The sequence below is a fragment of the Equus caballus genome, chromosome 30 (assembly GCF_041296265.1).
Source record: "Equus caballus isolate H_3958 breed thoroughbred chromosome 30, TB-T2T, whole genome shotgun sequence".
Taxonomy (NCBI): domain Eukaryota; kingdom Metazoa; phylum Chordata; class Mammalia; order Perissodactyla; family Equidae; genus Equus; species Equus caballus.
In genome coordinates, this window is record NC_091713.1 from 36,788,029 (window position 1) to 36,918,666 (window position 130,638).

At 58.4% G+C, this 130,638-nt stretch overlaps 3 protein-coding genes across 6 annotated transcripts; all 3 read right to left on the reverse strand.

The window, feature by feature from the left end:
- Positions 1–1,083: 1,083 nt before the first annotated feature.
- CACNA1S (calcium voltage-gated channel subunit alpha1 S) lies at positions 1,084–67,022 on the reverse strand. The gene is made up of 44 exons (XM_023632431.2): positions 66,669–67,022; positions 64,839–64,944; positions 52,355–52,494; positions 50,507–50,649; positions 50,206–50,358; positions 47,659–47,864; positions 46,285–46,388; positions 44,491–44,636; positions 43,786–43,867; positions 41,711–41,871; positions 37,898–38,123; positions 36,832–37,039; positions 35,755–35,875; positions 34,795–34,909; positions 33,610–33,703; positions 32,813–32,882; positions 30,116–30,248; positions 29,344–29,473; positions 28,014–28,073; positions 26,328–26,434; positions 25,702–25,789; positions 25,334–25,441; positions 22,986–23,038; positions 22,556–22,702; positions 21,902–22,103; positions 21,284–21,442; positions 19,793–19,903; positions 19,054–19,137; positions 13,694–13,750; positions 12,677–12,805; positions 12,428–12,493; positions 11,760–11,851; positions 10,955–11,114; positions 9,855–9,982; positions 8,805–8,901; positions 8,435–8,537; positions 7,491–7,592; positions 7,070–7,194; positions 5,325–5,453; positions 4,272–4,522; positions 2,985–3,070; positions 2,122–2,213; positions 1,778–1,918; positions 1,084–1,621 (listed from the first exon to the last, which is right to left on the reverse strand). The coding sequence occupies exons 1-44, from the start codon at positions 66,818–66,820 to the stop codon at positions 1,370–1,372; spliced, it is 5,619 nt and encodes a 1,872-aa protein (XP_023488199.1). The 5' UTR covers positions 66,821–67,022; the 3' UTR covers positions 1,084–1,369.
- A 705-nt stretch (positions 67,023–67,727) lies between these two features.
- Positions 67,728–79,506, reverse strand: ASCL5 (achaete-scute family bHLH transcription factor 5). The gene is made up of 2 exons (XM_070255788.1): positions 79,331–79,506; positions 67,728–69,518 (listed from the first exon to the last, which is right to left on the reverse strand). Exon 2 carries the CDS (start codon positions 69,055–69,057, stop codon positions 68,497–68,499), a length of 561 nt encoding a protein of 186 aa, XP_070111889.1. The 5' UTR covers positions 69,058–69,518; positions 79,331–79,506; the 3' UTR covers positions 67,728–68,496.
- A 5,788-nt stretch (positions 79,507–85,294) lies between these two features.
- On the reverse strand, positions 85,295–103,847 carry TMEM9 (transmembrane protein 9). 4 transcript variants are annotated; one of them, XM_001494374.7, is made up of 6 exons: positions 103,595–103,847; positions 103,088–103,188; positions 101,941–102,032; positions 96,282–96,390; positions 93,999–94,130; positions 85,295–86,246 (listed from the first exon to the last, which is right to left on the reverse strand). In XM_001494374.7, exons 2-6 carry the CDS (start codon positions 103,151–103,153, stop codon positions 86,094–86,096), a joined length of 552 nt encoding a protein of 183 aa, XP_001494424.1. In that variant the 5' UTR covers positions 103,154–103,188; positions 103,595–103,847; the 3' UTR covers positions 85,295–86,093. The 4 variants fall into 4 exon arrangements, with proteins under 4 accessions (XP_001494424.1, XP_070111967.1, XP_070111966.1 ...); XM_070255866.1 differs by having other exon boundaries at positions 103,489–103,599; XM_070255865.1 differs by lacking the exon at positions 103,595–103,847 and adding an exon at positions 103,461–103,592.
- Positions 103,848–130,638: the final 26,791 nt, after the last annotated feature.

Below are 130,638 nucleotides of genomic sequence, written 5' to 3' on the forward strand. Positions count from 1 at the left end.
GGAGAAAGGCTGCGGCAGAATCTGAGTTGCTGGCTGCAGGTGATCCCGGCTTCCACTGAGGAGAGGAGAGCAGTAGCGCAGGCGAGGTCATCGGTTTGGTGACGGGAGCTGAGGGTGGCCTGCATTTCTGTGAAGGAGGAAACCAGGCTCTTGCTGAGGGGCAGCGTGGGGCAAGCTCCTGCTCTTGAGGTTTGAGCAGAGAGGGGATGTGGACCAGCTGCACTGACCGGGGACCAGGGAGCTCTGGGGCCCCATGGACACTGGCCCACAGATCTCGCGCTGTGAGCAAGTCTCCTTGCCTTCACACCTGAGACTCCTGGGGCCCAAGGAGCTGCAGGGGAGCCGCAGTTACCATAGCAACGGTCGAAGAGCAGGTGCTGGCTGAGGGGCAGGGATGGGGGAGAGCATCCACCCTCCCAGGGATGAGGACCCAGCAGAGTCCCAACGACCTCGCGCAGGCTGTGCAACCACAGCGCGTCTGGTCCCCTCTCTGCGTCTCCACTGCAGCATCTTTAGGATGGAATCTACACCCGCCTCATGCGGCTGCGAGGAGAATGGAGTGGTGGCGCGTGTGAACGTGCTTGTAAACAGAATGTACTGAGACCCCTGGCGTAGGATAACGTCTGCGGCTGGCACACAGGAGGCACTTGGTAAACAGTGGCCACTGTGACTCGTTATTACTTGGTGTGGATCAGAGGAGCTGTGGACTCTGTCCATCTTTGCTCCCCAAGGCCATGAGCAGAGCGCCGTGGAGGGCTCTGAGGCCTATAATGGCAGTGGATGCTGGCCGATGAGACACGGTCATGGCTTCAAAGGAGGTTGGCCGTAGCGTGACCTGGGATGTGGGGCTGCTGCTTCTCAGGCCACTGGTCCTCCCTGGGCCCAGTCAGTGACACTGGCCATGGATTTCCAGGAGGACCCACACTCTCCAGTGCAGAGTGCAGAATAACCGTCCAGATGGCCCCCCGTCCTTCTCCCCGGCCCAGGCTCCCGAGCCCACGGACAGGCTCCTGGGGCAGGGGACAGGATGGGGAGGCTGAGTGTAGGAGAAGCGTCCAGAAAAGGAGACAAGCAGAGGCCAGGTGCCAGTGTCATAGGCCTGGGGACTTTAATGTCCTGCTGGGGGGAGTGGCCTTATGCCAGACAGACGCTGGCGCTGACCAGGCCATTCGAATAACACAAGAAGCTCCAACCAATCAAGCCCCTTGCTGGCGAGGAGTCAGCCAGTTGACTTCCTCCTGACTTTTCGGGGGTTCCCACCAGCCCGGCTCAGCCCATCCGTTTGCTGCTGAGATGGGGAGGTGGCATGGTCGTTGGGCCCTTCTCTGGTCACGCTAGCTCTAAGCCCCTGCTGATGCCATGCAGGCTTTCACAGCTCGGGGGGGATCAGAGTCTCCTGGGAGCCCGGAAGCTGGTCAAGGCTGCCCAGGGAGGACCTCAGGCTCCAGCATCGCGGGGCGCCGGCCATGCCCTCTGGGGACTCTCGTCCTTTCAGTAGCTCCGTAGCTGCTACCTCCACTTCCTCCGGTTCCATGCGGCAGGCATCTGCCAGGGCCTGGCCCGTCACCATGATGAAGTTAGCATCAGCCGCCAAGGTGTCCAGGCCCCCTCGAACCAGAGCCTGTGGTGAGGGGAGAGGAGGTTGTGGGGGGGTCTTCCTGGGAGCTGCCTCAGGGGGCTGGCTCTGCTGGCCCCACCCAGTCTCCACCCCAGGCCATCACAGAAGGATGTGCCCCCCGCTGCGTGCCGCCCACTGCTCTGTCGCAGCCCCCCTCACCTCTTGGATCAGCAGGGCTGTGGCTGGAGCTGGGCACCTGGAAGGACTGTCCTCGGCCCCACTGCCACTGGGGGTCTGCTCAGGACGAGACCCAGGGGTGTGCCTCCTCTCCGCAGGCAGGGGAGGCTCCGCCCTGGCACTCTGTTCCAAACGCACAAAAGCAAAGACCACAACAGGGGTGCTGGAGCCCACTGGGATCCAGCGAAACCCTAACTCTTCAGAGGGAGCCTCACCAAGACCTACAAGGAGGGGAGGACCCAGGAGTCTCGTCCCTTCCATCACCGATGGGCAGCTGCCCCACCCTTCGTCCGTATGCAGTTTCCTCCCAGGCCTCTGCCCGTTACCTGGCTGGGGGCAGCAGGTGCCTGCGCTCCGGGCATTGCTCTCTGGGGCAGCTGTCCCTTCAGCTTCTCCATGCAGGGCTGGCTGTAGGGTCCTGTGGGCAACAGGGGGTGAGGGCAAGATGGGCTGCTGACTCCTGCCAGGGGCCCCGGCTCAACGGAGCTCCGCTTGGCCAGCCAGCCACACTCTGAGGGTTCTCTGAGACCCTGGGGCTGTGGAGGGCGTCGTGGAGGGTGGACACATGTGGGGCCCCAACCAACTCCAGGCCAGGCAGGACTCCGTGCTGTCCCCCTAGCCTCTGCCGCTCTACGTGCCCTGGTCTCTGTCCTTGTGGGTTTGGGAGTGGCGATCACGGCAAGAGTCTAGCCAGCTCTGGCCAGGCTGTTCTTCAGTGTGTCCATGAAAAAGTGTGTGTGTGTGTGTTGGGGGGCAGGGCAAGAACCCTCGTCTCCATTGACCTCCAGCATCCTCAGGGCTCCTACTGTCACACATGGTGGTCAAGGAGCTAATGGGAGATGCCAGATCATCTGCTGAAGGGCCCCAGAGCCAAGGCATCCGTGTGCCCAGGGGCCGTCCTCCGTGGTCAGGGGTGGGGGTCCAAGTTTCCTGGCGTGCCTGCGGAGGCCCCTTCTATAGCACACGCTCTCCCCCTCCCTCCCCACTCAGTCACCTAGCTGGCACCCTCTCCTCCACCCGGATGAGGAGCTGGCCCTGACAGCTCTCCCAGTCCTGGCCCGGCTGGTTCCCATGGCGACACGCTCCCAGGCCAGGCTGGCCAGCCAGGTTCCCCAGCTGTAAGGAAAGAGCGGGTGCCCCAGGCCTCTCTGGGAGAAGGCCCAGCTTTGGGGGTCCAGGAGAGACTGACCCGGGGCCCTTCGCGCTTGGCCGAAGGTTCCTCCTCTGGCCGCAGGCGTCTCTGTCTCTTCAGGGAACTCCCTTTCATAGTGGACGCTGAAACGGAAGCAAGGAGGATGAAGAGAGCAGCTGCTGGGCTCCTGCCATCCCTGCCCCTCTGTGGCCCCTCAGGGTCTCAACCTGTACAGTGGCCTTGACCCCAGGGCCGGCTCTCCCTCCACTCTCTGCCCTTCCCTCCACGCTGTCCACATTCTCTTCCCCTGTTGAGGTCCAGCTCCAGCCTCACAGCCCTCAGGACACCATTCTGAACCCTGGCTGCACGTCGGATCACCCACAGAGCTTTGAAAACTGATGGCAGCTGTGTCCCATCCCCGGAGTCTGCCATTTGGAAAGCTCACAGGCAGCGGAGGTTAGGGGATGCTGCTTGGCTCAGTTCTAGGTCCTTCCAGCCCACGGTGATCAACACCCCTCCACGTTCTCCGGACACTGACTCTTTGTGGTTATTTCGTCACAATGGTCTCACGTGACGCATCCCCCAACAAGACTATCATCCTTCGGGGGCAGGCCCAGGTCTGTGCTTCTGTATTTCCCCTGCGCCCGAAGGTGCAGGCTCCCTGCAGGGCCATGGGCTGAATTCAAGGGTCTCTGATGGGGAGGGGACGCAGGCAGCCCTGGCCGGGGGGAAGCAGCTGTTCCCCGGGCTTCCGCCCCCTCCTGCCATTCCTGAGGGCATGGGACTCCTCCTTTCCAGGCCAGAGAGGCCACAGTCACCTGTCTGCTGTCTGGAACACAGCTCTGCTCGGAGCCCCGCTGAGATACCCCCCTCATCCTGCTCTTTCCATGACACTTACATAGCCACAGATTCCATTTAGTCTAGACCTCGGGGTTGGTAAATTGAGGAACCACCGGCACAGTGGGGTCTCCGAGGAACCCGGATCCCACGACTGAACCTGAATTGTTCAGTTTTTTTGTAGCAGTTTGGCCCTGAAGGTCCTCGCCTTCTAAGCTAATGCGTTCAATAGGTGTCAGCTCCCAGATGCTCCGTGGGTGATGGAATAAATGAACAGCACCGGCACCGGCGCTGACACGAGGCTGCCCCCTGCTGGCCATGGGCTCTCGGCGGTCCCGGCTGCCCTGGCATTGAGGAGGATGGACCCCAAATGGCACAGAGGGAGGCAAAGGACACCCTACCCATTTCGGGGTGCCCCTCTCCCAAAAAGCCTGGAACCCATCAACTGTATCTTCCCGGGGTTACCCCAGTGCCCCTGCATCCAGGGCGGGCAGCCACCGTCACTACCTGGAAAACGCCTGGCTGTTGCTACGGTTGCCGCTGCCATGGGCAACGTTGGCGTTGGCATTGTTGGTGTTGGCACGAGCCAGAGGGTGGGTGCTCGGATCTTGAGGGAAGTTCTCCAAGAAGACGGGTGATTCCAGCTCTTCCATCTCTATCTCGGTAACCTGGAGTGGTCTCTGGTTGGCCATAATGGGGGGCAGGGAGTTGGTCCTCTCCAGGAAGCTGTCCACCCGGCCAAACAGGCCTCCGGTCCTCTAGGGGCAAGGAGGGGAGCGGAGGATGAAAGCAGCACTGGGGGCTGGGGGCTGGGGGCTGGGAGTGTCCGGGGGCTGCTGCCTCAGGACCACGGCGCTGGGGACAAGCGATGCTATTGGGAGACAACTCCTATAAGGCCAGAGGAGAATGGACCAGGCAGCAATGCCAGAGAAGAGAACATGTCCCCCTCAGAGAGTTCTCAAGGTGACGGGGTGGACAGGATGTACCTCAGGAGCTCTAGAGCACACACGCATCCAGACAGGGAAACACGGTGTAGCGGAGAGAGCACTGAACTGGGAGTCTGGAGAGCTGGTTCTCATCCCGCCTCTGAAACTCACTTGCTAAGTGATATTGGGCATCTCTTGTCATTTTCCTCGTTTTTCCTCGTGAATAACCCAGGAAGGTTTAACTAGGTGGTCATCTTAGGACCATTCCATTCAAGGACCTTCCAGCCCTACAGTGTCATAAGACACCTAGACAGAGCTAAGGGTCGAGGACCAGCATCACTGGCAGCAGGTGAGGCATTTGGTAACGGAGGGCTTCCAAGAGATGGGTGCTGACTCAGATTTTTGGGGTGGGGAGGAAGATGCTGAGCTCAGCAGAGGAGGCTGGGAAAGGATGTGCTATGTTTGACATCTCCATTGGGCTGGGTCATTGATTCTGAGTCCTAAGAGATGAGGGCAGTGGGTGTCTTCAGCTTCCCTGTTCCCTCCGGTATGGTGGGCTGCCGGCCCTCTGTCTTGCGGGACGTTGCCGCTCCCTGTGCCTGGAACACAAGGGACGGTCACGGCCTCCACATACCCGGAATATCCCTTCCTCCATCGCGGCCTCCACCATGGCTCTCTCAAGCTCCTCTTCGGCCGTCAGGTCTCCTGAGATGGTGCGGTGGATCTCGGGGGCCACTTCCTCCTCAATGGTCCGCAGTCCAGCCTGGGGACAGAGGAGAGGCTTGGTGACCCCTCCAGACCAGGGGGGAGACCAGACTGCTTCCCACGGCCCCACTCTTTCTTTTCTCTCTTTTTTTTTTTTTAAGATTGAAACCTGAGCTAACATCTGTTGCCAATCTTCTTTTTTTTTCTCCTTCTTCTTCTCCCCAAAGCCCCCCAGTACATAGATGTATATTCTAGTTGTGGGTGCCTCTGGTTCTGCTATGTGGGACGTCGCCTCAGCATGGCCTGATGAGCGGTGCCATGTCTGCACCCAGGATCGGAACCGGCGAAACCCTGGGTCACCGGAGTGGAGTGCGCAAATTTAACCACTCTGCCACGGGGCCGGCCCCTTGGCCCCGCTCTTTCTAATCCCGGCATTCAGGGCTTCCCAGAAGCCCCAGCTCTGGCCCCACCCTCTCTCCTGGCTCCTTCGATGTCCCAGGGCTCCGTGGCACCACCAGGTCCTGCTCTGGCCTCTGGGATGGTCCAGACCCTACTGGTTGCTCATGGGGTGATTCCAGGCCCTCCCAGGCCTCCAGGTTGAGAAATCTTTTTACTCACTGCAGTCTTCTGGACAAATGATCTCTTTTGATTGCATATGCCATTAATACAATTTTTTTGAGCTAATTAAAGTTTATATCTCCAGAAATGGGACAAATCAAGACTGGTGTCACCTGATAGTCGGCAATGAGGACACTGCATCGCTTGTGTGACATTCCTCTCCAAGATGCATATCCTAAATCTATCATGAGAAAACATCATGCAAAACCAAACCGAGGGATAGCCTGGCCTGTAATCTTCAAAAATGTCAGGGTCATGTCAAGGAAAGTCTGAGGAACTGTTCCAGATGGAAGAGACGAAAGAGACACGACAACTAAATGCAACACGTCACTCAGAACCGGATCCTCTTGCTATAAAGGACATTATTAGGACAACTGGCGAAACTTGCGTGCGGCCTGAGGATTTGATGGTGGTAATGCATCAGTGTCGATTTCCTGATTTTGGTGGTTGCATTGTGGTCATGTAGGAGAATTACGTAGGAGAATGCCCATCTTTGCAGGAAATACACATTCAAGTGTCCTGGGTCGATGGAACATCATCATGTCGGAAATTCCTCTCAAATGATTCAGAAAGAAAAGGTTTTCATACTATACGTGCAACTTTTAAAACTGTGAGATTGTCTCAAAGTAAATATTGCAAGTGAAATAAATTTTGAGCACACAGCCCAAATGCACGTATATTTTTTGAATCTCTAAGCTATGTGTGTGATAATTAACACTGAAAAATAGAAATAAAAAGCAGATGAGATAAAACAAGGTCCTGAATTTCTTTGCACACCCGATGGGTCATTAGAAGTGCCCCCGGGACGTCTGCCTCCTTCGGAGACACTGCTATTATCTGACTCAAATCTCTCGTTTGAACAAATCCTGTTTCCTTTGGTCCTAGCATCCAGAGATGGAACAGCTCCTGGCTCTCCTCCTAGGGTTGAAACCATCCAGAGCTCTCATCTCATTCCCTCACTCGTCCCGGCTCCCTCCTTCCCTCTGCTTCTCCATCACCAGCCCTCACGGATGCAGAGAAGGAGCTGGAGTCCCTTGGAGCTCAGGTTGGCCCTACCTGGATCTGTACGACATCCTTCTTGGGCCGGTACCCATAATACTCCTCCTGGCGCTTCATGAACTTCCGGAAGTGCTCCTGGATGAGGAACGTGGCGTAGAACTTCCCTACCGTCACCTCGTCATCTGCGGAGAAGCCAACAAGGGGTGTCCTGAAGGCTGGTGGGAATCTGATGCAGGGTCCGAGTGGGAGGCGGGGGTACCAGGACTGGGCCCTTTAGGAAACCCCTCCTCTCGCTGACTCGGTTGGTGGGCAGTTTCCACCCTGAGGCCGGTGCCTGCCCTGATGGCCGCCTTGGGGTCTCTCCACAGTATTTACGGAGGGTCTGGGCCATCCTCGGAATCCCGCAGGGCTTCCTGGGCAAGTCCTTCATCCCCTTTCCTTGCTGCCTCTGGACTCCGGTCTGCCGAGCAGCACCCACCTCCTATGGGAGGAATGACCTGGTCCAGCAGCTTCATGCTGGTTCTCTTCCAGATCTTCTTGATGATGGCCCTCAGCTCCTCGCTGGCCTGCTCAAAGTTGCCTGGGGGCAAGGGACAGGCGGGAGAAGCCCCACAGTCATCCAGGCCAAGCCAACTGCACCTGCATAGCCGTCTAATACTCCCCAGTCTCACTCAACAAATGTCACCTGGGGGTCCTTTTGTGGCAGCAGCTGTGCTGGGCGCTGGCAATGGGGGAGGGCATCCTGTCCCCCGGGACAGCCCAACCCGGGGGCCGTGGACTCACTCCCCACCGGCCTCGGCTTCCAGTGACTTTGAAGGCTGCCATCTCCTGCTCTTCTCTTTTCCCGCCAAAAGCCTTCACATCCCCATGCCCTGTGGTCTGTTTCAAGGTCCCCCAGGCTGCCTTCTGCCATTCTAACTCGGCTCCTTCCTGACTCTTGGCCTTCCTTTCCTTGCCTGCCCAAGGAAACCTGGCCAGAGGCCGTCTCAGAGCCTGCAGTGGTCCTGGGGGACGGCTCTGATACAGCCAAGCTTTGAGTGAGGGCTCAGGGACACACCAAGACCCCCTGCTCCCCTCCCCCTGCTCCCACCACGGCTGTCTTCCCGGCAGGTGGGGACCTGCGGGTTTCATGGAGTCTGCCAAGTGCTGCCTGAGTGGCTCCTCGCTCCTGCCCCCAGCCCTGCCCAAACACTGCCACTTCTCCATCCCGTTCAGACACAGCTGTATGGGAACAGATCCTTAGTGACCTCTGCCCCGTAGAGAATTTTCGGGCTCCCTCTGAGCCCTGAGGATCTTGCAGCCGTGGTCTGGGGTCCTCTCTCTGCTTTTCCCCACGGCTCTTGGTTCCAACCTTTAGCTCTGAGAATCTGGGAGAATCTGGGCCAGACACTCACCCTCTGAGAGAGGGGAGGAGACCCTCACCTTCCGTCTTGATCTTGAGTGCCGTGCGGACCAGGGCGAAGAGGGTGGCATTGAAGGTGACGGTGCCGTCGCTGTTCAGGGGCATGTTCATGCCCACCAGCCGCTGTGCGGGGAGAGGCAGGGCTCACTGCCAAGCCGGGACCAGGCAAAGCTTGGCAGGTCATCCTCACCCGCTGTGTGGGCCGGGAGGGGACGGGGCATGAGGGCTGGGGGGCAGGCCGACGAGGACGCCCTTCATGACTAGATGAAAAGACGAGCTGGGGGACACTCTGAAATGACTCACGCAGTCGGGCTCTCCCCAGCTCCCCGCCCCACGGCACGGGGCCTCTTCCTCTCCCAGGAGGGCGCCCCTCTCTGTGGTTCTGGTTACCTTGCACGCTACTCGGTGGGGGCAGAACTTCCCAAAGCCCAGAGGGGGCTGGATCCTCCTCAGCAGGGTCACCACATCCAGGTGCTTGATTCTGCCCCTGCAGGTGGACACACAGACTCACGCACCTGGCGACCCCACCTGGAACCTCCCCCTCTGCTCGGAGAATGGGCCAAGGGGCCGAGAGCCAGGAGACAGGGGACCACTTCCCTATCTTCCAACCATGCTTATGAAGTGGAAGCTGAGCTCCCTTTTAAAAGAAGAAAGAGTGTTTGGGCCCCATTGCCCACCACCAGGAATGGGCTCTCTTTATTTGGGCAGAGAGAGGCCAGAATTCCTTCAGATATAGAATCTCCAGGCCTGGAATCCGGACCTCATTTTCCACATGGCAGAGCCTTCCTTGGGATTGGGTCAAACTGACCGGGGGCTCTTGGGCTGTATTAAGAGAAGTAGAGGGTACGGATCAAGGGAGGTGGAAGCCCACTTCCAGAGATGGTGGAGAGCTGGGGACCTGTGTCATAGGCTGTTGTCAGGATTAAATGAGATGATGCATGTAATGTTGGCACAGTGTCTGCCACCCGGGAAATAGTCATCCAACATGAGCTTATTCCTTTTCAGAAAGAATGCAAGGTGACAGGGTTTCCGAAGCTTAGCCGTGCACACAAGTGCCCTGAGGACCAGGTTAATAGCAATGCAGATTCTGATTCGGTCAGCCGGGGGTGGGCCGGGGGCTCTGCTTGGATGCTGTTGGTCCATGGACCACACTGAGTAGCCAGGGCCCAGAGTGCCTGTGAGGTATTGAGCTCCCTGCTCCGGGAAGCGTCCAAGCTGAGGCTGGATGACCATATCCCAATAAAAGGGAGGCTGTGGGGTCCCTTCCAACCCTGCGGAACTCCAGTTCTCTGGTCTGGGGCCTTGGACAGTGGAGGGAGGACCAGCCTACTCCTTCTTAAACTGGAGAGTGACTCCCGACGGGACACGAGGGCGGGGTCTAGGACGGAGCGGGGGACAGGCTAGGGAGGGCCCCGCGCAGAGCCCACAGCCTGGACTCACTTCGCCTCCGGGTCGTACTCTGCCCAGATGGCCTTGAACTCATCCAGGTGGTGAGGGCCCAGGATGGACCAGTCCCGCGTGAGGTAGTCGAAGTTGTCCATGATGACAGCCACAAAGAGGTTGATGATCTGTGGGAGGAGAAGCGAGGGATGCAACACGGAAAGGCAGGGGAGCAGGTGGGGGCGGGGGGCCCCCCGGACGCGGGGTCCACAGCTTCTCCCCGCCTGGGCCCCTCTGAACCACCGGCATCCCCCACACAAGCGACCCATGCCCCGCCCCTGGGCTCTTGCACAGGCGGTGTTCTTTGCCGTGGTTCTTGAGGCCGTCTTGAAAACCCAGCTGGAGCTGCTCTCACCTCAGCCTCTCACCTCCCCCGAGACACGATTCCCCTCTTTGTGCCCCCGGCCCGTGCCTCCCTCTTGCGGCTCTTGCCTTTGCTATCTTGAGTGTCCCTTTGAACTGCGAGGTTTCCTTACACGTGGACTCCCCTGGACCCCAGGGGCTCCTAGGGGGCTGAGACTGAGTCTCCTTCATCCCCTGCCCTGAGCCCAGGCCTGCACACATCAGACACTCAAACTATTTTGAGTGAATACAGGACAGAGAAAAGAGTGAAGGATCGAGCGCCCAGTGGACGCCGCCGTCTCTTTGCTGTCCACACGAACAGACAGCGACCCCGGACTCTCGGGACAACCTGGGGCTGTTCCTAACACCGCTGGGGCCTCCTGCAGGACCTTGTTTCCCGAATCTCAGCCTCCTTGCAGCAGGGCAACTTTATCTTCCTAGGAATACGGCGGGTCAAGAGGCTCTATGGGGAGCCCTCCCTATGTAGGACGGAGTCTCACTACATTCTTTCGACTACTGATGGCTAACCCCAAAAAAGCAAAAAACCTCTTAGCAAGCCCTTCGGAGCAAGAACAAGAACTCAGAAAACCGAGCCACAGCCAGGATGACCGGAACAAGAGAGAGTCCAGCTGAGCTTCCTGTCGCCTGCATCTCTGAGATGAGAGACAGAGATGGCCAGGGAGGAGACGGCGGGTTCCCTCAGGCCTCAGCTCTTCCAGGCCCCCTCCTGGCCCCCGCCCCCCGCCCGGCTGGCTCACCAGGAAGGCGCAGAGCATGTAGAAGCTGATGAAGTAGTAATAGGCGAAGTTGGTTCCGCACGTGTACTCCTCGCCTGGGGCGTAGTCAGACTCCGGGTCGCACAGCTTGCCGTAGCTGCAGGCCAGCAGGATCTCTTGCCACGCCTCGCCTGTCGCACACCTGGAAGAGAGAGGCTCCTGCTGGCCCGTCTACTCTCAGCGGCCCCTCAGCAGGCCGGCAGCCTGGTGGGAGCGGGGAGGTCAGACCCCCAGGTTCACCGTGCAGCTCGGAGTGAGCTGGGCCTCAGTTTCCCCTCTGTGCTGCAGCGCCACTGCTCTGCGCCCCGTGGGGCACTGCAGAAGGAGTAAACTGAAGAAAAGGGGTTTCTCGGATGGGGGGGGGGCAAAATCAATCTGTGATTCAGGCCATGGTGGGGGACAGCAAGAGAGAGTGCTGTGCTGACCAGGGGGAGGCAGGGTCAGAGGCCATCGAGGCCTCACCGCTCCCTTGAAGGAACGGTTGACCTCTGGGTCCTGACTCAGTGGGGTGAGACTGGGACCCATGCTGGCTCTGCTCAGGACCGGCTGCGTCACGCGTGGGGCCCAGAGCCAAATGAAGACACGGGGCCACTTATTCAAAAATGATTGTACGAGCGGCTTTGGTTGTAGACTGGTGAGCATGGCCGCCTTCCAAAATCCATTTGACACCTCAAGACGGGACGAGGGACAGCAGCGCCGTGGCCCTCCGCTCGCAGGGCCCGTGAAGCCAGCCCTGCTCCTGGGGCAGCCTGGGGCCAGGTCGGGGCTGGGGGCGGGGGGCTCGTGCCTGAAGAGCAGCAGCACGGCCTGCGGAAAGGTCTGGAAGTTATTGTTCCGGTTGATTTGGGTCCCGTCCACCATGGCAATCTTGCCGAACATCTGAAAGGCACAAAGGACCCGGACTCTGGAACTGAGAGAGATGTCTCCTCTCAGCTCGGCCCCCCGCCCTCTCTGCCCCGCCCCCGCCCCTGCCCCGCTTCACCCCTACACCCCGACCCCCAACCCCCCAGCTCCCTACCCTTCAGGCCACACCAGACCTGAAGCCAAATAAACCGGATTATTTCGAGGCTGGGGGAAGCGCTTCCCATGAAGGCGAAGGAAAGCAGGAGAGCGGGCCAGTGCTCCTAACAGCAGGCCGACTCAGGGACTCAACTCAGGGATGGAGAAGGATCTTGGGGAGGGTGGACTGAGACCACCCGGGCCTCCGGTCGGGGCCTTCCAGATGCCCCCTGGCCCTGCTGTCCATCTGCGTGCCCAGGTTCCTCCTGGACTGCTTCCCCCCAACCAGCCTGCGGTCCCCCGGGAGCCTCCTTTCTCATGCAGCTGAGCCCTGGGCTGAACAAGGCAGGGAGGGGGCAGGGTCCAGTCTGCAGGCTGTTAGGCCTCTCCAGGGTCCTCGATGCCCCCCTAGCCTGGCCAAGACCTATCCTTTGGCCGGGGCCCACCTCCTCTCACCTGCATGCCGATGACCGCGTAGATGAAGAAGAGCATGACGATGAGCAGAGCCACGTACGGCAGGGCCTGGGGGTGAGGACAGAGGGTCAGTGCCTGGGGCTCCCCCCTGCTCCCAGCCCTGCCCCTCCCTTAGCTCACCGGGGACCCCAAGTCCCCCCTGAGCTCCACCCTGGGCCCAGGTAAGTGCCATGACGGGGGTCCCCATGTGGACCCGGCCGGGCCCTGGCTGGGTGGGCTGGCCGTGCACACCTGGAAGGATTTGATGAAGGTCCAGAGCAGGGTGCGCACCCCCTCAGCCCGGCTCAGCAGCTTGATCAGCCTCATGACACGGAACAGGCGAAAGAAGGCGCTGGAGATGCGGGCGCTCTCGTCCGGGTCCTGCGGGGCGGCAGCCCCAGGGGTCAGTCTGGGGGCGGCCCCTCAGGTGGGGGAGGGAAGGGGCAGGCAGTGGGGGCTGGGCGGTGCGCAGTGTGTGTGCTGGGGAGATGTCCATGGCGGGGAGGGGTTCCAGCCCTGGCTCACGGCCCCCGCTGAGCGCTAGGCGAGACCCTCGGGGCTCAGCTCTGGGCTCGGTCAGCTGGGAGGAGGGGGGCGGGCGTGGAGCGCCAAGCCGTGCGGTGAGCCCATTCTCAGGAGGGGTGACAGGGTCCCGCCCTGGGGGAAGGCTGCTGCCAGGCCCACTGCTCGCCCTCCTGGGGCCTCCTGCCTCTTCTGGCCTTCTCAAGCTGCTGCGGAGCCGAGGACCCTGGTGGCTCTCCTGGGCCCCCTCCCCAGACCTTGGCTGCTCGGTCACCATCAATTCAACTAGGCCACTCCCCATCACCCCACCCAGCACATGGCTGTCCCAAGCTGGGCAAGCCTCTGCCCTTGGACCAGCCTTAGACACCCCGATAACTCTGGAGGGGAGAGCCCCCACTGCCCAGCTCCCTGTGTCCCTAAAGGCCTCGTGCCAGTGAGCTGTCACTAAGATCCGGTGCCAGCCAGCAGTCACAATTCTCTCTGGATGTTCCCATCCTCACAGAAGGTGCTGGAGAGACCCTTGGCCCCATTTCCTGGGGCTCTGAGAAAGCCACTAGGTCCATGCACATTCTACTGCAGAGCCCCGGCCGCCACCCTAAGCCAGACCCTCTGGGGGCCTGCTCTGCGGAAGGGAGCCCCGAGCGTGGGATCCGCCCCATGCAACCCGCGTGGCCAGGCCTGAGCATGCAGGCTGCAGGGCAGAGAGCTGGCGGGCGTGCAGGGCAGGCTCGTGCAGCCTGGAATTACAACGTTCCCGCAGCCTCCACCCAGGCAATACAGTCCCCCGCTGGAGGCCAGGAAAGTCTGTGGAGAGAAGAGACGAAGGGAGGGGAGGGAGGGGAGAGAGGAGGAGGGACACAGTGGGAGGGAGGTGAGGACAGGAGTCAGAAAGGGTGGACGCACAGAAGAGTTAAAGAGAGAAAAAGACAGGGAGGCTGGGACAGAAGACCCCAAGTGTCTGCCAGTCAAGGGCAGGGGGTGGGCGGGTGTGAGGACGAAGCTGTGGGAACAGGGAGGCAACAGGCTGGGGACAAGGGAGCAAGAAGAGGAGGGAAGACCAGACACGGACAGGTCCCTTCTCATCTCCAAGATGCCTCTACAGCTGGCAGGGGCTGTGGCTGAAGTGATGCTGGGGACATCCCTGACGGGGCACCTGCTCGTCATTAGGAGAAGATTCACACCCATCTCTCCCTGAGTCCAGGGATGCTGGCCAGCTCCCTGGGGTCACTGAGGCCCAGTGGAAGTATCATCCTCCAGGGACAAAGGCCCCTTGGGGGAGCCTGAGACTCCCCCCCCCCCCCCCCCCCCACAGCAGATGCTTCTCTGCCTCCATCCCGGGAGGTGGACCAAGGCTTCTGTCTCAGCGGCCAGGCTCGTGAAGAGCAGGTGTCAGGGGTGTGGGAGCAGCATTTTCCCTGTTTACTCTGAGCTTCTCCCTTAGGCTGCATTTCAGGAGAAGCCCTTGTTCTGGAGTCCTGGGACAGGGGAAGCCCCTGTTTTCTCTTCCAGTTATCTGTGCCCAGTCCATGGGCTTCCCCACCAGGCAACACTCCCCGGACCACTGGCTCGCAGCTTTGGCTGCACGTCAGAGTCACACAGAGAACTTAACCACATATACTCTGCTGGGTGCCCACCAGGCCCATGAAGTCACCTTCTAGGGCGTGGGCCCAGCTTCAGAGGTTTCAAGGCACCTCGGGGGATTTTAATTCACAGCCAGGGAGTGACAACCACAGTTCTAGACTCGTGCTGCCAGCGTGGCAGCCACTAGGCCCACGTGGCTATTTGAATTACAGCGAAAATTAGATAAAATCAGAAATTCATTTCCTCAGTTACACTTGTCGTATTTCAGCACACGTCTGGCTAGTGGCTATTGTACTGGACAAAGCAGACCATTTCTATCATTGCAGAAAGTTCTAACGACAGTGCTGCCCTCGTCTTTTCTCTGGTTTGCATGTCAGGAATCTAAGAACACTTAAATTTAAGGTCTTAACGTGACTTCCAGGAAACATTACTCGTAAGGGATATCTGTTTCTTCTAAAACTCAAATGACGACCAATGATGACCCCCTTTGATCGTCCGCCGCCAAAGACACTGTTCTATTGATCCAGGTCCCCCTGCACATCTGCAGAGGTAACTATCTGGCATTTGTGCTGTTTAGAGTTCTCTCTCCTGACCGTGCTGGTGAGCAAAGCTGCTCTCAAACCAAGGGGCCTTCGGGATGCCGTCACCCAGCAAAACCTGAGCACGGACGGAAATATAGAACACGCATGCACGAGGGGTGAGCGGGATTCCCGGGCCAGGCCCTCCCTGGCAGCCGAGTCCCCAGAAGGGGCCGCCCCAGGACTCAGCCTCTAGGAGTCTCCGGCCGGGGGCTCCTTCCTCCCGGACTCCAGACTTTCCCTCAGCTGCTCCCTCGCCGGGCCCCCCCGGGGTCCCTAGTGTCCATCCTTCCCCCACCCCCCACCATAAGGCTCCCCCCTGGGCCGGCAGAGTCTGAAGTGCTTGTCCTTAGGCAGGGGGACGCCCCACACACCGATGAGTCCCCTGTGGGGGGCTTTGGGGCTAGTTCCCTGCTGGGCCCCTCAAGGCCAGAACAGCCGCCCCTGGAGTGGAATCCCACCATGGCCGTGGGTGGGGGGCTCGGAGAACTCTGCCTCTCGGATCTGCACCTCCCTCTCCCCTCTCTTGTCCTGCACCCTGCCGTGACCCTCAGCTTGAGATCCTCAGCGAGGCCACTCCTGCAGGGCTCGACTTCTAAGACCTTGAACACAGACCTCTCTAGCAGACACCTGCTCCCTGCCCCCTGCTGCTGTTTCTCCTCGCATCCCCAGGGCCTCATCCTCTCTATCTGTGTCCCTGGGTTCAGCTCCTGGAGCCATGTGCCTCCCGGCTCAGCCTGGGCCCAGGGGCCTTCCGTTCCAGTGATGCCTCTGCTGGCACCGAGACGCTCCAACCACACGCTGGCCCTCGAGACCTCACTGTTCCTGGCATCTGACCCCTTATTCCGGGCTCCAGGGCTGTCGAGCATGACTCCAGGGTGAACCTGTGCTGAAGGCCCACCCCAGACTCGGACCCGCGCTCATGGCTGCGTGGCGACCCCATCAGTCCTCCTGTGCATGGATTCATCGCATCAGCCATTCCTCAAGAGTTAATTCACACCCTAGGTCCACTGTCCTCCCTTCCAGCTGTGGACTCACCAACCGCCTTAGACAGCCTGGTGGGCACTGGGATGTACACACCCTCCCCCTTCTCCCCCTCTCCTGTTCACACTTCACCTCTGTCTTACGCTCTTCCTTCTTCTGCTGTTCTGAATCATGACCTTTTCTGTCTCCTGGATCATCTCTTTGCACACGTTTCGAACCCCCCTGGGCGCTGGCTCCATCTGCAGTCCCCACTTCCAGACGTGAACTGGCGTCGGCCACTCTCCAGGAACTACCTGCTACCCAGCTCCTCGTGGAAGCTGCTTACCGTGCTCTCTGCCCTGTTTTTCTCGCCCCGTAGTCGCTGCTCCATCCCCCGTAATTGCTTTGGCCCCACAGACTGCTCATCTGTCACCTTGCTCACTGGTGGCTTCCTAATGGCCAACCTGGTGGCCTTGCTGGCTTGAACTCTGCAGGAATCTCAACTCCTTCACGGTCCCGTGGTCCCACCCAAGGCCTCGACCATCACCTCCACATCTCAGGGACTAGCGTGTTTATGGAGCGGCCACCGCGTGTCAGACGCAGAGGGACCTCGGCTCCCCTCCTGCGTCTCCACCTGCTTGCACCCCATCTCCACCTGGACCCTCCCCCAGACCCGCAGGACCAGAGCGGAATAGTGGTGAGTGTTCCCCCCCCCCCACCCCGAGATACCGAATCACCTTGGACTCCTTCCTTCCCAGTGGCCCCAGACCCAGCATTCACCAATTCCTGCTGGCTCCTCTCGAAGGCTTTGGGCGTCTCTGTTCCTCTCCCACCATCTGAGCCCCAACTCTCATCGCTTTATGCCCCATCTTGCTGCCATGGGGGAACCACTGTTTTCTTAAACCCGGCCCCTCCCCTTGGACGCCGGGTCTCAGGTGAGGACTCTGCTCCTGTAGACACCGCCCGCCCCCCCCACCCCCAGCACCAGACTTCTGTATGAGCCCGACGATATGCTGGAATTCCTTCCATTTTCAAGAAAACTCTCCTTGGCTCCACATTCTCCTCCAACTTCTATTTCTGTTTGTAGCAAAACGCCTCCAAAGAACCATCCAGACTCCCATTCTCGCTTCCCTCCTCAGTCCGCTCCAACCAGGCGATCGTCCCCACAATTCCAATGTCACCGCTCGCATCAAGGTCACCGCTGAATCGAGTCAGTGCTGGGCTCTCACCTCCCTGGACTTTCTCACCTCCTGTCTCCTTGATGTTGGGACAGCTCCCCCTTTTGGTGGCCCCGCCCGCCTCAGAGCCAGTTCCTTCTCTGACCCGTGGCTGGCTCCTCCTCCTGTCTCCAATCCCTCAGCACTGGCTGCCATGGCTCAGGCTGGGGACCCTTTCTCTCTAAATACCTCCTCTCTTAGTCCGTTTCCACGACTTCGAATGCTGGCTTTCCTTCCAGAGTCTCAGATTGCACTCTCTGACCTGACCTCGCCTCTGAACTCTAGACTCTAGTAAATTCAAGCCGACTGGTATGGCCATTTGGCAGCTAGTAAGCATCCTAAACTATCAGGTCCAGAACCGAAATCTTGATCTCTGCCTCTCACCTGCCGCTCCAGCAGTTTCCACATCCAGTAAATGGAAGCTCAATTGATCGGGCACAAATCCTTCTAGTCATCCTCGACGTTTTTCCCTCTCACCCTAAATCAAGTCCATCAGCCAATAGCATCAGCTCGACCTTCCGGATGGATCCAGATGCTGCCCTCTTCTCACCTGCCTCATGGCCAGCATCGTGGCCAGCACCACCCCTCACCTGGACTGGTGTAGCAGCCCCCCGATGGCTCTCCCCGGGGCAGCCCTGTGACCCCAACAGCTGGCTCTCAACACGGCAGCCAGAGTGATCCTTTCAGAACTCAAGTCAGACCCAATCCAAGCCCTGCAGAGGGCTCGCATCTCTCCCAGAATAAAACCCAAGAGCCTAAGCGTGGCCTTCGAGGGCTAAGGGATCCAGCCCCTGACTTCTCTCTCTGACCTCACGCCCGCCACGCTCTGCTCTGAGCTCCTGCTCTTCCTCGAGCTCAGCACGGGCTCCTGCCGCAGGGCCTTTGCATCACCCTTTCTGGCCCCTGCAGGGCGCTGGCCCTGGTCCCTGTGTGGCTCCCTCCCTGGTTCTCTTCAGGCCTTTGCTTAACACCTTCGCCACCCCACCCTCCTGTTCCCACCACGGGAAGCCTTTCACCTGCTCTATTTTTCTTCACGATATGTCCTGGGCATACCTGACAGGTTAGGGATGCATTTTGCTGTCTTTTCCCCTGGTGCTTGGTCCGTTGCAGGATCTCCAGCACACGTGGGAAGGGCCCACTCAGTATTCGAGGAGTAAAGGAATGGCTGACTCCTTCATGGGGCCCCCGTTTTCAGGCCCCCTCACCTCCTGACCCTCACCTTCAGATTCACGTCTTAGAGGTGTAGCTTTAATCCCTCCACCAGCCTGTTCAGGAACCTTCAGCAACTCCCCACTGCCTGTGACAGGAAGTTCTAGCCCCTCCACCACTGACCCCTCCTCCCTCTGCATGCTCACCGGACCTCCAGCCTCCAGCACGCCTGAACCTTCTTTCCATTCACCGCCTGCCCTGTGCCTCTCCTGCGGCAGCCGTCCTGTCCTGCTTGCTCCCCTCTCCACCTCCAGTTCCCCCTCCCTTTTCTTCAGGGCCTACTTCCCTTATGCCACCTCCAGGAAGGCTTCCCAGACCACCCCACCCAGAGATGACCTCTCCCTCCACCACAGTTCTCGCCTTGGACAGCCTGTGCACTCGCATCCTCCTGGAATCAGAGATGTCTGTCTGCCCTGTAGGATTGTCGCTCCTGTCGCTCTCATCTTTGTAACCCTGAGGTGCCGTGCCACACACACAGTGGGAACCCCCCCAAGTATCTGTGGACCGAACAACGGCCTCAGCCCCACCCCGGTGATGGCTCCGCTCGCCTGGTACTCACATCGATCTCGCTGAGGATGACGTCAATGATGCTGCCAATGACAATCAAGAAGTCAAACACATTCCAGGGGTCTCCAAAATAACCCTGGCGGGGGGGGAAGAGATGGGAGGACCAGGGGCTGAGCTTCGGGAAGAAGGGGCTGGGGTGTCCTGCGGGGTGCAGGGGTCCCCATCAGAACCACTGGGCCAGGCCAGGGCGGGTGCGCATGGCTCTGCTCTCCACTGTGGCTCCAGGGCACCCACTCACGGATGCCCCTCTCCCTCTGGTTCTTTATTTCTCTTCCTCTAGAGCATAAGGTGGTCGGAGGGGAGGGGGACTCAGGAGTGGTTGGGACTCAGGATTTGGGGTCCTGGTCTGCATGGGGAGCTCTTTCCTTCTCCCCCCATGAAGCCCTGTCTGGGGCTTGATGGTGCAGACTGACACAGAGTGGCTGGGCTGGGCACCGTGGGAACCAGAGACAGCAAGATACTCCCCCTGCCCCGGGCTCATTCTTCAGAAGCTTAAGGGAAGACGGGGAATGTAAGACGGGCTCGAGGAAGAGGGCAGGGAGAGGAGCATCTATTCTGTCATTGGCCGGTTCCGGCGGCCCGAACATCTTGCCTGCCCTGAGTCTGAAGGCAGCAGCGGGGAAAGCGGTGAGCAGGTTGGGAGCAGAAGTGCAGGATGAGTAGAACGCGGCTGGGGGTGCTCCACGAGAAGGCCCCCGCCTGCTCCTCTTGCCCCGAGGCCCCACACTCACCCTGGCCTTGAACGCCATGAGCTTGAGGATCATCTCCAGGGTGAAAATGATGGTGAAGGCCACGTTGAGGACGTCCGAGATGTGGTTCATCTCCTTGGACTGGTTGTAGTGCTGGGGAGGGCACAGAGCACTGGCAGGGCTGGGCTTTCCCACGCTGCAGGTGCATTCCCACAGCCCCATCCTCTTCCTGGGTGGCCCCCAACCCTCTTCCTCAGCCCCCTGCTCACCTTTTTTTTTTTAATCTCATAAAACTAGGCACCGACTTCAGCAATCCCTGAATTCTACCACATGTAGTGGAGGCCCCTCTCCTCGCAAAGAGATGACGAGGAGAGAAGGGGAGACGCCCGATGCCGGGTCCCACAGAGTGGGTTCACCTGCACCTGGGGCTGCAAGGACAGAGCGTGGTTATGTATCTGTTTGGGGATGACTGCGGGGACGCCCCTCAGCATGGCTCTGTGACAGGTTCCATCTCATCCTGTGGGCACAGGACTAGGAGAGAAGACCCCCGGGTTCTAGAGCTGGTTTTACCACCAACCACAGGTGGGACGCGGGGCCCACCAAGCTTACTGTATCTGCACGCTGCTCCCAGAGATGCTGAGCCGGCTCAGAGCAAAGACCTTAGGCCCCTTGAGCCACCACTGTGACCCTCCCTCAATCTATCTCCTTCTAGAATTTCCCAGGAATCTCTTACCCTTTCCTTTTTTTAGAAAGTTGATGAAGCCCCACTTCTTCCACAAAACCTTTCCGGGTAGTTCAGAGGACCTGGTGGCTGCCCTCTCCCCCTCAACCTTGGCAGGACTGCCCAGTCCTGCAGCCTGGCTCGGACCCAAGCTCGAGCCGCTGCTCATCATCCTCCGTACAATCCGGGCCCGCTGGCTCGGCGACTCCCTCCCCACCTCCTCATCACCTGGCAAGGTGAGGTCCTGTCGTTGGGTGTGTCTTGGGCTCCTAGGATCCGGGAGCCTAGCCATGCGATTCTATTTACACAGGACTAAAGGGATCAGATGCTTAACTGAGACTGATAACAATGCTGCTGGTTATGACACTGTCTGGAAAGTGTGCTCGACTCCTAAGAGCCCCCTGTGCTGTGGATATTAAATCCATTTTTCTTGGGACTGAAGCCAAAATTCCAACCAACTCAACTGTCCAGATTTGCAAGAGCAGGAGGAAAACAGAGAAAGCGCTTTCTACTTCCTACACTGCTGCATCCTCCCGCACGGCCCCCTCCTGTCGACAGGGTCACCACAGCTATGTGCATGTTCGGACTACCTCGTTAGGAAACCAACGAGGCCGGGGGCCAGGTCATGGCTCTACATCGCGTAGAGCTCCACCACACAGGGCCTGACACATGGCAGGTGCCAGGAAAGGCATGTTGAGGCAACCAGACTGGAACCCTGTCCTTCCCTGCCCAGCCCCGTGCATCAGGCCCCGTCTCCTGGCCCTCACCTGCACGCCCAGCCCCGTGCATCAGGCCCGTCTCCTGGCCCTCACCTGCATGCCCAGGCAGATGGTGTTGAGCATGATGAGGGCAAACATCAGGTATTCAAAGTAGGAGGAGGTGACCGCGTACCACACTTGATACTGGTACGGGTTTTTGGGAATGTAGCACCTCAGAGGGCGGGCCTTCAGGGCGTACTGCACACACTGGCGCTGAGACAACAAAACAGGGCAGGTCAGCACCGAGGGGCCCCGCCCTCCCTCTCCTCCCACATCCACTGGCTTGAGGGAACCCTGCATCCGGGCAAGCCAGGAGCAGCTGTGGCCTGGAGCTCATGGCTGAGGGACTCCACTGGACCATTTAGGTGAAGAGCCCCATTGGGCCCATGGGTTCCCCTTGATTCACCCTTGCCCATTCCTAACAGAGTTCTAGCACAGCCCAAGCGCTCTGGGCATCCTGAGCGTCCAGGAGAAGACCCCTACCCCACCAGGTTGTATTGCTTCAAGTTGGAGATGGGGTGAAGATGGGTGGAGGCTGGGTCTGGGCGTAAAATGGAGGTTCTGGGGCCACCTCCAGCCTAAAGCGTCTTCCCTGGCGAGAGCCTAGGGCTCAGGCTGGCAGGAGGCCTGCTGGGGGCTCCGCTCTCCACCTCCGGCGGGTGGTCCAGGCACCTGGTTCTTGTCCAGCTCGCAGTTCTTGTACTCGGTCTCCCCCTGCTCCTGGAAGGTGACGATGACGAAGCCCACAAAGATGTTCATCATGAAGAAGGCGATGAGGATGATGTAGATGATGAAGAAGATGGCCATCTCCACCCGGTTGTTGTAGATGGGGCCCATGTCCTCCTTGTGCGAGTCTATAGCTCTGTACAGCAGCCTTGGGCGGGCAAGGAAGGGAGAACGGGCTGGGCTGGGGTGATGAGGCAGAGAGCCAGGCCAGGAAGGGTGGGCTTTATCCCACCGGCAAAGAGGAGCCAAGGAAGCTTTGTGAACGGTCAAGTGATGGGAGAGAAGATAGGACTGAGCCCGGCAAGGCTGGAGCAGACCCTGGGCTGGGCCTGCCTTTCCATGGGATGCCGCAGCTATCCCTAACCCACCAGTAGGGCTCCCCTGTGGGCAGAGAGACCCACACCTGTGGGAAGACTGGGCACACTTTGTCAGAGCCCCTGGTTGTGCTCACCAGTCCTACAAACCATCAGAGCCGCTGGGCTTTGTTGAGCACCTGCCACGGGCCTGGCACAGTGCAATGGGGACTGTGGAAGGGTGAGCTGGCTGCCTGGCCCTGCCCCTATGGTGCCCATGTCGGGCCAGGCCCCAGCCCTCACTCACTGAGGCCATCCTTCGAAGGTGGAGACCGTGAAGAGTGACATCATGGCCGAGAGCACGTTGTCGAAGTGGAAATCGTTGTGTATCCACTCGCGGGGACGCAGTTCCACCTGCGTGGGGTCCCCATCCTTGTACACGTAGTAATAGCCCCTGCGGTGGGGAGGCCCGGTCACTCCGGTGTGCATGGCTGGGCTGCCTCCTCCCCACCCATGTCCCCTGGGCAGCGAGTGCGCGGGAAATGAAGGTCCTGACCAGGGACTAGAGGAGACACCGCTGGGCACTGCCCCCAAGTTACCCAAGGAGAGGAGCCCCTATGAACGTCCCTCCCGGGCCTGGGGCTCAGGCTCCCCTGGGCCCCCAGCCTGAAGGGCCACCCTGCCCCTCACACAAGGTCCCTGGGCCTGTGACCCTCGGCCAGCCGAGCACTGCGCACCTGCACTCCTCTTCTGTCATCTTGGATAAGTCATTGCAGCTGAAGAACTTCCCCTGCATCCAGGACGTGGAGGGAGGGAGGGAGATTGTTGTCATGGAAACAGGATAGAAAAATGGGCGATGGCAGTGAAGCGGGGGAAGGAAGGAGGAGCCTGTCTCCTGCTCTCAAAGGGGTGACCTGACCCACAGGTGGGCCCCAGAACCATCTTTCTCCTTCACCATCCTCCACGCCCTCAGCCACCCCACCAGCTTCCCCACCAGACGCTGCCAAGGCTGAGAAGCCCGTTCCTCCGAGGAGTGTTAGTTGAGGGCCCCGCCTGGGCCTCGGGGGGTGGAAATAAGAACACAGCTTGGCCCTCGCTCCTCCCTCAGGGAGCCCCCCGGCTCCACTGCTGCAGGAAGCCCTCTTGGGGTCTCCCCATTCCAGAGCAAGAAGCGGTGCCCCACCTCCCGCCTTCCTTCTGCCCGTGGGGTGGCCACGGGGCTGCCACAGGGACGGGCCCTGATGACACCACTTGTCTTGAGATCGAACAGGGGTCCCCCATGTGCCCCAGCCCAAGGCCTGAGTAGGTGGTCTCTGTAGCCCCCTCCTGACTCCAGCCACAGCACTTTCTCTTGTATCCTCATCCCACGTTGGACACCCACGGAAGGTTTTGTTTGAACAAAAGCAGTTGGTTGCTGGGTCTCCATGTGGCTAAATTAAGTTTGCAATCCATGGATTCGAGTCCGGTTCCCTCAAAGGCCCAGAGCGGGAGCTGCCTCAGCCACGGATGGAGGACGAGTTGAGGGCACCCTGCGGGTTTTTGCCGCTCCCACCACATCCCCGTTCACGGTGGCTGGAGCAGAGAGGGGACGGCGAGGCAGGTGACGGGGTCAGGGAGAAACAGGGAGGGGACACAGCTGCCTCCGGGCAGGTTTCTGCAGCCTTGAGACCAAGTACCCAGCTTGATGTGGAAAGCAGAGTCAAAAGTCTGGACGTCACATGGAATGCAGGTGACAAGGTGCCACTTGTGAAAAGTGACGTGAAATGCCACTTGCTGCTGAGGTTGGACTCTGGCCTAGGTGGCGGGAATGGGGGGTCTTTGGACAAAGCACAGGGGGAGCTGGGGGCTGGAGGGGCGTGGAACAGCAGGAATGGATGGGCAGCTGCTCATCCCCTCCAGGGGCGGGTCTTGTGGGCCTCCTCTGGGACGGGCCCTGGCGGGGGGGGAGGGGGGTGCCAGGGTGAGGGACAAGGCCGACACAGACTGCCCTGAGGGGATCCCAGGGCCCCCCGCCTGGCAGAGGAGGAGGCTGGGGGCGCAGGTTGGGGCAGCCCTTGGCCGGAGGAGGAGGAGAAAGAGGAGGCCGTGAGCAGATCGCTGAGCACTAGGTTTTGAGGCTGAGCTATCTTGGGTCTAGATGCCATTCTCTAGCTGGTGCCCTTCCTGCCCCCCAGGACAGTGACCAACAGGACCCACCCCTCAAAGGTCCTCTGGGACCCCCACCCTGACTGCTCTCCCCAAAACCTGCTCCCAGCCTACAGGGAAGGACTTGTGGGGTTTGCTTCACAACCCTCTCAGCCCCAGCAGAGGCCCTGGCCCAGAAAAAGCCTCCGTAAATGTTTGTTGAATGAACGAATGACTGTATGATGATGTCACTGCATGTCTAAGTTGGACTGAGATTAGATAGCTGCAATTTTAAAAGACTGCGCTCTGGGGGCAGGAGCAGGTTGGGTCATGAGAGCAGGCAGGGTGTTCTCAGGTATCAACTTCCCTGTCCTGGTGATGGTCTGAAAGCCAGAGGCATCCAGGAATCGGCTTGGAGGGAGGCACACCCTCGTAGGGCTGGTTCCCAGAGAGGGACTGAGCAGCCGGGTTCTCCCAGGAAAGTGAGAAGAGAGGGAGGTCGGCTCCCTGATGCGAAAGGATGGACACCCACCCTCAGCAGCTCCTGGGGGAGATGAACGATGCCAGACCCACCAGCCGGGAGCGTGGGGCGCAGAGGCCCAGCTGAAGATGGGGTTGGGTGGGGAGCATGTTCTAGACATGCTGGCAGGATGGAAGGGGGGACCAAGGCTGAAAACCAGGAGGGGTGGCTGTGGGGCCCTCATCCTCACGGAGAGCTGGGAAGACGGCAGCTACAACGGCGACGGCGGCCGGCGGGCCACAGGGGCCATGGAGGGAAACCGAGCAGATTGCATCCAGACTCGAGAGAGCTTAGCCTCAAGACTGTGCAGTCCAAGATGTCTGATTTCACGGTTCGGGGCTCCCTTTGCTTAGAGGGGGAGTGGACCGGCTCTCGCCTTGGCCTGAGAGCCGGCCGCAGCGCTGGGGACGGAGGGGAGGCCGTGGGGCAGGCGAGGCTCACCTTGAAGAGCTGGACGCCGATGCAGGCAAACATGAACTGCAGGAGCGTGGTGACCAGCACGATGTTCCCGATGGTGCGGATGGCCACGAACACGCACTGCACCACGTGCTGGGGAGGGAGGCGGGTTGGCACCGTGCCCCCTCGCTACCCCACTGACGGGGGCCCGGGGGTGCAAGGCTGGCTGGCCCCAGCTCGCCGGAGGCGGAGGGGCTCAGGGGCGGGGCGAGATGGTACTGCCCAGCCCCATCCTCATTCCTGTTTGGCAAAGGGGACGAGACGGGCGCCCCAGCAAAGGCGGGCTCAGGTTCCTGGGGTCCGGCCCATGCAGCCCCTCTCCTCCTCTTGGGGGTCCTGCCCAGGCCTCTCACCTTCAGCCCTTTGGCTCGGTTGATGGCTCGGAGAGGTCGTAGCACCCTCAGCACCCTAAGGATTTTCACCACCGAGATGGCGCTGGACCTGGGGAGGTAGCAGGGGACCAAGGGCGGCTGCTCCAGCTCCCACACCTGCCTCCTGCTCCAGCCCCCACACCTGCCGGCTCTCTGCCTGAAAACACCGCCATCTTCCCCCACCCTCCCCGGAAGCCGGGTATGTCAGACTCCAGGATCAGCTGCCCCTGCTCACGGGGCCAGTTCTCTCTGTGGTGCACCATCAGCACCACAAGGGATTTCTCTACCACGGCTACGGGCTGCCTCTCCCATCCCTCGGAGAGCGACCCCAAGGCAGGGGCTGTGCTCCCCGCAGGGCAGCTGGGGGACCGCCTGCCTTCTCTCTGCCCTCCCTGCTCGTCCCCAGCACACAGCTGTGCCCACTTAGCACTGTCTCTTCCGCCCTGTAGGTGATGACCCCAGGGGACCCTCATCAGTGGCCCTGAGAAACCCTCCCCTTGCGGCTTGGCGCCCACCAACGAACAACGGGTGGGCCTCCTGCTCTGAAGCCCTGGGATGGAGCCAAGCGGGGGGGGTCCATGCCCGGGCCAGCCCCTGCCACTGCTCACTCAAGTCCCATGGAGATGAGGGAGACAGCCACCACCACCAGGTCCAGGATGTTGAAGTAGTTGCGGCAGAAGGAGCCCTTGTGCAGGAAGGCGCCGTAGGTGGTCATCTGGGGAGAGAGGAGCAACCTGGGTGGGAGGAGCTTGGGAGCAGGCCTGTCCTGCAAAGAAGAGCTCGTGGAGGGGAGATTCGCCTCCGTCCGCTCCCGGAGAGCAAGCGTGGAGGCCAGCAGTGGCCGGAAGCTCTCTCTCCTTCACTCCCCTCCTGGCCGTGTCCTAGGGCTCCCCCAGCTCTCTGCTGTCAGTTCTGGAAGCGTGGGGACCTCTTATGCCAGCCGTCGCTCTCTGAGCCCGTCTCTTTGGTCAGAGGCCATAGGGAGCCCCGGTCCTCTTCCCCGCGGAGCCACAGAGCACGGGAGCCCAGGCCCTCCTGCATCCCCGGGGGACCTGATAAAATCCTGCCCCGCCTCCTCCCTGGAAAGCGTCTTTGGAAGTCACCTCCGTCCTAAGGATGGCTGAGTCAGGCTGGGCGCCCCTCAAGGGCCTGAGATCTTCACCAGGCCCCCACCCCCTCTGCCTCCTGCGTCCCCGTCTCTCACCTCTCGGCTTCTTCCCTATCGTCTCTCATCGTCTCCCAGGCCCTTTGCACAAACACATGATGCTCTTAAAGGCTGATGGGGCTGAAGCCTTTCCTGGCGTTCAAGGTGATTTCATCTCAGCCCACCTTCCCAGCCTCAGAAGGCAGGCCTCCCCATACGAGTGCTGTATCCCAGCCAGAGGGGCCACTGTCCCCTCTCTGAGCGTGTCCCAAACGTCTCTTTACAACACATTTGCCATCGCTCTGATGGCCTGCACTGCCTCTGCTGTCCCTCCCTGATGAAGTCCTGTCTAACGTCCAGGTCTACCTCGAATGCCACCACCTCAGGAAGTCCTCCTGGACTCAGGGAAGCCACCACCTCCCTCCGCTAAACTCCTTTAGTAGTCGGGGCTCTGAAATAAGGGGCCGGCCTGATTTTGTGCTGCAGCCTGCTCTGGGCCTGCTCCTCCCGCACGGCTCCCCCTCCCCTCCTTGTTCGTGAGGAAGAATGAAGCTGGGCAACTGGGTCTCAGTCACAGATGGGTCCCCCCTTTGCCCCCAGTCCCTCCACTGTGATGGTGTGAATGCAGCAGGTCCACCTTGAGAACAGGAGAGCAGTGAGAGGCTGTAGACAGGGAGTGGGAGGCACCATAGGGCAGAGCTATCAACCCAGGACAACAGTCGCTTCTCTGGGGACTCCAGGAGGGAGGGGCCTTTGAGCCGTCGGTAACAAAGGTCTAAGAGTAAATCACAGCTCCCCGGGTCTACTCTTGGGCCAACTGTGCCTCCAACATGGAAGGAAAATGCCCAAGGCCTCACAGACATGGACCGTGCTCTGGCGAGTGGTGCGCAGGTGGCAGGCTTGCTGTCCTTCACGTCTCCACCCAGCCACCTGCTCGCCCGCTCGCTGCAGCTTATGAGCTGACACCCCATCTGGTCGTCTGGGAGCTGTGAGTCTTTCCCTGCTGCTCTCTGCCTTCTTCTCGCTTTGTCCCCATCCCTGCAACCCAGCCCCTGAGTGAGTGCAGCGTGCGTAACTTAGAGCCACATCAGGTCTGGTTCCCTGGCCCAGAGACACCCCTCGCCCAGGCTGTCCCGAGGCCTTCACTCACCTTGAGGACAATCTCCACAGTGAAGACAGAAGTGAACGCGATGTCAAAATACCCAAGGATCTGGTGACAGGGCAGGGGAGAGAGAAGTCAGTGAGAGGAAGGGGGAAACAATGATATCATTGTCTTCATCACCATCATCATTACCATCACCATCACCATCACCATCACTACCATCACCATCACCACCATCACCATCACTATCCCAACCATCACCATTACCACCATCACCATCACTATCACAACCATCACCACCATCACCATCACTATCACAACCATCACCATTACCACCATCACCGTCACTACCATCACCATCAACACTATCACCATCACCACCACTATCATCATCAACATCATCATCACTATCATCAACATCACCATCACTACCATCACCATCACCATCACTACCATCTCCATCACCACCATCACCATCACTATCACAACCATCGCCATTACCACCATCACCATCACTACCATCACCATCACCACCATCACCATCACTATCACAACCATCACCATTACCACCATCACCATCACTACCATCACCATCACCACCATCACCATCACTACCATCACCATCACCATCACTACCATCACCATCACCACCATCACCATCACTACCATCACCATCACTATCACAACCATCACCATCACCACCATCACCATCACTACCATCACCATCACCACCATCACCATCACTATCACAACCATCACCATTACCACCATCACCATCACTACCATCACCATCACCACCATCACCATCACTACCATCACCATCACCACCATCACCATCACCACCATCACCATCATCACCATCACCATCACTACCATCACCATCATCACCATCACCATCACTACCATCACCATCAACACTATCACCCTCACCACCATCACCATCACCACCATCATCATCAACATCACCATCACTATCATCACCATCATCACCATCACCACCACTACTGTCACCACCACCATCGCCACCACCATCATCATCACCACCAACACCATCATTGCCATCACCACCACCACCATCATCACCATTACCACCACCATCATCACCATTACCACCACTGCCACCATCATAACCATCACCGTTCTCATTAAAACCCGGCAACAAGAGCCCGTCTGCGCCATGTGCTGTGACAACACTGTTCAGAAGGAGTGGATTGGGCAGTCTTGGCTCTTCAAGGATTTAAACTCTAAGAAACTCTGATGCTTACAGCCACATAGAGGAGATAGCTGAATTCTAAGCACCAGAGTGAGGTGTGCAGGCGGCCTAGGCCTGGAGTAGAGAGGGGTGTTGATCTGGCAGAGGGTGCGGGCCTGCCATCACCTGATTTCTCACAGACTCGGCCCGGATGGGGTCCTCAGCAGCCAGCGCAGCACTGCTGAGCAGAATGAAGAGCAGGATGAAGTTGGTGAACCAGGTGGCATTGACGATGCGATGACAAAAGACACGGATCCTGCGGTTGGAGGAGGGGTGGGGAGCCGTGAGCTACTGGGCGCTCAGGCCTCACCAGCCTCTGTCCTGCAGAGTGACACTGGATCCCTCCCTCCCAGGGCAGTGGGAAAGGATAGCCTGCTTCTGGGTGGTCCTCTGGCTGGACACGCAGGGGCCCTGCCGCTCACTCTCTTCCATCAGCCTTAGTCCCACCTCCCAACCAAGACCCTCCAACCACCTGCTCCTCCCCCAACACTCCACCGCCACCCCATGGCTTTCCCACCCAAAGAACGGGGCAGGCTGGTCTCCATCCATGAGGCAGATGGATGAAACTCCATGGAGACTGTAGTGTAAGTATATTTAACGGTAAAATCGTGAAGCCAATGAGAACTACAGCTTCCCGCGGCTCCCACCCCCTTGTCCTGTCTAAAATTGCTCTTGGAGAGGAACCAATGTCCACAATCCCTCTAGGTGTAAGGAACTGATACGGTTTAAAGCATTGCTCGTCCCAGAGATACTAGCATTTTAAACAGGGCGCAAGATCTTTAGCTAAAGGAATGAGTTTCTCATGGTGTAATTATAGGCCCAGAGAATCGGGAGAAGGAGGCAGCCCTCTCTGAGAGCCCCGTCAATCACCCTGCACAGCAGCCAAGGGACCACCCACTTGTTGGTGGGGCTGAAGATGAAGAAGGAGCTGGCTTCTGGAATGGGCACTGCCTTCTCCTTCAGCTGCAGCTCAGCCAGGGGGCGTGGTCGGGGGCTCACTGGGATCTCGGGCTCATCTTCTTCATCATCCCCTGTGGGGAGGGGAGAGAGAGAAATCAGGGGCATCTTTCCATCCTTTACTGCTCCCCCAGGTTCTGTGCTCTGAACCCAACCATGAACCCCAGCAGCAGGCAAGCAAAGGTGGCACAGGCCTGTGCAGGACACGAGGATGTCAGCAGAGTCCAGCCCAGGCATCTCCCTTTCCCCGCAGCAAGCGGGTTTGAACCGCCAGGAATAAGTGAGGCAGGCCCAGAACCTTCCAGATGTGGGGCCAGGAGCAAGGCCAAGGAGCCTCGCTGTTGCATCTTCTGTCTCGGGGCTGGACTCACACCATCTCAAATGCTCACAAACGGCTGAGGGACGGGGGACCCTGCTTCGATGAGACCTGGATTCTGGTCCTGGCTCGGCCCCTGACTTGCTGTGCGTGCTGGGAGAGTCTCTGTCCTTCCTGAGCTCCAGCTTCCCAGTTTGTGAAATTGATGAGGGGCGGAGGCTCATTGAAATAAATGGAGGTTTAGGTCCTCTCCTGGGCTAGGATTCTAAAAATAGCATTTCAGGGAGGAACCGCCAGCATGAAAAAATAGTCAATATTTCTTGAGCTCCAGCCAGTCCCCAGTCCCGAGGCCGATCCTGGGGTGGGAGAGGGGAGAGGAGGAAGAGAGGGACCCACCCTCCAGGCTCATTTGCTGGGTCTCATGGCCTCACACAGGGAGCTGAGTGCTGGAGGTCCTCAGCTCCAGTGGGGGGATCCAGCGATCAGACCAGGGGGCACTGTCAAAAGCTGGGGTGCCCCTCATCTTGCAACTCTTGCTCAGTCCCTTGGCTCCCTGAACCCTCAGCCACCTCCTCCGTACCCCTGCCACCCCCGGGCAGAGTCCCTCAGGGAAGCCCAGGGCCACTGGATTCTGCTCTCTCCATCCTGGCAGCCTGCACAGGTTCTCAGCTCCACCAGAGACCCCGTTTCTTCTTCCTCACAATGAGTGTCCTAAGATGACACGTCTCACCTTGTCCCAGCTGCCAAGGACCCCAGAGGCACAGCTTAGGCTTAATCACAGAGACTGTTCCTTCTTATTCTTTTTTTTTTTTTTTTTTTTTTTGAGGAAGATTGGCCCTGAGCTAACATCAGTGCCCATCTTCCTCTACTTTATATGTGGGATGCCTGCCACAGCATGGCTTGGTAAGCGGTGTGTATGTCTGTGCCCGGGATCTGAACCGACGAACTCCAGGCTACCAGAGCGGAACGTGTGAACTTAACGGCTGCACCACCGGGCCGGCCCTGAGACTGTTAATTCTTAAACTTAGCATATTTGCTTTCTTTTTCCCCCATAATTCTGATTTCCTCTGTCTGTGCCCACTTTGTTAATTTCCTTGTACTTATCCTATGTTGTCAGCCGTTGCACATTCTTTTTGGAAAGAAGCAGGATAAACGTACTCAACTGCCTTGGTAAGAAATCTCTTCCAACTGCCCACCCCACATCCCCACATCCTCCCTACCCTCCACCCGCCCCCACTTCTTCCAGTCCCTTCCCCTTCCTCCCACCGTGGATTTCCTGGATCTGCCACCCTCCCACCTGGGCATCAGCCACTCCGTCTGCTAGGTGGTAGTCATTAGTTGAAACATCTCAGATGAATCATTCTAAATCCCAAACATCCATCTCTACAGGAATTGGAAGCAGTATTATTAGTCTTATCTATACCAGCTCCATTCTCCCCACACCTCGCTTTGCAAAATCCTTTTGTGTATTCATTCATTCATTCATTCATTCATTCAATCGAGCCCCCTCTGGGCTAACACTGTGCCATTTGGAGCACAGAAAGTGCCCCAAGAGCTTACAGCCACTGGGACAAACGGATGCTAACTGGCTGATTCCACAGATAGACGTGGCCTCGCACCCGTGACCCAGCGCTCCCGAGGACCCGTGATGAGCTAAGAGAGACCCCAGAGCTCTGGGGCACGGGGGCTCTTCCAGGCAGCCTTTGAGCGTGAGCCCAGTGGGCTCTGCTCCCTCCATGTGTGCCCTCCTGGGTACAGAAGAAAGGGGTTTCTGCAGCAGCCACTGGTCATTTGCATTTACGAGATGTGTGTTATTTATCCATGGCTGTGTCTTATCCATCCTCCCTCCCACGCTGCCCTTGTCTCCATCCAGATTTTCCCACAATGCAAGTCACGGTTCTGTTTATCCCTGTCTCAGTCTGGCCCCCAGCCCTGCTGGACACTGGATGGAGAGGACCCTGCCCATCTCTTGCACCACGTGGTTGGATGCACGTTCATCTCTATCCGCTCTGTGTGGGTGGAATGCAAGTCTCGTGGACCCACGAGTCTCTGTGCTCCTTGAAAACAGTCCTCAGCACTGAAGCGCGGAGCTGGCACTCAACAAATACTTGCTGGATTTGATGAAAATAGAATGTGTGGATGTTTCTATCGTGCATGTTGGAGGGAGAGGCCGGCTGGCAGGTAGCTTACTTGCATGACGAGGTGCAGTGGGGTGTCTCTGTGTCCTGGTCCCTTCGTGGAGGGGTCCAGGCGGGGGACACACAGGAGATGGTGGGTGGGGAGAAATCACCCCAGCAGCCCCCATAATCCCGGGAGGCTCACCTGGGAAGTCAGCCGAGGGGTAGGGATCCTTCACCTCGTTGACATTAGATTCAAACTCATCGACTTTCAGCTGGAGGAAGGAACACAGTGAAGACGATGAGGAAGAGAAAAGCTGTGGTTTCCACTTACTGGACATTTACTGGAGGCCAGCGTAGGTTTCGGCTCTTGTGATCGTCCCTCCAGCCGGAAGGATAGGGAAGAGGATCATTCCCCTTTTACAGATGAGAAGCCGAGCTCAGAAATGTCGGACAGGTTGCTACCACGTGGCAAAGCCAGGACCCCAGCCCGTCTGAGCCTGTGTGCTACACCCCTGCTTATCTCTCCAGAAGAGCTGAGCCCCCCAGGCCGGGAGCCCCACGCCCAGTTCTCTGACCCTTTGAGCGCCGCTCCCTCTGCCTCCAGGAAGGCTGAGCAGAGCCAGTCTGGGACAAGCGAGGCTGGGAATGGGGGGAAGCCAGCCTGGGCTTCTCAATGGAGCAAGGGCGCGTCACGTGGTGGGGTGGGTCGGGGGGGAACAACTTGACTGGGTAGGAAGCTGGAACTCTGAGGAAATCTGGTTCCCAGTTGGGGCATCTTTGCCTCTCAGTACCAGGACCCACTGCAGGAGCTGTAGCCATTGGCTCCCCTCAGCGAGTGGAGGGTGATGCCAGCCAGCACCTGGCTGATAACCAGGCCGAGAGCCACTGTCCTTGCTCCCAGCCCAGCCCCCCAGCAGCCTAGGTGCAGGGCTGAGCCAGGGGACGTTCGGAGTCCCTTCCCCATCCTCCCTCTGAAAATACCTGACAGGAAAGTCTCACCTTGGCGGTGGTGGGGATGCCCTCGCCCTTGGGTTTCTGTTCCAGCTTCTTGGCCATCACTGACTTCTCCTCCTCCGACTTGTCTGGGAGACCCCTGGGTTGGGAGACCCCTGGGTTGATAAACCAAGAAAACCCAAAGTGGAAGCCCAACTAGAAAGTTCTCGGAGATCTGCTCAGCCTGCCGACACCCTCGGGGGGATCCCGTGCCGAGGGCCCAGGGTGCTCTGTGGAGGAGCGAGCAGTGTAGGCCACCAAATGGAGGGGGCCGTGGGCCCCGGGCAAGTCCTTCCTCTGCAACCAGAGGGCATGAGGCCCAGCTTGGGGCCGTGGCTATGTGTGGCTCACTGGCCAGCCACACTCGATGTCCCTTGACTGGTGATGGGTGGAAAGGGGCTTTGCACCTGGGTCATGAAGACGCCACAAGTGGGAGCATGGTTTGGTCCAAGATGGGGCTCAACTCTTTGGAAATGTCTGGTCTCTCTCCCTTTCTCTTCCCATCCTGCCTCCACCAGGAATGGGCAGGCCGTTCCAGTGGGCACAGGCATTGAAGGCGGGCGGCCCTTGTCTGGAACCACTCAAGGTGGTGCTCCAGCCAGCAGCCTTGGCACCTCCTGGAGCTGGTTAGAAATGCAGGACCTCGACCCCATGCCCGACTGCCAGCATCAGGGTCAGCATTTTAACAAGATCCCCAGGGACTCGTCTGCAGTTAGCTAGAGTTGGAGAAACACCGTCCGGAAGACCAGTCCTGCTTCTACCCCCAGAGGAGGCCCCAGGCTACAGAGAGGCCAATGACAGGCGTGGATGGAGAGAATCGTAAAGGCCACTTCACAGATGGGATGCCTGAGGCCCTGCAAGGGGAGAGGCCTCCCTCCAAGAAGCACAGGGACTCTGTGGCGGGTCTGGGAGAGTTCCCGGACCCCTCATCAGGGTACCCGAGCCCGCCCTGCCCAGCTCTGCCGTCACATGGCCTGAGGCCTGTCTGGTGGTTGACTTGCCTCTAGCCACCCCCCTCTAGAGACACCTCATAGGACTTCAGCCACACCTGGACCTGCTGGCTGCAGAAATCTGCCCTCTGGGTGGCTCAGACCCTGTCCCTCAGGCTCCAGGGAGCCTCCTGCCCAGAGATGGGAGGCCACCGCCTGGCGGAGCGTCCGGGTCCCTCCCTGCCGAGGACACAGCACTCACTTGGACATCTTCCTGCGTTTTTTCTCCTCCGCCTTGGCCTTCTGGGCAGAAGTCAGGCTCTCCGCCTCGGCCAGGTTGTCCACGGCGATGGCCAGGAAGACATTGAGCAGGATGTCTGGGGGCGGCCAGCTAAGGAGCCTTGGCTCGTGGGAGAAGGAACCCTCCAGGGCCGGAGTCCCACCCTGCCCGCGTGTTGGCAGGACTTAACCTGCCCCCTTGGTGGGGTCATTGGAATCCCTCTTGCCAAGGTCACCCTGTGGGAGGGCGTGGGCCCAGGGACACGGACGAGCATCCTCAGGGAGACCTGCCTGCAGAGGGCACCCGCGATGGGGCCTGAATCCACTGAGGCCTTGACTACCGTCCACGTCCTGGCCAGGACCCATCTCAGCTCCCAGTCTGGGCCAGGGGGCCAGGGAGGCACTGCAGTGAGAATCACGTTGGGCACACAGGAGCGCAAGGAGCAGGGTCCCCTCCCTCCCCCTACTCGTAATACCAGATTCCACGGGGCAGGGGGTACTGTCGCTCTCTGCCCCGTCCACCTCACCTCCCATCTGCTCGTCTCATCTCTCCGTCTGCCCAGGCTCCGTCTGCCTGGCTGTGGTCCCTCCACATCTGCCTCCGAACCTTTGGCCCAGGCCGTCCCACCATCCTCACTGCTCCTCCCAGCCTTGTCCTTCCTCCCACCTGCCCCAGGCTCACCCACCCTTCTGGGACTATTCTTCCCACCTGTAACCAGTCAGCCCTGTGGTTCTCTAACCTCCCGGCGGGAGGAATCCTCCTGCAGCTAGACCTGCTCTCGCCGTTTGCTGTGTCCTATCTCCCACTCCCCCATCAGCCTGGGAGCTCCCCTCTGTCCAGAGGGCCTGGGGCCTGGCAAGCGGGCACCGTGACCCCCGTTTTAAGCCCCTCTCCCAACCCCCCTCCCTGAGCTCTTCTCTGCACCCTGCTCCCAGGGGATACAGTTGCCACAGACGAAAAGGATGATGAAATAAATGCACACGAACATGCCGGGGTAGGACGGCCCGCCGTAGGCCATGATTCCGTTGTACATCACGGAGTTCCAGTCCTCACCTGTCAGGACCTAGAGGGAGAGGGGGCCATGGTGGGGTGACACGGATGGACTTGAGAGCCTTCTGTGGGGACTACATCGTCCACAGGCCCCTCCAACTCTGCCAATCCCCCCAGCCCTTTCCTCCTCGCCCCTGGCCCAGGGTGACAGGTCCCTGCTCTGCTCCCTGCACCTCTTCCAATGATCGAAAATCTTATCCTTGGCTCTCTAGGACCAAGGAGTTGGCCCATGGGGTCACCGCTTCCCTGAGCCCTGTTCTTGATGCTCGGGCTCAATGTGCAGCACCCGCCCGGGCCTCCTGCCATTGCAGCCGCCAGAAATAGTGTGAAACGTCAGGTGCCTTCAAAGACACGATGCCCAGTGAACGAGGAGAGAGAGGGTGAAGCCATCTGTGGGTCCAAGAGATTGTTTACACTGCCCTTCCCAACTGGTAGCAACGAGGTGGCATTCCTCATGCGCACTGGCTCCCAGGGAGGGGAGCGTCTCTGGGTCAGCCACAGCCGTGCTCCCTGGCTGACTTCTAGGGAGCGTTGGCCGAGCCGTGCCTCTGCCGTGAGCAATGATTTGTGTATCTTGGGGGCTTCTGCAGCCGTGGGGAGGGAGAGCCCACCCTGTCTGACTCTGCGCTGAGAGATACGGGCTGGCCGGGGAGAGACAGCAGGCACCTGCACTGCCAGCCCGCCCCAGCTCCGTGCACTCATTAAGTACCACCCTACTGTGGGCCAGCACTCTGCTGGCACCAGGGACGAAGACAAGAGGACAAGCTGGGCACAGCTCCTAGCCTCAGGAGCGTGGAGGAGACAGACGCGCAACCATCCCAACGGAGAGAAGCACGGGGGCTGATGAGGCAGCCCGGAGAGGGGCATCACACTCAAACCAGCAGATCAGAGAAGGCTCCTTGGAGGAGGTGACGCCCACCCTGAACTTGAAGGGCGGGAAGCGGGCCTCGGCACCCGCGCGCAGCTCACCTGGAAGACGCTGATGAGGGCCTGCGGGAAGTTGTCGAAGTTGCTCCGCCGCACCTCCGTGTCCTCAAAGTCGTACCTGCCGCCGAAGAGCTGCATGCCCAGCAGGGCGAAGATGATGATGAAGAGGAAGAGTAGCAGGAGCAGCGAGGCGATGGAGCGGATGGAGTTGAGCAGGGACGCCACCAGGTTGCTCAGCGACGTCCAGTACCTGGGGGAGGCGGGCCACGGGCTGGGGAGGAGCCGCCCCCTCTCGCCCGTGTACGTGGGGTCTGGGTGGTCCTGGGGCAAAGGCTCAGGATGGGTGGGAGGCGGAGGAAGGGGCTGCCCCGGGCGGGAAGGCGCTGGAGTCACGGTGACAGCCTGCTGCCCCCTCCTTCAGGATGCCAGCTCAAACCGCCATTTCACACTCGTCCGTGGGACTATGTTTGACTCTGGTCCCACCACCAGGACAGTCGCCCCAAGAGTAGGACTGCTTCTCCCTCGCGCGCCCTGGGTCCCCTGTGCCCAGCGGGGTACCTGCTCCTGTGGGTGCTCCATCAACCCCACAAATCCTTCCCCTCACGCCCGCCGTCACCCCTCTGCTCTGCGTCTCCTTCCTGCTTCCAGCTCCCTTTCCCTATGCTCTCCCTCCCTCTCCCCTTCCCCTCCGTCTTCCCTCCCCTTAGTCTCTTCTTTTTCTCCTTCCTCCCTCCTTTCCACGCCCCCCCATCCCTGCCCTGCCCTAGGACAATGGTAAGAGGTCGGAAGAGAAGAGAGGACTGAGGTCAGAAGGGGACAGTAATTTCTCTGCAGAGAGGGAGGTTCTTTCTTTCTTCTTTTCTTTCTTTCTTTCTTTTTTTTTTTTTGCTTGAAGAAGATTAGCCCTGAGCTAACATCTGTGCCAATCTTCCTCTATTTTTTTTGTATGTGGGACGCCTCCACAGCATGGAGGGACAGCCTAGACAAGGGGCCACAGGTGGACTTGTAGAGACCCCGGGAAATGAGATGGGTGTAGACCAGCCCAGGGCTCTCCGCGTGGCGCCCCCGGGGCCCTGGCGCCCCCAGGGCCCAGCTGCCCGGCGCTCACTTGGTGATCTTGAAGATCCTGAGAAGCCGGATGCAGCGCAGCACAGAGATGCCCAGCGGGGTCATGGCGCCTGACTCCACCAGCAGGATCTCGAGGATGCCGCTGCACACCACAAAACAGTCGAAGCGGTTGAAGATGGACATGAAGTACTGGCGTAGGCCCAGCCCGTACATCTTCATCAGCATCTCGATGGTGAAGACCGACAGCAGCACCCGGTTGGCAACATCTGTGGGGCGGACCCTGCACGCTCAGCATCGCTCTCCTTCCCGGTCCTGCCTCCGAGCCTTTGCCTGGACTGAGCCCGCAACCCAGGACGCCCTCCCCACCTTTCCAGGGCATCATTCTTTTTCAATCCTCAAAACCTACTAAAACGTGGCAAAATTTTGCCCACTAAAGGAATGCTAATCTAGATTTCTAAAAAGCGAAACCATGCTGTATATAACAAGAAGGGGTTTTATTACTTTTAAGTTCACTTAAGTTTAGTAAGCTCTGCTACTCCCTCATTTCTGCACCCCTCCCTGTCCCCTGCTAGTGAGGGGTCCCTCCACCCATCGAAACCAGTCCGTCCACCCCTGCTTTGGCCTCCCCCACCCCCACCTCAGGAAATCCACTGGCGATGACCCCTTTTCTTCCTGTGTATTTAATTCTTCCTTTCAGATGGATTCTCCCATCGCCACTTTAAAATGCCCAGTCTCTCCCACTTTCCCTGTAGCTCCCACCCGTCCTGTCACAGGGAAAATTCCAGGAAGCGTTACCTACTTTGACCTCTTCACTTCTTCGCTCCTTGCCCCATCCGCTCTTCAACTCACACCTAACTGGGTCCCCCCTCATCGCTCCACCAACAAACTCCCTCAGGGTCATCAGTCACTTCCCTGTGCCCAAATGCAGTAGGCATTTCAACTTGTGTTTTCTGACCTCTCAGGAGCAGTAGGCACTGTTGACCAACCTCTTGCTTTCTCAAACATTCTCTTTCCTTGGCTTCTGTGATTCCACCTCCTTCTGGATTCCTCTACTTCTCCAGCTTTTCCTAAGCCGCATCTGAAGACGCATTCTTTATCTAATTGTTGGATGCTGGACTTGAGCCGTATCCTTGAGTATATGCTGTGCCCCGGTGACCTGGTGATGTCATCTAAGACCACACTTCAACTGCCATCCCTGCCAATGACTCCCAGATCTTGACTGTTCAACTCAGAGCTGTCTGCTAAGTTCCAGACCTATTTTTCCATCTGCCTCCTTGACACCTCCACTGGGATGTCTCCAAGCCACCTCAGACTCAATATGCCAAAGACTAAGCTGATGGGTGCTGCCCATCTTCCCCCACCCACTGAAAATACTTGGTCAATGACTGTCTTCCCCATCTCAGTTAGGTGACATTACCATCCATTTATCTGCATAGACCAGGAACCTCAAATTCATCTCTGACTCCTCTCGGTGAGCACATTTGGTCATTGATAATGCACATTCAAGGAGCTCTCAAGAAGATTGGGTGCAAAGAATGAATGGATGGATGGATGGATGGACGGATGGACGGATGGGTGGATAGGTGGATGGGTGGATGGATGGATGGGTGAGCGGATGGATGGGTGGATGGGTGGATGGGTGGATAGCTGGATGGGTGGATGGATGGATGGGTGAGCGGATGGATGGGTGGATGGATGGGTGGATGGATGGGTGGATGGGTGGATGGGTGGATGGGTGGATGGGTGGGTGGATGGGTGGATGGGTGGATGGGTGGATGGGTGAGTGGATGGATGGATGGATGGATGGGTGGATGGATGGATGGATGGATGGATGCATAGATGGGTGGATGGATGGATGGATAGATGGGTGGATGGATGGATGGATGGATGGATGGATGGAAGGGTGGATGGGTGGATGGGTGGATGGGTGAGTGGATGGATGGGTGGATGGGTGGATGGGTGGATGGGTGGGTGGGTGAGTGGATGGATGGGTGGATGGGTGGATGGGTGGATGGGTGGATGGATGGATGGGTGGATGGGTGGATGGGTGAGTGGATGGATGGGTGGATGGGTGGATACACCTGATCTGTAGCTTTGTTTCCTGTCTCCTTCCCTTAGAAAAAGACAGTCTTCTTTTGTATTTTTTTTCTTCTTTGTCTCTTTCATCATTTAAGACCTAGTCTCTTTTGTGATGTTCTATTTTCTCAGGCTCCTGGGGTTGTGCCTGATAACTCTTCCTCAGGGTGGCCCTGTTCCTTATTTGGTTTGCAATTGTTTGATTGTGAGCTCTTCTTCGGGAAACACTTTTCCCAGCAGGAATTCTGTCTGTCTTGAGTTGAGAAGCATCCTCACAGAGGGCTCATGTTTGCTTCTGCTGGGCACTGCAGGGGTTGCGCTGGCCTGTGACTAGTTGTTTAGGTTACTATCTTAGCTTAGGATCCCTACGCCATGAAGGACACTACCAATTGGACCCCCTGCCTATACCAGGCACAGACTGGCTTTCAATTTTCCACTGAGATATTTTTCTTTGCCCAGAGCCTCCGGCAGGGATAAACTCCCCAGCCCCTTCCCTGAGCTGATGGGCGTGAGACTTTTGCTTCCCTTGCACAGGGAGCCCTCCCAGGACCCTGACTTTGTGCAGGTGGTCATCCCCAGTCCCCACCTCACGCAGGCCCTGGGCCCTGCCTCCTGCCCCAGCATAGGCTTTAAGATCCCAGCCACCACCCTTTCGGGTTTAGATCTGTGTCTAAAATGTTCCTAGAAGTCAACTCATGAGCTCTCAGTCGCTTCTTTGTTTCTGCACCCAGAGATTTCCTTTTCCTTCTTTGAAGTATGACTATCGTGACTTAGGCAGCCTAGCCACGGGTGTGTGGTGGGGCGGACATTTAGTTGGTCCTCCGTGTTGCTGGAATTGGCCCCCTCTCCTCTTTCTGCTCCTGGTCACAGACCAGAGCTCCACACACAGGGCAGCATCCACCACGTGGACGGGCTGAGGGTTTACCTTCCACCAGACTGATCCTTCACGAACTCTGGTCTCATCATGCTGTAGTCTAGCTTATATTTACATTACATTACATTATATTATATTATATTATATTATATTATATTATATTATATATTTCACTAGCTTCCCATGCCTCAAGTGTAAGTCCCAGTGTTTTATTAGAGTTTATAAGGCCCTCGATGAGCAAAGACATCCTCTGCCACTCTTGTTGCATACGAAGTCCCCGTGGCCCCCGAATTCACCAGGCTGCTGCATCTCTTCGCATCTTTGCCCCTGCTGTTCCCGCTGCAGAAGTCCCTTTCCCTTTGCTGCCTGGCCCTTGCCTCTTGTTCCTCAGGCCCACGAGCTCCAGCATCTCCTCCTCTCCACCTAACCTTCACCTCAATCACCTCCCCGTGTTGACTCAACATCATTTATGAACACCCCTCTCCTTCTCTGGCTAAGGATGCTCCTTGAAGACAAGAGCAGTGCGCAAATTCTCTCTGTCCTTCTGTGACTTCTGGACGTTGCATGCAGTGTGGACTCGATAAATGGGGAAAGAGTGCTGTTTTGGTAGCAGCATTTGAACCTGGGTGCCGGGAGTTCTAAATTACTGGTAATCTTTGTGTTCGGGATCTGGAATTGTAATAAATTACCCAGACCCCTGGGAGAGCACCTGGAAGCTTTGCAATGTGTTGCTGCTATTGCCCCCGGTAACACCATGAGGAGGAAAGCACCACCAGCCCATAATTTCTAGAAAACAATGTCAATAACTAATTGACTTCTTCTGCAAAACCTGGGGTGCCCGTGGCCGGCTTAGGGCATCAGCCACCGCTGCCCTCTTCCTGGCCTCGCTCCGCTCTGTCTCACCTTGCAAGTGGGTCAACCAGAGAGGCTGGTGGTGGTGCTCGGAGGCGATGGACAGGGTGTTGAGGGCCACGACCAGGATGACCAGCCAATAGAAGACTCTGGACTTCACCACGTCGTGGCACTTCCAGCGCAAGATGCGGTTCCATTGTCTCCAGTGTCGGCTGCGGGAGGGGACAGGAGGAGGGAGGCAAAGAGCGGCCCCACTGGAGGCTCCCGTCTTCCCACGCTTCCTTTCAGACACTGCCATCCTCAGTCTGATCCCCACTTGCCCCTCCAGCCACACGAGACAAGCTAAGAGCGTGAGCCATGGAGCAGACTGATTTAAAATCTTACCTCTAACTGGAAAGTTCTCCGTCTTTCAAAGGAGAACAATAACGATGCCAACCTCAGAGGGCATCAGAGAGAACGCAAGCAAAACGCTCAGCTCAGGGCCTCACGGGGAGCGGCGGTTCAGGACATTTTAGTTTTAATTAAAGCGACACCCAGATGTCACGTTTTGCTCGTCATGAGCAATTCTTTACCAAATGAATAACACCTGGGGATGGGGCGGGGGGGATGGGGGGTGGGTGGGTGGGATGTGCAGAAAGGGCACTTTCCCGGTCAGTGCGACCTTTCTGGAGAGCAACCTGGCAGCATTTACCAGGGTGTGAAACCAGCGATTCCATTTCTGGGAATCTGCCCAGCAGAAACGTTCACACAGATGCACAGCTGTGCTCTGCAGCAATCTGGGCGTTTTTTTGTATTGCCATAAACCGGAAAGATCAATTATATGTATTATGGTGTATCCATAGCGTGAAATATTTTACATCCAAAGATACGCCAACAGAAGGTGTGTGAGCTGTCAAGTCATGAAAAGACGTGGAGGAAATTTAAATGCATATTATAAGTGAAGGAAGCCAATGTGAAAAGCGTACATACTGTGTGATTCCAACTCTGTGACATTCTGGAAAAGGCAAAATTATGCAGACAGTAGAAAGATCAGTGGTTGCCAGGGTTGGGGAAGGAGGGATGAATAGGTGGAACACAGAGGACGTTTAGGGCAATGAAAATACTCTGTATGATGCCAGAATGATGGATACATGTCATATGTTACGTTTGCTCAAACCCCCAGAACGTACAGCACAAAGAGTGAACCCCAGTGTAAACTATGGACTCTGGGTGACGATGACGTGTCAGTGTAGCTTCATCAGTTGTAACAAATGTACCGTCTGGAGGGGGATGTTGATAACCGGGGAGGCTGTGCGTGAGTGGGGGCTGGGAGTATGTGAGGAATCTCTGTACCTTCTGCTCAATTTTGCTGTGAACCTAGAACTGCTCTAAAAAAAAATCTTTAAAAAAAAAAGATGCGCGTGTATATGTATGAAGTTGCCCTCAATAGGTAAGTTACTAGACAATATGTAAATCACACTCGTGTCTGCATCAAACACGTGGCAGGATCTCCTGGGTGTTGGGCACTGTTCTAGGCTCCAAAGTGACAGGAGTTAACGTAAGTGACCCCATTATGCAAAAAGCCAAAATGAAAACAAAAAACCTGGTGGGTGTGTGTGTTTGTCTCAGAGAGATGAAAGCCCAGAAGAGGTCCGGGAGGGACGCAAACCAGTTACCATGGTTACCTCTTTGCAGGGCAGTGGGCACCTCTGTCTTTTCTTTGATGTGTGTCTCTATTGTTACATCTTTCAAAATGACGATTCCCTAGGAATTTGCAGAGGGGAGCAGCCGACCAAACACACCATCCTCTGGAGACAAAGGCGTGAGCTTGTGCTTTCCCTTGTCGCCAGCCCCCCTTCCCGCAAAGCTCGTGGGCTGCCCCTGGCGGGCCCGCCGTCCCCTCCCCGGCAGAGGTTCCCAGCACTGAGCACCCACAGCCCCCCACTGTCTGACCTGAGCTGCCCCCCACAGGCCCCCAGTTTCTTCCTTAGGCGATATGTCAACAGGACACCTGCCGAGCATCCTCCGACGGCACTAAGGGGTGGGGAAGTGACTCGAAAGCCACAGAGGGGAAGGCAGCTGCGGTCTCACCCCGTGTGTCAGGGAGCTCGGGGCTGGGCAGACCCTGGGAGGCGCGAGATACTCACACGAACTGGATGATTTTGTTCAAGCCCTCGATTTCATACAGGCTCTCCGTGTCTGAGCCGCCTTCATCCAAAGACAGCTTCCCTGGGGATGGGAGAGAGACGGTGGGCCAGTCTTCCGGGCCCCCCGGGGCTGGGCGCACCTGCAAAGGGCCCGTCGACCTGGGACGGCCCGGATCCCTCTGTGCCTCCCTGAGACCCAGATCCCGCGAGCCCAGGAGCACACATCCCCAAGGAGGGGCTGTTGTGGCCAGGCTGTGCAGTGCTTTGTGCCTCTGGAAGAGCTCTGGGCACACCTAGATGCCAACTATTTTGGGTGTGAGGCTATAGGCAAGTCACTCATCCACCAAGGACTTGAGTTTTTTTTCCTTTTGGTGAGGAAGATTGGCTCTGAGCTAACATCTGTTGCCAGTCTTCCTCTATTTTGTGTGTGGGACGCTGCCACAGTGTGGCTTGATGAGCAGTGTGTAGGTCTGCACGGGGGATCCGGGATCCGAACCCGTGAACTCTGGGTCCCTGAACTTAACCGCTACGCCACCGGGCCGGCCCCCTGCAAGGACCTGAGTTTTATCTGCAAAATGCAAAGCTAATCCTGCTTGAGGGGCCTCGGGTCTCGCAGGAGGTTACGAGAGGCTGTGCTCTCCACGGGGGCCGCCCGGGGGCAGCTCTGGCGTGGGCAGGATGCTGGCCGCCACCCTGGGCCCGCACCTTCTCTAAAGTCCTCGACGTCCATGACCTCGCCCTGCGTGATCCAGCTCATGTACCCCCTCAGGTCCTCCTCCAGCTGCTGCTTCTCCCGGAGCTTCTGGAAGGTCCCCCTGGACTTGGCCTTCTCCCGCTCCTTGGTGAACTCCCTGACGTAGAACGGGGGGACGGGGAGAAGCGGGGAGGGTTGAGCGCCCCAAGGACGGAGAGCACACTCTCTGGCTGCAAGCGCCTCTCCTCTGGCCGGTGTCGCCTGGGGCCCAGGAGCCCTTCCGGCCCCTCCCGCTGCCCCCGCGCCCCCTCCAGGAGTACCACGGGGCCCCCGCCTCCTTCTCATTTCGTTCTTCTCATCCCACCTCATCTTCCCCTGCCTCGTCTGTGGGTTAGTGATGGACGGCCCATGGTCCCCGTGGGATCAACCGTGGGGCCTCCAATCTCCACGCTGCCCTGACCTCTAAACCTTCTCAGAAACCTAGTTCTGCTTGCAGACCTGAAGCCAGGAGGAAATTCTCCCGGGCCGAGAAGAAACCAGGAGGCAGCCCCAGAGGAAGGACCCGAGGGCCAGCGAGGGGTCCTCAGACCAGCAGGGCAGCCCTCAGCCACAGAGCAGGTGGGGACAGAGGGGGCCTCCAGCACAGTCGTGGGTCTGAGGAGATGGGCTGAGGGCCAGCCCCGCCCCGCCTCAGCCCTCCCACAGCCCCAGGGTCAGGGCCAGGCGGGGCTCCTGCCCACTGCGGCCGTGCACCCTCAGTCGTCCCGTGACTCCTGTGGATCCCTCCCCAGAATAACGTAAAATGCACAACGTAAAAGCAGGGCATGGCAAAGAACCAGTCCTATTAAAACATCGCTACTGGAATATAAAGAAATTGTGGTAAGTTTATAGATACGCTTTTTATAACTCGTTAACTACGGGGTGGAGGCGCAGGTCTCAGGATGGTCATCATTGCGGAGCTGTAAGTAATATCAGCAACCACTGCAAGGTGATGCATGATTTCTGTTGGGATAATCACAGGCAGAGCCAGTCCCACGGTGGCTTGTTGCTCACATTCGTAATGAAAGGAAAGACTAAATTTCATTAGGAGCTAATGGAAAATAAAGATAAGTCTTTCCGGGCCAAGGTCACAGACCCCTGAATTCTGTCCACAGCACGCCTGGAGGGAAGCCTCTGGGTGGGCTGACGGCCACTTCCAGGCTCTCCACTGTGGCCGGGGTGGGGCTGTCACAGAGAGGACAGCTCTCGTGAATAATGACTGTTAGTACTAAGCACTTAGCATGTGCTGGACTCTGTTCTAAGTACCTTCTATGTATTAACTCACTTAATCCTTCCAACAACCCCATGGAACACGTACTGTAATTATTCCTCTTTCACAGAAGTGGACCCTGAGGCACAGAGAGGTTAGGTAACTAGGCAAAGGTCACACAGCCACCGAGCAGTAATGCAAAGATTTAAAATTGCACAGCCTAGCTCCAGAGTCTGCATGCTTAACCCAAAGGCTATCCTGACTCTTAGTGTGGAGCGTCAGCTCAGGCACAGCCGTGGCCAGGAGGCTGGCGTCTTGGGGGCTTCGCTCAGAGAGAGTGTGGATGCAGAGGGACAGAAGGAAGCAAGGATAGGAGAAGGGAGACAAAGAACAAATTGAGCGGCTCCTGCCTGCCTCTTCTGTCTCTCCCTTTTCAAGGAGGGAGCACGCTCTTGGCTAAATGGGACCCAGGGATGAGCAGCGGGTCTGAGCCACATCTCCCTGCCCTCCCCCTCCCATCTCTCCTCCCCCTCCCCCGTCCTCCCAGCTGTCTTACCCGCTCAGGACACCCAGCACCAGGTTGAGGATGAAGAAGGACCCCAGCAGGATGAGGGTGACGAAGTAGATCCAGGGCCACTCGTTCCCGATGGCATCGTTGACCTGGCGCGGACAGAGGGGTGAGTCCCAGCCCCACCCGAGGGCCTAGGTCCCCTCATGAGTCAGACCACTCACACTCCCCCCGACCCTGGGGGACAAGGAGGGACGCCAGCTGGGCCCAGAGAGGGGCCCTAGGACTCGGGGCTGGAGGGACCTCCCAGGGGCCTTGCTGCCTGTCTCCCTACGAGCCTGCCCATCCCCCGCCACCGGCCGCCGCCACGTGACTCTCTCGTGGACACTGTCTCCAGCTGATTCTTTACGAAGCAGAAGGAACACTGAAAAGTCTTGGCCTGAGCTTGGCCAGCTCCTTCACAGACGGCCTCCGTGACTCTAGATGAGCTGCCCAACATCTCTGAGCATCATCCTGTCTGTCCAATGGGGGTGACGATGTGCTCGGTCCTCACAGGCTCGTAACAGAGGTGGGATAACACACACGACAGTCCTGACGTGGTTAATAACCTGCTCCCATAACAGGATCTCCTCCTACATATTTGCAAAGCATTTGGCAGTTTTCCTTTTGCTCCCCTCGCAGGCGGTGTCACGTTGTGGTTGAACCCTGGGATGGGAGCCCCATGGATTAGCATCCAGTTCTTGGCTCTCTTGCTCACTAGCTCTGGAACCCTGGGTGTGTTGCTGGACCTCTCTGAGCCTCAATTCCTTATCTGCAAAGTGGGAGCAATGGTTCCCTGTTGGAGGATTAAATAAGAAATGCCGCCCATCATCCAACAAATAATGTGTTCTGACGAGAAAACGTATGTGGCACGAGTCTGTGCCGGTGCGGCTGCAATTCAGCTAATCCTCCCTCTGACTGTCATACCTACCCTATGATGAAGGTCGTATTTTTATTTTTCAGACGGGGAAACTGATATCTAATAACAGCTAGATGGGAAAGCGGTCTTTCCCAGCGGCAAGGAGAGAGTCTCCAGGGGCCCTTCATCCCTCAGGAAATCTGAGATTCGAGGCTGTCAAGAATGAGTCACCCACAGCCAGGCTCAGGGAGAAGCTAGGAACCGAGACCAGCACCACGGAGCTGCTGGCTTCCATTCCTACCCGCGTCTTGGGTCCTGCACAGAGAGGCTGGACCTTACAGACCGCCCAGAGGATGCTGGGACACACACCTGGGGATGAGAAGGGGGCCATGCGTCCTGTGTGGGTTTCCCAGGGAGGGGCGAGAAGGAGCGGGGAACACTCGAGTCGGTGGCTGGGCGCCTCCCCGCTCCCCCAGCACCCGGGCATGAGGGAGGTGGTCCGGCAGGCAGGGGCCCAGACCCACCCAGTACAGGACCTCCGTCCAGCCCTCCATGGTGATGCACTGGTACACGGTAAGCATGGAGAAGCCGAAGTTGTCAAAGTGGGTGATGCCGTGGTTGGGGCCCGGCCAGCCGCCTCGGCACTCGCTGCCGTTGATGGTGCACGGGCGCCCCGAGCCCGTCCTGGCGCAGGGCGATGGCTTCTCGTTCTCCACTGTGGCCACAATATCTGCAGGCAGAAGGGGCGTGAGCATCAGACGCGGGAGCGGGCATTCAGTAAGGGGAGAGGTCTAAGACGCACGCAGCGAAAATGCAAAGGATGGCAACACACGGGCTCATGGCAAGGGACCTAGAGGGATGCCCGGGGCCGAGAGCTCAGTGATGGACAGCTGCGGGCCTCAGGGGTTATATTCCGGGCCCCGGGCCTGACTACTGGTCCTCAGAAGTGCAGCCTATGGAGCAGGCATCAGGCATAAAGTGAGTGTCCTCGTCCCCAGAGCTTTAGGAAAGGAAGCGGCTGCCACGTGGGGCAGAAGTGTGGGGTGGGTGGCAGGTCTTCCGCCTTGAGCGCTCCGTCTGGGGCTGAAATGGAGAGGCCCCCGTGGCCTGGAGACAGCTGTGCCGGTCACCATCTCCAGGCAGGCGGCTGCTCTCAGCAGAGCTCCCTGCAGGCCTGAGCTGCCGGTCCCTTTGTGCCCCTTGATGGGGCTCCTGTTGGTTCTAAAGTCCTGCAACTTTGCTGGCATCCTGGCTGCCCTTTCATCTTAGGACGCTTCGTCTCCGTTGTGCTCAGGGATTAGGCTGGCCGCTCAGAGCTGGTGTGCCCTTGCTCACCCACATTTACATGGAGGCTCCGTGCCCCGCAGACGGAGACCGCCCTGGGCTCTGAGTGGGGTCCCCGCGAGTGAAGCCGGGTAGCCCCCATCCCCCAGGGGCTTGGAGCGCTGCTGGTCAGCACTGGTCAAGGACTCAGGGGAACTCCAGGTGAGACCTCCATGTTTGGTGTGACGGTCATGATGGAAAATTCCCACCTATCCGTCCTGAGGATGCTCATTGTGGGATGCAGATTGTCATGAGGACAGGCAGAGGCAGAAACGGGACGGAACCACGGAAAGCTTTGTCAGCGTTTTCTGTTGTGAGGTTGGTTTGGCCCTTGTTTCCGTGTCTGTGGTGACAGTCTCCTGGGACCCTGCAGGCCACGGTGGTCTCGGCCGGCCAGTGTTATTCTGGTGAGCTCGATGCGGGGGCTTTGGCGGGAGGGCCTGTCCTAACGGAGGTCACCTCTACCCCGTGCCATGGCCACTTCCCTGTCCACTCCGGTGTAAGGTGATGCTGGGCTGAGACAGGCTGAGCGCCAGCTGCTGCCAGCTTAGGGCAGCAAGTCGCAGACTGTGGGGCCCGAGGCCCTTTCGGGGCATCCGCCTGGTCAAATTATTTTCATAATGAGGCCAAGACGCTATTTATCCCTTCACCTCCCAATCTTGCAATGAATGCAAAGTGAAGTTTTCCAGAACCTACGTGACATGTGATGTCATGACAGACCGAAGGCAGAAGTAGACGTGGGAATCCAGGCATTAAAGAGACTCAGAGAAAATGGAAAATAGTACCATTTTTCTCACTAAATACTCTTGGTTTGGGAAAACATAGTTATTTTTCATAAAAATATTTATGTTCACATGTAATGAGTTTATTACAGTTCCTTTAAAATGAATTAATAAATTAATGTTAGGACATTTTTCTCAGTTTTCATTTCTAATACCATAAATAGCAGTGGATGAAATCCAGATCAACAAGGCTGTCTGAGGTCCTCAAAACTCTTTTTCTGGTTTTTTGAGGAAGATTAGCCCTGAGCTAACATCTGCCATCAATCCTCCTCTTTTTGCTGAGGAAGACTGGCCCTGAGCTAACATCCGTGCCCATCTTCCTCTACTTTATATGTGGGACGCCTACCACAGCATGGCTTGACAAGCGCTGCCATGTTCGCACCTGGGATCCGAACCGGCGAACCCTGGGCCGCCGAAGCAGAACGTGCGCACTTAACTGCTGCACCACCAGGCTGGCCCCCTCAAAAATCTTGAAGAGCATAAGGGGTCCCGAGGGTGAACAGTTTGAGAACTGCTGGTTTAGAAGGTTTCGCTCAAGTTGCTGGGGCCCCGAGGTGGGCCGGCTCTGACGACCCTGCGAACGACACCTTTGGCTCTGGGGCGCTTCCAGGAGGTCCCCTTCAAACCCTACTCTGTGGGTCCTGCCCCGAGGGGCCGCTCGGACCGAAGCTAAGACCCTGAGACAGAGAAGGCACCAGGAGAAATTCAGCCATGTTCACCCACACCCGGCCCAGAAGCCTGAGATGCACGGTCACCCGGGGCTCGGGTCCTGCAGCACAAGGTACGGCCCGGCACCTGCCCCTCCCGCGAGCCCTGACCCCGGCAGAGCCGTCCGCCTCCAATTCCCCTCGTCCAGGAGAAAGCGTGCCCAAGGTCGTGGGAGGCGCTGACCGAGCCCGGGGCCTTCTTCACCCCTTCTGAGTCGCCCTGGGACCTGGCCCTCCTCCCCGGGGCCCGGGGGCTCACCTGTCCCGATGAAGTAGCAGGTCTTGTGCATTTTGCCCTTGAAGAGCTCCAGCCCGATGATGGCGTAGATGATGACCATGAAGAGCACCAGCAGAGCGATGTGGAAGAGGGGCAGCATGGCCTTGAAGATGGAGTTTAGGACCACCTGCAGGCCTGCAGCGGGGGCAGGGGCACGGAGGCGTCAGCTCCCGCCGTCCTGGTCTCACGCCCCGCCCCACTCCCTACGCATCTGAGAGGCCTCTGGGACACAAGGCAGGAGGAGCCCCCCGGGACCGGGAAGGGAACAGGGTCTGCCACGCACTGGGCACCCCCGACACCAGCCGGAGGGGTCTGAGCACGCGGAAAGCTCGCAGGGCCTTGACGTCCAGGCCGGCGCCCTTGCTGCTCAGGGGGGCCGTGTTGCTCTGGATGATGTTGACCTGTTCCAGAATCACGGTGAAGACCCTGGAGATGGGAAGAAGGCGGAAGAGAGCCAGCGGGCCGGTGAGCCCCCACTCCGGCACTCAGGGGACCCACGGAAAGGGCTCGGGGGAGGCGGGGGATGGGAACACGGCTCACCAGCCGCGGACTGACGTTTGCTAAAGCCCATCTGGAGAGTCTTAGCAGAAAAGACCCCGGGGCCAAGCTCAGACTCGGCGAAGAGTAGGGGACCCATTTGTGACGTCCACTCTGGGCGCCGGGGGGTGAGGAGCACGAACCACAGGCATGGACAGTTCCCGGCCCCGGGGTGGTGTCACCCAGCGGGGACCAGAGGAGAAAGCCGGGGCTGGCTCTCCCTGTGGCTCTTCCTCGTGCTGACAATGCCTCATAATTTCCCAGCTCTCCTCCTCCTCTCTCCATTGACTCAAATTTCCTTTATCCTTTGAAGTCCAGCCCAAATCCTTTATGAGTCCTTCCTTGACCACTGACCCCCTGGACACGTTGCCGTGGGACGCAATGGTGCCCTGTGTGGTGTTGTCGCTGACACTATTATTCTCTAGACATTTGCCTCCGCTTCTAACCAGGGCGGCTCATCGAGAGTAGAGGCTGGTTCACAGAATTCCTCTATTTTCCCTCTTGTGCTTAAGCAGCATTGGATCATTAGGAAAGAATCAGCACAATATTTATTAAACAGAAGGACAGCGTAGTGGTCACATAGCAGCCTCTGGAGCCAAGACGGCCTTGGTTTGAATCCTGGCACTGCCACTGGCTAGCTGTGTGACCTTGGGCAAGTTGTTGGACTTCTCTGAGCCTTCGCTTCCTTATGTGGAGAAGAAAAGAGGATTGCTGGGAGAATTAAAGGTGATGTTACATGGAAAGCACATGCAGGGCTTGACAAACGCTACTGTTCTAATTGGGTGGTGGTTATTAGAAGTTATGTTCCGGGCTGAATTGTGTCCCCCCCCAAATTCACATATTGGAGCCCTAATGTCAGAACGTGACTGCATTTGGAGACAGGGCCTTTAAAGAGGTGATGCGGTTAAACGAGGCTGTAGGGCTGAGCCCTGACCCCATCTGCCTGGGGTCCTCAGAAGAAGAGGAAATTTGGACCCACAAGGACACCAGGGGTGCGTGTGCACAGAGGACAGACCGTGTGGGGACCCTGGGGGGAGACGGCCGTCTACACGCGGAGGAGGGAGGCGTCAGGAGAACCCAGCCCTGGAGACAGCCTGGTCGCGGACTTCCGGCCCCAGGACCTTGAGAAGCACGGTTGTGCTGCTTCAGGCCCCAGAGTGTGGTACTTTGTCACACGGGCTCAGACGGACCCGGCGGGTGACTATGCGGCCATTTGTGTGAACGCAAACAAGAGGCGCTCCACGAAGGCACGTGGAGTAAACGAACAGACGAGAGAGGTCGAGACCTTTACGAACATTCAGAAACCCCGGCCACCGGAGCCACACACGTCATTTCCGATTTTGGGTGACGTGGAAAGAATAAAGGGACCCAGAGTGCCCAGCGGGGGACAGGAGGTGCCACCTGCCCGGGGGAGGTGCCACTCTCCACCCACGTCGGCCGCGTCCCCCCGGGGGCTGGCCCCCAACAGAGGCTGCTCCCTGGCAGGGGCGGGTGCAGCGCTGGGGTCCGTCCTGCCTCTGGGGTGCTGGTGGTGGTGGCGGTGGGCACGGGGCCTCGGAGAGCCCCTCTGGCCTCCAGCCCCGGGTCGGCTCACCCCAGGAAGACGATGATGAAGTCCAGCACATTCCAGCCGCTGCGCAGGTAGGCGTCCTGGTGGAACAGGAAGCCGTAGGCAATGATCTTCATGGCGGCTTCGATGGAGAAGACGATGAGGAAGAAATACTCCAGTTTCTCCTGTGGGAATGAGCGCGGTCAGGCCACACTCCTGCACCTCCCCAGTGCACCCCAGCTCCACACCTGCCCTTCCCTCCAGGACCGCCTGCCACAGGACATTTGCACTCGCTGTTTCCTCTGTGGGGACTCCTCCACACCCACCTCCCACCCCCCACATGGCCGGCTCCCTCGCTTCCCACACGTCTTTACTCAGAGTCGTCCTCTCCCAGACCGTCCCTGGCCACGTAAGTACCATTGGAGCCACTTCTGGCTCTTCCTATCCCTCCTCCCTGCGTGATTTCGTCTCCTTAGCACTTATCCCTGGCTAAAAATACTGCCTATATTTTTATCCCGTTCGCTTTCTGTCTCACCCACTGGAACACAAACTCTGTGAAGTATGGAGGATTTTGCTCATTTTTTCACTTCTCTCCTTCCAGGGCCTGGAACTCGGGGAACAAATGAGCAGCCCGGGCAGGTCATGTCCGGTTTGGGCATCTTCTTCTCCCACCGTCGGAGGACTAACGCCAGGACAGGGGGCATGTCTCAGAACTCCAGAGGGCCCTCCCTGGCTGCCCAGGGTCTTAGCTGTGATTACGTTTTCTGTGACCCCCTGCCCATCCCCCCAACCTACCCGGCGGTCACCTAAAGGGCACAGCCCTGCGATGCAGGGTGAGGGGATGGGGTGCCCCATGAGCGGAGGAGGCCCCGAGGGAAGAGGCGGAGGGTTGCAGCTCAGCCCCGCTGCGGAAGGCCGTGCTGACTGCCCCGGTCCCCCCTTGCAGCCAGACGCTCTTCTCGGTTACCCCATCCTTGGCCGGGTCCTCTTCCCCTCCCCGGGCCAGGGGAGAGCTATTTCTAACTGAGGAGGCAGTCCCTCCATCAGGGCTCCAGGTGGAAACTGCCCTCCTCGCGGCCGTCGGAACCCTGGGGGCCCTGTCCCCTCCCCCAGCCCCCCCAAACAGGCCCAGCCCCCTGGGAGTGGGGAGCGGGGTGTCCACCCCGCCTGCTGCCCGGACCAGGCCGCCACACTGCTCAGCCCCAGGAGGCACACAGGGAGCTGGACGGGCTCCCTCTGGGGTTCACGCATGAGGGGCCTGTGCCCCACCATCCAGCCCCCCGTTACCATCAGTCACCAACACCCACCCCTAAGACAGCGCTCATGGCCCAGGGCCTTTCTGTCCTCACACCGTGGAGACAGAACTCATGTTACAGATTTGAGGTTCCTTTAATCTGGGTGGGGGCGGATCAGGGCACCGGCCACCCCGTTAATGATTTGGAAGAGAATTTATTTTAACTTCCAAGTGGGAAGGGGTGCGGGGGGCGGGGGGAGGAAGAGTTCGTCCACAGGACACGTTCGCATGGATACAGCCCCAGAAACCTCCCAACTTATTATTCAGAGAATTTTCCTGAAAGCGACGTTTCCCTTCTATACAGAGGGGGAAACTGAGGCAATAAGGACAAAGCCTGTTTTCCTTATCCCTGCTCCTGATTCCTTCTACAATTTGTAACCCCGAAGCTTTCTCCTTCTTCTGGAAAACCATGATGGGTAATTAAGACGCAAAGCCGCACATGCCGCCACGGGGCCTATTGACAGGGACCGGGCTCACCGAGGCACCGGGTGGGGATCACCGGGCAGCCCGCTCTGGGACGGGAGCGCAGAGGGCGGCTGGGCACCCTCCCTGGGAGAGGAGCAGGGTGGAAGGGGGCGGGTGGTTGCCCCCTCCGCGGGGCACAGCAGTGAGGGAAAGAGCAGGGAGCAGAGGGAAGTCAAGCCAGCCTTTGGGTTTCAGGTTGCCGCAACCCTGGGGGACCGACAGCAGACTTGGGGCTGAGGGGGTGGACAACAGGGCCCAAAATAGTGGCCGTGCTCACAGGCCGGGCAGCCAGCCAGCCACCGACACAGGAGAGCTGCCCGCACCTGCCACTGTCCGTCCCGCTGCCTGGCCCGGAGCGAGCTTGTCCGGGGCCGTGGGCCTCAGATGGGGTCACTCAGGCCCCACGGCCCCTTAGCAACAAGGCCCAGCTGGCCCCCCCACGCTCCCCTAGCCTCATCCTGGAGCGCTGGAATGATAACGCACTGCCGTGGGAACCCCGTGTGTGCACACGGCACGGGCCCCTGCCCTTGAGGGGGTGGGGGAGGGGGGTGTCCCTTCTCTGTCATAGGAACAGTGTCATCAGTGTCACCTTGGGTTGCCGCATGGCCCCTCCAGCCTGGCCTCAGGCTGTCACAGAGGAATGACGGACAGTCATTCCCCAGATATGTATGAAGTGCTGGACTGGATGCGCCGGGCAAGACTGGCTGTCCTTCCAAATCAAAGATATCAACCTTCCCCAAAACATCCCAGTTTCCTTCGGCACCTCAAGAGCCGGCCATCGGCAGCTGGAGGCGGCGGGCATGGGGCGTGATGGTCGCACCAGCTCTGCTCCTTTGGCCAAGTTCCTGAGCCTCTGGGACCCTCAGTCTCTTCATCTGTAAGAGATCATGGCAGCCACCTGGAAGAGGCGTCTTGACGGTTACAGGGCCTCCTGTGGGGGAGGGTCCATTGCTGCCCGGCACTCCCCAAAAGCCCGAGAGATCACAGCTCTTCTTGTGAGAAACCCAGGCCTTCATTGGGGTCTGTGTCCCGCCCACCCCCTGTTCTGTTGGCTTCCTGGTTTGCACGGAGCTGCTGTCTGAGGTCACGTCCGCAGGGGACTTGTCGGCTGGCTCCGTCCTGTCTTGAACTCAACACGTTCACGTCGGAATCCTCCTCGTGTGGCCCTGTCTCAACAGAGGCATCAAGGTGCCCAGGCCGGACGCCCAGGGTCTCTCTGGTCTCCTCCACTGCTGTCCCCCGGGTCCCGCCCACCAAGCCAGGCCTCTCGACCTGCTGGGCTCCCTCCTCCTTGTCCCCTCTGCTCGAGGCCCCAGTGCCCTTGCTCGATGCCCTGTGTTTCGTCGTCTGTGCCCTCGGTGGCCCGGCCCCTTTTCTGTGTAGATAAAAGGGCTTCCTTGCCCACAACTCCTCAAGGAAACCCTTACCCAGCCAAATGCCTTCCGTGGCAGGCAAGGGCCTCCTTGACATGACCCCTGCTGACCCCGCTGGCCCCCGCTGGCCTGCTGGGGTTCCGGCCAGCCATGAGGAATGGCCGTCCACGCCCTGGCTCCCCCACCGGCCCCCCAGCGTCCGTGCCTCTGTCCCCAGCACCCCATTGCACAGAGTGCCCCCGAGGCCGTCACCCATCTGGGAGGACCCTTGTGACCCCACAGGGAGAGTCCATCCTGTGTCCTCGCCGTCTGGTGACACCGTGTGGCTCTTTGCTGACTTTCGCCAAACCACAGCCTCCTGAGACCCCGTGTCTCCCTAACCGTGGGGCCCCCGTGTTTTTCCTGCCGCAAGGACAAGAGGGAGGTGACATTTCCCCAGCAGCATAGCCTGATGAGCAGTGCCATGTCTGTGCCCAGGATCCGAACCGGCGAAACCCTGCGCGAACCTAACCACTCAGCCACAAGGCCGGCCCCCCTCTTTATTTTCTTTTTAGCGGTCGCCGCCCCATGGCACGCTGTGGGTCTCTTTCCTTCTTTGAGCTCTCTCTCCTGACCTGCATGGAAGGTCCCCGAGCACGGGGCCTTGGCTCTGTCCCCTGCCACAACCCTGCGTCTACAACAGCACCCACCACATCAGCGTTCGCCATCGGACGGAGGAACCGGTGTCCTCAGCGCGCTGCCACTCAGGGTACGGATCAGGGACTGCGCTGGTCCTGAGATAAGTGTAGGCACTGAGAACAAGCACCTGGGAACTGTTGTGGCCACGTGCACAACCTCCAGGCACGGTGGACGACAGGCCAGTTTGGGGTGTCAAAGTCACAGAGCGAGTCCCAGGTGACGCCAGCTGTGGAGTGGTCCTGCGAAGTGGGCCCACACATCAGTCCACGGCAGATTGAAGCAAAAGCCACAAACCAGTCTTTCCCCACAGATCATCTGAGAATCTCAGCTCTGGAGCGCATCTAGAGCCTGGCGCACAGTCGGTGCTCAAGAAGTGTTTGTTGAATGACTAAACAATGGGAAATGGTCACTGCTGCTGTGGTGTCAAAGGAAGCCGTGATATTGTGATTTATAATAAGGTCTTCACCCTGTTTCTGGCACAGAGCTCCTAAAACCATTCCTTAACCTGTGGGATCTTATGCCAACTCCGGGCAGACAAGGTCAGAACTGAGTTGAACTGCAGGACCCCCGGCTGGCGTGGGAGCATTGCTGGGCGGTGAGGGGGAAACCCCCCACGTACACGTTGGAATTGGATGCAAAGTCCACACAGGTGCAGCCTTGGGGTCTCTATTTCCGAGAAGGGACCAGAGGCTCCGACACCAGAGCAGGGGAGATGGTCCCAACTCCCCAACCCCTGACCTCAGGGGAGGACGGGGGCCCGTCCGACTCTGGCAGGTGAGAGCTCCGTTACTGGTTCCCCACAAGGGCCTTCATTCCCAACGTCCCCTTCAGGGGGTCCTCACCCCCCACAGTCTCCGTCTGGGGCTCCACGGGCCACGCTTGGGGGGGTAGGCCTGGTGTGGCCCTGACCCACAGGCCTTGCACTTGCTCCTGGGGGCACTGGAGCCGGACCCTCCCACAGTCCTGGGCTCAAAAAGTGGGGCTCAGACCGCAGTCCCCCCATCCTCCCACTGCCCCTATTTCAGGCCGAGTCTTCACCTCCAAGGGTCAGCCGGGCCCGACCTGGGACACAGTGGGCTTTGTGCAAAGGTGGTGGCAGCTGGCTGGGCTCCCCGCAAAGGGACCTGTCCAGCCTCGTCTCACTGTCTGGGACCTCGGAGGGGCTGTCACCACCCCCGCTTCCCCCAGCCCTGCCCCACACCGCGGCCTGCAGGAGGCTGGACTCCGCTCTCCTGGCCCCGCGGCCCCCTTGGAAGGTCCCCGGACCTACGGAGGCCACAGGAAGAACCCCAACAGGCCCGTGGGGGGCGGGGCTGACAGAAGGGCTGCCCCCAGCACAGGCCTGCCCGTCCCCTGGGCCGAGTCTCATTCCTGAGGGTCAGCACACTGTGACCCGCTGGGAGGGGGCATTCTCCCCTATCTGTTAACTCTCTAGGGCACGTTGGATCTGGCTGCGGGAGAGGGAACCCTGGCTAGGTGGGGAGGGGCTCCTCAATCACCCCTCCAGCTCGGGGGGCCCCCCAGCAGGTACTGGGGGCGGGCTGGCCAGGTCCCGCCGTCCTAGAGACTTTGAGGGGCCAGCGACGTGTTCCCCCTGGATTCATCCCTCCTCCGTCCCCGAGGCAGAGGGGTGATTGAGGAGAGGTTTGCGGTCCAGCCCAGACCCGTGTTTGCGAAGCCTGAACACATCACGCGGAGGAAGCGGTTGAAGCAAGAGGGCTGGCTCCCCAGCAGCCCAGATGTGCACCCCGCAGTCAATCCACACAGCGCCCCAAGACATGCAGGTTCTGGGGTAGGCCCGGGGACCCCCAAGAAAGCAGGGTCCTGCCTTGCCCAGGATGCCTGCATCCTAAGGACTTCTGCATCCCGAACTTCGATGGAGACAGTGGAGCGTGGGCCCGAGGGACCACAGGACTGGAACAACGTGGCCTCGCCCAGCGTGGACAGAGGACCTACATGGCTGCTTGTCCAGGCCATGCTGTCTCTGGGGGAGTTGTGGGAAAGCATAGGGCTTTCCAGCCAGATGAATCTGCCTCCATGCTGGACCTCGCTGGCAGCTTCCTGGAGTCTCTGAGCCTCAGTTACCCCATCTGTGCACAAGGGACCACAATAACCACCCTTTTGGGACTGTGACATGGATGAGAGCCCTGAGACCAGGGCCAGGACATGTGCCAGGGCACATGGGGCGACCGAGGGCACCCAGAATCTCCCCAGCCCAGCGGGATGGGGCGCAGGGTCCAGGCCAAGTTGGCTGCTAGGAAAAATGACGATGCTCCTGCAGCCTCTCCGCGGTGGACGAGTCTCACCCCGCTCCCCGATGTTCCCTGCTTCACGGAGGAGGAAAGCAGGACAGAGGGGCAGCGAGGCGCCGGGGCGCAGAGGCCCTGTTCCACCTTCAGGAAGCCGCCTGATGTCCTGTGGCTGCACCGTCCACGACGTCCAGGCCCCGGCATCCGTCTCAGTCACCTCCTCAGCCCCCGGGTTTGGAGGATGACGGAGATGAGTTGGGGAGGGGCTGTCACCCCACAGACATGATCCACATGGGCTCTCCTTCCTCCTTCCTGCCCTGCTGCTCTTCCTGCCCCCCCCCCCCCCAGATCCAGGTTCCCCCAGGTCCAGGCGGGTAGACCAGCCAGGGCTTCCTAGACAAGGGAGACAGCGGAGCTGAGAGCACAGGAGGAGTCCATGCATGCGGGGCTGAGGGAAGGCAGGTGCCTGGCCTGGCAGAGGCTGGGAGGCCAGCACTGTCTCGGGTGATCGTGATAATAATACTGAGGTCCTTAAGCACCCACTTAGGTACCAGGCCCTACTCTAGCCAACACATGCATTTACTCCTCAAGGAACACTCTGAGGGGCTCCTCTTTCCCTCATTTTACAAAGGAGGAAACTGAAACACAGAGAGGTTAAGTAATTTCTCCAGGATCACACAGCTGCTAAGCGTCAGAGCCATCCCGAGAATCCAGACAGTTTAACTCCAGGCTCCGTGGTCTTAACCACCATCCATAGTATGAGAAAGGGCAGACCGGGGACATCTGGGAGGGTTTGTCGGTTCCTGCCCCACCTCCAGACCCACCATGCCCCGCACCTCCCCAGGCCTGGGCTCAGTGATTGCTGGGAAGGCAGAGAAGGAGAGGAATGAATATTTCTTGAGCAACTCTCATGTACCAGGCGGGACGTGAAGTGGTTGCTCTCATCCATGTCACAGTCCCAAAAGGGTGGTTATTGTGGTCCCTTGTGCACAGATGGGGTAACTGAGGCTCAGAGACTCCAGGAAGCTGCCAGCGAGGTCCAGCATGGAGGCAGATTCATCTGGCTGGAAAGCCCTGTGCTTTCCCACGACTCCCCCAGAGACAGCATGGCCTGGACAAGCAGCCAGCTTTCTTCACAGGCTCCTTCATTCACCATCTCGTGTCTGTAGGCCCTGGCCCTGGTGGGAGGGGTGCGGACTTGGGGGTCCCCAGAAGGGCAGCCGAGTCCCCAAGGTGGGAGAGGGCAGGCTCTGAGCGGGGCCCAAAGCCAGGCTTTCTTGTCATTTTGCCCGCAGGCCCCGGATCTCTGAAGGGCAAGGCCAGGGCTGGGGTCCTTCTGAGCCCCAAGCCTCCCCAGATGCCCATGTGGAGCAGGCAGCTGACTGCAGAGGGCAGCGGGTGCATTCCAGACCCTATAAAAACACAGCCGCCCTGGATGCCAGGGGCTCGGGCTGCAGCCGCGTGGACGACTGTGCAGCAACCCGAACCCCAGGCATGTACGGGGGGCGGGCCGAGGCTGCTGACTCTGGAGGGCGGGCGCCGCTCCAGCCCAGGAGGGGCCCAGAGGCCGCCCGCCCCACCCCGGGCTGCACGCAAGGCCAACTTGACCGGGGTTCCCCAAAAATCATCCAGAACGTGGAAATCGGCAAAGGGAGAGTGCCATGTCCTATAATGTTTTGTGGCAGTATTTGATAACCGGCCTGGCCAAGGATGACCTCAGTATCTGGAGCAGGGTTTCTCGACCGAGCCCTGTTCGTATTTCGGGATAATTCTTTGTTGGCGGGAGGGGGGCTGCCCTGTGCCCTGCAGGATGTTTAGCAGCATCCCTGGACCCAACCCACTAGATGCCCATTTCCAGATGTTGCCAAGTGTCCCTCCCACCCCGGGATCCACGGACTCAGAGGATGTGCCTTTGTCTAACTCTGGCTGTTCTGTCGAGAGGCAACGATTTCTGCCAGACAGAGAAGATGAGCCCGGCAGCCACGGTTTTGCTGCCTGGAGGACGTCCGCCAGCCTGGCATCTGACCCGCGCCCTGGTCCCTGTGGCTTCCCCCCATAGTCCATACCCTGCTCCTCTAACGGCTCTGAACCAGCTTTACCCTCCTTCTTATTCTCGTACGAGTTGAATTAATCTTTGACAGTGCTCCTTCTATACATGAGTCGTGTTGTCACTTCTTGAAAACCGTACTTTGACCCAGAATTGCTCTGAGGATGAAGGGAGATAATGTAGCCAAGCCATCAATTTCTAGCTTGTGCCCGATAATTCGCAACTCTGATCATTGATGTTGCTTTTCCACGGGGGTCCGCTCAGGCTGGCCAAGGGGATGGTCTCCCGTAATTTAATCACGGGGTGCCCCTGGGAGCGGGGTTCCTGCAGACCGCAGGGAGCACGTGGGACTTCAAGGGGCAGAGCTGGCTTTGGGGGGTCTCGGTCTGGGCTGGGAACAGGGGCTCTGGGTTCTGGTCTTGGCTTCCAGCTGCCCTTGGACATCTCGCTGCCCTCTTGGTGGTCCGGGTGGTGGCTTGGTGTCTATTCCATCCTCCTGCTTCTTTGACAAACAGTGCCCCTTTGTGACCTGCGTCCCCCAGCCTCCCTCTGCTGGGAGAATTCTGGGGTGGGCTGGGTTGGGCACAGGCCCTCCACGTCTATGGCAGGCTGCTCTCTTGGGTGAGGGAGCCCAGCCAAGGGGCCGGGGCTGGATGCCCTGAGTGTTTCTTCTGGCCTGGGCAGGCAGCACCTCACAGTCAGGAGAAAGCAGGATGGCAGGGAGGGACTGGGGACGTGCTCTCCTGGGCTCCCTGCCTCCCTCCCATACCGCTCCGGTGCCCCCTGACCACCCCACCCCAGCCAGGCTGCCATCACCCAACATGAGGAAAGTGCTGTCACCAAACATTCAGACTAGCAAATCCACCTGCCCAGTGGACACGGGCACCTGGATCTCGACATGCCTGAAGTCCCTCCTCCACTCAGCCTGCTCCTCCCCCAGTGCTGCCCGTCTTGGTAAGTGACACCACCATCTGCTCTGTCACCACCCCTGAAACCCCAGTGTCATCCTTCCTTCTTCTGCCCTCCCCCATGCCTCCGTCCCCATATCCATCCGTCATGGAGTCCCGTAGATCCTAAATATCCTCCGATGTCATCTTCCCGTCCATCTCCACCGTCACCAGTACTTGGATCGTCTCTCCCATTTCCTGCTGGGATGACTTCAGTGGCCTCCCCACCCCACCCCAGTCCACACTCCACACAGTGGCCTCAAATTTTCCTAAATCCCCAACTCATCCCTCTGTCTCTTCCCCCTGCCCTTTGCTCACGGGGCACCCTCGGCCTGGAACCCTCTCCCGTCCGGCTTCTGGAACCTTTCCTTCACACCGAATCCCTGATCAGGACCTGCTGCAGAACTGGGGGGCCTGGTGCAAAACGAAAATGCCTTGTTCAAAGCGTAGGAAAGAAGTGCCGTTAAAGGAACTAAAGTAAAAAGCGTCTGCCGTCCCTCTCTGGTCTCCTTTCCAGCCTACGGTGGTGGTTTTTTAATGCCTATGTTATGCTGTGTGGGGCAGGTGCAGACGCCCACAGGCACCTCCCTCTGTGACCCAGGGCCTGCGCCGCCCACCAGCTGCCAGGTCCCCACACCACCATCCGGCAGCCAGACCTCCTGTGTCCCAGCCGGAGGTGGGACGTGGAGCCAGCATCTCCCTTCTCACAGGCCGGCTGCCTCCACCCAAGCTGGACAGACAACACCCAGGGCACTGCAGCCTCGGCCCAGGAGGCACGAAGTACCTGGATGGGGTGTGGGCCGCAGGCTCGGCCTGCAGTTGCCCACTGAAGGGACTGCGGTAGTGTCAGCCCAGGGTGGGGACAGCCGCTGCCACGCCCTGTCCTTAGACACCAAAGAGCCCAGGGCACCGGGGGGCGAGGGGTGGAGCTGAGAGTCTGTCCTCGGAGGCGGGGAGGTGACGGGAGGTGGCAGGATGTGGGACCACATGCGAGCCAGGGCTCAGAGCTCCTGGTGCATGTGCCATTGTCCCAGTGGATGTCACTTACAAAACGAGTTCAAGGACGAAACCACTCAAAACATCGGTACTGCGACCACAGGGCATTAAACCGTGGGCCCCTGGGGAGCTGCACCCGTCCTCATCCTCAGCTCTCAAGTCACTCCTCCCGTCCCCAGGGAAGCTCCCCGGCCCCAAGCCCAAGCCTGGCCAGGTTCTCCTCCAGCACAACCTCCACCCTGCACGCTCCCCATTCCATTCAACTACCTGGTTCCTTGTAACGACTTATTTAATTGGTTTAATTAATTAAGTTCTGTGAAAACGGGGACCATGTCTCTATGGTTCCCAATTATACCCCCAGTATGTGCCAGGGGTAGAAAGGGCACTCAACAAATATTTGTTAAACGAATGAGAAAGTGAGTGAAGACCTGGTCCTTGGTCCCTTCTTAAAAGCTCTGGGTTGGGGCTGGCCCAGTGGTGCAGCGGTTAAGTTCGCACGTTCCACTTCGGCGGCCCGGGGTTCACCAGTTTGGATCCTGGGTGTGGACATGGCACCACTTGGCAATAAGCCATGCTGTGGCAGGCGTCCCACATATAAAGTAGAGGCAGATGGGCACGGATGTTAGCTCAGGGCCAGTCTTCCTCAGCAAAAAGAGGAGGATTGGCAGCAGATGTTAGCTCAGGGCTAATCTTCCTCCAAAAAAAAAAAAAATCTCCGGGTTATTTTGGATGACTGGGAGGTCCCCAGCCTTTCTGGGATTCCTACAAAGCAGGTAGTCGGGCAAGCGGGAGAGAAGTATCTGGCCTCTCTCCTCGGGCTCTAAGTCCTCTCATTTCTCCTGCTGGCTTTGTGGACATGAACAAGTAACTGAGCAGCACAGTGAGGAGGCCTCAGCCGGCTGTGTGACCTTGAGTATCGCTTGCCCTCTCTGGGCTTCACAGGAAAGCATCCCTCACTGACCAGTAATGGCCCACCCAGCTCTGACATTCGCTGCTTTGGGAAGGTCTCCAGGGGAGTCATCCTCCCATCCCTGTGAGCTCAGAGCACACGGAGGCTCTGTAACTCCAGCCCCCAGGCTGAAGAGGAACCACAGGACCATTTGAAACATCCAGCGTGGCCGTTTTGTTTCAAGAGGGAGACGCCGCACCCACTAAGGTGGAATTCAATACCCTCCAGGAGGGCGGAGCTTCTTTTGAAAGTGGTCCCCTTCTCTCGGAGATAAAATATGAAAGGCTGCAGGGCAGGGGGCCCTGAGCCTGCCTGGTGGAGGCCCGGGCTCCAGAATCACCTGCCCGCCAGCCTCTGCGCCAGCCCTGCCCATGTCCGACCCTCTCCTTCCACGTTCCACAGCTCAGAGATTTTTCCATGTCCAGCCAAGCTCACACTTAGACGCCCAGCTTCTCGCCCGCAACTCAAGACGGATTCCCATGGAAACCAGCAAAAACGAGAGGCGGAGAGAAACCCCTCGCTCCCAGGCCCTGGGCACCCGCTCAGCGGCTGTCCCCTCCCACGCCGGCAGCGCCAGTGCAGGAGAAAGCCTGCTGGCACGGCGGGTCCCTTGTCCTGTTCCCTGGGGATGCTGCACAGCAAATGCCCCAGACCACTGTTCCGGGGGCTTCCCCAGCACATCGGAGACCCGGGCAGGTCTGACAGCCAGGGAGGTCCGAGTCTGAGACCCTAGGGAAGACCTGTGTGTGGGTGACCCCGGGCAAGGTCTCTGAGCCTCAGTTTCCTTGTCTTACGATGGCTCTAACAACGTTACTGACTTCACAGGGGTAGTTACGGGGGTTAAAAAAGACGGCACCCTAAAACATTTAGCACAGAAGCCGGCATCTAACAGCGCTTCCTAACCGTTAAGCATTTTTGTTATCATCCAGCTCTTGGGTACGTAAGTCCTTTAACCTCCAAATCTCCTGTTCCTTATCCACAAAAGAGAGAGATGGGAGGAGGAAGGACCTGACTCTGGAAACCCCCTCCAGCTTGGCATTTTGTGGTTCTGCGTTCATGTTAGCTGGGATGGGGCAGAGGAGGAGGTACAGAACTCCAACCGTGTCCTTCTGGGATCCTGAGACCAGACCACCCCACTGCCACCCCAGGAAGCAGGCTGGACGGAAGCATGGGGACTCTGGATTACACCCGGGGAGGGGAGCCGGCCACCACCGCTCACCAGCCGGCCTTACTAAGCCTCAGCATCCGCATCTGTCAAATGGGACTGCTCCACGGACGGGGTTTTTGTGAGGACTACGGGAGCTGATGCTTGTAAGGTGCCCGGGCACAGAGAGATCTCAAGCAGTGCCAGCTGGTGACACGGCGGGATCCAGAAGAAGCAGGCCCACCCTGCAAAGCTGTCGAGCTGCCCAGCCGGCCCTGCAGGTGGTTGGGAGGGCGGGGTCTGCATCCTCCGGATGGAAGCTCCTGCATCACTCACCAGCAGGCGGTCCATGAAGGGGGTCTCTGTCTTACCAGGTCCCCATCTTACCAGGCCGAGGTTCAGAGTGTTGTTGTCATCCTCCGGCATGGGCAAGTACACGGCCAAGGCCACGCAGTTGGCAAAGATGGTGAGTAAGATGATGGTCTCGAAGGGTCTGGGGCCAGGGTTAAGGAGCGCGTGGGATTTGCAGGGTTAAGGGGAAGAGAGCGCTGGGGGTCAGTCTGGACTGTGACTGTGATGCCGGGCCAACGGGCCCCCTCCCTACTGTCCTGCAGGGGACAGAAAGGGCCGGGCTCCCTCTCCTCAGGAACAGGTGACTTCCACCGTAGATACTTTGGGACCAGGAAGCTCTGGTCCCCCGCCGAGGGCTACTCAGCTTTAAGGGCCAGAAAGTCTTAACTAACGGTCCACTTTAAGGCCTGCCCGCCAACCCCACTGCCACCTGCACCCTCCCGAGGAGCCAGGACTTTGTGAGGTTCTGGCCAGACAACCTGCGTCTCACTCAGAGAAATGACAAGGGAGGCTGTGGGCTGGTGCAGGTAGGGCCAGGTACCCACAGAGCGGGCCTGGGAGAGGGGGAAGGTGGAGAGATGGAGCCTGCATCTCCGAGCCCGAGGAGGGACTGGGCGACCCACCGAATCAGCACCCACTCACAGCCCCCTCCCTGACCCACCCACCCCTCCACGGTCATATCCAGAGGGTGCCCCCAGGTCCAGTCCTTCTTGATCTGCTGGTGAGCAGGACGGGCGGGCCGACCAGAGAGGCTGACCCACTGGGAAGCCGGTGTGGAAGAAGCAGAGGAAAGGAAGGGAGGAGAGTGTGCGTGGTGTGGGAGGGTGGGGGGAGGCAGGCCGTGTAGACGGCAAACCCCATTCCTTTCCCAGCAACCTCCAGTCTCTGAGAAGAGGGGCGGCCACAGGGAGACGCTGCAAGAGGAGAAGGCACAGAGGAGCAGAGACGGAGGAGAGAACCCACCGTGGTGGGGACTGACCCCACGGGAGCCAGGCAGGGGGCGGCAGCGGGACTTCCCACAGGCTGGGCTGAGAGCAGCTTGGGGAGCAGGGCGGACTCTGACCCAGACGGTTGCAACCTCGTCGCACGTGTTCCTGGCCCCTTGTTCTTCTTGTCCTCCCCATACGTTTCCCATACTCACCCCATGCTCTCCTTTCTTCTAGGGAACAGCTGCTGGGAGCCCGGTCTTCCAGAACGCTTCCGAAATATTTCAACTATTTCCACCCTCTCTCTCAGAACCCACTTGACGTGGGCCTCCCCACCTCCCTCTAGCTCCTTTCTCCTTCCCCAAATAACCCAGATATTTTCATCATTCTTCCCCCCAGAGCTAATGCAGACGGAGAGGGAGTCCAAGCCGCTGGCCCCAGCCTGGTGCCATTGAGCTGAAAGCCCAGGGCCGCACCAGGGAGCCCTCCTGGCCAGCTTCTTCAGCCTCTTTCTCCTCCATCTCCATCCCCAGTTGGGATTTGCCCCGGGGGGACGAGGGGAAGCCTTCCCCGGCTCACGATGGGGAATTTTCTTGCAAAGACCCCTCCTTTTTTCTCCCCCACCCCATATTAAAATGACTCTCCTGCTTCAAAACCCGAGAGGCGCCCACCATAATGTGGATTTGGACATGGCTGGGAACAGCCCCGTGAAACAGCCTGGCCTCTTCCATAGATGGTCAGCAGGCACCTGGGGCTGTCACCAGGACTTGGGTCACACGCTTAGGCTCCAGAAGCCCCACGGGTCCCCTTCCATGGAGGGCTTCCTCCCCAGAGGCTCCTCACGCTGTTGTGTGGCAGTTCACGCATCTCTGTGCCCCCCACTGCCTCCCTCTGCCACGTGACCCATGCTTGCCCCGCTGCCCCGGGCCCTAAAGGATACTTCCATTCCACGATGTTGATGCAGGCCTTCCTCAGAGGGTTCTGGAGGGTCAAGCAGAACAAGGCCCGGGGCGGCCTCGGCAGAATCTCTGGGACCGGCTTCTTGGGCGGTTTCTTCCTCTGGCCCTCATCCTGGGGTGAGGACGGCTCCATGTCTTCCCTGGCAGCCTCGCTCTCCCGGCTCCCCCACCCCACTGCCCTCTCCTCCCTGCGTCCCCAATGCCCCCGCCTTGTGGACTGGCCGGCTGAGCCCGCTGGCCGAGCCTGCCCTGCTGAGCCAGCGGGGGTGGGGACCGGAGGACTCCTCTCCCTGCGCCCAGCGAGTAAAATTACCCTCCCCTCGTCTCCCTTTGGCCAGCCTGAGTGCCTGAGGCCAGGCAGCTGTCATTCCTGCCCAGCCCAGCCAGTGACATCCCAATATGTCCCCCGTGTGGGGGGTGGGGAGGAACACACACACAGGCCTAGGATGGGGCGCCAATGGGGCAGGGGGAGACAAAATGGGTGGCTGCAAGGCTGAGGGGATAGAGTTCGGGGGGTGGGGGGCAACCCATGATAGGAGCCTCAAACTTCAGACCGGCTCCCCCATGCCAAGCTGATTTTCTCCTCCCTGCTCAGTGACACTATTCCAGGACAGGTGCCAGGTGGCCCAGCTCGGCACAACTCCAAGGGCGCCCCATCTCAGGACCTGCAGCCATGGGGTGTAGCCTCCTCCTCTCCCCGCTTCCCGCCCGCCCCCGCCCCCGCCCCCAGCCCCCAGCCCCGTGCACACCCATGTCAAGGGAAGCTCACCCCTCCCCACGGCGTGGAGACCTCGAAGAAACCGGAAGTGCACACCTCGGCGGCACCGGCCACACTGGGTGGTAACTGTGTGCGGTGTGCCTAACTGCGCAGGGTGTGGTGTGTCTCAGGGCCTTTCCCCGCGCTGTCCCTGGCACACAGGCGTGAGCTCACGGGACACCCCCCACACCCGCAGCACGTGCTCCGAGAAGGGAGTGGGGACGAGAAGGAGCGCGGGGTAGGCGAGGAAAGCAGACCATGCAGGGATCACAAAACTCAGCAATCTTTTATTCACCCCTTGGTGCAAACACAGCGCAGAACACACCCCTCTGGTCCCGCCGCCCACAGAGGCTCCAGTTTGAGCAGGAAAAAAACAAGGAAAAGGCCACCCTGGGAGTCGGGGAGCGGATGATCGCCCTCCATCAAGGCAGCCGGAGAGCGCCGCCGGGGCGCACGTGCGGCCTCTTCCTCGGTCTGTCGGTTCCATCCGGGCTGAGGACGAGCAGCAGCCCGGCCTCCCCCCTCCGGCTCTGGGCTCCTCTCCCGGGGGCGGGGCGGGAAGCTCCCGAGGGGATCCTGGCCTCGTGAGGCCACCTGGTGGAGAGCCGGGGATGGCGGGTTCGAACCGAAGCGCGGCTCGCCTCCTGGGGCCTCGCAGACGCAGGGCCCCCGCGGCCGGCTGTGCACAACCAGGAGCCGGGCTCCCACTTGCCCAGCGAGGGGCTGAAGCAGAGCCGGAGCCAGACCCACGGACGACCGTCCCCGGTCGCCCTCCTGCGGCCTGGAGGGGGCGCGGCGCGCGTCCGGAGCTTCCCCGGGCCCTGCGCCCTCACCGCGCTCTCGGGTCTCTATTGCGCCCCTCGTACTCTGCCCTGCACCCTCGTCCCCAAGCGGGAAGGAAGGAGGCGGTGGTGGCGGTGGGGAAGGGAGGGTGTCGCCGCGGATCTCCAAGTGTCAGGGCCCCGCCACACGCGGGTGACCCTGAGCCCCCAAGCTGCTGTGGGGAGCGGGACGCCCCGAGGACCCCTGAGCCCCGGGCGGCCACGGCCAGGTCAGTGGCTGGCTTCTTCCGACTCGAACTGCGGCGAGGAGGAGAAGCGGGAGGCCTGGGACGCCTCGGGCGCCAGGGCCGGGGGCGCGTCGCCGGGGCGGTGGGGCCGGGCGCCGGCGGGGGGCGCGCCGTCGGGGGCGGCGCTCAGCAGCTCCTGCAGGTGCTTGATGTAGCGGATGGCGGCGCGCAGCGTCTCCACCTTGCTGAGCCGCTTCTCGGCCAGCGCGCCCGGGAGGTGGCCGCGGAGGCGCGCGTAGCCCTCGTTCACGCACTTGACCCGCTGCCGCTCGCGCTCGTTGCGCTTCTGGATGAAGGCGGGCTCGAAGGGGCAGTCGTAGACGCCGAAGGCGCCGGGGAAGGGCGCGTAGGGGAACACGCCCGCGTAGGCCTCGTAGAAGGGCGGCTCGGCCGCGCCTGGGTACAGCAGGAGGGGTACGCTGCCCAGGGGCTCGGCGGGCGGCAGGGGCGCCTGCCGTCCAGGGGGCGCGACGCCCAGCTGCATGCAGCCGGGGGCCGCCATGGGCCGCCGGTCCACCAGGGCCCGGCAGAAGTTATTGCTCATGGTGCCGCGCGCGGTGGGCCCGGAGCCAGGCCCTCCCCGAATCGCCGCTGCTTGGGGTCTGCGGGGTCCTGCCCACGCGCACGGGTCACATCGCCAGCAGCAGCTCTGGGCTACCCGGACTTGCTAGGGCTTCTTTTCGCTCTTTGGGGTGGCTTCTGCGGTCTCCCTAACGCCAGCCATCACTCCGGACTCGTGTGGCCCCTTGCAACGGGCACCCACTCAAATCCAGGCGGTGGCGCCCAGAACTCCGGGGCCCTGGCGCTGCTCCGCACCCGCCTCCTCGGGCAGCCCGGCGCGGGCGCCCCACACCAGCGCTAACCCTGCGGATCGGTTCTGGGCCCCCGCGCCCAGTTGATTCCTGTTCCTCGTGGCCTTGGGGATCCCTGGGCTGCCCGGGGGCCGGGAGTGATGGCCGCTGTTCAGAGTGTGCCAGCTCAGCAGAGGAGTCCCGGGAAACGTTTCTGAAGAAGAGGAAAGCGAACATATTAGGAAGGCCTCGTATTGTGGGCTCCTTTGTGCACCCCCTCCCCCCACCCTCAAGGGGGATGCAAGCATCACGAGCGGAGGCGCCGGGGCTGCTGAAGCGGATGCGCAGAGCCGGGTTCAAATCCTGGGCTCACCCGTAATGGGTGGGTGACCTCTCTGAGTCATGGTTCCCATATACAGAGATAATCAAAACATCCCTCACAGGAGATTAATAATAAATGAGAATCAAATGACAACATCCGAAAACCCCTCCTGGGCCTGGATTATGAAAAGTGCCCCAAGATGCCATTTCCTTTGAGAGGGGGTCAAGTCTCATGGCAGACACCTTCCAAGACCTTGCCTCTAAAGGGCTCGGAGACAGCGTGTTGAGTCAGCCGTAAAAATCCCGGTGGCAACCACAGATCCACCGCGGGGTCTGGCTCTTTATCGAAAGAAGTACGTCTTTGATTTGGAGAAATGGGGGTGTTTTGGGGACTTCCAAAGGCATCTGCCTGGTGGAGAGGCGGTCACCAATCCTCGCACGCCCCAGTCCACGTGGGCCCAGGACACACCCTCTCACATCCTCCTGGGTTTCTCCTGGTGACCTCCGTGTGCCCAGAGTCCCGCCCAGCTCCTGGGATGTCACAGATGCTGCACGAATACTTGTCGAATAACTGAGAGGGAGGGAGGCAGGAAGTCAGGCTTGTCAGGGTGGGGCTGACCTACACACAGCCTTTCGCAGACTCTGGGAAGCTGCTATTGTAGAAATAATGGGCCCGTGTTGAATTTGAGTGAAACCAACGCTCACCGCATGTGGTTATCAGAATCAACTCACATGCCATTTCCTCTGGGAGCTCTCCCTGAGCCCACTGCACGCTCTTTCTTGTGTGTCCACAACGTCCTGTAAGTGCCCTCTATCTACTGCTGTCCTCGTCACAGCAGATCTCAAGGTTTACTGAACGAGCGAGCGAGTGGGGCATCCACGGGGAGAGCGAGTGAGGGACAGCCTGAGGCCTTGGACACCGGGCAGGGCCTCCCTACGAGACACGAGGGGACCAGCTCTCTCCCGGTGGGGATGTCGGTGACAAACTCATTTTCCCTGAGAGTCTCCTGCACCATCTCATCTTTGTCCTCTTCCCGAGTGCCGAGTCTGTCCCCGCTCGCTCTGCCCTCCACGCTGAACGGAACCAGGACAACTCAACAGGGATCCTAAGCATCACGGGGACCTGCACCTGCTCTGGAGAGGGGAAGCAGATGTGGGAGACATCAGGACAAATTCGCCTGTCGCTCCTCTGCTCAACAGCCTTCGGGGGCTCCCCACTGCCTTCCAGGGAAGGGTCTGGGCAACCTCTTCCAGATAGACCCTCAGCTCCGTGGGGACCAGTCTCCTGTACCTCGGCATAAACCCACGGCTCTGGGACCCTCTCCACCCCTCCCTGCTCTCGCAATCCTGCCGGCATCTGAGGCAGCGTGGTCACCCAGCCCTGCAGCTCCCTCGCGGGCTCTCAAGGCTGGCGCTCTGAGTCTTCAGATGGACTGCGAGCTGGCAGTGGGCAGGGCTGGCCTTCCACTCCAGGGTGACGCCCCTCCGGCCTGCCCAGACCCGGGCACAGAACGGGAGCTCAGGATGGTCCACGAGCAGTGCTCTTGCTTTGTTAAAATGTGGCATCCAGACTCTTCTCGCCCACCTGGCTCCTGCCTGTTCACACTTGGCTTAATTATTTTAATATGATTTGATAGAGGTCAGAAGTTGATTTACATCTAATGACAATTTTCATAAATACAACCTGATATCTATTTGTGTTGAGTCAATAGTCAATACTTATTTTCCTCACATCCTATTTACATCTTTTTTTCATAAAACTATTCAGAAAAGTGACTCAAGATGCCCCACAGCTTGACCACATAATTCTGGAGCCAGGTCTCTCTTGACTGTTAGCAAAGAACCAGCTGGCTGCCGGGGAGCGGAGGTGGCAACACGGAGGTCCCCGTGCAGAAGCCAAGGGACACAGTGCAGTCAGCTATCATAAAGAGGCACGAGACCCTTCATTCAGTAGATGCCTGCTGTGGGTCTCCGTGTGCTGGGACTGCCCTGGGCACCGGACAAGGCAGTGAGCAGAACGTTGCAGTAAAATAATAATAATGACAATTGTAGCTTCATTCACTACTTACGATGAGCAGGGCATGTGCCAAGCACTTTTCGTGAATCATCTCATTTAATTCCTTCACTGCTCTTGTGAGGCGGGGGCGGACATCCATTTTTACAGGAGAGAAAAGAGGCTCACGGAGGTCACGTTACGGGCCCAAGGTCTCACAATCAGTGATTCCATGCACCAATAGATGCCAATCGACCACACCCCTCGCCCCCAGTATTTCTCCTAGTGGCTTCACTTCTGAATCACAAGATCAGAGGGGCTTGCTCTGACCTGGCAAAAGTGACTGACGCAGCTAAGATTCCCATGGGAGGGGAGGTCCCACCACAAAGCCAGATTCTCCTGCTGTTATGGAGCTGGTGATAGAGGTATGCAGGTCGCTGTGGTCGTCCTGGCAGCGGTCACATCCCCTGAGGATGTTCTTAGGAGGAGGATGGTGGAGTTCTCTCGTTGGGAAGACGACAGTAGGGACGTAATCAGACCAAGTCAAGCACCGTGAGCTGTTCACCTGGGAACCTGGTGAGGAGCCCCCTTGCCTGAGCTTAGAAAACATGAGTAGTCGGACCCTTCCGAGACTCAAGGATGCGCACAAGCCTGGGCGGATCCGGTCAGCCCCAGAGACCGGCCACATGCTCAGCTCAGGGACCAGTCGGCAGCCCCACCATGTGGCGATGAGGAGCAATGGCAGCAGCAGGTGGATGAAATTCCAGGTGCTGACGTCAGGGACACAAAGTTCCTCTTCCTGGAGACCCTCAGCAAAGTGACACCATGTATGAGCCCCGGTCTGTCTAATGGTGCAGAATCAGTGTGTGCCCCCAGCATCAGCTCCTCGCTGTTGCGTACCGGCAGAGGCTCTAGCCGTCCACAGCCACCCAGGATGGCACGTTATTATAGCTGCTTGTTGATGGCTTCACGAGCATCATCTGCCAACCCCTGTCCTGGCCCTCCAGGTGGCCAGGGGTCAGCCAGCTCCAGCTCCCCCCTTCCCCATCCCTACACTCTTCACGGTGGCCGACAGGCGGCCGGAGAGCCCTGTCCCCAGAGCTCTTCCTGACCCCACCTCCCTCCCCAGGTGGTAAACTGTAATCGCAAGGATTCCCATCCTATACCTCATCTTTGAGACACACAGCACCTGCTCAGTGAGCATTTGTTGATTGACAATGGGAAGCCCTGGGCAGGGCTGAACCGTCACCTATCAAGCAGAAGGAGACACGAACCTCGAACAGGCTGGACCCTCTAAGGAGCAGACGCTGTGATTCTACCTCCGTAGCTTCTCTCACTGTCTTCACTGGGGCCGGAGCCAGAGGAGGGGGTCTGAGGTCAGCACCCTCTGAACCCAGGACCCACAGCTCCAGGGGCAGCTTCCGGGCCAGTGAGTCATGGGCCTCTGCTCCTCCCGCCACCCCGAGAGATGCCTGCAGTGGACCCGTCCCTGAGGGCGCCTTCTGGCTCCTGAATCAGACGCCTGCCTGCCCGAGCCTCCCCTCCCCCTGCTCCCAAAACTGGGAGAGTTTGTATGGAAACCAAGGACTGGAAATGACAGACTGATCCGCCTCACGGGGGGCTGTCTCCCCCCTCCCCACGCCTTCAGGCAAAGTGGTCGCCAGAACTTCCCCCAAAGGCTCTGAGGTCAACACTCTGGGGATGGGCCCCCTTCTTCCCCTGCTCGGAGCCCACGGACGCACCAGCATCTCCGATAAAGCCCTGCCCTGAGGAAGCGGTTTGCCTTTGACCCAGAGATTCCCACGTGGACCTCAGGACGCTTTGTTTTTTAGTCTCAAGCCTGCTAACATCAAATAGACCACAATTCAGAGAATTTCACCTTAAAATCTCCAGGATAAATAAGCCCTTTTTCTTTTTTTAACAAGAAACGTCCCAGCCCACCCGCCGGGAGTCTGTCTTCTAGCCTGTAGGTATTTCTAGGATGACCCGCCGCTCCTCCCAGGTACACATTCAGCTCCCCAAACGCGCGCTCAACATAAACCGTCCTTTCAGAATCTCGATGATGCGACACCGGACCTGACCGAGCGGAGGGGGCAGCCAGGCCAGCCACCACGAGCCCACAGAGTGCCTTTGGGGGTCAGCAAGCGATGGTGCGTCCCCTGGGCTGCTGTGGGCTGACCCTGCCCCAGAGCCCCTCAGCCCCTCGCCGCCCTCAGCGCCGCCCTTCCTGCCCCGGGGTCCGGGAAGCTCTGTTGCTCCCAGGCAGCCCGACCGCAGCCACTTTCCCCAAGAGAAGGGCGTGGCAGAGCTGTGCCAGGTGCCCAAATGTGGCATCACTTCCCTGAGGGTCTCCAAGAAGAGGAGGAGGGGGACCAAGGACGGCTAGCGTGGGGCAGCACCTTCGGAGGTCTGCTGCTCCGCTCTCTTGTCTTGTGGAACCTCACACCTGAGAGGAGGTGGGGTCATCATTTCTCCTTACGGAAGAGGAAAATGAGGCTCAGAGAGGCTAAGAGGGCTGCTCAGGGTCACACAGCTTGGGTGCAATTTAGCGGGGTCTGGCGGGTTGATGCACGAGGACCTTCTTGGCTGGGCAGGGGCCCCCAGCTTCTTGAGAAGAGGCACGATCATTACAGGATCTCCCGGGGGCCAGAGTCGGGCGAGGGGCTGGGTCCTTCCTAGCTCCCTTGACCACAGCCCGGCACTCGCCATGCTGGGAGTCACCATGAGATGCTCGTGGAGGCGGCTGCCCCGACCCCACAGGAAGAACAGCAGGTTCCCCAGGATCGTGCTGGAGGAAACCCCGGAGCCCATCACCCGCCCGGGCGTCCCCGTGTGAGAGGCAGCCTGCCAAGTGGAGGAGCCGGGCTTCAGACTCTGCGGGACCAAGCCTGGCTCTGCCCTTACTGGTTGAGTGGCCTCAGGCCAGTTACTGATTCTAGAGGCCTCAGTTTCCTCACCTGCAAAATGGGCGCAGTAATGCCCACCTCAGAGGTTCTTGTAAAGATAAAGGTTGTGGACGTGAGTCACGGGGCGCTAATAGGAACGGGTGACTGGCAGCTGGTGGTGACAGTAGGGCAGGGGCGCCCCCGGGAAGAGGTCCTAGGAGCTCCAAGATCCTTGGATGTGGCTACGCCTCAGATGGCATGTGCCACCCTCAGCGTTGCAACTGGATGCAGCACGGACGCCCACGGCTGCCAGTTTTCCACAGTCACGTGGGTCCTGATAAGGACCAGAAGGAAAGTTCCATACCTGAGGGCCTGATTTCTTTCCCAGGCGTCTGAAGGAGCAGGGTAACTGAATCCACCCAATTCTCTAAATAAGTGGGATGTATTCCGCATGCATCCACTTCCTGTCAATCACCCACCTCCTGTCAATCACCCGCCACCTGTCAATCACCCACCAGACATCTCCGGAGCTCCTTCCCACAGCCGCGCTGTGGCTGCAGCTCAGCAGACGACAACCTCGGCTGCCGTCCCCCGTGTGGCGGAGGAGGAAAGGGTTGCACATTAGTCACAGTGTCCACCACACACCTAGCCCTGCCCCGTGTGCTGGACACTGCTGTACACGTGCCATGGAACTCTCAGGATGGCCCTGGATGTTAGCACTGATAGCGTCCCCCATTACAGACGAGGAGACGAAGGCTCAGAGCGGTTAAGCAACTTGCCCAAGGTAACACAGCGGGTACAGGGCAGAGTTGAGATTCGTAGCCATGCATTTGGGCTCCTGAGTAGGCCCTACGCACCACGTACACGTGAGAGAGGCAGCAATCCCACCGGGGAGGTAGAAGCGAAAAGAGCCGAGAGGAGGATGGACGGACACCCAGCACACTGAAGGAGGATGTCTGTGCTCCAGTCTCGGCTCTGCCGGAGCTGGGACGTGCGGACGACATGCACACCTGGTCTACTGGGGGTCAGTCTGATGATCAAATGGGTACGTCTGTGAAATCCCGCTGAGAACTGTGAGCTTCCAGACAAATAGAAGGGGCTGGAGTTAGTTCCTGTGCTGCTGTCTCTCTCGGCGCCGTCCTCTCTGTGCATTTGAAGCCTGGGGGCCGGTGGGCAGGGAAGATTTCTCAAATTCCCTCCCAAGCCAGCAGTGGACGCGGGAGAAAACTCATTCTTGCCTTCCTCACCAAGGGAGCTGCCGGATTAACCGTTGGGAACAGTGAGCCTCTGGCTCAGAGCCATGGAGGGCCCGGCCTTTCCCGCCTGCCTGGACCGGGGACAACGGCTACTGTAGCTAAGACTCCCCCCACATCAGGCACTCTGCAGAACGACCTGTGTGCGTGTGCACGCTCGTGCATACATGCAATCATCTAATCCTCGCTGCAAGGTGGGTGCTCTCACTATCCTCATTTTACAGATAGGAAACGGAGGCACAGAGAGGTAAAGTCACTTTCCCAAGGTTACACAGCTGATACATTTTAAATTTTGGATTCGAGTGAAACTGGGGTACACCCTGGGACGGGCCAGGCGTCATCATCCCGTCCAGGGGTGAGTGTTTCTTAATAGCCTGAGAGAATGAGTAAAACTGGGATTCAGAGAGAGAAAGGCAGGTTGGACATTGTTCCTTCTACCCCGCCCCGCCCTTGCCCCCTGCTGTCAGTTACACCCAAACGGGGAAGAAAGAGGCTGCCGTTTAGGAGCCAGGACGTCTGGGCTCTTGTCCCAAAGCCACCAGTGGATGCTAACGGGGCCTGGGGCACATCTCACAGTGAGATAAAGCCGCTCCTCACCAGGCCTTCGCAGAGGCCGTGAGTAGCAATGGCTCAAAGGAGCAACACGCTCAGGGGGGTGGGGCCAGGGCTGCAGGAGGGGGGCTGGGAGCGGAAGGCGAAGGGAAGGGGCTCCGGTGGAAATTTCGATGGGAGCCAGTGTTAACCGGCCTCCGGGCTGGAGCCACGCACCTGCCGGAGACGCCAGTTACCATTCTGACCATCACTGGGTGGCGCCGAGTCAGCCCCCAAGACTGTGTTTGAATCCTTGTCGTTCATTGATGTGATCTCAGAGAAGAGGAAGGAAGACGGTCCTGTGGCTGGTCAGTGGGAAACAGGCAATTCAGCGGAAGAAGGCAGCTTCGACCGGCAACGTGGAGCCGTGCCCGAGGCTCCCTCCACGTGATCAGCGGGCTCGGACCTGGGATCAAGCTGAGGGGGTGCCACGGATGCTGCCGGCTGGCCTCTGCCCTCCGGAGCTCCTGACCTCGGCTGTCAGCGTGGCTGCCCAGCACCGAGCTCACAGTGAACCGTGCGTGGGGTCCAGCTCGTCGCGGACTCAGGATGGAGGAGAGAGACCCTCCCTCTCAGTGCAAAAGGGAGGCCCTTGTGGGTGATGGGTATTTCATGGGGAAAAAGCCCATGGGCCACAGAAGGAAAGTCTGAGGTTCCCGAGGCCCATCCACATCATGGATTCCGAGCATTGTATGTGCTTGGGGAGGACGGCGTCCTCGGTCTGTGGGGAGGGAAGGGACGTGAACTGATGTTTCCTCGGAAGCTTCGCCAGCTGGATCTCGTCTGCTCTGCAGGGCGTCCCTGTGGGGAAGATGTCTTCAGTCCCACCCCACAGGGAGGAAGCCAGCTGGGAGCACCTGTACCAGTGGCCAGATCGGTCCCACGGGGGCCCTGGCTGCTCGCCCCCCACCCAAGTCCCTCTCTTGGTGGCTGAGGACCTCACAGCCCCCTGCATCCAGGCTGTCACCAGGATTCTCTGATCTGTCCCCTGTTCAGGCCGCTTTACCCACATTTCAGAGGGAATCAGTGCTCTCTGCATCTTGCAGAAACTTGGCTTACGACCAGGGACCCTGGAACCGGCCCAGCGTGGCTTAGGGTCCTGGCTTTGCCGGGTCCCAGACACGGGATGGTGAGCAAGCCTATTGTCTCTTCTGTGCTGGGGGAGCATCGGCAGTCTCTCCCCGGGGACGCTGCGCAGGTCAAGACGATCTCTGTGGAAACGTCTTCCCGTGCTGCCTGACCGGGCCCAGCAAAGGTCAGCTGCTGCTGTGGGTGGGACCTGGCCTCCTGGCTCTGGCCTTGCCCCACACACGCTCTCTGGATGCGCACGACCAGATTCATCTTCCAGAACATGACTTTGATCGTGTTCCCCACCGGAGACAATTTATAGCTGCCAGAGGCCCACCTCCCTTGCCCGGCATTGGAGGTCCTCAGTGGCCCCCTGTCCTCTCCTCCTGGACCTCCTCCTGGGCCGTATCCCCACATCAGCGCCCCGTCCAGCATGGTCACCTCTCCCCGCTTCCCACCTCCCTCCGCCCTCTACGCCCAGGGTTGCTCCCCTCCTGGAGCATCGGCCTTCTTCTCCACCCACGCGAGTCCTTCTCTTCCCTCCGGAGCCAGTCGGGGTCTCTCCTTGTCCCCGATGCCTTCTCTGCCCTCTCCAGATCCGTTCTTTCTCTTTCTCCTCTGAATTCTAAAGCCTTTGTGTGTCGGTCCCTCGTCAGTCCTAATCAGTTTGGGGACGCTCTCCCGGGGTGTCCCCTCTCCTGGCTGCGTGTTTGCATCCTGCTCTCTCGAGGAGAAGGGCAGGATGGTGCCTTATGCATCTCAGCATCCTCAGGGCTGGCACCGCCCCGGCATAAAGACAGTGAGAGGAAGTAGCCCGCAGGGGGAGGGGTGATGCAGTGGCCGAGCGTGTGGTCCCGTGTGAGGGTCGCAGGTCTGACCGCAGGACGTTCTGGTGATGCTACCTGTTGTCTTGGTAGACCAGCTACACAGAGGGTCTGGGCCAGAAATACAAAGCTTATCTACTAAAACCGCTCTCTCTGGGAGCAGGATGAAAAGCACACACTTGGAATTGGGGGGAATATGGTGTTTTCATGGGGACAGAATCTCGGCTCACCGTACAGGGAAGGACACTGCCATTTATCGGGCACCTACCGTGTGCTCACAACTCGTTTCATCCCACAAGGGAACTTTCCATCCCCACTTTACAGGTGGGGAAACTGAGGCTCAGAGAGCTTCAGGGATCTTAAGTGAGATGGCATCTCTAGTAAACAGCAGGATTAAAAAACAAAAATATCTATCTAGCACTTAATGTGTGCTGGGCACCAGTCTAAAAGCCCCACTCACTTGATTCTCACAACAGTGCCACGAGGCAGATGCTATTATAGACCTGTTTAGCAGGTGACGGGACAGAGACCCAGACAAGCAAATGGCCTGTGGTCACACAGCTCCGAAGGGATGGAGCTGGGATTTGACCCGGGCTGTCTGCTGCAGTGGCCATGCCCCTAACCATTGCCCTGCACCACCTCCAGCCTGGCCCCACGTTCAGATGCAGAAGCATACTCTCTCCCCTGCCCATGCCCTTCACATTTCAGCTCCTTTCCAGGAAAGCCTCCCCCGGCTTATTTCCACCCAGGAAATCCATGCTTTAGTCTCTGGAGCCTGGCAGGTGCCGGGCATCGGGCTAAACCCAGAGGCAGTGGGCTCTGCAGAGGGCAAGTCCAGGAAAAACGCCCGGCTGGTGACAATGCCCTTGTCAGCACAGCTAATCTCGCCTCCTGCCCTCAGAGGTGGGTGCCCTCACCCCAGGCGGCAGGTGGCCAGGCTCTGTCTTCCCTTTTTGTGGGCAGGAAGGCTGTCGGGGTGACTAAGCCCTGAGTAAACAGCATCCCAGCCTCGCTCCTCCAGGCCGGGTGGGGCCATGACTATTTCAGGACAGAGCTTGGGCGCATCCCTCAGCCGCCACCTTCGCAGTTACCTCTTCGGGTCGGCTCCTCCAGCCCCGCAGCTCCTGCTCGCGGCAACGGTGGTGCGTGGGCCTCTGGGGACGCCGGGACCTCCCGTGCTGCCCGCCTGCCCCGCGGCGTCTGCAGCAGCCTCCGGCCGGCTCCCCTGCCACGGCGCCAGGAGCCAGGTACACTTTACCCGATTAAGCTTCAAACGGCGACACACCCAGAAGGGGAGGGAGGAGGGGGCTGCTGAGCTCTGGGATCCACTCCCGAGGAGGAGACAGGGCCACTCCTGGCTTCCTGCGATTGGCTGCCCGGGGTCCAGCAGGACACATATGGCACCGGCGGGAGCCAAGGGCCCTGGAGATGCTGTCGTCCGGGGTGCTGCCCAGGGCTGAGGGCCAAGGAGGGGGACACACAGCTGGCCGGCTGGCAGGGAGGCTGAGAGAGCCTCTGAGCTGGCCGTGTGCACAGCAGTAGGGACCTGAGTTGGGGTCAGGAGGAGCCACGTGAGCCAGTGGGGTGCTGCCCTGGGAAGACCCGGAAGTCTTTCTGCGGGGATCCCCATGGTTGGGGAAGATGACCCTCTCTCTGGAGCAGCTTGGATGGTACCAGCTCTGGTGTTGGGGCTGTTAGGGGACCCCTGGGTGCTCCTGGGGCTCAGTGGGGGACCAGGAGGGCAGCGACTCTCCAGGGACCCAGTCCAGGGCCGGGGTGGGCGCTCGCACAGCCAGCACTGCCGGCCTGGGGGCGGCCGCGTGCCTGCCAGGGACGAGCGGGCTGCGGAGTGGCACGTCTGGCCGAGCTCGCTGACCGGGCAGGAGGCTTGAGCCAGAAAGCAGAGAGACCTGGGTTCTGGCCTCCCGTTTGTCTCCGTCCACCCATGTTGGATTCACACAGATGGACAGAGGCTGGTGACCCCTCTCAGCAGCAGTGGGGAGACCCTCCTTTCCACACACAGACACAAGCTAGACCCACTGAGCACTGGCCGTGCGCCAGGCTCTGTTACACACACACACACACACACTCATACAGTCGCTCTCACTCACAATGAGCCCGCCCCACACCCTGTGAGATTGGTTACTGTTCCCGTTTCTCAGTTGAGGATCAATTTGTCTGAGGTCACACAGCTTGGAGGAGTCAGCGCTGGGATCTGGACCCAGACTGTCTGGCCCTGGTGTCCCCACGCCTGGCCACAACCCTCCAGTGTCCCTCTGGCCAGGGGAAGGTCCAGGGTTTCTGGCATGGCTCCCTCTGCTGCCTGGTCTGAGCTGCCCCTGCGCAGCCGCCCCAGCGGAGCCTGGCGGAGAGCATCTCTCGGGGTGTTGTCAGCCCCGTGGACCACGGGGGAGATGAGGCCTCAGGAAGCCAAGTAGCTCACTGACATGAGATCTGAAGGTGCCCTAGATGTCACCGGGCTCAGGGGTCCCAGCCTGCAGCCCTGCACCCGGCTCCTCCTGTGTTTGCCATTTCTGCGCCCCACTCGTCCTCATGGTTTTCTTCATCTCTCCCTTCACACCTACTCACCTCCCGCATGACTTGTCCTCCGCATCAATACCCACGAAGTCATGAAGTCACTTGCTAGTTACATTGTTTCTGATACACATTAAAATGGTTACACAATGACTAGAATAGACTGCTCTTCTGGCACCACCTGACACGGCCAGCTTGGGTGGCTGCGCCTGAGGAAGCGGCGGGCCCTTCTGACATCCTCACTCTCCCTCCAGGGAAGCTGAGGCTCAGAGAGGAGGCCAGCTGCCCAAGGTCACACAGCCAGGAGCCGCAGAGCGGGCGGGACAGGGCTCCTGACCGCCAGCCCGGGGCCCTCCCTCCACGTCCACCCTGATGCGCTGATGGAGGAGCCCACGGCCTCAGGGCCAGCCGGCCTCCCCTTGGCCCATGTTGGGGGTCACCGGAGCATCACCCCCTGAAGCTCGGAGCAGAGCTTCACCAGGAGTGGGGTTTAGCTGAGGGTTGGGGTTTCTGGGGTCCTGAAGTCCCCCGACCACACTTAGCAGGAAGTCCCTGCTAACTACAGAACCTCCACCTGACGGGCGGGGAGGTCGGGCTGTAACAGTAACAACAGTGTGGACAGCAGCCAACACCGCTGAGCCCGCTACTGTGTCAGGACGGCTCTGAGGGCTTCAGGCTCGTTGATGATCCACACCTCACAGCAACTGCCACGGTGGGAGCGCGCCCACTTCCCAGCGAGGGAACGCAGGCGTGTGAGGCTCTAAGGAGCACTCAAGGCCGCCTGGCTGGTAGCGGGCAGAGGGGCATCAGCCCCTGGCTGCTGGCTCAGGGGTTCGTGCTCTGAACTTGCTTCACTAGCCGAGGTCGGGGCTCTGGGGAGGTGTCTGTCCAGCCCCTGGAACGGCAGGCCTCATCTGACGAGCACAGCTCCAGGCTGAGGGTTATCCAGGCGAGGACACTGGCTCAGCGGGGTGAGGGACTGCCGGAGGGCCAGGGGGTTGAGAAGCCAGGTCTGTCCCCACTTTCAGGCTGGCCCTCCGTCTACCCCACCCTGCCGGCTCCCTGGAGCCCGCGGAGTTGCCTGTGCATGGCAAGCAGATGCTCAGAAATAGACAGCGAAGCGCGGGTCTGGCATCCTCTTCTTCCTGCCAACGCTTCTTCCAGGTCTCCTCCGTCCTCAGCCCCCAGGCAGGGTGGTGGAGCGTGGGAGCTGGGGGAAGCCTGACTCAGCTCCCGCCAGTGCCCCCTGCCCAAGACGGGCAGCCTGGGATCAGCACGCCCCTGGCCCCTGAGGGCAGCACCCACCCAGCCGAGCAGGTGCCTGTGGGCTCATCACCTCCTCCCTTCCGAGGGCCAGTGGTGCCCCCAGTAGGTCCTGCCAGTCGGTTCTGGGGCTAAAGGCCAGAGGGGCAGGCAGATCTCGGCCTCGAGGCCTTGTCGGCCCCAATAAAGAGCTCAAGCCCTTGGAAATGGGGAGCCCTTGATAGTTTTGAAGGAGGGCAGTTACATGATCAGATGAAAAGCAAGAACTCTGGTGGCTCCTGACAAGAACCACAGTAGTTCTTGTCAAGTTCCTGTCAAGACAAGAACCCATGAGAAACCACGAGGGCATGACCACGGCAGTGGGTGAGGGGCGGAGGGGATGAGCGGGTTCCCCAACCATCTGGAGGTGAAATCGGTGGGACTTTGTGGGTGACCGGACGTGGGGACTGCAGACCAGGGGAGAATTGGGTGCCACCAATTCAGATAATGAAAATGAAGAAGCTGATTTCCAGGCAAAGATGAGCTTATCCTTGGACATCCGATTGTGACAGGCTCTGTGGCACTGAGGGGAGAGCCAGCTGAGAGCCAGACAGACAAGGCTGAGCTGGGGTCAGGTCTGGGCTGTAGAGAGATTCCAGAATTAAGACCACAGAACCACAGAAGAGAAGAGCTTCGGGAAAGGTCCTTAGAAGTGAAATTCTAGATTGAGCTGAGTAAGCTGAGGATGGACGCCCAGGAAATAGCAATATTCAGGGAGAAGTGCGGGGTGGTCACAAAGGGCAAGGAGGACCAAAGAGACAAGGTCCCAGAGCAGAGAATTTCATGATGGGAGAAGGACCACGGCATCAGAGTTGCAGTGAGGGCCAGAGAGACCAGGACCGAGGCCACCCTCTGGGACCGGCAATCAGTCATGGGCATTTGCCTGCAGAGGGCTGGGGGCGAAGGACCAAGTGGACGGTGGAGATCATGGGGACAGGAAGGAGACTCCACTGGAGACAGAGGGGGCCGTGGAGCCCACAGAAGGTTCTTCATAGGGCAGACTTGAGCAGAGGCACAGGCTGAGAAGGACCAGGAGGAACTGGGTGAAGAGATGACGGAGGCCCCTGGGAGAGGGGGTGGGTGGGCCGGCTTTGAAAAGGAGGGGCATGCTGTCTCCAAGACCACAGCAAAGGATGTCAAGAGACGCACAAAGAAAAATTTGCAGAGGGGGGTAAGGAAGATAAGAGACGGACCTAAGAGCCTCTGTTCTCTTGAAGTAGTAAGGAAAGATTTTTCTGGGGGGAGGGGTAGGGGGAGATACAGGAGGGTTCCCTGGTGACCTCGAGTGAGCCTCAAGGAAGAATTAACACCAAAGGATTAATGGCCGCTGCGGGGGAGGAAACCAGCAACCTGCAGGGCCGTCCTTGGCCTCTTGGAAGCAGAGCTGAGCTGCCCCGGGAGGGGCAGAGGAGTCAGGCCGGGCGACAGACCCATGGCTGGGGTTTTGCCCGTAGATGCATAAGGGCGGATGCAAGGAAACCAGCGTGCGGGGGAAATGGGGATGGTGCGTGAGGAAGAAGCCGCCAGGAAGCAGGCTGGCGTCCACCTCTCCATCCTCTGCGTGGGTCACTTCCCTTGGAGCCATGTGAGGGATGAGGGCTAGCCCCAGACGGCGGAGACCGGGTCTGAGGCTCTGGTCCCCAGGGCCAAACCCAACCACATCTCCCAGGTGGGATGGGTCCGCTGCAGGTATGTGGGGGCTGTGGGAGGCAAGCAGGATTTCTGAGCATGGTGACCCCAACACAAATGTCTCGCCACATGAGATGGGACGAAAGGTGTAACTTCTGATCGATTCCGTCATTTGCTGTAGGAGCCTGATCTCTGATCAGACATTAGCAAGGGAGCAAACTCTCCCTCTGCTGGGCGCCCCACCTTCACCATTCACAGGCAGACAGGGGGACACCCTGGAACAGCCGTCTGTGAGTAAAGGGAAGCAGACCTAGATGCTGGGTTACTGGTCAAATCCTTACGTAGAGGGATCCTTCTATCACTCACTTTCCTCTCCTGGGCTTACTGATGGCCAGCAATGGCTGCTCGCTTCAGACCAAACCCTTACGCGCCCCACAGAGTGGCTGGATCGTCCACAGGACTCACAAGAATCAGAGAAAGGCAGTACTCGAGGATTCCCCAGGCTGTGAGGTTTAGAGGGAGGCGGCGGCAGTGTCAGACACCCGCTTCTGGATTGGTTACTCTCGGTAGGCCCACACAGCCACTTGCCCACCTTTGGAAGGCCCTGATTTCACCCGCCTCTTGAGTAAGAGGGCCCATCTCGAGGGAACACGACGGCCTGATGCTTCCAAAGCCACGCGTGGCCTGAGCAGGTGCCGGGCGTGCACCAGGCGGATGGAGGGGACAGAAGTGTCATCAGTGCTGGCTCTTCTGCGCCAGCCTTGTGGCCGCAGCTTGTGGACCTCCTGTGAGCCCTGCCACGAACGTCATGTTGGCTGGCACCCTCAGGACCCACCATCGCTGAGCCCCTCTCGGCTCTGCTCTCCTGGGACCCCGTGTGCAGGTCGCCCCTCCCTTTAGGACTTGTACTCAGCTCTGAACTTGGGCAAATTTTTGTAGACCAAGATCCACCCCCCACGCACCTCACCAAGAACCTGCACAGAACCCACACAAGAGCCTTAATACACGCTTATTCGGACAACCCCGGAGGACAGGAACTTCGATCAGACCCAATGGGCCCCTCCAGGTCCCTCGTTTCTGCCCGGGCTCCAACGGCCCCCCGATCTGCACTTCCTGGGGTGGGAGGGAGGGAAGCCGGTGCTGGGCTCCTCCGTGTGGCCCCGGAGCTGCTCTGTTCCCCTGGCTGCGCCCCCCCAACACCTGCTGGTTTCATCCAGAAACTCAAGGAGCTTGACAGTGACATCCCTTACGGTGCCTGCAAGAGACTGACGTCAGACAAATTCAGAGCTTCAGGGGGCTCCCCCACAAAGACAAACACGGATCCTGTTTCCGGGTCACTCCCGGGGCTAGTCCGCTCCCCACCCCTCGCAGGGCAGGGAGCCGTGAGGAGCAGGCCCCGTGGCCAGTCTCTCCCCATCAGGGGGCCTCCACATGGACTCCCCGTGGGCTCTGCCCTGGCCACCAGGACTGCCACGTCTGCCTCTCTTCTGGACCCGCCAAGATGACGCTCCGTCCCCTCTCTGGGACACAGGACTCACCAGGCCACACGTGGGACACTCAGTTCTCTAAGTCTCTTGAAATCCAGAAAGTGAGAAATAAGACAATTTAATGATGGCTTCCTTGACTTACAGACAACGGTAGACAAACATGTCTGCCCATGCACGCTACAAGGAAATTCAGGGATGCGTGGTGCCCCAAGGCTGTGGCATTCAGAGCCACCGCCCGGCCTTGTGCCGCGTGGTCCCACCACCCGTCTGGCTCAGTGACAACACACACAGGGAGGCAAGGGGCCTGCCTGGCCTCCTGAGTGGGCGGGAGGGCCCGGGCCGAGAGGAGGCAGGGTGCACGGCCACCACCATGCGTCAGGGGAGGAGAGGAGGGAGGAGGAAGAGGGGATGGGTGCTCGGGGGCTGACGTCTCGGGGTGGCGAGGAAGGCAGCCACCACAACCACAGCAGAAAGCAGCACAGGTGGCAGGGGCCAGGCTTTCCTCCCACACACCGAGGTCCTGACGACCCAGCTCCACCTTCCAGAGGCTGGAACCTTCCCGGGATTTGGAGCCGGAGAGGTGGCAAGGGTGGAGCAATGAGAGAGAGGCTCCTTCCAACCCTGAGGCCGCCTGAGACGGACGCCTCCATCCCCTCTTGGCCTGCCTTCCCCCCACAAACCCCCAAGACCTGAGCAGGCGAACGAGAGATCGGGGACCCCATCACGCTTCCGGAATTAACTCAGCTGAGAACAACGTTTCTAAAGAGGGGCAGAAGGAGGAAAAAACGCCACAGGCTTTTAAAGGGAAGACCCAGGAAGGGTGGCGTCGAAGGAGGGGAGAGTGGCCCCTGGCTCTATCCAGCCGTGGCCGCTGGTCCTTGGCCCGACTGTGCCGGGCCCTCTAGCTGAGCATCTTGTGCCGATCGAAGACCGTCTTCCGTTGCTCCTGCACCTGCAGCTTCCACCGCTGCTGAGCGCCTTCCACACGTTCCAGGACCGTGTTGGCGCGGGGTCCCCCGAAGGAGGCCGCGGCAGCCGCCATAGAGCGAGCATCCTGCAGGAGGACAGGAAAGGGAAGATTTGGCACCGTGAGCCAGAGGGGTCTGGAAAGCTGGCACGCAACACATGCCCCGAGAGCAACCCCAAAGTCTGAACTCCCTCCACCCCCAACTGGGAGGCTGGGGCTCCCCAGGGCCGCGGGCTCCTGGAGGGCCTGGCCTCCACCCACAGGGCCCAGCACAGCACCCGGCCAGCTGGAGGCTAGTGCTTGTAGAGTCTGGAGGACCAGGCCCGGGAAGGGGGCGCCTGGAAGACCATGATCTGGGGCCCCAGGTACGAAACAGCCAGCTCGTCAGGTCCACAGGTGCACCCCCAGGCCTGTTTCTAACCCTCGACGGGAACACTGAGTGTTGGCCTCAGGACCTCACTCAGCGCTGGGGACTCAAGACACTTGCTGTTTCAGGAAATGCATCGATTGCCCCAAGGCTGGTCCTGGGCTGCAGAACTCCCCTGCCCGGCCGCCACAGCTCAGGGCTGCAGGAAGGCCCAGGGCTAGGACCTGGCTGCGCAGAGAGGAGCGCACATCCACTCTGGGCAGGAGAGGGCCCTCTGAGGGGCCTGCACAGGGGGGCACCCACAGGATCTGCTCTCATGGGGCTGGGATACCCAGTTCATTCTCCCGGGAAACAGGGGATGACGTCCCTTGGGGAGTCTGGCAGGGAGGGAAATTCGGAGCTGGACCCCAGCACCCCATCCCACAGCCAGCCCTGGCCCACCCTTTGGGCCAGTTGGGTGGGCTCGCTCCTTCTCCACCCACCCCACCGCCCCCGCCCCTTTGCTGTCAGAACGGTTTCTGTCGTCGTCATTGAAGGCAGCATCCTCCCCTAATTACCACTTCTCTGCCCCTGACGCCGGAGCCCGTGCGTTTCCTGCAGGACCCGAGCCTGATCTTTGGGGGGGACTGGAGCCGAGGGCCAGGCCCACACCCCCCTGGGGATTTCCTCCCTGGCTCTCCCTGCCTCTCATCTCCTGCCACACGTCTCTTAAGGGATTAGCACACCTCTCTGAGCCTGGGGCCGCCCAGTAAATGCAACTGCGCTTCTAACGCCCTGAGCTGGCACGGCTTCTGTCACCACGCAGCTGCCAGGCGGGGAGCAGGAGGGGGGCCGGGCGAGGGTGGGGGGCAGAGAGGTGGCTGGAGGGGAGGCCGGCAGGCGGTCCACTGTCGCCGCAGAGTCTCACAAGCACTGCCCATGGCAAGTTAGAGACGGACACAGCCCCAGGAGCCCCATGTCCAGGACTCGAGGCCCCGCCCTCTGCCAGGCCAGGTGAGGGTCACAACACCTCGGAGGCAGGTGCTAGCAGCCTTGGCAGGGGCATGCTGCGTGTGGGGTCCGGACCCCAGGGCTCCACGCCTGGGCTTTGAGGGGCCACCCTCTCCTCCGGCCTCAGGCCCCCCGGCCCAGCTCAACTTAACCATGCCAGGCTGCTCAGGCTCTTGACCACACCATCAGCAGGAATTCCGTCACCTGACGCTCCGACATCATTGCATCACACACACACACACACACACGCACAGTTACAATCTCACAGACTGCCCAGTACGGTGCATTCTGACGTTGCCTGCTCTGCTCCATTTAGTTTTTTAAAATGCTGGCCGTGACTCCTCAACTGACTTCATGACCTCACGGGTCGTGACCTCCAGTTTGGAAAACCCTGGCTCCCAATCAGGAGACGGGCCGGCAGGAGACACGCGATCACACGCGCCCGGCACTTGGCAGGCTGGTGGCCACAGACAGGCGCTCCGGGAGCGCCCTGCAGTTTCGCGCAGCCTGCAGAACTCTCCGGAATCAGACAAGCCTGGCCGTGAACGCTGGCTCTGCGCCTATCAGAACAGGGCCTTGGGCAAGTCACCCGGTCCCCTGAACCTGCTCCCCACCTATTGCTCTTCTCATCGAGACCACAAACCTGAGCTCTCTGGCAGCGCCTGGCAGACAGCAAGCGCTTGGGGAACAGCAGCGATTCCTAATATCAGGCCCAGCTGCGGGGTCTCCCAGGCAGGGGCGGGGGAAGCTAGCAGCCTGTGGCCTTGGAATAAGGACTGTTGCATCACGTCCCCTCTCAAGTCTGTTCCTTTCCAGTTCAGCGGGGCCCACTGAACGCTCCCGGGGGCCAGGGACGCCGCTGGCCCGCCAGCACCTAGCTCTCCTGGCCTCTCCTGCCCAGTCCCCATCTTGTTCCTCCCAGGACCAGCGAGGAGGGAGGGTGTGACCCCGAGGAGCGGGGCGCTGGGAGGCTGTTGCCTGCGTGTGCGTGGCTCTGCGTCTCGGGAGGCTGGGGGGGCAGGCAGAGCATGAAGGGGACGCGCCAGCACGCAGCGCACGACCACGGCCTCGTTTGTTCTCCCTCGGGTAAAGTCTTAACCAACTGCCTCTAAGAGGGAGAATCTGGGTGGAGAGCTCCGTGTCCCCGTGCTAAGAGTCTGATTAAAAGGTATTAAGACCCCGCACCTGTTCTGAGACAGCCCGGAGCGGCCTCCGCGCCGGCTCTGTAGTGGGACGGTGGCCGCAGGTGGGAGAAAGCCCACTGTCTCTCGCCCCTTCCCTCCGAGGCCGGGTCTCCAGGCAGCTCGGGGAGGCAGAAGGCAGTGAGGGGAGGGGGGGTGGCCCCAATCAGGAGGAGGCGCTTGGATGCTGACAGGTTCCCAGGGCCCCCTGGTGGGGGCGGACCAGCACGGTGGTGACAGCTCCACGGTGCACCAGGCGCTGGGCGGGGAACTCCACATGGATCCCCACCAGGCCCACGGGACTGGCACGTGGGCGACATTATTCCCAGCTGTGGATGAGGAAACCGCGGAAGACGAATCACCTCGCCGCCCAAGGTCACACAGCAGTTCAGCGGCCGGGCCAGGATCTGAACCCATGCCTGCACACCCCTTACCCCAAGACACGCCTGGGTCCCTCTGTGGCCAACGTGGAAAACCCAAAAGCAGACTAACCCCAAGGAGAGAGCAGTGAAGGCACCAGGGATCAGGCACTGCCGCTGGCCCCCCCCAGCCCTGGGAGACCCCGAAGATCCGTATGGACCAGACTGAGCTGACAGACTCCCCATGAGCGCCTGGTGAAACCATTGCATGAACCCTCCTCAGCCCGCCCGGAGGCGCTGGTTCTGAGCCAGCTCTGGACCGGACCCGAGGCTCTGGGACAACAGGGAGATGAGGAAAGAGAACCCCCACCTCTGGTGGGCGGCCCTCGGCCCCAGACCTGGGGGCGCACAGCACAGGCAGCCTCGTGCTCCCCCAGCCACACAGCTAAGCGGGCGAGTGTGAGCCTGCGTCCTCCCTCAGTGCTGACGAATAACCGACTCCTGCTGCAGCCAGCCCCAGGCTTCCTCGTGCATGAACCACCAGGCGTCTTCTGACGCTGTCACATGCCGCTGCTTCTGCTCAGAGGCCTTGCCTGGCGCCCCGGCTGCTCAGGGATGACCTGCCCTGAGCTCGGCCCACTCTGAGCTACATGAGCCCGCAGCCAGCCTCGCCTGCCCTGCTCCCGTCCTCGGCCACACTCGTCCACGCGGCCTTTGTACTGCCGTGCCTGCCTCCCCGCCAGGCCTCTGCCGTGCCGCCCCAGCCTCCCCTCCAACGATAGCACGCTCCTCGGGTGTTAAGACCACCCCCGAAACGTCTAGTTCTGAAGGAGGAATGCACACCGTGACGCTGGCACACACGCGATCACAACAATATGCTGAGGGGACCATCAAGCCTGCTCCAGAGTCAGAGAACTGAACCGGGCGGTCAGCACCCCTGGGGACAGGAAGCGGCAGACAGAGCTGGACTCCCACCAGAACTGGGATCTGAAACCCTGCTCCTGCCAACAGTCCTGCGAGGCCTGATGGCTGTTCTAGAAACGTCTACTGACTCGCAGCCCTCCCATTTGTCCTCAGAGGAGAGGAGGGTGCGTCCCCATCAGCCCCCGAGGTCGTGTGCTGCTCAACCCTCCCTGGAGGAAGCGGGAGCCCAGTGCCCTGAGCCCTGTCTTCTCTGCGGTCCCCATGTGCCCAGGCGCCACCACCATCAGCACGGCCATCATCCTCTCTCCTTGATCCCCGCACCCCTCTCCCCCAGGGGCCCAGGGTGGCAGCCGCGCCCATGGGGGAGATCTCGGAGGACCCTGTTAGAGTGCAGGGGGCCGGCGCTGGGAGCAGCAGAGACACCCGGAGCCTCCTAGAAGCCCTCGCTTCTCTCTCTTCAAAGAGCCAGACCTGCACATCTAAGGCAGCTCCGTCCCGGCAAACATGCTCGCTTCCTCCTTTCAAAGGGCGTCTGAGCCCGGGGATTAGCCCTAAAGCTGCTGGAATCCTGGGAGGCAGCGCCCGGCAGTCAGGCCCACCGAGGCCTGCCAGCGCTTTCAAAGGGACGCGCAGCTTTCATCTCCTCCCCGGGCCGGGGCCGGGGCCGGGGCCGGGGCCGGGGATGCAGGCGAGGCCTCCCCTCCTCCTCCAGCCCTCCAGCCTGGGGTAGGAGAGCTCCCGGCTACAGGAACTGGGGGGATGGCACCCAGGGCCCCCCAGTCCCGGGAAGTGAGCCCACCTCCAGATTTCACTCTGATGGGGCCCAGACTCCTGGGGGAGCCCTGGACCCCAAGCTCCCTTCTCAAGGTCACCGAGTTGTACAGGCCGAGAAGAACTTTCAGAGACCGAGGCCCCGTTGCCACTTTCTTCCTCTTGGGGTGAAAGCGAAGACGCCCCCCCCCGCCCTCCCCAGCCCAAGGAGGCCCCGTCCTTCTTAAGGGACATGCTCTCCAGGCCACTAATAAACCCAGAGACGGCCTCCGTCCTGGTTCTGCCACCGACAGCCAGGCGGGACCTCCCTACCGCTTCCCCATGTGCACTGAGACCGGAGGGTCCGCAAAGACCCCTCCCCATCCGGGACAGGGCCCCTTCCATCCTCTGAGCTCTGAAGATCCCCTCAGCCAGGAGGCCTTCCATCCCAGACAGGATGAAGAGAAGGAGAAGTCCCCCACCCCCACCTGGCAAGGAGCCTCCTGCAGCGTCCAGCTTCCTCCTTCCGGCCCGTCTCCTGCCTCCTGGTCCCTCGATGGCCCCCAGGCTCCCTGCTTAAACCCCCTCGGGCAGACAGGGGGTCTGTGGACCCACATGGTGCCACCTGCATGACTTTTGAGAAGGGCCAAAGGAAAGGAAGCCACGTGCGTGCGAGGGGAACGGTGCTGCTGATCCCCAAGAAGGGACGAGCCAGGAGGACCTAAGACGGTGGTATCACAGTCACGAGTGGAGGGAGTGCAGACACACTCACGGCTGCCCTGAGGGGGTCCCTTAGCCACCCCCAGGGCACTGCCCACCCCCATCTCTCCGCAGAGCGGGCTGCACCCCGGCCAGGGTATCAGAGTCCGAACACGCTTTTCATCTTCTAGAACCTCGGGGTCAGGTGTCATCCATCCCCACTCGGCCCTCCCAGGGCCTCAGCCTGACAGCTGCCTGCGGGGCCCATTGTCCTCCCGGCACCTCCGAAACACGGCCAGACAGCACCCCTCCCTGGACAACCCTTCCTACTCTCCCAGGCAGCGTCCACCCTCTGATTCAGGTTCGGCTCCCAGGACCTACACTGACCGACTCTACCCCCTCCTCCCTCCGCAAGGCCCCCTCTCATGAACAGAGACAGCCACGGCTTAAGACTCCACGTGGGGAGCCCCAGGTCTCCCAGGGGAGGGGTACCTGGGCTCAGACCCAAAGACAGCAGCTGCCCTCCGGCTCCGTATCCAGGACACAGGCGACACAACAAGGCCGGCCCACAGCCATCGTGCCCCACGGCCACACATTCCAGGGAAGTCGCAGCCCAGCCGTGTAATCAGCGGCCACATCTCTCAATTACTCCCCAGCCAGGACTGCAATTAGCACATTACCCCGATCCAGGGTGTTCATTAGCGATGCCCCCCTCCATCAGAGCTGCTATTACTGTGCGCTAATAACCAGGTAGGCACGCAAGGTTTCCTCGTGAACGCAGACCACCCAACTGCCAGCGCCTCCACCTCCCAGGCCGGAGTTCCGAGGGGGCCAGGCCCACCCTCTCTGCTCCACCTTTGGCCAAACTCATGTCAGCAGGAGGCTGGGGGCAGACGGGGAAGGGTCCGGGCATGTACCTAGGAGAAGCTCCAGGCCCGTGGAGCAGCCAGGCCTCCCCCGCTCCCTGGCCTCGTGCAGGCCCCCGACTCGGCTGGGCGCTCCACACCGGGATCTGAGCCCCGGACCCTCTTCTTGGGGGGAACCCACCCTTTCCCACGTCCAAGCCAGTGCCTGAATTGCTCCAAACTGAGACTGCTGGTGGCAGTTTAGCTGATGTCTGGTGACCTTGAGTGACCCTGGACGCACTACCACGCACCTGTGGAGGTTCACCTGGACTGCCTCGTCTTGCAGACGACTCCTTCTCATGGCGTCAAACCTCCCTCTCTTGACTCCCCATTCGGGGTCTCTGCGCCCCTGGCTTCGCCCAGAGAGGGGCCAAGCTCTCATCTGTACACGTCTGAAGGCTGCCACCTCCAGAAGTTTGGTTCTTGTTTTTTCCTCAAGCTACACACCTCCCAGTCTCTTCAACTCACTCTCCTCGATGTGGCTGACACGCTTCGCCACTGGAAGCCCCCTGCATCTGTGCTGGCTCCCTCCCCTCACCTCCCTCCCTGGATGAGCCATGAGGAGCACCCTCCAGCAGCAGGGGGCCTCGGGATGGAGCTGGCAGACGTGCGGTGCCCTCCACAGCCTTCTGGAGCTGCCATCCCCAGGGCAGACAGCGGCACAGCCCGGCCCCGCCTATGGACCGCCCGCACTGCTGTGAGGCCCTCGGGCCGACCACTGTCTCGTGCACACAACTGGTGGCTGTGGGGGCCTGTAAGGGGAGCTCGGGGCACGTGGGGTCAGAGAGTCCTCCAATCTCCCTGGGGAGTGCAGCCCCTCACCACTCTGCCCAGCAGGCCGCACAGCGCTCACCACTTCCCGCTCCCACCCCGGGCTCCTGTGCAGGCTGCCGAGCTCCTCAGGACGGGGAAGGGGGAGAGGACGAGGGTCACTGTTAGTGTGACCGGCCTGCCCCAGCCCCACCAGCCCCCACCCCAGTGCGAGCACCTGCCAGGCTTGTGGACTCCCAGGTGTTGGTGGTTCCCATCTTCCTTACGTAAGGGAACCAAAACTCCTCAGCTTGACAGTTGAGGCCTTTAGTAATCTGGCCGAAGCGTGCTGGCCGGCTCGACGTGCCTCTAGTCCTAGACCTGCCTGCCTTATCCCTGAAACGCTCAAGGTTCCTCAAGCGTATACGCGGTAGTTTCCCACCTCAGCACTCCCACCACCTGACTCCTCACTGGCTCTTGAAATCCTGCTTTGCCCCAGGGCTGGGGCTGCATCTGCAGTGAGCAGGGGCTCAACAGATGTCTGTGGAATCTGGAAAGCCCATCGCCACCTCCAAGCCCAGCAGAACCTGACACGACGTGAGGAACCAGGATGCCGGGGGTCTGTATGTGTGACAGGCCTGGTTGGCTCATGTCCCCTCTGATAGAAACGTGGTAAAGCAGGCGGACGCGGCTCCAAGCTGTGCACCGAGGCTGATGGTGCCAGACATCAGGAGACATGCAGGCCACCTCCCGCTCCACCTGCAAGGGCAACGGGCTGCCCCTGCTGGAGAAACAGCTGGGTCGGGTGACGTGTGGACATGGAGCAGAAGAGCGAACCAGGGCACGGCGGGGCACACACACCCCCATGCAGGCCCCAGTGGTGCCGTTCTGGTTCTGCCCCAGAGCCCCGTTACCTCGTTCTCCTCCTCATTGTGCAGCTGTTCTGTGTACGCATCCGGCTTTCGGATCAGAGGGTCCACCAGCATCAGGAAAGTCATGTAGAGCAGGAGGGCCCCCACCACCGACAGGTAGATGACAATGATGACCTGAGGAGGAGACCGACCCGTGAGCAGCACCCTGGGCATCTGCGTCCCACGGCGGTGACCGCACCATGCACTGGGGAAGGGCTGAGACCGTGTGGGCCTGGAGGGACGGGGGCCAGGAAGGGACAGCACGGCCTGCTCCACGCGTTTACTAACTCTGCCCCAAACTGAGGGGGTCCCACAGGAACACTGAGTTCCCCAGCAGGCATAGAAGACAGACGACAAAGGAAGGAGTCTGGATCCTGACTCCCCAAGATGCTCCCCGGGCTGGGGAGCAGGGAAACGGGGCCCCCTGGCTACGGAAGAGCCTATGACAAAGGGTGGAAAGCGATGGGGCACTAAGAAGAGCAAGCAGGTGGCGGGCGCAGAGGCCGAGGAGAAGGAACCTGGGCACGTGGGCGCATCCCACTGCTGGGCGCGGGAGTGATGGGGGGACGTTTCTGCACCCAGCGCCCGCCAGCAGGACAGCCTGGCAAGGTGTGCAATGATGGCTGGAGGCCAGGTCCAGCCCCCATGGGTAACCCTGCAGGGAGGAGACAGCCAGGGGCAGAGGGACAACTTCACGAATTTCTCACATACACGGAGAGCCTCACACGCTGCAGTCGGACAGACGCAGCGAGGCTAACGCAACGTTCCTCCACGTGGGAGCTCTGGGCATTGAAGACTGGACCCTCAAGACACTGAGCATCCACGGTCCCCGCAATGGTGTCAGCAACACACCTCAGTTATTGGGGCCACAGAAGCCTCTCCACTCATCTCTGAGTGTCCCTTGGGGTCCAGGAACCCCCTGATTGAGAACCAACAGGTCCCAAGATTAGTACACGGCAGAGACGTAACCTGGACCCAGGTTCACTGACTCCATCCAAAAGGCTTTCTCTACTTCCAAACGCCGGGCCATCCCTGGCTTCTGACCCCAGCCCTGGCCCCTAACTGACTGTGAAGAGGGGATAAAAGCAAGCTCGGGCTTCCAGGTGTGGGGCTCAGTCTACAGCCACGCTCACCTGGACCGACCTCCTCCGCAGCGGGGGCATCAGCGTTCACGCCTCCTTAAATGGGGTCAATAATCAGACCTGTTGCCCGCGCCCCAGGAAGGGGGAGGGGGAATGGAGGCTGACTCTCGGAGAGGCCGAAAGTGGGGAGTCTCCTGGGAGAATGGCTGGAAGGAAATCGGGGGGACTAGGAGGAGGTCGCCATGTCGGGAAGTCCCTTCCCCACTGAAGAGGGAGAGGTGACATCCAGCTCAGAATTTGAGGGCTCAGAGGGTGGGGCCCCCGGAGCAGGTTCAGAGGAGGAAGGCCGGGTCCAGGAGGGACGGACTTGGCGGAGGATGAAAGGCATTGAGTCTGTACAGCGTGACAGGGCAGTGACAGGGGTCGGGAACAGGCAGCTGCCCTCCATCTGAAAGGCGAGGACACTGAGGACCCCCGGGCAGGCCAGGAGCTGCCGGCTCCCTGGGCTGGGCAGGGAGGATCGTGGTGAGGACCCCCTCCCCTCTGATGCACCCCCAAAGGGGACCTGACAGAGGACTCAGTGGTGTCGTGAAGGTCCTCAGAGCTCTTTCCCGATGCTACTACTAGACTCTTGACAGGACAAACGGAAATGAGCCTAAAAGCTGGAGCAGGAAGGCCTTATGCTCGAAATCGGAGAGCGTGGTCGGGCTCCCCATGGAGAACCTGGACTGGAGACCCGGAGGGGGTCTGGGAGACGAGGTTCTGCCAGAGAGAGCCATGATCTGGGCAAGTCCTGCCTGGAGGCAGAGAAGGGCCTGGGTCCTGGCTGGCCTCACTTCCTGTGGTGGTGGCTGTGTCCACCACCTCCCTCCTGAATCCAGCCAATGACCTATGAGAACATGGTGCAGGGAGGAGCCAAAGGAAGCAGCCTGAGCCCTCTGCCCAGGTCCTAGCCCCAGACACCGGCTTGGTTCACGTCTCTCCAGGCTCCCAGCTCCATGCTCTCAGCTGCAGCTGTGCGGGGACCGCTGGCTGGAGGTTGCAGGGAGAGCGGCCACCACGACGGGGTGGGACATAGTTCCTCCGTCTACAACCAGGCCAGCTTAGAAGCCAGTCCCAGAGCCACCCAGAATGTTCCAGAACAGAGAAGAGCCGGTGGCATAGGGCAGGGGTGGGGAGGGGGGTGGGACTGGTGGTACGTTACCTTGATGGTGGTGGTGCTGCGCTCCTCGTACCTGCACTCGCACAGCAAGCAGTAGGCCTCCACGTCATGGCCGGGCACAGGCATGGGGTCAACCACGTGCAGGCAGTTGCTGCGGCAGAGACAGGCGCTGAGGGGGGCCGTGGGAGGAGGAGCAGGGCGGGGGGGGGAGGGGGCGGTGTGGGAGGAGGAGCAGGGCTGAGGGGGGCCGTGGGAGGAGGAGCAGGGCCGAGGGGGGCCGTGGGAGGAGGAGCAGGGCCGAGGGGGGCCGTGGGAGGAGGAGCAGGGCCGAGGGGGGCCGGGGGAGGAGGAGCAGGGCCGAGGGGGGCCGTGGGAGGAGGAGCAGGGCCGAGGGGGGCCGTGGGAGGAGGAGCAGGGCCGAGGGGGGCCGTGGGAGGAGGAGCAGGGCCGAGGGGGGCCGTGGGAGGAGGAGCAGGGCCGAGGGGGGCCGTGGGAGGAGGAGCAGGGCCGAGGGGGGCCGTGGGAGGAGGAGCAGGGCTGAGGGGGCCGTGGGAGGAGCAGCAGGGCTGCTGGGCAGAGGGGACCAGGCTCCTGGGGAGGGCAGGGCTCTAGCGAGGGTGACAGCCCTGCCCTTGCCCATGAGCACCAGCTCCCCACAGTACACCCCAACTTTAGGGAGTTGCCACTCCCCAAAGTTCTGGCCCCGCCTGCCCTTCTATCTCATGCTGTGTGCTGCCTGAGTGGGCCTGTCCCTTCCAGAGATTTCTACTTGGAGGCTGGTGGGTCTCAGATGAGACTTATCAGCTGGGTCTCTCTCCTCCATTCTCATGCCCCGCTGCCTGTGAGTGCCCCGTCGGGACCACAAACCCCACAGCCTCTGCCCCTGACTCCCCAATTCCCCAACTGGCTCCATGGTCGTGTTCCCAATGGCAGAGAGCACGTCTCCCACCCACTCCATGGCCCAAGTTGAACCTGGGAACCATCCCTGACACTGCCTGTACTCCCACCCACAATCCCGCACACCCAGGGACTCCCCTCCTCAAACATCTCTAAAACCCTGCTTCCTTACTCTCCCCCACGGCTGCGTCTTAGCGGAGCCCTCCTCATGTCTTCCTCAGATGGCCCCCCGCCCACTGCCCTCCCGCCTTGGTTTGGCCCTGTTCCAAACCACTTTCACCAGCAGCCCGGTGGTCTCCCCAGATGAAACTCCGGTCCTGCCACTGCCCAGCTTAGCCCGGTCGCTGCCCCACCGCAGGGCCTCTGCTCCACCCAGGCGCCCATCCACCTCACACCGGGGCTGCCCGCCTGTCCAGCTCCTCACCCCGCTGCCCACCCTCCAGCTGTGCTGACCTCCTGGACTTTTCTCTGAACGAGCCACGCTCCCCTCCCTGACACGACTCACACCCTGTGCCAGGAATGCCCGGCTTCATCACCGCCTCCTTCCCCTCTCTGAAGCCCACACGGCCTTCGGGGTTCAGCTCCGGAGCCCTCCCCACAAGAGCAGCTCCTCACGCTCGTCTCCGCGCCACCACTGATGGCTCTGCACTGGAGTCAGACCCTCACCCCGGGAGATGTCATGTCCCTTGAGGATAGGGGTCCGCTCCACGTCCCCAGCGCCTGGCACAGTGCTGGCCAGAGCAAGGCTCGGTACCCGAGCGACTGCCGTCACGCTGCTGAGGCCAGGACCCAAACTGGACGCCCGGCCTCACAGTCGCTGCAGGATGCTCAGCCCCAGGGGCCCGTGCTGGTCTGGGCTCTAACCTGGGCCGCTCCGTCCCTGCCTGCCTCGGAGCAGCACGTTTCCAACCTGGCTGGCTCACAGACCACACTGAGCAAGCCAGGGACCCTGCAGACGCACCCGTATCATCACCCCTGGGAAAACCAAACACCCCCAGAGGTCCGCAGAGGCGAACTGGGGGTCACGGTGCAGTGGACAGCCAGCTCTGGGCTGTCCCCGCCCTGCCATGAAGCGTCTGGTGCCCTGGGCCTGTCCTCCCCTCTGTGACGGGCAGGGCTCGTACCACACGACCCTCAAGTCCCTTCCAGCTCTGACAGGGATGCGGCCAGCGTGGAAGACAGCTCCCTGAGAGCAGTCAGGCCTGTTCCGCGCTGTCCCGGGGTCCTGCTAGACTCAGGCTGGGTTTCTGGCAGAAGCATGGAGGATGTGCGATGTGAAGACCAGGTGTTGAAATAAAAATGGGGCGTCCTCTAAAAGCCTCTGTCCCCCCTAGAAACCCAGGTTTCTAGCAGGGGCACATATGGCATACATGTGTGCAGCATATAGGACTTTATCTAAACCTCTGGTGACCCAGTCCCACCTCCGGGCAGCAGCTTCCGTCACAGTACCCCCTGCTGCGTGCATGGTCCTTCCCCTACTGTGACTGAACCCACCCTCTCAGATCCCACATGCAGCTGCCACAGGGAGCAGGGATAGACAAGGCCAGGGTCACACCCGGCACCTGGTCACCACTCCTGGGACCTCCCATCTCCAGGAAGTCACTACAATCCTTCTGAGGACCAGATTCCTCCCGTCCCAAGCCACATGGGCTCCTGGTGCTTCAGTGGGATGCGTGGATTCCCCACGGGGCCAAAGTGGGGTGTCAGAGGCAGCTGGGAGGGGCCAACCTGAGCTCTTCAAATTGGGTCCTGTCACTCAGGGATAGGCTGTGAGGGGTAAAGGAACAGCAAAGGAGGAGCTGACGTTTCTGCCGTGTCCGGCTCTCCAGAGAGTCAGTGGGACCCCAAACACGTCCTTGCTCTCAGAAGGACCCCATTTACCGTGGGGATCAGCGCCTTCAAGCCTCTACAGGCTGGCCAGAGCACACCAGGGGAGAGGGCACAGAGAACAACAAGCCGGGCTGAGGTCTCTGCTCTTCTGCGCGTTCTGTGCTTGTAGGCAACTCATTTAACCTCCCTGGGTTTCCTCATTTACGAACGAAGGCTGACTCCAGCAGTATCTTTCAAACTGTGCTCTGGTGGGCACCCCAGGACCCACGGTGCGGGAGCAGGGTGCAAGGCGGGGCTGAGGGACCCCTCCCTCCCAGCCAGAGCACTTCTGACTTCCACACCTTGTGCTTCCAGAACAGGTTTTGTTGGAAGAAAGGCTGTATCTGTAGACGGACAAAGACCCTGAACTAGCCAACCTGGCGGGTTCTTTCCTGCTCTGGGATGGTCTCTATGCCGTACATCCCTGGGGGACGTGCCAGCTGGCAAAGTTGTTGGGGCTTCTGTCTCTTTGTGGCATGTACTTCAGCACTCCCAACGCTAGATGGCAGAAAACCAGCCACACAGGGGCCAGCCAAACAGGATGACTTCCCTCTGGGACAAATCCTGGATCTTACGTCCAGCCTCAGATTCAGCCACCACCCTTAACAGAACTGCCTTGAGGGTCTAGATTTAAGACTGTTCATCAGCAGCCCCCTAATTCTGATGTATACAGGGAAGGACATAAACGCTGGCCTGAGAGGTCCCCGCAGGACTCCTGTGTCTGGGCATCCCAGTCTGGGTTTCAGGCCAGGCTGCAACCTCAGGGCAGAGACCGTGCATGCTACCAAGATCTGCCAGGGCCTGCGGGATGCAGCCTTACCGTCTGCCAGGGCCTGTGGGATGCAGCCTTATGATCTGATGGTGCTGAGACATCCATCAATCCATTTACTGATGCCATCTGACCCAGAACCACAGACACAAGGAGGTGGCAGGGGCTCCTCCCAGGTCTTCACGTCTCAGGGCCTCGTGAATCCATCAGGACAGGCGAGAACAGAGGGAGACAGTCCAGCGCCGGGGGGAGCCCCGGTTGTGCGGGGCTACGGTGTACGTCTGATGACGATTACCTATGGGGCCTCTGGTAAGGCTTGATAACGTATATTAGTCACGATATCAGCTAACGTTTACATGGCACTTACTACGTGCCAGGGATCGTTCAAAGCGCTAAACAGCCATGCGTCGCTTAACGATGGGGTCACGTCCGAGAAATGCGTCATTAGGCGATCTCGTTGTTGTGCGAACGTCACAGAGTGCACTTACACAAACCTAGATGGTGCCGTCCACTGCACACCCGGGCTAGATGGCACTCATCTGATGGCACCAACATTGTATACACGGTCCATTGCTGACTGGAGTGTCATCACGCAGCACAGGACTGTAGTAACTCGTACGTGTGTGCGTGCACGCACACGTGATTATTTAATTCTCACGATACTGCCACCGTCTTACAGAGGAGGAAACTGAAGTGCACTGGAGGTTAAGTCACTGGTCACGCAACGACAAGTGGCTGAGCTACACGTGAAGCCAGGCAGGCCAGCCCCAGAGTGTGTGCCCCTAACTAGGCTGCCCCTCGGGAAATCAGACTATCTTAGGGTTGGATGGGGTCAAAGCTCCCCACTGCTGTTCTGGACCAATAATCTACATCATAATCACCTGAGGGACCTTAAGGAAAGGTTACTGTCCCCCCATATTTACTGACTCAATTAAGTACGTAACGAACAACATGGTGACTACAGTGAATACTATATTATATACTGAAAGTGGCTAAGAGAATGGAACCTAATGTTCTCACCACACACACACGGTAATTATGGGAGGTGACGGAGGTGTTAACCAACCTTACTGTGGTAACTGTTTCGCAATATATACGTGTATCCAATCGTCACGTCGTCCACGTTAAACTTACACAATGTCGTATGTCCGATGCATCTCAACAAAGCTGGGAAAAATTACAAACCCAAATCTCAAGGACAGGAGGGAGTGGGGAATCTGTATTTTCTCAATGCGCACCTGCCAATCCTAATGTACTAACCCTTGTGACGCTGATCCCTTCCACGGAGGCTTTATCAAGGAATCACCCATCTGTGCTCAGGTGTCTCCAAGGATGGGGCTTCCCAGCTCCTAAGCCCAGATTAGAAATGCTCCAGCCATGCACACGAAAGTCTGTTTCCTGAAGCTTTCTTCCTTTGGCCTCCATTCTACACCCAAACCACACTGAACATAACTGAGACCCACAAGCCCCCAATTCCACACGCCCCCACCTCCCAGAGGGGGCCAGCCCCTCTCCCGTCCTTGTGAGCCTCCACGTGGCCCGAGACCTCTCTGCAGCCTCTCTCTAGCGCCTCTAGGACCATCCCTTCTAGGACAATGTGTAGGAACTTCCCTTCACAAGCTGGTCTCCTTTCTCTGAACGAAGTGGTGATTATTTCTCTCTCTTTTAAAGGGAGGCAGGCAGAAAGGAATTCAAGACTCCAGGAGTGTATTTGAAATTCTCTCTTCGGGCTTCAGTCTCTGGAATTATAAAATGGGAACACAACCTACCCCATCAACCTTACAGGGTCCTTCTGAGACTGGCACTGAACACCACACGCAACAGAGCTTTGCAAAAGTACGCAAGCACGCAAAAGATCCCACACAGTGTGTGGCTGTAGGACCCACCTCTCCCAACTCCTCTGCTACTATTGGGCACACGTTAATAAACGTCCAAATCAAAGCAAAATAACAAAATCCACTCCTCTGACCAGGAACCCCTCAGCTGGAATTCAAAACATCCGGATCCTATTTCCAGTGTGTCGTGTGACCACAGACAAAACAGTCCTTTGTAGGGTTCCCTAAAGCGATGGGAGAGCAGGGGTCCGCCAGGGCTCCAAGAACTCTGGGAAACACCCATAACTTCCACTAGGTGTAGGAGCCAAGGGGAGCCTGCACAGTGCCTTACCAGTCCTTCTGCGACACATTCTGGTTGTAAATGTGTCCACTGATGTTCCTGTACGGCGGACAGATGCATTTGCACCGGATATCTTCAGAACTCTGGAAAAGGAGGGACACATCAGGCAGGCAGGGCCCGGGGCCTGGGGTCTAGCAAACTCAACTTTCAGTTCCCTGGTCCATAAAGCGACCATAGGAAGGCTCTTGATCTTTCCCCATCCCCAAGTTCGGCAGGAATGACTTCCGCAGGAAGGATGCTACAGCACAGCACGGGGTCCTCAAGGCAGAAACCATCCAGGGGGCAAACGAGGCTCACAGAGAGCTGCCGAGGGCTGCCAGTGCCTAGCAGGGTGTTTGGGGGGCGGGGACAGCAGGCAAAGTGACAGTCCTCTCCCCTGGGGCCCCACCTGTGTGTGCACCTCTGCCCAGCAGTCTTGCCGGCTAGCCTCTTCCCCCTGACTCCACCTCCAACTTCCCAGGTTAGGGCTGGGGAAGGCCAGGGCAGGGTAAACAAGAGAAACTGGACGTTCCCAGGGACCACTCAGCAGCCCCCTGCAAATCCTTCCTCTCTGAATGGGGAGGAGACAGCCCCGCAGACATCTCATTCCAGTGCGGAATTTCCGGGAGGGAGTGGAAGCAAGCCTCAGACTCAGAGTCCATCTTACTTCGAAGCCTCGAGATCTTCAAATTCCACAGACCTCCCCACGCCCAGCTTCAGAGTCCTCCACCCAGAAGGAGGGGAGGGGCAGTGAATGTCAGTAGCCCCCCCGCACCCAGGCTGGGCCCCCTCCATCACAGAAGCTTCTCCCTGTGCAGGACTTCACACTCACAGAGCATGTCTACTCCCCATATCACTTGATTCTCCCTAAAACAGCAGGACATAGCACCCTCCTACTCCACCAGAAGGTGTGGAGAACTTGCATAACTTCCCCAAACACAAAATTCCTGGTGGATTCCACCGCGGGCCTGCCTGATCCGGAAATTCTGTGCACCACCCTGTCCCCTCCCAGTCCTGCGCCTGAGAAAACAGCCCTAGAAGTCTGGCCCCCAGGGGAAGTGAGGGGCAGGGCTGGGCAGCAGCTGCCTCGGGGGGAGACCTGTCTGCGGGCAGGGTGGTCGTGCCCAAGGGGTGCCCAAGGCTGGCTCACCCCCCTCACCTTGTTGCCTTGAGCCGGGGGCACCAGCAAACAGCCGACCACGGCCACCAAACACAGCAGCTGCATGCTTATCGGGCTGGGCGGCCGGCCAGACCGGACACCTGGAAAGGAAACGTGGAGTCGAAGGAGCGATGGCTCCTCTCGGGCCCCTTAGCCGTGCAGCCGGACGTGGATGGGGTGGGGGGCTGGGATCCAGGCTCCCAGGGCCTTCCAAACCCGGGGGCCACATGCTGCATGCCCTCTCCCCAGCTCTCCGGCTCTCTGCCGCCCACCCGGCTGCGGGGGCCTGCTGGGGGCCCCGACCAGGCCCGGCCCCCGCCCTCCGCCATCGCCGCCCCGCAGCAGCTCCTCCCCGCGCAGGCCCGACGGGAACCTCGGGCGCGGGGTCCGGGCGCCCCGACCTGATGGCCGGAGCCAGTGCCCACCACGCCCGAAGCTCTCGGCCCGGCCTGGGACCCCCAAGGCCCCCGCGCCCCCCGCACCCCTCCCCCACGCCGCGTCCCTAACCTGCGAGCCCCGCCGCTGACGCGCAGGCCCCAGCTGGCCCCGCCCCTCCAGGCTGCTATTGGCTGTCGGAGCAGCCGCTCAGCCCCACTCGCTGTCGCCAAGGCAACAAGGCCCACCTTCACCTGGGCGGAAGGCTCCCGCGCAAGGGACAGGGAGGCATTTCTCAAACCTGACCGAACCAGAAAAGGGAGCGTCGGCCTTTGTGTGGCCTGTAGAATTCCCCCCCGGCGCGCTCCGCCCCTCCTGCTATCGTGAAACTCGGGGTTTCCGAGCCGGGACGCGCTTGTTCTACTTTGCTGTTTTAAAGAGAAAGCACTTTACCAACAATACTCTAGGAGCAACAACCGGAATGATGAAATCGGATTAAAGGGCTTTGTCCTCGTTCACAATCTGGAAATGTCCTTTAGGGATCCACGTCTTTGCTGCAGGGGCGTTACCCGGCGCCACCACCTCTTTTCCCCGTCCTCCCACCCTAAGGAGGAGGAGGAGGGAACCGGGGGTGGGGGGGCATAGGCCGGGGGGCTGACCCGTGGAGCGTGCACAGCAGCCCCTCAGCCTGTCCCGTGTCCCCCTCCACCAGGTGCTGGTTCTGGACCTGGCAGAGGGAGGCAAGAGGTGCAAGGCCAGCCTAGGGGAGGGAGGCAGGGAGGTCCAGGCTGCTGAGGGGCAGACGAGGACTTCTCGCCAGCTGTGAAGGAACAGGGAGCCATTGGGATCCAGGGTGGCAGATCCAGGGTGGGGACACCTGGGCTTCGGTCCTGGCTCCGCCATAAGCAGCTGTGTTACTCCGGAGATGACATCCCCCTCTCTGGCCTCAGTGTCTTTATCTGTGAAACGAGTTGATCGGGTACTAAAGTCCCTTTCAGCTTTGATATTTTGGGATCCCTGGGGGTTGGCTTGATGTGGCCCACCCTCGAGGCTGGTGGCTGGAACCAGCTTATGGGCCGCGTCCAGGGGAAATCAAACCCTCCCAGGCATTGTGGACTGTGGAAGCCACTTGGCATGGAGGTCATTGGGTATGTGCTTGTCGCTCCTACTTCTGTCTTACTCTTCTTTATGTCCTTGCCGCCCGGCAGGGTGCCCTACACTTGGGGGGGCTCGGGAAACATGTGCTAAACTGGATTGGGAGGAATTAAATCAAACCCAGTGGGAGGCCAGGCTGCAGGCACTCTGGGGCGTCACGGTGAGAATTCCACATTGGTAAACTGGGGATAATAATACCTACCTTCAGGGTTGTTATGTGAGTCTATATGGCCAAAGCACTGGAAGCGTGGCTGGCCCGGGAGTGGGGAGGTCTAGAATGACAACTTTGGTGAGCAGGCTGGGGCAGAGACAGAATGCCTGCCATGTGGGGGCGGGGGGACAGTCAGGCACTGGAAAATACCTCCTGCGTGGAGGTGGGGACCATCACGGGAACTGTAGCCTGGGGCTGAGTCTGTGCCCCTCCACTGCATGACCCTCTGACCCCAGCACTAAGGGTACCCAATGCTGAGCTCACCGTCTCCCCGTCAGATGGAAGGGAGGCTCCCATTTTCCTCGCTGCACCAGCATCCTGCATTTCTCAGGTCCCCCCGATTGTGGTGTCAAGTTATCTTTGACTCTGCTCTCTCCTGTCTCCACATCTAGTCTATCTCCATGTGCCCCAGGGACGGCTCTCGTCACCCTGCCCGCCTGCTGCCTCGCCAGCACTCTGCTCCCTGAAATGCATTCTCTTCCTCTGTCCCTGCTTCCCTCCCATCTTCCTGCAGTCCTGTTGTCAGCACGTGGCTCATTGCTCAGTAGTCATTGATAGCGCCCTGTCATGTCAAATCCAGACCCCTCGGCCAAGCCCTGTGGCCACGTCTGCCCTCCCCCATGCTGTCTGGTCTCTGGTCACTCCCACCAGCTGTCTGCCATATCTGGCTCCGCTCCTACCAGTTCTCCAGAGGATGTCATCACCTGGTGGCCCTGCCAATCCTTATCCTTCATCTCTTTCAAACCTCTGCCCCACGCACTTCCCTTCCAGAAACTTTTCCCAAGTAGCCCTCCCCGACCCAGGGCACCTCACTCCCACATGCCCGCCGTACACGCCCGCCGTGTGCCCTGTGTGTAAGAGCCAGGCTGTCGAGATGAGTCTGAGCCTAGGTATTCAATTCAGTTCCCCGACATGCGCCCAGCACTGTCCAGACGCCCCGGGGGACCCACGGACAAGCCCCAGGGGAACGCTGCTTTCCAGAAGTGGACAGTGTTGCGGGAGAAATCATTTGGCCAGGACGTAATTTAAAATAGAAAGTGATGTGTCACAGACGAGTTTCCCGCTAAAATCGTTTTTGAGTGCTGTGCGCTGGTTGCCATGGATACATCAGCAAACAGGGCGAACCTGTCCCTGGTCTCACGGACTGGAAGTCTATTCCAGGAAAACGACAAATCGACAAGCAGTTACAACTCAGGGTGGTCGGAGCTTTGCGGGGGGCGACCCGCAGACCCGAGGGAAGCCTAGACGGAGCAAGTGCTAGGGCAGCTCTGGGTGGGAGAGGTGAGGCTCAGAGGGCAGGGGGACTGCTGGAGCTGGCGGGGTGGTAGGCAGACTAGTGACCCCCCCCCCCAAGATGTGCACGTCCTTATTCCCGGACCCTGTGGATATGAGACATTAAATGGCTAAAGGGACTTTGTAGATGGGATTAAATGAAGGCCCTTGGGATGGGCAGAGTATCCTGGATTATCCAACAGCCCAATCTCATCAGATGGGGCCTTAAAGATGAGAACCTCTTCTGGCCGCATCCAGAGAAAGAGATGTGATGGTGGAAGCAGCGTCAGAGAGACCCCGGGGGGAGGAAGGGGCCATGAGCCGAGGAAGGTGGGGCCTCTAGAAGCTGGTAAAGCAAAGAAACATTTTCCTGTAGGGCCACCAGGGGACACAGACCTGCGGACACCTTGCTTTTAGTTCAGCGACACCTGTGTAGGATGTCTGACCCACAGAGCTGTGAGATAATAAATTTGTGTTGTTTTAAGCCGCTAAATTCCTGGTTATTTGTTACAGCAGCCATTGAAAACTAAGACAGCCAGGAAGGGTGGGAGAGATTTGGAACAGAATTCAGGAGCAGGATGACGGATTCATCTGAGAGGGCGTAGGAAGACCAGAGAGACGGACCGGGAAAAGCCACGGAGGGAAAGAGCAGGTGGTCCCCAGTGAATGGGAAGGGGGCGAGAGACCAGCCAGGGCCGGGCCTTCATGACAGCAGAGTCAGCGTGAGCCAGGGCATAAGCGAGGCCCTGGCTGGGGGTCAGGACAGGGCGAGACCAGGCCCTCAGGATGCCCTCTCTCCAGGAGAGGAGGTCCGATGAAGCCGTGGGGGCTTCCTGCGGCTCTTGGCGGGGACCAGCTCTCTTCCTCCCGCCCCTCGCTCCCTGCTCCCATGTTGGCCAAAAGCCAGACATTTGGTTTCCCTCCGTGGTACCCACTTTACCCAACAACCCTGATGTGAGTCTGCCCCGAGATGGCCAGGTCCTGGCGTCTATGCCTGAGCGGAGGGTCTGGGTTCCTCCTCAACCCCTGTCCCCAAGCTCGGTGCTCCTGGAGAGAGACTGGGCTCCTGTCATCACCCTCACACTGTGCCTGCTCTCCCTGGCACCAGCTCCAGGCCCCTGTTTTCCCCATAATCCCCAGCAAAGCTTATCCGTCCAGGGTCGCAGAGCCTCAAGCTCCCATGAGCTGATTAACTTCCTGATTTTGCATGAGCAGCCGTGACTCAGGCCTGCCAGGAGCTAGCGACACGAAGGGATTGTCCAGCCCAAACAGGGAACAAAGCTCGGTGATGGAATTCAGACACGGGTAGCGTGCTCTAAGCGGCGACAATTTGGGGTACAGAGCAGCCCCAGCCCCACCTCTTACATGAAGTCGGCGCTCTGCTCCCAGGTGGCAGGTTGGGGGGGCCTTGGAAGTCCTTGAATGGGGCGGGCCCCATCTGCAGACACCCCAAGGCCGTCTCCCCTCTCTGACCATGCAGGATTCCTCAGGCGTCAGGGCGATGGGAGCACCGGGCTGGGGGCAGAGCGGACGGCAGTCAGCACTCTCCCCCCGGGCGTCCCCTGGACAAGCACGTTCTCTTCTGCTGAGTGCCCCAGACTTGCGTTTTCACAGACAGGCTGCTCTCCCAACACCAGCTGCCCAAGGCGACACTTACTCAAAGATCAGTTACATTTAATCGAATAAGACTTTGCATAAAAGCATTATTCTATCTAAAGTGTAACAGACGACAGAAACTGCCCAGTCTGACTTACATGCGCGCACACACGTTACATTTAAATTGGAGACCTGCTCTGTGTGGCCACTCTCCCATTAGTCATTCATTAGGTGCCTTTACGGGTGTGTCCTGCACTAGCATCGCTCGCCCTCTGCTGTCCCTTCCCGGCTCAGCTCCAGCACCGCACGTGCCCTCTGGGTACAGGCTGGACCCACTGCGTCAGCGTAGGGTGACAGTGCCTGTCTGGTTTCCATCTTCTCCACCATGTCAAGTGTCTTGGCTTTGTCTGTTTATTTCTTCAGCTCACAGCCGTACGTTAGGCAGGATGGGATTATGGTTAGACCTGGGACCAGAAATCACAAGATCTGGCTTCTCCTTGGCGCTCCCTCCTGTCTGAGCACCAGCCCTCTGGGGTCTCATTTTCCCACAGGGGGATTTGGTTTAGAACAGCACTTTTAAAACTTCTTCATCTCCTGCCCTGTGAAATAATAAGAGATGTGTATATTGGTCTCTTTCCTGGTTCCTGACGCAGAGCTCCCGCACCCTTGGGAATTCCTGGGTGACAGGAGTAACTTTTGGTTGAATGAGGCGACCCTTGGTGGCCCTGGCTGGGGGCTGGTCACTAGTAAGACCAAGCCGTGATTAGAAGCTTGGAACTTTCAGCCCCACCCCCATCCTCCAGAGAGTTAATAATCGATCACGCCCACGTGAGGGAGCCTCCATAAAGATCCCCAAAGTACAAGGTTTGGAGAGCTCCCGAGTTCCTGAACACGTGGAGGTGCTGGGAGGGTGGCACCTCCGTGCCCATCCCCCATACCTTGCCTGTGCGTCTCTTCCAGCTGGGCGTTCCTGACTGAAGTCCTTTTGTAATAACCTGGCAATCTAGTGAGCAAAGTGCTTTCCTGGGTCCTGAGAGCTGTATTGGGCAATTATTGATCCTGAGGAGGGTGTCGTGGGGATGCTGATTTGTTGCCAGTGGGTTGGAAGCACAGGTAACAATCAGGACTTGCAAGTGGCTTCTGAAGCAGGGGGAGGGGGAGGTCTTTCGGGACTGAGTCCTTAACCTGTGGGGTCTGCACTACCCCAGTTAGCGTCAGAATGGGATTGAATTGTTGGACGCCCAGCTGGCGTTGAAGAGTTGCCTGGTGTGTTGAAAACCCACACGTCTGGCGTCAGAAGCATTGTTGTGGGAGTGTGAGCAGAGCCAGGGAAAGAGGAGTTTTTCCCCCATTTTCACATCCCATGTGTACCCTTAAAACTTGTTGAGGGGCTGGCCCAGTGGCACAGTGGTTAAGTTCGTGTGTTCTGCTTCGGTGGCCTGGGGTTCACCGGTTCGGACCCCGGGTGTGGACGTGGCACTGCTTGGCACACCATGCTGTGGTAGGCGTCCCACATATAAAGTAGAGGAAGATGGGCATGGATGTTAGCTCAGGGCCAGTCTTCCTCAGCAAAAAGAGGAGGGTTGGCAGTAGATGTTAGCTCAGGGCCAATCTTCCTCAAAAAAAAAAAATTGTTGAGGACCCCAAGGAACTTTGTTTACGTGACCACATCCATCAATATTTTCAGTATTAACATTAGAGCTGAAAAAATTTTAAAACATTTATTTGTTTTAAAGTAACAATGATAAACCCATTGCATGCATAACCATCTTTTGCTGCAAAAAAATCCTCTATTTTCCAAAAGAAAAAAGCTTAGTGAGAAGAGTGGTATGGTTTTACATTTTTGGGTAAAGGTCTGATTTAATACAAGGAAGCCTGGTTCCCACGTCTGCCTCTGCGTTCAGTCAGCTGGTGCATGGAGGCTCTGGAAGATTCCACCGCACGCTTATAGGAGAAGCGGAGTGAACAGGGGAATAATGTCGTGGTATTGCTAGGAAAATAGTCTGCCCTCGTGATCTCCTTGGAAGAGTCCTGGGGATCCCACAAGTCTGGGGATCCTCAGACCACACTTTGACAACTGCTACTTTAGAAAATCCTAACATTTCTACCAGATCTGACCTGCTGTGGTCTTTCTGAGGGTGCTCTATGCTGGCGTTTTTCAAAATAAACTTCAGAGACTATGCTCCCAGGAATAACTTCATGCAATGTGACTACTGTGTGGGAGGCACACTGTTGGGGGGGGGGAAATGTGGTTTCTATGAATAAATTAGTTTGGGAAGCTTTAAAGTAAATTACATAGATGAATTTTACTGAGAGACTTTCTAGATGCTTCCATGTGATAATATATTGTGAATCCCTTAAAAAACAACACTGTTGTGCATAGTGTTTCCCATAGTTTTTGACCATAAACTCTTTTTTGAGAAGCATCTTTAAAGACTAGGGTACCAAGGAACATATTTGGGAAACGCTGCTCCAGCGTCTCCGGGATATTTTTCCTGGGTGTTAACAAACCAGAGTCTATGGTTTGGAATCCATTTTTCTCTAGATAAAATTCCGCCTGCATCCTTTTGGTTCTTTTAATGCAGAGACCCTATGGCAGTCATTTCTAGGGTTCAGAGAACCTCAGGTGGCTAAAATTTTGGCTTTTGGATAAGTTGCATTTTGCTGAAAATTACGTAGAAAGAATATTAGCAATGAGATTAATGGTAACATCTATATATATTTGTGGAATGAGTGAGTAATAATTATCATTTCCTGAGCATCCACTCCATGCCAGGAACTTTTAAAAAAAATACCATCATCAATATGGCGTGGTGATGGTGGAGGGTAGGCACGGATCAATGGGACAGAATAGAGAACCAGGGACAGACCCACGCAGTGTGCCAGTGACGACTGACGGAAGTGCCAATTCCTTCACTGGGGCAGAGGGAGTTTTCCCAACAATGGTGCAGGAGCAATTGGGCGTCCATTGGAAAACAATGACCCTGGACCGAACTCTCCCACCGTGTAAAAAAAGGAACTCAAAGTGGATCATGGATGTAAATGCAAAACCTAGAACTATAAAATTTTTAGAAAGAAGTCGTAAGAGAAAATTATTAGACTCAGGCTGGAAAAGAGTTCTTACACTTGTCGTGAAGAGCACAATCCGTAAAAGATAGGAATGATAAATTCATCAGACTTTAAAACTTTGCTCTGCTAAAGACTCTGTTAAAAGGCTGAAAAGAAAATATTTGCAAGCCACATATCTGACAAAGGACTAGTATCTAGAATATATAAAGAACTTTCAAAACTCAAGAGTAAAAAAAAAAAATCCAATTAGAAGATGGGCAAAAGACATGGAAAGACACTTCCCTGAAGAGGAAGGAAGGATGGCAGACAAGCAGGTGGAAAGGGACGCAGCATCGCTAGCTATTAGGGAACATGAGTTAAAGCTGCAGTGATGGCATTGGCCCCGTGGCTGAGTGGTTAAGTTCACATGCTCCGCTTCAGCAACCCAGGGTTTGCCGGTTTGGATCCTGGGTGCGGACCTACCCACCGCTCATCAACCCACGCTGTGTGGCGGCATCCCACATAGAAGAGGGAGAGTGACTTACAACTAGGATATATGACTATGCTATAAACTGGGGCTTTGGAGAGAAAAAATGAAAAAGAAGCTTGGCCACAGATGTAAGCTCAGGGCCAATCTTCCTCACCAAAAAAAAAAAAAAAAGTTTAGAAAAAAATGCAGTGAAACTGCATACTTATTAGAATGGCTAAAATTGAAAAAAAAAAAAAAATGTAGTGATGACACCAATGCCAGCAAGGACGTGAAGAAACTGGATCACTCATACATTGCTGATGGGAGCTTAAAATGGTACGGCCCTCTGGAAAACAGTTTGGCAGTTTCTTTAAAAACTAACCCTGGAGCTATCATGGGACCGTAGGCTGTTGCACCCCTGGGCATTTAGCCAAGAGAAATGAAGACTTATGTTCACAAAAACCTGTACACAAATGTTTATAGCAGCCTTATTAAGAATAGCCCCAAACTGGAAACAACACACATGTCCTAAATGGGTGAGTGGTTAAAGCACCTGCGGTACATCTATACCATGGAATACCACACAGCCATCAAAAGGAACGAACTATTGATACATGCAACAACCCGGATGAATCTCCACGGAATTACGTTGAGTTCAAAAAGGCAATTCCAAAAGATTGCATGCTGTATGATTCTACTTATATAGCATTCCTGAAATGGCAAAATTATAGAAACAGAATGGATTAGTGTTTCCAGGTATGAAGGAAGCGGTGTTGGTGGGAGGCAGGTGGATATGATATAAAAGGGCAACATGGGGGATCCTTGTGGTGATGAAAATGTCCCGTGTCTCGAATGTATCAACGTTAATATCCTGGTTGTGATGTTTTACTATTGTTTTGTAAGATGCTACCAATGGGGGAAGCTGGGTAATGAGTGTAGGTCATCTTTGTGGATTATTTATTAGAACTACCTGTGGTTATATACCTACCTTAAAAGAAAAAGTTTAATTTTAAAAAAACCTACCTGGATTAGTCAAGATACTAACTATATTAGAAATCTAACTCAAATTTGCTTAAATTATTGCTCTAAACCATGTAAAGTTGCCAATATTTGACTGGTTTTGACTTACAAAAATGACAATTCCATACGGTTAAACCTAATACAACAGGAATGCAATAGTTCACACAACTGGGAAGTTCATGTGTAGAAGCAGCTTCAGGCACAGTTGGATCCAAAAGATCAAATGATACCCTCGGGGTTCTATCACTTGCTCCATCTCTGGCTCTGCTTTCCTCCGTGAACTGGCTTCGTTCTCAGGCGGGATCATTTCACATAGTTAGAAAGTTGCTGCTAACGACCTCAGGCTGACATCATCATGGCTTGTGGACACAAAAGAAAAAGTGACCCTCTCTATCATAGTATGCATGTGGCAAATCTCAGGGAAGCCTCTAATTGGCTTCGTTTGGATCACAGATTGATCCATCAACCAGTCACTGTGGCCAGGGTGGTGAATAACTCTGATTGGCCAACTCGGTTCATGTGCCCACTTCCATGGGGAGTGAGATCTTGTGATTGGCTCCTGTCAGGGGCAATGGGATGCAGGAGCAGGCAAAATGACAGATGTCTGCTCTCCCACCGGAGTGGATGCATGGATGCATGGATACATGGATGGATGGATACATGAATGTATGGATGGAAGGATGGATGCATACCTGGCTGCATGGGTGCATGGATGGATGGATACATGAATGTATGGATGGAAGGATGGATGCATACCTGGCTGCATAGGTACATGGATGGATGGATGCATGGATGGATGGTGGATGCATGGATGGATGCATGGATGGATGGATGGATGTGTGGATGCATTGATGGATGGATGTGTGGATGCATTTATGGATGGATGGATGGATGTGTGGATGCATGGATGGATGGATGGATAGTTGGATGTGTGGTTGGATGGATGGATGTGTGGATGCATGGATGGATGGATGCATGCATGCATGGATGGATGGATGGATGCGTGGATGCATTGATGGATGGATGCATGCATGGATGGATGATGGATGTGTGGGTGCATGGATGGATGGATGCATTTATGCATGGATGCATGGATACATGGATGTATGGATGGAAGGATGGATGCATACTTGGCTGCATGGATGGATGGATGGATGCGTGGATGCATGGATGGATGGATGGATGCACAGATGGATGGTGGATGCATGGATGGATGGCTGCATGGATGGATGGATGCATGCATGCACGCATGGCTGCATGGATACATGGATGCATGGATGGATGGATGGATGGATAGGAAAGAAATAACAAATACACAAATGTTTCTGTTTATCACTAGCTTATTTTTCTTCATAGGCAGGTAAGGAAAGCACTATAAGTAACTTATTTTACTTCAAAAGTAATTTTCCCTATTTAAAAATTTTTCTTTAATGAGCATGGGTCACATTTTATCACTCTTTGAGAGAAAATATATATGTTTATTACTACCAGGATAGTATTTAGGAAAGACTAAAGTCTAGGATGAGCTGAAGTCTGCCAAAAATTTTCAAAAGACTCTGAAGTCCTCTTTCATAGAGTTATGTTTGTATCCTGGGGAAGGAGGAAGGGATGGGCCAGCTGCCTGGGGCAAAGTATGTAATGCTCATGGCAGCCCAGCAGAGAAGGAGCAGGACTTCGAGTGATGTTCCACGTCTGGAATTTCTGCCAGAGGGAACTGTGTTTTCACCTCGAAGGGCGGGACCCTAACTTGTTGGATGCAGCCTAAGGTGTATGCAGTGGTTCTAACAGCTCACTCTCAGCCAGCCTTCCCCGAATCACAGGTCTGAGTCCCAATTTGTTCCATGTGCATCTAACACTCAGTATTTTTCCTGACTGGATTTAAAAGAGTTTATTTTATTTTTTTGGGTCTCATTCTTGGGGTGCTGGTTCCTTGACCTCTCGTGGATCTGTGCGGCTCGGGCATCCTACCGAACAACCCCAACAGAGCTCCACTCTGACAGATGATTCACTGCTTACAACCAGCACACAGGGAGTTATTTGGTTGTTTAGACCCCTGCGGGATAATAGCATGAGTGGTTGAAAGCACAGTTTGTATTGTCAGATGAATAATAACTCCTAGGTTTCCCATGCCTTCATGAGGACTGACTCCTCACTGTCTTATTAAGGATTCTGGGGGCCCGGCTCTGTGGCCCAGTGGTTAAGTCCACGCACTCCGCTGTGGCGGCCCAAGGTTGGGATCCTGGGCACGGACATGGCACCGCTCGTCAGGCCACGTTGAGGCGGCGTCCCACATCCCACAACTAGAAGGACCTGCAACTAAGATATACAACTGTGTATGGGGGGGTTTGGGGAGATAAAGCAGAAAAAAAAAAAAAAAGATTGGCAACAGTTGTTAGCCCAGGTGCCAATCTTTAAAAAAATTTTAAAAAAAGAAAAAAAAAGGAGGATTCTGTTCCCACTTGCCATCAAAAGGGAGAAAAGAAGACCCAGTCCTGCCACATATTGTGTTTTTCCTTTAACTTTTTTTAAATGGAGCCATAACAAATCCATAGGAAAGCGTATAAAACACAAGTTACGGCTCGATGAATTTTTGAATAGGTAAGACTCAGGCCTGGGAGCCAGACGCCCTGGTCTCGTCCCCAGCTCTGCCGTTACGTCTCTGCAAGACTCAGCAGGGCATGCTTCTCCCTCTGGGTGTCAGTTTCCCCAGCTCTAAGGCAGGAACAGAGCATGAAACTAGATGGTTATTTCACAACGTGTGGTGCGTGTATGCAGATGACTCTATGCGTACACGGAAGAACATTTTTTATTTGATAGGTATGTATTTTTTATTTTTTTACATATTGAGTTATTGTTTACATACAAGAAAGTGCACACGTCTTCACTGACAAGGCCAGTGAGCTTTTACCTAGGCGTACACTTGCGGAACTGTGGATGTAAATCATTTCCGGTTCCCCAGAGAGCTCCTTGTGCCCTATCCCAGTCTGCACGCAGCCTAATGCCCCCGAGGTGACCGGTATTCTGACTTCTGTCCGTCTCCGTTGGTTTTTGCCTGTTCTTGAGCCTCAGGTAATTAAATCGTAGAGGATCTTCTCTTTGTCTGGGCCTGGCTTGTTTTGCTCATCATTATGTCTGTGAGAATTATTCACGTGGTTGCCTGTAGCAGAGTTTCATCCATTTGCATCACCAAACAGTGTTCACGGTATGAATATACCGCAATTCACTTGTCCGTCCCATTGTAGGTGGACATCTGGGTCGTCTGCAGTCTGGGGCTTCGGTGAACGAAGCTGCTCTTACCTCGTGTGTCTTGGTGGACATACACACTCACCTCTCTCGGGCGCACCCCTGGGAGTGGAATTGCTGAGTAATGGAGCACTCACAGATTCCACTTCAGTCACTGCTACAGTTTTCCAAACTGGATGTACCGAGGGACACTCCATCAGTGTCGAGGGTTCCAGATGACCTACATCCTTGCCGATGCTCAGCGTGACTGCATAAAATCCTGCATGACTGCATGGAGGTGCATTTGGGGGAGAGGAATAGAGACAATTGAAAACTTCCTTAGATTCTTGCAGAGACTTTCTGACTAAGAAGGATGTTGACACAGACCCAGAGGGAGGGTTTTAAAGGGGACACATCTGGGTAAAGCACTTAGATGAAAAGAGAGCACACGCTCGACAAATTGCAGAGGCCACAGAGCTGTGCGTGTGGACAGAGGTGGGGTGGGGAGGAGGGTGCCGGAAAAGGGGATATTTTGGAGGAGAGAGTCAGGATCCGAAAGACCTTGTAAGACTGCAATGAGGCTGAATCTCAGTTTTCCACTGACACAGACAGAGGATGGAGGAGATAAGTAAGGTAACTGAGGGTATGTTCACGGATAATTCAGTGTCGTGTGACTGACAAACTGATGTGACCCCAGGCAGAACTGGCAGAATTAAGACCTAGGAAATCATTTTATCTGGAACGAGGGCCGCGGCAATCTGCTCTGCTCTGCACCAGAAGCTCGCTGCTGGGTGCTCTGCTCCGTCTTAGAGACACATGTTGCGAGGAGCACAGACAGGCACGCATTCAGAGCACAGCATCAAAGGCCTCGAACACTGTGGCATGAGGAACAGCTGCAGGAAACAGGATGTTGTCCCAGGGAAGAGAAATCTCGGGTACGACAGCTGTCTTTGGCCACCTGACGGGAGGCCATGGGAAGGAGGAATAGAATTCATAGCGTGCGACTCCAAAAGGTAGTCATCTCAGAGAAAACTTGAGTTCCGTATCAGGAAGCCTGTTCCACGAGGTTGTCTAAAGAAGGAACAAGTTGCCTGGAGGACGGGTTTGTGATCATGGACGGTGTTCACACATCTTTCCAACAGCCACTTGCTGACGTTATTTCAGAAGGAGTTTGAGCATTGGATGAGAAGTTTGATGTATGACTCTAAGTTCCCTTTTAACTCTGAGATCCTGTGAGTCTGGCTGTGTGGCTTTGGATTTCTTGGAACCTTAGTTCTTCATCTTGCAAAACAGCAGATGCATGAAGGATGCCTCAACGCCGAACGCAATCAACTGTGAGCTAGGCTAGGAGTCCCGTGCATTCCTGATCATCAGCTGCGACGTGGGGCTGTTAGGGCGCATTGGCTGTAAGCAACAGAAACTGACTCCTAACCTAGGAAAAAGGGAGTTTTCTGGAAAGAAGTGGAAAATCCCTATAATCTAAGAAATGGATGAAGAGCAAGACATGAAGAGGGCAAAGCCAGCACGTCCTCGCCTGGCATGCCACAGGGGTGAGATGGCAGTAGGGGGGCTCCCCTCATCTCTGGGTCACTATTCAGTATTCAAAGTCCAGAAGAGGGACTCACCCCATGGACCAAGCCATTCTCACACCTGGCCCTTGGCAAGAGAGGCCAGGACGCCTTTCTTGTGAGCCCAGGGTCAGCCCCCAAGATGGGTGAGAAGCTATGACCAGAAGAAGAGGCAAAGAAGAAACAACAATTCTACACACTTGGCTCTTCTCTCAGTACAGGACAGCACATCAGAGCTCAGGTGGGTGAGCACTGCATACATCCTGATAGAAGCAATCTTCAGTCTGTTCTAACTTATCTTTAAAAATGGGAAACCCATCTATCTGGATGCTTAAGTTTTCACTAGTAGGACATGTGACACATGTCTTAACTGGGTGGTGAAAATGCCAACAAGCCTGAGGACACGACTCCCCTGGGAGACAGACTAGCCAAAGGACCGGCATATCAACAAGCAGGTGTCGGATGCCCACGATGGGTCAAGCTCTGCGCTAGACACTGTGATTCATTAAGCCGTGCAAAAATGGAAAGGTTAAACATACTCCCCGTGGAGACACAAAGGGCACATGTGGAGCCTTGAGATGGAACAGCATGGGGCCGGCCACGGAGGAGACCTTCCAGGCCTCAAGGTGGCCCACAGTGACCCCACCCAAAGTGACCTCACACTCCAGCCATCCAATCCCAGGTCACCCCACCCTGCGTCTAGACAGCCCCGGGGCATTTGCGGCCCCCCGGGGGAGGTGGCGCCCCCAGAATGAGGACATTTCTGTCCCCTGCCAGCAGCTGTCACCTGAGAAAGATTGAGATTCTGTCACCAGGCGACAGGCTTGTTGTACCTGAGATGGGCGCAGCTCGAGTTCCCTCCCCGAAGTAATTAACCCGGGAAAAATGTGACAAATCCCTGGGGCCTTGGCCCTGCAGCCAGCCGCCCGTTCCTGCTGGCCTTTGGCAGACACGGCCTGAGCCTGGAAGGGTTTTGGGAGAGAAATCTGGGAGTAGGGGGGTGTCTCCTCTCCTGGGGTGCGGGTAGGGGACACCCTGGGCTCCAGATCCCGGTGCTCTTGTCCGGGCCCGGCAGCAGGCTAGAAGCAAAAGGCTAAGGTCGCAGAAAGTGAGCCGGGACCACAGCGGGGGTGCGCTGGCCACCGGGCTGCAGGCGCCAGCTGCGATTTACTGAGCCCTGAGGTCACCGCTCTGTCTTGACAGCCGCCGGGTGGTGGTGGGGGTGGGGTGGTGGGGGCTCGGTCCCGCTGATCCCAGGAGACAGAGAGGCACGGAGACACTAATCCGACATTTTTACGCATAATCACTGTACCTCGAACTGGGCTCGTAGCTGGAGGGACTGCAGGTTTCAGAGGCTTTAGGCTCATGTTCCCTGGGGCCTTGCAAGCCGGTCCTCTGGGGAGGGACCAGAGGCCCTGACTTCCCCTCTGGGCTGCCTCTCCCTCTGGACCACAGCATCTCTCTGGACCTCAGTATGCTCGCCTGTTCAATGGGTCAGACTAAGCTTGGGCATCTCATTGCCTTTTAAGGATAAAGGAGTGACTCCGAAGGACGTTTGGAAATTTAGAACGTTGTCAGAAGTGGAAAGGTGTCTTTTGCCTGTGAATCTCACATCCCTCTCTGGCATGCACGATTGCTCACAAAGGAATGCTGACTTCTTTTTTTTTTAAAGTCTATCATTGACTCGAAGGAGACCAACATCACTGCTTGGTCTGACGCGGGGTGGCGGTGCACGGGGTGAGGGTGTGGGAGGGGCTCTCTCAGGGAGTCGGGGGAGGAAAGCCTGGAGGGCGCCTCTGTGAAGATGCCTGTGATCAGGCCGTCGCAAGTCTGCTGATTAAAGAAGGAAGCTAGCAATCATTTTGAGCCGAGCCCCTTGTGTAACAGATGGGGGAACTGAGGCCCAGACACTGGACGTGACTTGCCCAAAGTCACACAGCTGTTGGCCAGTGTTAACTAGGGAATTCCTTGAGGCGTGTTGAAACTCGCTTCCTGTCCCTGGACCTCGGTCCTGCCCACCGCCCCCAGCCACCACCCCATGGGAAGTCAGGCTGTAGGACCAGACCATCCTCCCAAAGGGTTAATGGGGCTGTGTCCTGCTTCCAAAGCATTTTGGACTCCTCCAGTAGAGGCGTTCTATGCTCCTACATCGCTCAGGCCGCAGGAGGCAGGAGCTTTCATGGGTTAAAGATGTTCCCTGGTGTGGGATTCAGCAGGCATGAGGTCTTCCTGGGCCCCGTGCCCTTGATCAGTTTACGACTTGCTGTTAATAGAGGCCATTCATCACAGCCCGGGACAGGGAAGGCTGCCACCTTCGGGTGGGGCAGGCCGGTACACGGGGGAGAGCCTCCTTCGGTTACCCCCGAGGCTGAAAGTCAGTCCCAGGCGGGCGGGGGAGCTGTGCTGGGGACATGATGACACCAGCCTGTGGAATTAGTGCCTTGCTCTTTCCAGCCTGAGTAAATGCCTTGCACAGTGCCTGGCACACATTAGGCGGTTAATGAATACTTTCAAAAAGCCTGGTGTTTGGGAAACCTTGCCCCTAAACGTCAGGAGAGGTTTTTGTGGTTTCGGCTGCCAGTTGGATGGCAGGAACCTGCTGTGATTGGCTCCCAAGACAGCAGCAGCCGCCGCTGGGCAGGTAGCTCAGGCTCAGATTTCCCCCTGCAAGGGGACGGTGGGCTTGAGATGTTAGCTTCATGTCTCAGAGCTTGCTTCTCTTTCTATGGCCTCTGAGGGGGCCCACGCTGCTCTGAGTTTTGGACATCCATGATGTCTCCGACTGGGGACTCTGGACCCTCTTGAATCTACTTAGGGTCAAGACCGGGACCTGGAGGACCAGCCTCCCAACAGAGTCCTAGAGAGCTCAGTGCTGAGGGGTTGGGAAGGCCAGCCCTCATGTTCCAGAATGTTCTATCCCAGTAAGACACTGAGCCGTCAAGACCCAACACACTGTCGGGCCCCTTAGGGCCTAAATCAGAGAGAGTGCCTGTTGTCTTTTGCCAACAACTTACTTAAGGCTTGAGCCCAGAACGAGAGCAAATGAGTCTAAGTTCTGGGAAAGGATTTATTCACGTGGCTGAGTGCAGCTGACGCCATGTCTACGGAGCTGACCCTATGCCAGCTGCTGTTCCACATCTTACTTAAATATTATCTCAGAGCTCTGCAAGACTTCAAACCCAGGCTGTCAGGCTCCAGAGTCTGTGTGTGTGACCGCCTAGAAAGGATGGGCCTGGAAAGAGCCTTCCGGGAGTGTGGCTGTCACACTCACACATCACCCACCTCCAGCGGGGTGCATGCAGCCCTCCCTGGAGAAGGGGACAGCCAGATGACCTCTGGGGGCCCTTGCAGACGAGCAATCCTCAAACCCTCCCAGGAGACTTCCTCCTTTCGGACTTCACTCGCTTTGCTTTCTGTGCCGTCCAACAGGCCGCTCTGGGCCTCCAGATGGAGCTCAGCTGTCGTGGTGGGACCAGCAGAGGGGTGTGCAAACCCCTGCAGGATTAGGGGTGCTGATGAGGCAGCTGCCAGAAAGCAACAGCACTTGACAGCCCCCTCCAGGTCAGCTGTCACGAGGACTGTGCACGCAGCCTGGTCCTGCTCCTCCAGCCGCCTGGCCGCCCCGTGACCCAGCCCTGTTTCCCTCCGGCCCTCCTCTCACAGCTGCTGTTTTCATGGTTTTGGCAGGCCCTCCAAGCTACCCCTCTGTCGCCCGTCTCAGCTCAGAGAGGGGGCTGGGAGGTTAGGAGTGCCCCACTGGCTTCTCTGCAGGACTTTCCTTTCTCCATGCCCACTGAGAGCTCCTCTTCAAAACCTCCTTAGGGGGACACTCTTCACGTCCCTTGTCAACACGTCTCAGTGAGGAGGCCAGGGCATTCGGAGATGGAATTCCTGGGGCGAAACTTCCGGGAATTTGTAGGGGGGGACATACAAGGATTTAAAGGGTCAAGTTCCTCTAGCCCAGGAGTATGCAAAGGGCCAGATAGTGACTATTTTATGAGCCGTACAAGTCCTGTTGCATCTCCTTGGCTCTGCTATTGTAACGCGAAAGCAGCCACAGATGGTGTGCAAAGTAAAGGGCATGGCTGTTTCCAATAAAACTTTATTTACCAAAAACAGGCTGCCAGATTTGGCCCATGGGCCACAGTTTGCTGACCCCTGAGAGAAGACAGTTTAGGGGGCCGGCTGGGGGGGTGGGGCCACGCGGGCAGGAAGCAGCGGGCTGCTTCTGTGAAACATGGCCGGCTGGCTAAGGTGCAACCTGGACACACACAGGCTCACCCAGAGCGGACAGAGGCTTTGGGGAGCCCTGCACAAGGGTCAGGGTTGCCGTCCCGGAAGCGGCCTGGAACGGGCCCTGGGGTGCTGTTTCAAGAGTGAGGAGGGACTCTGACTTGGCAGTCAGTCCTCTGACCTGCAGACAGCTCTCTCCCTGGGGGGCTCACCAGCCGGATCAGTGACTAGCACCCTCGTCTTCTCTGCTGGACCTGCAGCAGCTCAAGGCGGATGCTGTTAGGAAGAGACCCAAGGCCCACCTCAGCAGGTTGTCTGTGGCAGGGAGGGGCTTCCCGTCTGGGACCTGATGCTTCACAGCCTCTGGAAAGTCCTTGATGGGAGGGGCCTCGAGGAATGGGCTCAAATGCAGCAGAATTATTTCATTAATTATTTCACCTCTCCTTTTTCTATGCCAAAGCCTCTATATACGATGTTCTCTCTGCCTGGAGCACTGTTCCTCCACCTTCACTTAGCAAAATCCTGCTTGACCCGTCGGCTTCTCCAGGAAGCCTCCTCAGATTGCTCCCGTCCCCCAGGTCTGAGCCTGGGGTGGGGGTGGGGGCCACAGGTGCTCCGTGAAGCCCTGGCAGTCCCCTACCGCAGTGCTTGTTGCGCCTTATTGTAATTGCTTGCTTGCCTGCGTCCTTGTGAGAATGTCAGATAGACTGAGAGCTCGAGGGCAAGGACGCGGCACCTGACGTGGTGGCTGGTACCCAGTAACCACTCAGTGAACAGTGATGGAATGGATAAAGCGAATCTCAGCCGTGGCCCCAGGCAGAGCTTCCCCTTAACCGTTGTGGGGATGAGCGTGGGGATGCATCAGTCTCTGCACATCTCCCAAGAATTCCGAGGGAGCCCCGGTCCTCTCCTGGGGTTGCAGAGCCGGCCTGTCCCTTTCAGTTCTGTCTCGGTTAACGGAAGCCTGGACATACGTGCCCCGTGTCCCGGGAGTTGTCTGAACAAAGCCAGGCTCCTTGTCCCGTGGGCCTTCATCTGGGGGGAAACGTTGGGAGGAACACTTTCCCTGACTGTCTGGAAGGGAGACTTCCTACCCGCTCTGTGCTGGGGTACCCTGAGTTTCCCCTTTATGAACAGGATGGCCCCGTGTTTGCGGGGCGTGTATGAGTGCAGGGACCCTCCAGAGAGCCGGCATTCACCTCCGGAGGAGTTCGAGGGGTCTTCTGTTTTGGAAGGGGAGTTTCTGAGCTCACGTGTTCTCCAGAAAACTCCGGCTGTCACTCGGATGAGGTTTTTCACACCCCACAGATTGACAGCAGCCCCCCTACCAGCCAGGGGGACGTGGGCCAGGCTTGCAGCCTAGGGGTCTGGGAATAGCCCTGGGGCCCAGCAACTGTCTCCCATATAGTAGGAACTTTCTGGATGTCGTCATGCTGACATTCCCAATTTCCGCCGAATGGACGGGAGGTGCAGAGATGGGTGTTGTAAAGATGGGGAAACTCGGACACAGGTTAAAAAGAATCAGATCAGAAAGCCAATGAGAATCCGAATTCAAATAGCAGCTCAGCCTCCCTTCCCAATGCCCCCACTCCCGCTATGCTCCTTTGTGCCCCATCGAGGCCATGGCAGGTGGTGGCACTGCGGCTCCAGGCTGGCTGGCCAACACCTTGTGGGCCCAGACTGGAGAGAAACTGCTGCGGCTTCAGGTGGTGGGAGAGGCAGACGGGAGGGTGGGGGAGGAGGAAGAAGTGTGTCTCCATCCCGTCTGATGGTTTTCTCGTCATCCTCCCAGCCTCCCACCATCTCTTTGGAAAACCCTTCCTCATCTCTTTCGCCCTCTTCTTTGGGACCAGCGTAAATGGCTTCAGCAACGCCAGGTCTGGGACCGGGGAGTGGCCCCCTCTCTTGACGTCGGGGTCTTGTGCTTTGATGGGTAACCTCTGAGCTATTCCCGGGGGGTGGGGCGGTGGAATGAGCCCGCCTGGCCGTTCTGCAGGAGTTTGTAACTCCTTGGTTACAAGCAAGGAGTGTTTATGGGATATTAAAAATAGATGGCGAATGAATTCATCCCTCTCTTCTCTCCCTGGCTCTTCGCCTCTGCTCTCTCCCCTCCGGGGGGCTCTGAGGCAGGAGCCCGATTCCCTCAGATTCCCTTTGACTCCAGGGTGTCTCCAGCTCCCTGCCATAGGAGACCTTCCCTCCCTCTCTCAGGTTGTTCTGGGTTCTTCTCGCCTTTCCTCTGGCAGAAAAGCTGACAAAGCAGTTAACAGCCTGGGCAGCTCATTAACTTTTAGAGCTGAGAGGTGCTAAATCTTCTCCTCCAACCAGTCAAGGGCAACGGGCTGCAGGTCATTCTAGAGGGAAGCTGTGTCTCGGGTTCTGAGATCGGTCCCGCTGGGCGAGGAGCTCACCTCAGCACTGCTGTCCTGAACGGGCCACCCCTCACCCCCCTGCCCACCACCCCCCATCCCTCTCTCTTCCTCATGTGGTTGTTCGGTAAACGTGGGACGTGCTCAGTCTGCTGGGCTTTCTGCCTTAAGGGTGGCAAACCCCCCAAGGCTGAGTAATTGCCGGGCAGGACCCAGGATGGGTGCCCTGGGGACAGCCAGCCAGAGGGAAAGGAGACATCGTCCTCTCCTTAGGGAGCTCACGAGGATTATGTACAAGTGTGTGTGTCTAAGGGGGGACAAGACACGTGGGCCCCATCCTTGGCAAACTTCCTTGCATTACGTGACACTGAAGTGGCAGGAGATAGAGGGGAGGGGAGGAGGGAACTGAGTCAAGAGCAATCAGCCAGGGAAGGAATCTGCCAGAGAAGGGCCTTCCACAAGCTTTGAAGCATGGTGCTTGACGAAAAGAAGGTCATCCAAACTCAGGGCAGATTAGGTGACCTCAAAACATGGCTCAGAGGTGACAAAGGGGCATTTGATTGGAAGGACTAGGAGAAAATGTTGGAGGTACACCGGGTTAGGATAAAAATACAGCATCACGAGAAGGTTCTCTCTCTAGATTAGACCTAGGAGAAGAGTGATGAGGCAAGGAAGGTTTCATTCCAGGCAAGACTTAGGATCTGAAGACAGTGCGGGGTGTGTGTATGCATACTCATGCATATTAGACAACCAGCTGTAGGGGTTTTCTGTGGGCGGGGCAGTGGGGGAAGCAAGGAGCGTGTGCACGCGTGTGCTGCAGGTACCAAGGCGAGCTGTGTGCGTGGAGTGCGCCGAGGGTGCGCAGTGGCTCTGACAGCCGTGAGCATGTGCGAATCACGGCTGTGGGCAGAGATGAGGAGCGACGACCTGCGCATGGATGCGGCAGGCTCACTAGTTAGAGAATGTGTGGGGTGTCGGACAGAAGGGTGCAGCCCTGTACCCCTGTGTCCACCTGCCCTGTGAGCCCCTCTCTCCTGACGCCTGCTGCAGACCCCAGCCCTGGTCCCTCTCTGGTCCTCCCTGCAGCACATTCACCATTCTCTTCCTTCACCTTTGTTCTCTCACACACGCCCCTCCCACCCCACGTCTCCATCCACGCAAGTCCAGTCCTGCCCCACCCCAGAACCACCAGGCTGCAGAAGGGGCCAGGAAGCCAGACTCAGACCTCCCACCACGGCGCCCAGGGAGGAGCGCCATCCCCCAGAGCCAGGCTGGTGGAGTTTCTCATGGGAAGTCCGTCCCCACCACGCAGGGAACCTGTGTCACTGGTGGGTTCCATTGCCGTTTCTCTCTCCTCTTGGCCCCAGCCTCCACTTCCCCGTGTGTCCTCTCCCATCACCTCTCCTCCTTGGCCCTGTGATTCTTCAGGCTGCCGCCTGAGCATGTTCCCTCCCCTCTGCCTCCATCATCGTTCTTCCAGCCTGCCCATCCTCAGCGCCCCCGACCCTGCCCTGTTGCTGTGGGGTCAGAGAACCACTGAGCAGGAGCAGAGAGGGTGGGCAAGAGCTCATCGGCTCAGCGGGCACAGTTTGTCAAGAAGATGCTCAGATTCCACCCATTCCTTCATCAAATATTGTGGAACTGGGCTCAGTGTGGGAAATCCATTGTTGAATAAACATACACACATGATTCGTGCGCCCTTGAGCTTTCGGTCTAGTGGAATAACAAATGCTTAGAAACGACTATTCAGCTATGTAATGGTGAACGTGACAAGTCAGCAGGTCCCGTTGTTTCTGCCTGCAGATGCGTCTAGTCTCTGCTCCGCCGTGGTCTGCGGCGTCGTCAGCACTCCCTCGGTTACTGTGGGGCCGCTGGTCTGGTCTCCTTCCTTGGACTCTTGTTTCCCTTCAGTCTATTTTCACCCCAGCAGCCGGATGGTCCTTCAAAAGCATAAGTCCCATCCTGTGAACCTCTGCTCAGAACACTGTGGCAGCTGCCCATCTTATTCAGAAAAAAAGGCCAAGTCATCAGCACGGCTGTGGTCCTACATGATGGATGACCCTTCGTCTCCGATAAAACCCCCTCCCACTTCTGCTCCAGCGGCTCCAGGCTCCCGGCCTCCAGGTGATACAAGCAGTGTTTAAATCTGGATCTGTCTGACCCGAGAGTCCATGCTCCCCCCACCAATAATATTATCACCCCTTTTGCAAGTGGGGAAAAAAGACGTTCAATAAGGATAAGATGAGGCTGTAGTCACATGACCAGGAAACGTGACTACAATTGCAACTTATATCTGCAATCGTCTGCACAATTGCAAATCCTGGGATGACTCCCTACCACTTCTTCTGGAAGATCCTAAATGTCCACCAGTGTAGACAAGGAAATAACATTGCTGGCGGTTCAAGTCACTTCTGCCATACCAAACTCCCCTCGATTTTGATTTCCATTTAGCTTGTGTCTTGGTGGCCTAAGGTCCTTTTAAACTGATCTCAGAAAGCCAGCTAGGAAATGAACATTTTTCTTCCCTTAAATTGTCATGCTCCCCGCAATGTAAGGGCAGTTTTTTCATCCCCATGATTTCTGTAAACGAAGTTGAGGGGGGCACCCAGGAGGTCTGAGAACACATCTTCCGCTCCCAGCCTCCAGCAGAGAGGCCACTGAGGGCCAAGGTCAGGAGAAGACTGTGACAGTCTTCACCGGCTTATCCATGGAACCATCATGTGGGAACAGAGGAGAGCCCATCAGACAAGGTAACCTTGGGGAGAAGCAAGAGCTTCAGAGCACCGCCTCCCGCTCTCACACGCGGGCAACGAGAAGAAACGGGCAAGAGGGTCCTGGAGAACTTTCTGGAAAGGATGGAGCACGGAGAGGAACACCAGAGTTACTGTCTCCAAGATGGACACAAGACCGGACCAAGAACGGACCTCAGGTCTTCAGGCTCCGGTTCCAAGGAGCCGCCATGCTGGTACCCTGTCGGGTGGTTCCTGATCGAGCTCCTCCAGGGGCACAAGCCGGTCAGCGGGCGGCAAAGCCCTTTTCCGCCTCAGGCATTAATGAGATCCAGCCGGCTCCTGTCAATCTCTCACGAGGAGGCGCTTAACGACCTCTGATGACAGGTGGTCCCCTGGGATATGGTCTCTGGTGGAACCAGGGACTGCCTGGGGCACTTTCCAGAATTAGCTGCAGGAAGGGTAGGGAGTTTTAAGGAAAAGGGAAGTGGGAACATAGGCAGAGGCATACACTCTGGGTCCTGAAATCACTGGGTGATGCTGGCTGGGCATTGGGAAGGAAGAGACCCAAAGGTGTCACTGAGCTAAACACACCCAAGGGGTTTGTCGCCTTTCCTCGTGACTCGTTGTAATAGTATCCACTGGGAAAATTCTTTTATTTTTATGGGGCGTAGTTCTCTCTCTTCCTCCCTCTCTCCCTCCCTTTCTTTCTTTCTTTTTCTTCTGTCTTTTCTTGTTCTCTAGGAGGAAATTCTGTAGGAGCAAGTGGACAGGTCGCACTCCCGATCGCCCTTGTCTTATAGCAGGAGACGCTCAGGGGGCGAGGGGTGAGGAGGCTTGTCTGCCTGGCTGTCCTCCCAGCTCAGCCTCCGTACCCGTCAGGCTCGCTCTGTGGCCTAAACTCACTTCACCTCTCAGTGTCTCAGGTTCCCTCTCTGCAAAATGGAGACGGGAGGCCCACCTCACCGGATAGCTGTGGGATTAAAGGTGCCCATTAGTGTAGGCGCCTAGGGTGGCAGGGCTCTCGGTTACTATCCTGGTAAAGGTCTTCGCGTCCACCTGGCCACGCCATCATTCACGGACTCTGACAGCTTGCACCCCCTGGAATGTCGGATTTAATCTTTGGAGAAGAAATTGAACATTTATTTGGAGCCATGTTTGAGAAACTAAATGGGTGGGGATGGATTGCCGCGAAAACACTTGGAAGATGTCAAAGAAATGATATGAGCCTGAACCAAGAAGATCTCACAGGGTCATCCTCTCGGCTCTGTGTGGAGCTGACAGCATGGGTATCACCAAACGCACCCCAAATTCCGGTCCTTGCTGTGCAGTGGACGGTGTTCCTCCTACACTCAGTGCTGACTCCCTTTTGCTGCTGTAGCGTTTGTGTTTGAGAATGTTTAAACATTTGATGGAGTTTTAATACTTTGCATCCCAAATTCTGCTCGGGCAACTGAATGCCTGGTTGTTCTCTCTGAACCCAAACCAATCAAGAGTAGTTTTGACGAACGACTGTGGCTTCCTTTGAGCCTTCAAATGTTAAGCTGTTCTCCACCTCCCTCCAGGGGCTGGGAGGGTGGATGGCTCCGTAAGCCCCTTGGTGACTGTGTGCCTGCTTGGCCATGCTGTCACTAGGGCTGAGGCAAGAAAGGGCCCCTCTGTTAATCGTCCATCCTGACCCTCAACCCTCAGCCCCTAACTTTGAGGCTATGACCAACCATGCTTCTAACAATTTGCTCCCAGTCGGCCACGTAACCCTCCATGCCTAACAGTCCCACTTGGAATCTCATTGCTCCCTTTATTGGGAACCCCTCCCTACCCCGTCTCTGAGCTTTGTTATGCCGAGCCGTGACAGGCGCGGTCACAGTGACAGAAAAGCCTCCAAATGTACCCACTTACATCAAGTCGTGGTGGTGGGGAAACCGTGCGTCGCCTCCCGTGCCCCGCCCCCAATTAGAGTCCCATAAATCATTTGTGGATTCTCTCTGACCCCATTCTTTCAACCGCTGAGTGCCAAGCACAGTTCTCAACTCAGTAATCAAAACAGCCTCTCCCTCTCTCATGGGGCTTACCGGAGAGCCCATAAACAAACACTCGGGCAGGATCATTTCGGTTAAGAGTAAGTGCTCGCACTTCGCATGGGGTCATCGGAGAAGGCGAAATTGGAACCCAGCGACAAGGACTCAGCTAGGCAGATGACAGCGCGCAAACACCTCCCCACTGTCGGCAGAGGAAACGGCAGACGTAAGTGGGATAACTAAATGACATAGCAATGCCAGGCAACAAGCTCAGTCACCCATCGTGGGTGCTTAATGATGCTAGTTTCCCTCCCTGCTTGTCACAGAGAGCTGGCTCTCAGAGCCAGCCCAGCATTGACAGACGCCATGCACGGGTGACTGGACAGGGGAGACGATGCCTCCCCGATCAGATGGGCGCTCTCTGAGGACTGGGGCTGTGACTCCACCAACACACGTGGAAGAGGGACCATGCTTGTCTCCCCATCAGAGGGCGGGGACGGTCTCCTGTCCAGTTCCCAGGGAGGGTCTGGGGACTGACAGCCACCTTTCCCCGCCGTGTCATGTCTGGGCCTCCCAAGGACTTACAGCGCCCAGCAAGCCTGGCCCTAGCGCCCTGCCCAGCCTGCGGCCTGACCCCTGCTGCGGCGCCCTGCTTGGGCATGGTGCCCGGGGCCAAGCCGCGGCTCAGGGATGGGGTTTCAGCCTGATCTTTACCACCAGCTGTGTGTGGCTGGGCTGCTGGGAATTTGGGAAGTTGGTGCCAGAGGGAGGACAGCTGACCCCAGGGAAGGGGCCACGCTGCCCTTAGAGCCCGAGGCAGAGCATTGCATCAGGGTCTCCTCCCCGGGGTCCTGGTCTCGGCTGGCCAGCAGGAGTGGGAGCCCCCAGGGACGAGTCACATCCCCATCGGGGCCTCAATTTCCACCTTGGGCCAATCAGTCCACAGCTTAGAGCTGGGTGTGCATCTGGGCTTCGGCACAGGGGTTGGGAGCCCCCATCCCCACCCTCAGGAGCCCCTCGTCTGACACAGGAGACACAGCCCCACCCTCGGGGATCGCTGGCTGATGGGGAGATGGGTCCCGGCTTCAGATTTTTTTCCACTCCAGTCTGACCAATACACAGCACCCCAGGGCTCTTTGTCCAACACAAATATGTTATTTCTCTGCCTGAAAACCTCTCCTGCCTCCTCATCCACTAAAGTAAATGCCAAATTGCATTGCAGGGGGCAAAGGCGCTTTACCCCCTCCCTGGGCTGAAGCCCGTGGGTGGGCGGGCCTGTTGGGGATGGGCTCTTGCCTGCCACGACATGGAGTTAGAGTGGCCAAGGGGCTCCTTCGAGGGTGTCTGCTGGCTTGTGTTTAGCCAGGACTCTCACTTGCTAAAAGGGAACTTTGCCTTGCACAGAGGGAAGGGGATGGGGTGGGGACGGCTCTGACCATCCCCCAGCCCGGAGGTGTGGGTTCAGGAGAAGCCGCCCCTGTGAGCAGAGCCCTGTTCTGGTGCAATGGGCCTGGGGTAAGGTGTCACGGAAGGAGAGGGACACTCTGGCCCTTGGGAAATTCCAGGGACTCGGAGGGGACACACTGTGCCCCCAGGACAGGCCTGAGGCAGGAAAGCTGAGGTGAATTAATGCAATCACATGAGCATGTCACTCAATATGGGGATTATAGGATGGCAGGAAGTCATCCCTCTAGACAGGAGGGAGGATGAATTGGGGGACAAGAGGCCAGTGCGTCTCAGTTGAGAGGACAAGCCAGAGGTCAGGTGGGGAGGGCGCCGGCCGCTGGAAAGGCCTCAGATGCCACGGGGAGCTGAGACTGGGCGCGGGCAGGGTCCCGCACAGCATGGGGGTTCCGTTGGTCCCGGCCTGCTGGCATCTGCTGCTCATGCAGGAGCCTGAGTCCGGCCATCCTGGGGGCGTCCAGGGCAGTTCCAGGACTCGGGGGTCCTGGCTCCCCACCCCAGTCCACCGTCAGGTCTCCTTCACGGTCCCCTGGCTCGAGGCGCTGGCTCCTCCTCCGGGCCGCCTCGCTGCTGCTCCCCCAGCTCCCTAGCTCCATCGGGACTCAGTTTCTCCACTGGAGAGGTGGCCTTCAGCTCTGTGCCTTCAGGGTAGTGATTTGACGGACAGCTGGTTGAGGGTTCCAGAGGAGTGTCCGGGCGGGGTCTCGGGCCTCCCCTCCCATCTACCGCCAGCATAAGCCTCCTGGCGTGAGTTCCCGTGCCACCAGGAGAAGTGGCAGGACCATGGTTGTCAGGGGCACGC

What these genes read in the sequence shown, in the direction of transcription:
- CACNA1S (XM_023632431.2), bottom strand. Translation starts at nt 66,820, where the DNA reads ATGGAGCCGTCCTCACCCCAGGATGAGGGCCAGAGGAAGAAACCGCCC. An exon ending in TTCATCATCGTCTTCCTGGG is followed by an intron (nt 50,650 to 52,354) that starts GTGAGCCGACCC and finishes TCCCATCTCCAG; the next exon opens with GGTCTTCACCGTGATTCTGG. An exon ending in ACCGAGCCAAAGGGCTGAAG is followed by an intron (nt 25,442 to 25,701) that starts GTGAGAGGCCTG and finishes CTCCCTCCCCAG; the next exon opens with CACGTGGTGCAGTGCGTGTT.
- ASCL5 (XM_070255788.1), bottom strand. Translation starts at nt 69,057, where the DNA reads ATGAGCAATAACTTCTGCCGGGCCCTGGTGGACCGGCGGCCCATGGCG.
- TMEM9 (XM_001494374.7), bottom strand. Translation starts at nt 103,153, where the DNA reads ATGCAGCTGCTGTGTTTGGTGGCCGTGGTCGGCTGTTTGCTGGTGCCC. An exon ending in GCAGCACCACCACCATCAAG is followed by an intron (nt 94,131 to 96,281) that starts GTAACGTACCAC and finishes TCTCCTCCTCAG; the next exon opens with GTCATCATTGTCATCTACCT. An exon ending in ACAATGAGGAGGAGAACGAG is followed by an intron (nt 86,247 to 93,998) that starts GTAACGGGGCTC and finishes GTCCTCCTGCAG; the next exon opens with GATGCTCGCTCTATGGCGGC.